This window comes from Canis aureus, chromosome 37 (assembly GCF_053574225.1).
Source record: "Canis aureus isolate CA01 chromosome 37, VMU_Caureus_v.1.0, whole genome shotgun sequence".
NCBI lineage: Eukaryota > Metazoa > Chordata > Mammalia > Carnivora > Canidae > Canis > Canis aureus.
In genome coordinates, this window is record NC_135647.1 from 10,392,738 (window position 1) to 10,536,916 (window position 144,179).

The following is a 144,179-nucleotide window of genomic DNA, read 5'->3' on the forward strand; positions in this document are numbered from 1 at the left end:
ACTTGTAAAAGGCAGTTTGCTTCCCTGATACTATAAAAAGAGCACAAATAAAAACCCCATTATAAAAGTGAAGTTCCACCGGGTCCCCCCCCCCCACTTTTGCTTTGCTTCGGGCTCTTTGGGATCGATTTCCAAAACTGCGTCCACTGCCCCCTCCTCCTCCTCTCTCTCCCTCCCCTCTCGCTCTCTCTAGCTCGCTTTCATCTACGACACTACTGGAGTATAAAAAAACATAAGAAGAAGGATTCTGCGTGAAGATAGCATAGCTTTTTTGTTGTTGTTGGTTTTGTGTATTTGTTTTTGTTGGTTTTTTTTTCCTCCTTAAAGCTGTGAAGTCGAGGTGTGCTCGCCTTACCTACTGCACAGCGGGCAGGTGTGTGGGGAGGGGGGAGGGGAGGAGAGGGAAGGGGGGGGAGAGAGAAGGGGGGAGAGGGAAGAACGGGGGGAGGGGTAAGGGCAGCTCTGGCCCCGGACCCCCTGGCCGCCAACTGATGAGCGGGCAGGTGCCTTGAGGGGGGAGGAGGGAGAGGGGGAAGGGGGAGGTGGGAAGGGGGAGGGGGGAGGAGGGAGAGGGGGAAGGGGGAGGTGGGAAGGGGGAGGGGGGAGGAGGGAGAGGGGGAAGGGGGAGGTGGGAAGGGGGAGGAGGGAGAGGGGGGAGGGGAAGGAGGAGGTGGAAAGGGGAGGTGGGAAAGGGGGGAGGGAGAGGGGGGGAGGTGGGAAGGAGGAGGTGGGAAAGGGAGGAGGAGGGAGGGGGAGGAGGGGAGGGGGAAGGGGGGGGAGGGAAAGGGGGAGGAGGAAGAGGGGGAGGAGGGAGAGGGGGAAGGGGGAGGGGGAGGTGGGAAGGGGGAGGGAGGAGGAGGAAGGGGTCAGGGCCGCTCCGGACCCGACCCCCTGGCCGCCTACTGCACAGCGGGTAGGTGGGCGGGGGGGAGGAGAAGAGAGGGGAGGCGATGGGGAGACGGGAGGAAGGGTTAGGGCAGCCCCAGCCCCCCCCCACTCCCACCCCCTGGCCGCCTACTGCGCATCAGGCAGGTGGGGGGGAGGAGAAGGGAAGGGGGGAGGGGCAAGGGCAGCCCCGGACCCCGCCCCTGACCCCCTGGCCGCCTACTGCACGGCGGGCAGGCGGGGAGGGGGGAGCGGAGGAGACGGGAAGGGGGAGGAGGGGCAAGGGCGGCTCCGGATCCCGCCCCCGCCCCCCCCCCGGCCGCCTACTGCACGGCGGGCAGGTGGAGGGGAGCGGAGAAGGGGAGGGGGGAGGGGGGCGCGGGCAGCCCCGGCCCCCGGCCCCGCCCCCCTGGCCGCCTACCGCGCGGCGGGCAGGTGGCGGGGGCGGGGGCGGGGGCGCGGGCGGCGGCGGCAGCTCCGGGCCCCGGGCGCCTACTGCATGCGCTCGGTCGGCAGCTGCTGCGGCTGGTACTGGCCGAAGGCGGCGGCGGCGGCCGCGGCGGCGGCGGCGGCGGCGGCCGTCCCGGGGGCGGCGGCGGCGATTGGCTGCTGCACGGCGTAGCCGTAGCCCCCCGCGGTGACGTAGCCGGCGGCGGCGGGCGAGGCGGCGTACGGGTACTGGTCGTAGGCGGCGGCGGCGGCGGCGGCGGCGGCGGCGGCCGAGTACTGGGCGTAGGCGGCGCCGGTGTAGTCGATGTACGGCGTGGTGGAGGCGGCGGCGGCGGCGGCGGGCTGCACGTGCGGGATGACCACGCCGGGCTGCACGAACGCCTGCGGGTACACGTAGTGGGCGGGGATCCTGGAGGGCGAGAGACGGGCACGCGGTGAGGCGCCGCCCGCCCGGGGCGCCGCGCCGCGCCGCTCGAGCCGAGAGAGGACACAGACCCGAATTTAGTGGTGGTTACGAGCGTAGGGTTGCCACAATATCTCTCCCGGCCAGCGGGGCGCTCGCAGGGCTCGGGCGGGAGCCGCGGTCGCGGAGCCCACAGTGCGGGGGACGCCCCTGCCCGCCCGACGCTGCCTCCTGCATTTCGAGGCAGCCAGCCCTTGGCGTTCTGCACCAGTCGGGCGAGGAAGCAATTCAAGTGCAAGAGGCGCTGTGCGCGGGAGAGGCACCGAATGCACATGCTGAATTGACGGAGACTTTGCAAAATTTTGTAATGAGCTCATGCCACAGGACTGTGCAGCGGAGAGAGTAATTCTCAGCTGTGCGGATAATAGGGCTCAAAAGGTAATCCGTGATCGTTCAATTCCGTGGGTGGGTGGGTGGGTGCAAGACTAAATTTCCACAGAATCTGTAGGTTTATTATCATGGCAACCCTACTTGAAATTGCTATGCAGACTCAGCACACATTAATCTCTCTGCAACCTCAGTCACCCTTATTAAAAAAAATAATGATAAAAAAGAAGCAGGCGACAAAAGAAAAAAAAAAAGGAGTTTAAAAGTTCACAAGTGTGGTAAACACAGCAGAATCACACTTCTCAAACGAACTGTAGTGCAGCTCACTCTATCACAAGAGGCTGTTGTGGGAAGCTACAGAAATGCTATTAACATTCATGGCAGTGATTCCCAAAGAGATGTGCAGCACGCTTTTTGCCTTTCTTTCTTTCTTTCTCTCCATAAAACTCGTAAGGACACAAGGGTCAATCAAACCTGTTTGACTAGCAGGCACCTGAAGGTCAGCCAGCCTGGTTATCTCTATGCAAGACAGACAGAAGGGGTTTTGGGGAAATGATGAGGTTGACGGAAAAGGTAGGAATAGGAATATTTCTAAAATGCATATAAACTTAAAAGGTTTACATAACAAAATAAGGAAACATTATTTTTGCACAAATACTAACTTGTTTTATCCTCTAAATCAACAAGTAGATTAGCACTTTTGTTTTAAATCTGCCCTACTCAAAGCTATTTGATACACAGCAATTGTATTATGTATTACCCTGTAAAAGTTCAAGAAACAAAATCAAGTACCTTCACAAATTATACATTCAGAAATCACATACAAGACACTGCAATGACCTAACAAGTTAATTTTGTTAAAAAAAATAAATCACAAGAGGTATTTTTTTTTCAAGAAACCCATGCATTTCAGTTCTCTTGCGATTCATTACTGCCCCTTTCAAATGCTACCATGAATATCTGATTTATTTTCATCTTTCTTTAAAGCAATCTCCATCAGAATCCCCTATATTCCTAAAAATATGACACGATAATGCCATCTGGTTGTTGGCAAAGCTGACTTCCAGGAAGTACAAGCAACCAGTAACGATCTTTACTTTAAAGAATTTTAAAGAACTCCAAACCGAAAACTTCACATAGAGATTTCCGAAAACATAGCTCTTGCTTTGCCTTCTCAGGGTTCTACTGAAAGTACTTATTAACGAACATCCATGGAAAAGATGAATTTATCAGAGGGTTGTGAACTTTGACCCGAATGATAAAAATACACTCAATTTTACTAGACTTGTAGATCTTTCCCAGTGCCAGGAGAAAAGACGTCATCAAGTGTTTTTGAGGACACTTAGAGATGTTCTTAATTGCTTGTCAGAAACCAGATGCATTGGTCATGCACATACTCCAAACTTTTCTGTAGGTCAGGTGACTGACTCACTCACAGCAACAGGTGTGGCTTTATGAAACCCTGTCCCCAGAGGCCGCCGTGTCCACAGTGTGCAGACATGGTTAAGAGAGCCTACACTCATGCCAGTTTACATGTGGTGATAGACAGCAGGGGCTGCAGCAGGGCTATTTTTGATTCTGTCGTGCCACAAGGGTTTCCAGCGGGTAAAATGTCTTTATAAGGCCAAAGTAAAACATCTATCAGCAGCGAAGTCCAGCCAGTATGAATCTCACTGATACTGAGACATTAACCCCTGTACTCCCAAAGCTCGAAGGACAACGTGATGGTTACCAGGTTTGTGTCTTTGAATGAAGGCTGGTAACCGACAATCAGAGTGGCCTACAAAAAAAAAAGGCAGGATAAAATTGTGTGTGTGTGTGTGTGTGTGTGTGTGAGTGAAGAATGCACTAAAAGATAGGCAGTGTTGCTTACAGGACTCTTGTCTCCACACTGATTTTACATTAATAGTTTTCATTTGATAATGCCAGCCAATGAGAGTGGAGTGTTCCCTGGCATATCAGAATCCCACATGAAGTCTGGCAAGGGTTAGGAATACGTTTGGAAGGCAAATGAAACCCTAGAATCGTTAGGGGCTTAGGGAAAGGAGAGCCCAGAAGCCCACGGAGAGCCTCAAATGCCTCCGTTCAGGAAGGACAGCTGGAAAGGACCAAAGGCTAAGGGGGCCCTTCTGAAGCAATGCTTGCATTAGGAGGTCTTTTACTAGTTTAAGGAGCCCGTGAAGGCAATCTGGGACTCTCTCCTCCCGTCAGCTACCTACCAGTATCCTTTCCCTCAATCAGTCACACAGGGTGTGCACCTAGCAGTTACAAAAACACAAGAACAAGCCAGATACCTTGGGCAATTTTCAAAGAAAACTGACCATCCTTTTCTTTTTTAGGTCCCTCTGACATCTGTTTGTGACTTTTGACCTCCTAACTGGTTTCCTCTTCCAGTCTATCACCAGACTGCTGGCAAAGTCTTCATTTCATTCACTTGTTCGTAGTAACCCTAACATGCCAAACTAAGTGCAAATTTCTTAAACTTCAGCATGCTGGGCTTTTTATGCTTTGGGCTCCAAAACATTTCTTTCAGTATTTCTTTCCACCTTCCCTTGAACCTGGGTCAGCTGGACTCCTCAGTCCTCCCTGGACAAGGCACACATTTCTAGATTCTCACCTTTGCTCATGCCATCCCTTTGCCAGGGACACCAATCCTCATTCCATCTCTACCTGTTGAAATCCAAATCCTATCCGCCCTAGCTCTAGCACTCACTATGTATAGAGCCTTCAAGAATTTGCTTCACTTTCTGTCTCACATTTCTCACATCTGAAAAGAATCTACTATTTCCAACCCTGAATTGCTGTGCATTAAATAACATTATCTATGCACAGAGTCTGAGATGATGAATAAAGTAGGCACTCAGTACGAAAGTACTTTATCCTCCACCATCCTTTAAAATCTAGGTCAACTTTGACCTCTTTCATGAAGACTTCTTGGGTCCCACGAACCTGATGTCTCTCCTCCCAGTGTTAAGCCACAACCCTTCTGGGGGCTTCTCAGTTTTCTTACTAGACTACCAGAGAGAATAGAGTTGTGTCTTTTTGGCTATTCCTTGACACAGAGGAAAGAACATGGCTTTTGAGGTCCTGGAACCAGACTCTAGGACTTACTAGCTCTGTGGCAAGTTAATTAATCTCTCTGTATCTCAGGTTTTTTTTCACCCATGGAAAGGACATTCACAGGCTGACATAAACAGCCTGCATCCAATAAGTATTGTGGGAATTACATGATTTATGTAAATCTCTTATTATTACCAGACATGCAGCAGATGCACTTAATGCTACTGCCCCTCCTGCTCCCTCCTAGTGGCCAGTATAGGATCTAGTACAGTGCTAACCCAACTAGCATAAAACTGAGCACTTTTTAAAGGCAGAGTGAGTAAATGTTTAAGAGTATTTCCACTTGACCTAAACCAGCCTAAAATTTTCTACTCACAGATGCATAGTCTTTCCTCTCTCAGGTTTCAATAAGAAGATGCTTCTTGCAAACAAAGTATAAGACATTGTTTAGCAAATACATAAGTTTCTATACATCTGCCCACTGTGTGACATCAAAAGTTTCTTCAAGCCAATATTTTGGCTTGAAAAGCCCAGAGTAATCTGGGGGCCATTTCAGGACCACATTTAAAAAAAAAATAGTTCAGTTACTAGAATTTCAAGCAAGTCAAGTAAGATTAAAAATTCTCAAGCTTCTTTCCAGGCCTAAAATAAGAATGTGTGGCATCCCAACAGAATTGAGGATGACCAGGTGTGATTTGTTACGTACAGACTCTGGGAATTAGAGCAGTGTTAAGAACCCCTTAAAAAAGAAAAGAGAAGGCTCACTTGGTCCATCCGGAATGCTCTCTATTTCTAATAAGAATCTCAAGTTCAAACAACTATGCAAGCAATAATAATCACCATCCTTTATAAAGACAGCTCAATATTAGCAGGGATGAATGACTAAAGGTTACTATCAAAGCATGCTTGATTTAAAGTTTCCACAGGACATTTTATTCTGGTTCTTATTTTCCTTGTGCTACTTTCTTTCTCAAGGATCCATGCAGACTACATTTTATTCTGGTTCTTATTTTCCTTGTGCTTTCTTTCCCAAGGACCTATGCAGACTACCATAGCCAGTCCAGAGTTCTATGTCTAGATCTCAGTATCCTCCATAAACAGTCTGGCTTCTCTGTGCACTAAATCTTTTCTCTGGCCTTTGCTTATGCTCACCTCATCCTATAGCCCCCAGGCATGTCCCTTCCTCCTACCTGTCCGGGATATGCCCCACTGGTCCAAGACTAGTTAAGGACCCACGGAGCCTGGCCCAGCCTCTCCAATTCACCTGTTTTCATGCTATTCTGAACTTCTTTTGTCCTTAACACCAAGTATTTTAGCCACTAATAGTTCTTGATTGGTTTGTGTTAGTTTTGCTTCCCCAACTGCAGTCTCTCACCCACTTAGCACAGAAAAAAAAATTAACACAGGCTAAGACCTGTTGATCGATTTAGCTGTGTAACTGTTTCAAGACTATTATTGTGAGATCATGACTAAGTTCATCACCACTTCTTAGGATGGCTGTTCTCTTCCCCATCCCACCTTACATGTGGTCTAGACCAATGAGGAGAGGACCTGCAGAAGTAGCTGGACCCATCAGCCCACACTGTCTGTTGTGGGTACCTAGGATGGTTGGGATGGGGCACTGATAAATAGCTATAGATATATAAAGGCCCTTTATAATCATATTGGACAAAATACTCTTGCACGGTTTAAAAAGGCAAGAGTTGGTGGTAAGGTGAAGTATCCCAATGTTAAAAGGAGGGTTACATGAAGGTATTGATGGAAGACATAACTTGACCCTTCCAAATCAAATGATTGTTACTTTTTCTGGTCTATCCTTGGAGACACACAAGGCAGATTCTAACTCTACCTCTCTATTATCTCTATCTAGAATCTGACCTTCCAGGTTACACATGTAGATGCTTAGGTGCTAAGCTAGAGAAGAAACTATAGCTGAGGATAAAACACTTCTTGGACAATTAGAATATTTAAAAAGGAAGCTGAAATCTCTGATACTAGAGTTATAGCAATGTTGTTCAGATAGAATACAGCCAAAGCAGACCACAAAACAGTGGTCCGAATAAAGTTAGGGGATTGGGATCTCCCACTTACGATAGGGAGCTCAGAGGAGGGAAGCTGGTGATCACAGAGCCCAGAGGGAAGACAAGTACGAGCAGCCTGTTCTCCCTAGTTAGGTCTGAAAGGTGAAAGTTAGTGCTACTCTACTCAAAAAACTGGCTAGTGTCAGTGAAATCTGATGAGTGTTGTTGAACCTTTAAATCAGAAGGCCTAAAAGTGGATACACATTGCAAAAGAAAGAATCCCATTCCCAGAAAACTCCCCAGTAAAACAGAAACTTAGGACATGCAAGCAATGAATCTGTATTCTCACAGAGGGAAATCACACAATTTAGCACTCACTACAAAAATGTGGTTAAGTGGAAGTTACAGGCTACAGCTTAAAAGCAAGAAAAAAAAAGGCCCTTTGCTTCCCATGGCAAAGTCAAAAGTCAACACTCCTCAACACCACCACCAAAACCAAAAACACAAAGAGCCCCTTCCCCGAGGAAAAGAAAAACACTTTCACTACAGCTCTTTTCAATTAAGTAAAAAGCACACAGTTTAGCTATCAACACCACTTCATTACTGTAATAAATAAAATAAAGCACACGGAGGTCTATACACTATGGTGAAAAATAAAACAACACCAACATCCATGCATCGTTAATCACCATCTGAGCTTGTGTGTCTGAGTCTACTGGTTACAGAGTTTAATTCCAAACAGAACTATTCCACCTCTTATCATCGTATCCTTCTGATCAGTTAGCTTAACTGTATACGAGCCCTGTCAGGTTAGAAAGAGATAAATAACATTGAGTCACGTTGAACAGTAGTCATGGGCTGGGACATACTCGTCTCGTACACAAGTCCTACCTGGTATTTTTGTTTTTGTTTTGTTTTGTTAATCATAAGCTCAAAATTTGTCTGGTTTGGAGGCTGCATACTTGGTCAGTAACTTGACTCATCTAAAAATATTTATATTATCAGCATCAAAAAAGGTACAAATATATATATATATATATATATATAAATATGTATAACAAGGAACATTTTGTGACATGATGGTCTTGTCTGTATATAACAAAGAGGCAGGTTAACAAATAACACCTATCAAAACATAGGAGGGCCTGAATTGACTTACCCGAAAGGTCTTTGTATAAGGGCTGGATGAAGTTGTTGCACACCGAAGGCAAAACCTAACAATAAAACATACCACATTCTCCGTTTGTGCACTGTTCAGCATTTATTACTCCTACATGTAATATGCAATCACAACATTCACTCAGAGATGATCACCATTCTTTGGATGCTTCAGAGAAAATATTACATATACATTGCAAAGTTCTCTTTACTAATGTTACCATTGGCCCAAGTAAAAATTTTAGTCGGCTACAGGTGGAAACTAAAAATTATCTACAAAGTTTAGTTGACAGCCAGTCCTACAATAAGACCTTAGAAAATTAGACCAGGGAAAAATTCTTGTGGATTGAAACCAGGAACAACAGGACTTGATAATGAAGTTACATGTCGCAAGTATGCCTGCAATTCTGAATCACGATCTATTAAAAAAGTCTTTGTAATTTGGAACATGCTGGACAATGCTTTGGAAGATTATGGGTTTTACAGGTTATGGTATTAAACATTCACACACAAAAAGTCTCCTTTTCTGGATAGCACACACACACAAATACAAGTTTTTTGTTTGTTTTTTAATATTCATGGGTATTGGCACATGCCCTCGTTTTCCTGACAATCTAGTTTCCTAGTAAATCCATTTGGATGGAAGTGTCAACCTCCTTCCAAAATTTCAGATGGAAACACTTGAGTGAAGAGTACATGACTTAACAAAGTTGCTTACCCAAGAAAAAGACTGCCATTTGCTCAACAGTCAACTCTTAATTATTTGTGCTAATGCCAAGGGCAGTGTTGTAAATAACCCAGAAGATCAAATTTTCACACAGACAAAGGCCTGCTCTCTTTTGACAACTAATAGCTGCATGACTTTGGAGTAAAACATTTCCCATCTCTAGGTGCCAGTTTCTTTATCTGTTAACATGAGGGCCTGGGCATACCTGAAATCTCCCCATTTTCTTTAATTATTAATAGTCTGTGATTTTTATGGTAAAGCTTTACCATCCATACCCCACCCCCCTACCCCCATGCTTCAGTGCTCAAGTTGGATCACCGGCTCTGAGCACAGGGCAAGCGGTGGTAGGAGAGACAACCCTAGGGAAGTATGACCAACGGGAGGTGACACGTTTGGCCCACACAGTCCACATGTGAATTATCTACAAGTGGTTAAAAACTGGAAAATAAAAGAGTAGACTGACTGTATGTCATACCTGAGCCAGATGAGTCAAGCCTAAGTCTGGATGGGTACAAATTGTCCAGACCCCCAAGATCTACTTTTGCACATAGGTACATTTCAAGTCCTGCAAGAGCCGGTTACAACATTCATTTAATGTCTTGGTAGGATAACCAGCCACCATTCAACTTTACTAACCACATTTACAATGTATCTGAATCAGGGATTCATTCTGTTTAGAAGGGGGGGTGGGGCTCAAGTTGGGGGGGTGGCGGGTAGGAGGAACATCTCTCACCTGGCTGCATGATCCTGGGTTTTGCTCCCAAGTATGCCAGGTTCACATTGGCCTTCCTGCCATCAATGATGGGGTTCGGATCCTTGCAGGCTCTTTCGGCAGCAGCTCGGTCAGCCATGGTGACCTTAGCAACATACACACACAGACATACGTACAGATCTCTAAATCAACCCCTGAAGGAAACCAAAAATTACACTGGAGAAGTCATTCATGAGAGAACTAAGGGGGTTCTTAAACTTTTTTTTTTTTTTTCTGGAACTTACTCCTTGATCCCCCGTCAAAAAAAAAAAAAAAGAGGAAAAAAGAAAAACAGGAAGAAAGAAATACCACCCCCCTCCCCACGCCCCAAAGTCTTCAGGGCGCTAGTAGGGCCTAGCAGGGAGTTGGAAGCCTGAATTCCGTCTTGGAACTCTTGATCCTCCCTCCCTCGCTCCCCCCCCCCCCCCCACCCCGCAACACACACACCCCAGGTCCCTACCCAGCCTAAGAGGGCTGTTTGCTTTAAAGAAAGTCCAGCCTCACATCCGCCCGGTGCTCCCAACCTCCAGCAAGCACTCCCTAACGACAATAGCTATTGTCCTACTCTGGAGCTCCCTGCTCTCCGGCAGCTGAATTTGCACGCTTAAATCCCCAGGAGGCTTAATATGCTCTCTTTCAGTTCAGCAAAGAGCCACAGGATCATCTTTTTAAAGAATCCATCTTTGCAATTAAAAAAAAAAAAAAGTGTGTGTGTGTGGAGGTGGGGTGGGGGTGGCATGAGGAGCAGAGCCCTGGACCTCCTGGGGGAGGGGATCCCCTCCCCGCCCCGGCCAGAACGCCCGAGCACACGCATTTTTACAAAGCCACGGCGCGCTGAACGCCCGGCCTCCACCCGGGGAGCGCGCTCCGAGCGGCTGCGGCCCCGGCCCCTCCTCACAACCCTGCGCGCCCGCAAGTCCGGCCGGGGTAGTCCGCTCGGGCCGGGCCCCCGCACCGCAGGCCGTCGGGTCCCCGCGCAGCCCCGCCAGGCGGCGGCCGGCCCTCCCTCCCCCGGCGCCGCCGCGCTCAAACTTTCAGCTCCGCCGGGAGCAAGGGGCAGCGCCGCCCGCGTCCGCGGGTCCCCGCGTCGCTCTGCTGCCCCCCAGCCCCCCCCCCCCCGCTGCAGCCCCGACCCCAGGCCCCCGCCGCCCCGCGCCTCCGGCCCCCGCGCCCCCCCCCACCCCGGCCCCCAGCCGCGCGACTTACAAATCCGTAGCCCCGGGACTTGCCGGTCTGCCGGTCGGTGATGACCACCGCCTCCTCGATCTCGCCGAAGACCTCGAAGTACTTGCGCAGGCTGGCGTCGGTGGTGTGGTAGGGCAGGCCCCCGACGAAGATCTTGGTGTACGTCGTGTCCTTCTGGGTCGTGTGCATCTTCGCGCCCGCCCCGCGGCTCGGGCTCCGGCTGCGGCTGCGGCTGCGGCTCGGGCAGCGGCTGCGCCTCCTCCTCCGGCTCCGCGTCTCCCGCACCCTGTCGCGGCCGCCGGGGGCCGAGGGCGAGCCCGGGGGCGGGGGCGGGGGCGGGGGCGGGGGCGGGGGCGGCGCGGCGGGGGCGAGCGGCCGGGGGCGGCCGGGGGCGCGGGGCGCGCGGCTTCCGAGGTCGCCAGCAGCCCCCGAGGCTTGACTCCGCTCTCTCCTCCCGCCCCCCCTGCCGGTCACGGTACAGATTCTCCGGATCGTCTGGGTGAGGATCCCGTTCGCGAGGACGTGCGAGCGGCTTCCACCCACCCGGCTGGGAGGCCAAGAATGAACAGAGAGGGTGGTCCTCGCGCGGAGAAGCGGGCGCGTGGTAGAGGTAGCTTTTTCCTTCCTTCCTTCCTTTCTTTCCTTTCCTTTTTTTTTTTTTTTTTTTTCCTTTCTTGCTTGGGAATTAGGTAGGTGTGTTGGGTGGGGCGCGGGCAGGGTCGGCGGCGGGCGCGTCCGGGCGCGGGGGCGGGCGGGGGGCGCGGCGGCGGCGGCGGCGGCGGGGCCGGGCGTGGGGGACTCCGCGCCGCTCGGGCTCGGGTTCCGTCCCTCCCGCCGCGGAAGCTGGAAGACAAGTGGCGAGGACGGCTCTCCACGGCTCTGCTCCCTTCCCCCGCGGGCCGGGGGTCGGCGCCCGGCTGGGGAGGGGGCGGGCCGGACGCCTGCGATTGGCCGCGGCCGCACCTGGGGTGCCCGGCGCCGCCGCCCCCCAGCTGTTGGGAACAGCTGCTTCGCTGCCGGCGCGGCGCGGCGCTGGGCCGCGGGGCTCGGGCTCCGGAGCGGCCGCCGGGGCAGGGCCGGGGCAGGGCCGGGGCAGGGCCGGGGCAGGGCCGGGGCAGGGCCGGGGACGGCCGGCGGCGGCCTGGCTCTCGGCGTCGCCTGCTCCAACCCGTCCGAGTCCCGGGGACCGGGGCGCGCAGCCTGCGCCGAGGACCGAGCCGCGGAGCTCCCCAAAACGGCGCCGCGAGCTCTGCGCTCGGCCGCGGTGACCGGGCCCGCGACCCGGACTCCAGAGCTGGGGGCCGGGAGGCCCGGGGCGGCTCGTGGGGAGCCCGGGGCCCTCCCTCCCGGGCGCGGAGGGCCGGCCCGCCCCAGTCGGTGCTCCGGGCTCCGGAGAGTGGGGAAGGAGGGTCCCTAACCTTCCTCGCCCCCCCCCACCCCCCAAGAGCCAGAGCTGGGGAAAACCAGCGAGGCAGAGCCAGAAGGAAGCAAAGCAAAGCAAAACAAAACAAAACAAAACAACCACCAATAACAAACAACACCAACCAGCGAACAGGTCCCGGGCCTGGGTGCGCTTGGAGAAAACCATTAGCTTTAACCGCTCCGGCCGCAGCCAAGCCGAGGAACCGTAGGTAGACACCACGTTCTAGTTCAGGGGACCGTACATTAGTCCTTGGGCTCCTACGCTTATCAAATTGGTGTTACCTCCCGACTTACTCCTCTCTAACTATTCGGGGAGATTGGTACAGATTTCTCATGATAAGTCTTTTTTTTTTTTTTTCTTCCCGAAGCCAACAATTAATCTATTTCCTAACATTTGAATCGCAAGAATGTTTGGTGACTTGACCTCAACTGTTTTACTAGGATGTACTGTAATTGTAAAAGGTGTGATTTTTGAAATCGACTTGTTATGTAACCACTCGTTTCTACCAGCAGACCTTTAAAGCGTTTGTAAAAAAAAAAAAAAAAAAATACAGACTTTAGTGCAACCCAGATGTATTTATTTTTTAATATCGGCTCTTTGCAACTTCTTTTTTTTTTCTTTTTATCAAGAGTACATTTAATTAAGCATAAAATCCTTGTCATGTTTGAGATTTGGATGAAGGTATTTCATGTGAGAATATTCCACCCACCCCTGTTGCAGCATGATTTGCTTTTAAGTCATTTCCATCAGGAGTGTCTGCTGAAGTCCTTACATTTATTGCCCCTGGGCTGCATCATTTATTTCCTTTAAAGCAGGTCAGTATGTTAACCTGTTAGAGAAGCACATACTTGTGTTTCTCTTTCCAGGGCACCTTTGCAGTCAGCCCAGAAGGATGTGATACATTGCATTTGCAGAAGCTAAGGGGAATGCAAATATCCTCCTGCTTTTCACCTTGTTCCCTTCTGCAAGAAGTTGGCCTCATGAGTTTCTTTAAATTTGAACCCCTAGTTGGTGATAGGGAGAAATAAGAAACCTAAAGGTTTGGGGAAAGTGTTTTAAAAACCCTATTGAAGAAAAATAAGGTATTTTACAGGCATATGAGAGCCAGGAACAGAAATTGTAAATAGCACCCTCTTCTCATTGCTTAAGCAAAGCACAAGTTTGAAAGGGACTCTGTGTACTGGTATGATGAAAGGTAATTTTTAAAACTTAGAAAAACAAAGCAGGCTATGAAACAAAGGAGGCATGTTTTTTAATATTCAACATCCATCTTGCTGGGTCACCGAAGAATTACTGTACTTAGATGAAGCTCAGGCGAAAACTTTTGTGAGATGGAAACTACTTGCAGAGAAGCCTGAAGAAGCCTGACTTTGGCTGTCTCACCTCTCTTCCTACCTGGAGGAGGAGCCCACCCCGGAGGGGACTGTGATAATATCACGGGTGGAGGGTGTCTGGGAATGTAGCCAGCAGCTTGGATGTTCACTAAGTAAAGTGGTGAGATCTACAAGGAAATTCTGATCCCAGGTTGGGATAGCCGTGTCATAGAACTCGGCTTCTGGAAATAAGATGCTTCCCTGCCATGGTCCCAGAGAAAATAATGCAACCACCCTCCCTGCACCCCATGCCCCGCTGACGGGTGTGCTTTTATTCTTTCCATCCAGCCAGTAAAATATTTGATAGTCTGGTTTGAAACTTTGTTTCGTCCCATATGAAATAATGCCTGAATATTCCCGATTTTGAACTCCACAGATAATTAAAACATTACTAATCATCTGGTGTTATGTGACTGACTGAGAACAAAGAGGAAAAGATATTCCTTATTTTCCAGAAGCAGATTTACACAGAAGCCCTACTGCCTACCCAGTTCAGCCTGACCAACCCTGGAGCGCCCCCCACAGGCAGGCTCTGTGCTAGGGCGGGCGAGGCGTTCTAGACCTCGGGGTTTGTGTTACATCTGCGCAAAGGTGGGTACAGTTACAAGGGCCAGAACCATTCTCGGTGGGTTTGTGAACCTGAGCCATCAGACCATGTAGCCTTGGGGCCGTAAAACCTTCCTGAAGGCAAACTTTCAAGGTTATTAAGTACCAAATATTTCTGTATAATTACCCATTACAAAGTCAAGTTTGAAAAACAATACTTGAGTAATCCTTTTGCTTTCTCAGCTGCTTTTGGCAGAGAAGAACGCTTGTATATTCACAGACCTTGTGCAATATGATGTGTACTTCTTTGGAAAGAAAGAACCGTAAAATACTTTAAAAGTTATAAATAGGTTCCAAGCTTGTCATATCCAAATTAGTACATATGGATGGCCCTGAATCCTTGGTTCCTACTCCATGGCAAGATCGATACTACTTTATTACTCACAGTAAATTATTGTCCACTTTGTTCAAACTCTTTATTTGGCTATTAAGGGACAGTACCAAATGGACAAGTTTTGCATTCTTTTATCTATTTTCTCCTCCTCATTCCCTTAAATTAATCATGGGAAATCAACCCCAGGGCTAAGGCTTATGAAGAATTTTGAGAAAAGGAATAATATGAAGGTAGAGAAGCACTCCTCCGGCTCATGGAGGTGCCTGCTCCAGAGATAGCATTGCTTTGGATAGTAAGTCACCCATGGGCAGGGTTGCTGCTCCACCTCCCCCCCCCCCCCCCCCCGCCAATGCCACTGTATTTCCTGTGCAGCAGTGAGATCTTCTGCAGAGTTCTACATATAAACACTGAAGAAATTTTTACTGAAAAAAATTGGTCGCCAAAGCCATATACCTGCAAGCTTGATGGGGAAAAAATACGTTCTTTTAAAAAATTTTTAAAAAGATTTTATTTATTTGACAGACAGAGAGAGAGAGAGCATAAGCAGGGGGAGAGCCAGAGGGAGAGGGAGAAGCAGACTCTCCGATGAGCAGGGAGCCGGATGCAGGGCTCGATGCAGGGCTCGATCCCAGGACCCTTGGAATCATGACCTGAGCTGAAGGCAGTTAACCCACCAGGCCGCCCAGGCGCCCCCATACACATTTGTGATTAGAACTGCCCACGTGTAGTGTAGTTAGGCCGGATATTCTTTGTTTTGTTTTGTTTTGTTTTGTTGTTTTTGAAAAACAAAAATATGGCTTCATTGACATTTTTTGTTTTGGTCATTTGGAAACATCTATCTTTTTCTGAGAGTCTGTGTGAACATTCTGATGTAAAGCCATCAGGTTTTCTGGCCTTTTGAGAGAAGTCCCATGATCAGCTGTATTTCTGTTTCTCTGGGTGGGTTGGTAATTTTCTCTTAGTAACAGATAACAAATGTGGTAATAGGTTATGCTGCTATTTTAGTGTGCAGAAGAATTGGCAGTCAGAAACCTAGTCAGTTCAGCTCACATCCACCTCTGGGCAAATTCTATTCATGCTGCATTAAACCACATCTAAGCTGGTAAGAAAGTGGAATGGAAATTTGTAACTGTTATTCACTCATTAAAGTCATAATGCTTCTTTTACATCAACATCCAGAAAACAGAAAGCAGGATAGGGTTCCTTGGAGAACGAGGGAAGAGCAAAAACCAAAGTAAGGAGGTCAAAGGAGCTCACTGCCAATGTCACCCTACCAAGAGCCGTCCCTTGCCCTCGTGGAAATGACATTAAGTGTATGCACACTTTAAAATCCTAGTTTAGAAATCTGAAAGGCAAGGCAGAGAATGCAAACATTTTAAACCCACTGGGTGCTTCTTCACATTTTAAATTCAGGGAGTACTTTGGTTTTAAGTCTTTAAACAGAGAGTCTCAGAGCTGCCAAGTTATTTTTACGGAGCGGATGATACTCTCCAAATGTATTGAATGACTCTCTCTTGATGACAGATTCATTCTAATGATGTTGCTTTTGTGCTGAGCAGAGGACACAGCGTGGTGGAAATAGCCCTGGATCCCCAAACCTAGGAGACCTAGGGCCTCACCCAGGCGTCATGAACCAGCTCCAAGATCTTGGTTTGGTTTACTCCTTTAAAAAATATGAATAGAGCTAGAAAAACCTGCAGCAGTCTTTGTTGAGTGGACACATCTAGAGGGGAGGACGCTGGTCTGACCCTTTATTTACAGATATGTTTAGTGGGTCACCTTGGATTTATGAGACAGCCCAATGCTAACACTCAAGTGCTATTTACTTTTAGTTTAAACTACTTGAGATCATTTTGTAAGACTGATATTTTCTTTGCTAACAAAGGAAAGGCACATTCATGACAGAAAATATAAAAATGCAGAAAGACATACAAAGAAGAAAGTGGGGCGCCTGGGTGGCTTAGCTTGTGATCTCAGGGTCCTGGGATCAAGCCCCATATTGGGCTCCCTGCTCAGTGGGGAGTCTGTTTCTTCTTCTCCTCTGCTGCTCCTCCAGCTTGCGCTCTCTCTGTCGAATAAATAAATAAAATTGTAAAAAAAAAAAAAAAGAGAGAGAAGATAGTGCCTCTCCCCCCAATTCTATTCAGAATAATGTGTATTTTTCTAATGTCTACTATCAAGTCATTTCTTAAACATAAATATCCACATGCAGGTATACAAATATGAGTTACCCTTTACATTCTGTTTTACTATTAGCTTTTTTCTCCTAATAGTCTATGGTGAATATTCTATTATTAGTTTCTTCAATTCATTTTAAATGCCTAAATAGCATTTTATCATGTTAATGACCCACACTTTGTTTAGGCAATCCCCTTTTGTTGAGCATTTATGTTGTTTCCAACTTATCCCTCTTATTAAGGGCTGAAATTAACATCCTGTAGATAAAACTTTTTTTTCTAAGATTTATTTATGAGAGTGAAAAAGCGAGGGGGGGGGGGCGCAGAGGTAGAAGGAGAGAGACTATCACAAGCAGGCTCCACACCCAGCACAGAGCAGGATGAGGGCTCCATCTCAGGATCCTGAGATCATGACTGGAGCCAAAATCAAGAACTGGACGCCTAACTGGCTGAGCCACTCAGGTGCCCCTTTTTACATATTATTGATGATTATTTCCTATGGCTGGTTCTATAAGGGACTTTGTTTTGTCCACTGTTAAACCTCTGACTCTTAGAACAGAGTTTGGCACATATGAAGTGCTCAAATCTTTCTTGAACAAATGAATACATTCTTGCACATTGATGTGTTGGAGACAATATGCCCGTAGTTCAGTCTTTCATATTGCCAAATTTCTTTTCAATGGGTAGTATCAGATTTTATTTCTACTAGTGATATATTGACATCAATGTTCCCAGAATCCCCACTGACACTACTATGGAAGATAGCATAATTTTTTTGTTTGCAAGTAAGAAAAATCCTAAGTCACACCAACTTAAGTAATAAGAAGGAACTTCCTGTCTCTTATGATTGAAAAGTCCAGAGGCAGAGCAGGCTTCAGGTATGGTTTAACCCCACATCACTAGGACTATGACTCGGTTTGTAGAGATTCTCCGGTTTGGTCCTCCTCTGGTGGTCAGCTTTATTGTTCAGCTGATTCCCTCATGGTAGCAAGTTGGCTTCCAGCAGCTCCCAGAGCCATGAGCCTCCTTGTACTCATGCAGGGGAAAATGTCTTCTTTTTGCCCCTTTTTCAAATAAAAGTCTGATCTTTACATTATATCATCTTAGGTTGTGAGCTCACATTTGAACCAATCTTAGAAGCCAAGGAATGTGACTTGCTAATTTGCCTGGGCCTGGCTCCATTCTGTTTTCCCATTACGAAAGAAATCCCTGATGCACAGAGGTCAAATGACCCCAATTTGCGCAGATCCATGATGGTCTATACCTGGAACTAGGGAACCCTACCGAACTCCGTGGTTGTGAGTCTGGGTTCTTTTGGGAAGAAGAAATGGTAGAAATAATAAAAGAAATGTTTTGGAAACAATAAAAAGAAATGATCATAGATATTGGCATTTAATTTTTTAAAGGTAGGAATTTTCTATAGTAAAAATGCTCTTATTGCTTAATCCTTATCCCCATGTTTTTAGATCACTTGTTTTTCTTTTGAGAGCTGCCTTTAAAAAAAGGTTTTTGTCCTTTGCACTTCAATTTCTAAGAGCATTTTAAAGAGCTGTTCTGATAGACCCATGCCATGTAACTCATTTTGGAGTCGAGAGTAATGGCTTCTTTCTGGAAAAGAAAGGACTCAACTGGGATTCAAATGAACTCTTTCATACCTTTGAAAAAATATTTGTTAAATTTAGATATAATTTAGATATAATCAGTTGCACAAGTTGAAACACACGCATGTGTACAGTCATGTAACTGCTACCCAGATAAAGATGGAGAACATTTTCATCAGTTCAAAAGATTCTTGTGTGTTTTTTCCCAATTGGTAACCACCTGCAACACACACACACACACACACACACACACACACCACTCTTGCTTCTATCATCATGGGTTCATTATGCCTGTCCTTGTCTTTCATGTAAGTGAAATGATCGAGTATTTATGTATACCTTTGTATCTGGCTTCTTTTGTTCAATTCACAAGCATAGTTGGAGGTGTTAACACCTCTTTCTCAGGAGTTAAAGGAAGCAGGTTTCAGCATGGGGAGATGTTGAGCTGCATTGTGATCTCAACAGATTTCAGCCAACCCTAAGGGGAGTTCTGAAGCTGGAATGACCCTTCAGGGTTAAGGGAGCTGTGATTTCACCCCTTCTCAGTGATCCAGATTAGATGTGCGCCCCCAAACCCCCGACTCCCCCGAAAGGAGGCATGACCTTTGGTGAAGGAGACATCTTTAGCCAATGTATTTCTCATATGAGGTGACCTGCCATTTGGAGGGTTTAGCTGGTGGCACTTCCAGCCCCTGGGAAAATGTGGAGAATATGGGCAGCGCATCACATTGTCCTTTATAGTCTAGCCTGTGCCTCTTGGATTTTCCTCATATCAGTTATGGGAAACAACTCCTCCATGAGTCTGGTGCTCTTTTTTCCTAAAAGGACTTAGATGTGGAAGATTAGTGGGATGAACTATAGCCTCTGTGGCCCCAGGGGACCTTGGAGATGCAACTGATACTCATTTTTACCTTCTTCACTCTTCTAGATTCCACTCATCCTCAACTAACCTGCCACTTAGTTGTGGTGGTTTGCTTAAAGGTTCCCAGAGAAACAGAACCAATAGGTTATGGATATTGGATATATGAATGTATGGGTATGGATATATATGTGTGAATGTGGATATATGCAGAGAAGGTGGGAGGAGTTGATTTATGTAATTAGGTTCTGACAAGTCTGAAATGTGTAGGGCAGGCTAGCAGGCTATGAACTCACACAAGATTTCCGTGTTACAGTCCTGAGGCAGAATTCCTTTTCCAGGAAACCTCAGATTTTGCTCTGTAGGCTTTCAAGTGATTGGATGAGGTCCACGCATATTGTTGAGAATCATCTTTAGTCTATTTATTTTGTCATTTATTTACTTATTTGAGAGAGAGAGAGAGAGAGAGCATGAGTGAGGGGGACAGAAAGAGAGGGACAGGGAGAAACAGATTTTCCACTAAGCAGGGAGCCCACGGATCCTGGGATCATGTCCTGAGCCAAAGACAGGTGCTTAACTGACTGAGCCACCCAGGTGCCCCACCTTTAATCGCATTTATAAAATAGCTTCATAGCAACATCTAGACCACTGTTTGGCCAAACAACTGGGCACCATTGCTTAGCCAAGTTAACACATAAAATTAACCATCATGGGGTGTGATCAAGAGACTCAATCCCTAAGAGGTTGAACCGTTGGTCACCATGTCCCCTCTCATGACGTGGCTGCTACCATTGTCCATTCATCGTCAGAAGAAGGCTAGGTAGAATGAAGAGGCATCCAAGTTGATCATGTCTCCCTGTAGTGCACCGCAGCCCTGTTTCCTCCTGATGATTACATCAATTCCCTCTATCAGGGGGATAACTTCCCTTCTTGTCTGCTGATCCCTCGACATAAAGAGCTCAGATGGTAATGGTAACTTAGAGTTCTTTGTGACTCTCGCTGTGTCTCCTAGCCTAGGATTTCTCTTTGGAATCAGGACCTTTATACACACAAAGCCCAAAGTCAGTTGTAGGGGCAAGAAGCAGAAACCCACTAGAAAGTCATTGAGGGGGGTGGTAATCAGGGCCATTCTTGATTTCATCCTTTGGTTCCCAGACTCACTTTTCCACTATTGGGAAAAATAAATAATAGTAAGTATTTGGTCTTTGTCTTCAGCTCCTGGCACAGAGCTCCTAAAACCCTAGGAATTTACTGTCTTTTGTATGCTAATAAGATGACTGAGGGAAGAAGGGAGGCTATATAGTTTCAGGATGGGGTTTAGTCACTAGAAAAGCCTACCTCCATTAAAGGGTTAGAACTTTCAGCTCCATCTCCCCTCAATATCTAGGGAGGTGAGAGGACTGGAAACTGAGTTCCATCATCAATGGCCAGTGACTTAATTGATCATGTTTATATAACGATACCTTCATAAAATCTTCTAAATAACAAGGTTCAGAGAGCTAGGAGACTGGCATATCTAGAGAAGACATGGGAGAATGCACATTGCTCTGTGCATCTCTACCATTTGACTGTTCCTGAATTGTATCCTTTATAATAAACTAGTAGTCATAAGTGAAGCACTTTCCTGAGTTCTGTGAGCCTGAGGGGGTGATCTTGAGAACTGAATTGTAGCCAGTAAGGCAGAAGTGTGGGTCACTAGGGACCTTACTTACTGCTGGTAAACGAGGCGGGGGAGGTGTGGTGGGTCTGTGTTAACTTGGCAGGCACTTACATTACTGACAGACAATTCTGCCAATATTTAAATTTAGATTTTTTTTAAAAGTTAGTGGATTTTAATTATTTTCTTACTCCTACAAAGTAGTCATCACTCTAAAGCGTGGACTTTCTGGAGTCCCATCTGAATGAGTGGAGTATTCATTAAGGTCTTTTCTATTTGAATGGGCCAGGATGTTAAGATCTTTGTAGCATTTTGCAATCTCTGAAATCTTTGCTTTCTCAATTACAGCCCTCCCCCCTCACGCCCTCCCCATCCTCACCACCCCCCCAAACCTGGCAGCCAAAAGCAGGTGTTTAAAAAAATATAGGCTGTTTTCCTCTTTAAGTTTGTCCATTAGCTTAAAATCCAAGGACAATTTTTACGTAGATTTTTTTTGGCTTGTTATCTTTACTTCTCCCTTATCTGCTACTTGCCTCCCACATCTCAGCATTCTTCACAGATCAAACTCTGATCTCTGCTACTTCTGCCCAATGAAACTGACCCTTTGTGTTTGGGTCCCATTTCCCTGTACCAAGGATTGGAAAATAACTTTGGGGAGAAATCTGGAGTGAATAGGACTCACGTCAGGAATTCCCATTCTCTCGAGAGTTGTACCCCAGAATTGCTTGCTGTCTAACGTCTTCCAACAGTTGTTTTATATATTGTGTTCAATCTTTCTCATTCTTATTTAGTGATGCCAGTTACTTTGTCATGGCCTGAATCAAAATTCCTTTCATCAATTATAAATATAAATACTGTTGGTACGGGATGAGGACTGGGTGATATGATATATGTTGGCAAATTGAACTCCAATTAAAAAGTAAAAAATTTAAAAAATACTGTTGGTGAAAACTCCCTTACACTATAAATATTTATGTATTTCTTTATTTTTTAAATTCATCAAACAAACATGCCTTGAGGCTTGTTTTATAGCTATTAGTCTACTTATGTTGGGTTTCCCTCAAATTCTTACCAAAAATGCAGGAGATTTTCCTTTGTCTGTTTGGAACGTACATATTCACACAGGAAGATGTATCAGAGTAAATAAATACTTCATACTAAACGTTTGCCTTAGCCAAAAGACAAGAAACTATTCATTTTCATGATTGAATTTTGAAATATCAAAGCAATAAAAAAAAATCATGGGTTTATCAAAGTCGGCTTCCAGATTGACCTCTTTTATCCATCAACTTCTGGGCAAATTGTATAAAATTGATTTTAATAGAGCGTATTGTTATTAATCACAATGCTCAGGAATAGTGTCAGTGAATTAAGATCAGCAACACAAAGAAGCAAAATTAATAGTGCAAATATGTCTTTCAAGGCTCACAGTATAAATCTTCACTGCCTCAGACATTTTTCTCCTTTCTGCATAGAGATGTAGGTTTGTCCTCTGCAAATAGAGCTCTTGGCCACCAAACATGGGAATTTTATAGCCAATGATATAAGCATTTGCAACCAGTGCTTGGGTGGGCATATGTGAATTTTCTAAGACAACATGGGAGGGAGGAACTAGAAGTGTCCAGCAAGGCCATGTATACCCTCCTGTTTTGTCTACACTGGATTGAGGAGAGACACAAAAGATTGGGCTGTATCTGTTTCTAGACACGTGGTTTCACCACACAATGATGGTGTTCTTACACTGGTTTGGCTTTTGCTTTTTGGGTGAAGCTTCATAGGCCTGGAAGCATCATTCCAGATATTTTCTCTGGCATCTTAATATTGATTTTTCCTCAACCAGCCAAATCCCTACATCAGCACAGGTATATGTCCTTGTTGTGAGAGGCAACTTGAGAAATTTGGAACTAGATGGGAGAAATAGAGGAGACAGCATGGCAACCAGTTGATGGACTGCAGAAGTGTCAATTAAGGAAAGCAGGCAGTCCACCTACACCTCAAAGTACTCCAATTAGGAAGTAATTAATCAGGCTCTGACAAAGAGACAAGTGCCAATAAATTAGCGGAAAAAGTGCAGTACAGGGTCAAACACAGACAGGGTTTATGTCAGATTCCCACAGTGGTTCTGAGGGGACCTTGTACAAATCAAGAAGCCTTTCTGCATTATGTTTTAAAATGCATAAACAGTAAAAGTAATGTTATGAAGATTGATATACATGTATTTATAGTTATGATTAAGAGATCTCTTTTCTTCTGTGTACAGAACAAAGCAATTTATCTAATTATATCCACAAAACACAATGAAATAACCCAAACATTCTATGAAAATAATTTATTTTGGTTTATGTCTTCTGTTTCTATTTATATTACCATATGAATGTATTTGGCCCCCATTTGTATATGAAACAGTAACATTTTCTACTTGCACCAAGAATCCGTATCAATGTCAGATGTCGTAATTAAAACACTTTTCATTTCAGAGGACAATTTAAGGGATGAATCAGTGGCATAAAACTTATTTAACTTAAGCAGCTAACTGCACAGTTGGTTATTTTCTAATCTTTGAAAGATATTTATAAAATATTTTTCCTTATGGCTTTAAAAACAGATTTTTTTCCTAATTGTATGTCTTTTCCAGTTTCAGCTTTCCTTCTCTTTATCTTGCATACATAAGGATGAAAACTGTCACTATTTTTTTTATTAGATAAAAAGACCAACAAGTAACTTCACACAAAAAATGCAAATAAACATTTTCTTAGGATGCATTTTACTGGACACCTGGTTGGCAGGTTTATTGCCTGCTTTCAGCCCAGGGCGTGATCCTGGAGTCCTAAGCTGGAGTCCTGCATTGGGCTACCTGCATGGACATGCCTGCTTCTCCCTCTGCCTATGACTCTGCCTCCCCCCTCCCCCCGTGTCTCTCATGAATAAATAAAAATAAAATCTTTAAAAAAAAAGGATGTATTGTACTTCGCAAGCAATATCATAGTATCAGGTACCAAAATAAATTAGCCTAGTCCAAATATTATATATATGTGTGGGCATTAAACATTTACCTTTTCTTGAAAATACATTATTTGTTTATTTATATATATACTTTCTATATACAGAGTATATATTTATACATTATAAATATTGTATTATATTATTATAAAAATGTATATTTTTCCTATTGATGTTGAGGTGTCATTATCTCAGCCATATTATTAATTTGGGAAGAAAGAAATATTTATGATTAGTAAAATATTTCAGGTTTGGAGTTTGTTTTTAAATGTTAGAAAACCCTGGGGACACCTGGGTGGCTCAGTGGTTGAGCATCTGCCTTTGGCTCAGGGTGTGATCCCAGTGTTCTGGGATCAAGTCTTGTATCAGGCTCCCTGCAGAGAGGCTGCATCTCCCTCTGCCTATGTCTTTACCTCTCTCTCTGTGTGTTTCTCATGAAATCTTAAAATCTTAAAGAATCTTAAAAGAAAAGTTAGAAATCTTAAAATCAAAAAGAAATTCTTAAAATCTTAAAAGAAAAGTTAGAAAACCCAAATCTACCCTTTATTTTCCTGGAACCATCCTGTATACTTTCCACAAAACTCTCTAAATGCTGAAATGCATTCATTAAGGATTTCGAGAACTACCCTCAGAACATCCTGATCCAATAGACAAGATAGGTTAAAAAGATAGGTTATTCTATTTCATTTCTTACTGGTTTAAGGAAGATAAGAACTTTCCTGAAAGTGATTGGTGTGTATGATTTCTCTGCCACTCTTTTATTAATATTAATTTGGTGTATACACTTGTGTTATTTTATCTTAGCTCAGTAAAACCTTGTTAAACTATTCTAACCAGGAAGAAGGGGGAGAATATGAAGATTTCAAAAGAAATGACATTTTAATTAACTATAAGTAGCATCAAAAAAGCAGGAAGAAAGGATTGCTTTTTCCCACTTTGAAATCAATGAGCTGCTCAGCATTATCCATTTATACATGTCAGAACCAAAGGATGTGTCCCACATAAAAGGATTGTATCTGGAGAGGTTGCCTGTGATAGTGTAAAACTCTAAAAAATGTGCAATGTGTTAGGAGTGTTCAGAACTTCCAAATTATCATCTCTTTTTTTGGTCAAGAGGAATCAAAGGGTCTAAACACCAGTTTCAGAACATACTGGTGGAGGAAAAGTACTTCAACAATGGCAGAGTAAAGACCTTTGAAAATGTGTTCTCACATAAAAGCAACAAGAATATTGGTTTAAAAAAAACATAGTGAAAATTAGTGTTTTCAGAATTCTGGAAATTTTCATCTTCTTTCCAGTTTCATAGTAATCCTAAAAACCTAGCAGCCTGTGGAAGGGACAAAATGGTGTTAGAGTATCCCCCCAAACCACCATTCCCAAAAAATTCTCTTATTTGACCTTTCTGATGACTCCCTGAAAAATCTCCACTCACAGAGCTTGTCTTGATTTGACCTCACAGAGAACTCACCCAGTGCAGACAGCTTTTTGCCTAGGGAACTTGTCAAAAAATTTCAGTGACACTTGTTCAACATTGTCGCTGCCTGAGGTCATGGTAAGAAGGGATGACTACAAAACTTAAAAGAAAAAGCCTGGAATGAGATGTGCATAGGGAGCTTTGAAAAACTTCCATGTTCTTGAGAATCTAGGATGGCACATGCATAAGCAAGATTATGCAAGTACATGACCAGGAAAAACCTGAGAAGACCCCAGTCTCCCATGTTTGGTTGACCTTGGGCAAGCATGAAGTAAAAGCTAAGCAGAGTTTTTAACTCCTGGAGCATTGAATGACTATCTAGACAAGACATAAAGCTTCTTAGGAAAGGCTGGGAGACTTATTTGGTCAAGGCAGTTTGGGAAATTTACCTCCAATTGTTAGATGACAACGAAACTAGCCAGGCTGAGACTTCAGTGGTTACACACAACAAAGAATACACACTTTATGAAATTAGTTCAGCAAGTCACTCCACAAACAGCAGCAACAAAAACAATAACAAACAGATCCAAACGTGGGGGCAGAGGAATCTGAATTCCAGAGTCAGTACACTGTATTATTTTAAAAGTCCAGTTTTAACAGATTTCTTTTTTAAAAAAATATTTTATTTATTTATTCATGAGAGACACACACAGAGAGAGAAAGAGGCAGAGACACAGGCAGAGGGAGAAGCAGGCTCCATGCAGGGAGCATGACGTGGGACTCGATCCCGGGTGCCCAGGATCACGCCCTGGGCTGAAGGCAGCGCTAAACTTCTGAGCCGCCCAGGCTGCTCAAGTTTTAACAGATTTCTAACAAAAAAATGATGGGTCTTGTAAAGAAATAGGAAAGACCATACACAGAGGGAAAGAAAAGCAGTCAAAATGAACTGTCCCTGAGCAAGCACACAAGTTAGATTTACTAGACAAAGCCTTCAAATCAGCTATTTTAAAGTTTTCAAAGAACTTATAGAAGCCACATCTAAAAAATAAACAAATAAAAATGTAAGTTATGAGACTGGTGTGTTACCAAATAGAGATTTTCAATAAAGAGACAGAAATCATTTTAAAAGCATCAGATAGAAATTCTGGAGTTGAAAAATACAATAACTGAGATAAAAACTCTGCTAAAGAGCTCAACAGCAGATTTGAAAAGGAAGAAGAAAGAGTCGCTAAATTGGAAGACAGAATGGAGATTGCCCAGCGAGATGCAGAAAGTAGAGGTAAATAAAAAAATGAACACTCAGGGACCCATGGATACCACAAGTGTACAAACATATGCTTGATGGGAGTTCCTGAAAGAAGAAAGAAAGACAAGAATAGGAAGGATATTTAAAGAAATTATGGGTGGGAAGTTCCTGAATTTGAGGAAAAATACCAAGCTGCATATCCATGAAGCTCAATAAACTCCAAACAGGAAAACTCAGTGATGCCCTCACCTATACACATGTCATTGTCAAACTGTCAAAAGCTCAAGGCAATGGTAATACAGTACAAATAAAATACAAAATCAGTTGTTTCTAAATGCGTGTAATGAATAATCCAAAAATAAAATTAAGAACACAATCTTATATAAAAAATAGTGTCAAAAATAAAATTCTTATGAATAAATTTAGCAAAACCAATATAAGACTTATACATTGAAAATTAAACATCATTGAAAGAAGTTAAGGAAGACCTATATGAGTGGAAAGACATTATATGTTTGTGAATTGGAAGACAATATTAAGGTGACAATACTTCTCAAAGTGACCCGCAGATTCAGTGAAATCTCTTTCAAAATTCTAGCTGCTTTTCTTTGGAAAAATTGACAAGCTGATCCTAAAATTCATATGGAATTACACAAAAATTCAGAATAGCCAAAACAATCTTGAAAAAGAAAACAAAGCAGGAAGGGGTCAGGTCATACTTCCTGATTTTAAAAGTTACTCTGAAACTGTCATAATCAAGACTGTGTGGCACTGGAATAAAGCTGGACATATAGATCAGTAGAACAGAGTTCAGGGTCCAGAAATACATTTATTAGTCAATCAATTTTTGACAGGTGTGCAAAGAAAATTAAATGGAAAAAGGATGATTTGTTCAACAAAGGTACTGAGACAACAGAGTATTAGAGCCCTAAGTATATATAAGAGGTAAAAGTATAAAACTCTTAGAAGGAAAAATAGAAGTAAATCTTCATGATCTTGGATTAGGAAATGGTTTCTTAGATTTGACACCAAATATACAAGCACCAAAAGAAAATACAGATAAATTGGGCCTCATCAAAATTAAAAACTTTTGTGTCTCAAAGAACACAATCAAGACGGCGAAAAGACAACTCACAGAGTGGGAAAAAATCACATAGTTCTAAAGAACTTGTAACCTGAATATATAAAGAACTCTTAAAATGCAATAATAAAAAGACAACCAACTTTAGAAGTGGGCAAAAGACTTAGACATTTCTCCAGGGGAAAAAAAAAAGATATGCAAATGTCCAACAAACCCATAAGTCATTAGTAAATGCAAGTTAAAATCACAATGAGATATCATTTGCACTCACTAGGGTGGCTAACATAAAAAGACAAAGAAAGTGTAAACAAGGATGTAGAGGGATTGGAACCCTCATACCTTGCTGGTAGTAATGTGAAATGAAACAGCTACTTTTCAAAAGTTTGCTAGTTCTTCAAAAAATTAGTATAGATTTACCACATGAGTCTGCAATTCTACTCCTAGGTATATACTGAACAGAACTGAAAATGTAAGTCCTAAGAAAAAAATCTGTACCTGAATGCTCTTTTAGTACCATCATTCACAATAAGAAAAAAAAAAAGGAAATAATCCACATGTCTATCATCTAAGTAATGGATAAAGAAATGCTGTATATCATATAATGGAATATTATTTAACAATAATGTTGGATCAACTGTTGACCCATGCTACAGCATGGATAAATCTTGAAAATATTCTACTAACTGAAAGAAGCTGTATGTAAAAAGCCACAAATTATATGATCCCATTGATACAAAATATAATGGACAATCTATAGATACAGAAAGTAGATTAGGAGTTGCTAGGAGGAGGAATACAGGGGCATGATTGCTAATGGTTTTGAGGTTGCCTATTGGGTAAAGAAAATATTACAAAATTGGGGCATCTGGCTGGTTCAGTGGGTAGAGCATGTGATTCTTGGTCTCAGGGTCATGAATTCAAGCCCCATATTGGGTGTGGAGCCTATTAAAAATATATATATTTCAAAATCTGACATTTGTGATGCTCTGTGAATACACCAAAATAATTATATGTACGTTTTAAAGGGGTGAATTGTATAATATGTAAATTATACCTTAATTAACCTGTTATTAAAAAATAATACATTGAGAAAGTGATACCCTTGTGAGCATGAGCCTTGTTAGAAGGGATCCACTTGGGTTATTGAACATAGAATGACAATCAGAATCGACTAAAGAATATGGTGATTCTTTAAAACAAATAATTGGAGTGCCTGACTGACTCAGTGGGTAGGGCATGAGACTCCTCATCTCAGAGTCATGAGTTCAAGCCCCACGGTGGGCATAGAGTTTACTTAAAAGATAAATAAAAGAAATAAATAAAAATATTTTAAATAGAAGTGTATTATCCCCATGGGCATCTGTATTCATCAGGATTTGCCAGAGAAACAGAACCAATAGGATATATATATGTATATATATCTATACATATATAAAAGGAAATCTATTTTGAGTAATTGGCTCATGCAATTATAGAGGCTGAGAAGTTCCACAATCTGCCACCTGCAAGCTAGAGACCCAGGAAGGCTGGTGGTGTAATTCATTCTGAGTCCAAAGCCCTGAGAACCAGAGGAGCCAATGTATAAATTCCAGCAGGAGGGCAGGAGACCAATGTCTCAGCTCAAGCAGGCAGGCCGGAAGGGAATGAGCCCTCCCTTCCTCCATTCTTTGTTCCATTCAGCCCACTGGGGAGGGCTGTCTTTTTTCTTGAGGCCACTGATGCTTTCATCTGGAAACACCCCCACAAACACACCCAGAAATAGCATTTCATGTGGGCAAACATGGCCCAGTCGAGAGGACACACAAAATCAACCACCACAGCATCATTTTGATAGTAAATGGTATACTTATTTGATTGGTTCTGTCATTACTGACATCATTTCTTGACTTCTTTTTCTGCAATTGCCTAGGAGCTGATTGGACCAGTTGGACAGTTAGATCTTCATCAGTGTTGTCAAACATTTCATTGAGGAAAGACTGTTTTCCCTACAACCAGTTAAAAATTATGAACCCATAGTCAAGCCTAATGGATAAGGTGGAAGATTAAACCAATCAAGCTGCATAACACCATCTTATGTTAAAGATGAAGTTTGAAGGATGTTTCTCTTTATGGTTCATAACCTGTGTAGGCTGCAGTAGATCAGCCCCAGTCCACCAACTCAAGGCATGCAGCTTTCATTAAAGACAGTATAGATGCTAACGTCTCAGACGGAGCTGCCTGGTTCGAGTCCTGGCTCTGCTTCTTACTGACTAGCCATAAACACTTTTTTTTTTTTAGTACTTCTTAAATTTTGCCCTGCAATGAGGAAAATCCCAAACAGAAATGGCAAGAATGTTTTGAGTGTTGGTAGCATCGTTGGGATCAGTGGAATAGCTTGCATTATGGTGACTAGTCTGATAGCTCTCGTTATCATACGCAAATTCCAGTGTGTTCGTAAAAGTAGCCTCTTTACTTTGTGGCCTTGTTTTTATATAGGATCACAGACTTTTTAAAAATATTTATTTATTTATTTTGAGAGAGAGAGAGAGAGAACTAGCATGAGCAGGAGGGGCAGAAGGAGAGAGAATCTCAAGCAGACTCCATGCTGACCATATTGCTCGATATGGGGCTTAATCTCACGACCATGGCAACAGTTACTGGAGAGGACAACTAGAGGTCAGGTGTGCAGGTTAATGTGGGTCTTGTTCTCATTCTCCGTATACTTCTTCAACAAGAGACTACATTTGACCTCAAGCTCTAGCGGTCTGCTTAATATGATTTGTCCAGCATATTTTTCAGTGTCACGTGTGGGATTTGTCATTTTTTTTTTGTCTGCTATTATGAAGCCTAGTGCTTTAAACTCATTTACTGTATCTCTGCTCTATTGAGTTTTGGATGGTGTACTTAGCTTGTTTCATTTGGGTGTTTTTGACAATATGCTTTTCCTAAAAGAATTTATAATAATGGTATAGTATCTTTCCTGTGACAGTCCAGGGTATCTCTAGTTAGCCAAGAATACCATTAAACTTTCAAAACCAAATTAATTTTAATTAAAAAAAAAGACTGTATATAATGTTTCCCCTGATGATATTGCCAGGTCCTGTCCAAAGTAAGGGTTGCCAGATTTAGGAACTTGAAATACAGGTAAATTTGAATTTCAGCTAAGCAACAAATAAACCCATTGTTGCACAGGAAATACTTACACTACAACAAATTCATCACTGTTTATCTGAAATTCAAATTGTGCTGGGTATTTTCTATTTTATCTGGCGATCCTAATTTAAATGCTTAGAGTCCATCACTGGATAGGAGATTCATGCTTTCAGAGAGCTTGCTTTTTTATTATTTTTTAAAAGATTTTATTTTTTTGAAGCAATCTCTATACCCAGTATGGTGCTCAAAATCACAACCCTGAGATCAAGGGTCTCATGCTCTACCAACTAAGCCAGCCAGGTGCCTCCATAGAGCTAGTATTTTAGAGGGGGAGAGTTGGACAAGATAATAAGCATAATTAATAAATAACTATGTAGTATGTTAGAAGAGAAGTGCTTTAGAGTAGGAGGAGAGCAGGATCCCTTAACCAAGGTCAAGGATGGAGGGCAGGTTCTCATTTTCAGGAGGGGAGTTGCTGAGATAAGCCTCATTGAGGGGCAAGATTTGAACAAGGACTTGAAACATTCCTCCAGAATTCAGGGCAAGAGTATGGGCAGGCTGAGGGATGGCGTCTACCTATTTGAAGAACAGCAAAGGACCAGCTGCCTGGAATAGAGTGAGGGGTAGGAGAAAAAATGGAAAGCCAGATCTTAGAGTAAGGACTTGGGAGCCACTGCCAAATGCTGACCAGAACTGCAATGTGACCTGACTTATCATCTTAAAGGATCTATCTAGACTGTAGGGTGATATGAACAAAATCAGGGATACTTTTAGGAGGTGATCACAGCTATCAAGGTGAGAAGCGAGAGAGCTCAGACTGTGGTGGTGATAGTAGTGGTGGGAAGTGGTGAGACTCTGGAGATGATATCGCCAGTTAAAACAACAGGATTTCCTACCAAGTGAATATGGGATGTGATGGAGAGAAAGAACTTGAGGATTACAAGGGTTTTACTCTAAGCAAGGGCTTTATGAATAGTGTCACTATCATGGTACCTCTCTAATATACTGGCAAACTACAAACAATTTGGAGTCAATTTGCCCTCCTGACTGAGCTGTACCAGCTGTTTCCTGACAAAATGTCTGTGCAGATACAGCCTCGATGGACAAGGTGGATGGACAGGAAGCCTGTCCCCTCTACCGTTCCCTTGGAGCTTCCTTGATGCATCCCTCACCTTCCCCACATTTGGCCATTGAAGGACACCAAGCTGTGCCTGGTGTTCGGCTTTTAGTAGAGGCCACAGAACAATACTGATGTGCCAGTTGTGTCAACACACCAGGTAATAATTAGCCCTGATCTTCAGGCTGGGATCATTTATGAGGAACTGTGTGTCGAAAGCTCTAAGGACTGATTGTGATTACCTTGAAGTGTCATTTAAATAATACATTAACATACGCTTGTGGATGCAGCTTAGAGCACCAACTCCTGCTTCTTTGGGGAAACCTAAAGACAACCAAAGACTATCATGTACTATGAATAGATTTTTATGGAGACATTTTATTTTACTCCACCTGTCAGGATAAAGAGAGGGGCAGACAGCCTTCCAGCTTACCAAATGTTACCAAGCCCTGAATGCTTCAGCCTCAAGTAATTATATCCTTTTTATTTATTGATAAACACCAGATGCCTGTCATGTCAGAGATCAGAGAATGTCAAGGAGTCATTCATTAGACTCTACTACAAAGCCTCCCTCATTATGCTCCACTTCGCCCATTCTAGCTAAGCCTTCACTTCTGAGGACCTCTGTCTCTCGGGGCTTCGCAACGGGGGCATTCAACTCAAATAGCTAGTCTTTGATAGTTGAGGAATGGGTGGTATCATTAATATGCGACTCCCTTTACCCAGTGATTTGCCCTGATGTGTGTGGGGGAGCCATGATTCAGCTAATTTTAAGAGAGAGAGAAAAGATAATAAAAATTATTATAATTAGCCCAGAAATATAGAAGTAGTCCCTGAAACATTTCACTCTTCCTAATTGCAGTTTACATAGACTAAATTTAAAATTGATTTACATCCTCTAAGCCTACGTGAGCTAGACAAGAGGGAGTCTTCTTTAGTGTGACATATGGCAGGGGGATACTGTTTGGGGATTAAAGAGAAAATATATTGTAGCATTTTCAGCAAGAAAGGGCCCTGCTTTTGGTATACACACATGCGATAATAATGGTGATGATGATCATAAGAGAAACACCACAATCACTAATCACTTACTAAACTTGGATTATGCGCACATACTACTGTAGGCACACCACCTGTGTGATGCCTCTTAATCCTCATATGAGGTATGTTTATTATCATGCACATTTTACCACATGAGGACACTGACGTCTTAAGAGCAAAAGTAACTTGCTCATTCATGGTCACATTGTCAGTAAGCGGCACAGTTGGCGTTTGAATCCAGATGGTCTGATTCCACACTTTTAACTTCTATATGATATTAAATAATACACAAATATCAATAATAAAATGATATGCTGCTTAGCTTGATAGAAAGGGAAAGGCCTTGGTGCCACAACAGAGAAGAGACTCAAATTGGAGTTATAAAAAGAAATGGAGGAAGTAAAGGAATGCCTGGGTGACTCAGTGGTTGAGCATCTGCCTTTGGCTCAGATCATGATCCCCGGGGTCCTGGGATTCAGTCCCGTTGGGCTCCCTGTAGGGAGCCTGTTTCTCCCTCTGCCTGTGTCTCTCATGAATGAATAAATAAAATCTTAAAAAAAGAAAAAAGAAACAGAGGAAGTAAATCTCCAGGGAATACCAGACCCAAATACAGATCCTAAGAACCAAGAAGGATTTTAATGTCCACGTAGGGAACAGGATACATAAACTTGCACCTGTGTAGGAAGGAGAGTTTATCAGAGCTGAGAATATTGGAGGCTTGCCTCGGGTATGAAAGGGATCAGAAAAACACCATACACAAAGATAAACTCAAAATGGATGAAAGATCTAAATGTGAAACAAGAATCCATCAAAACCCTACAGGAGAACACAGGCAACACCCTTTTTGAACTTGGCCACAGCAACTTCTTGGAGGATACATCTATGAAGGAAAGGGAAACAAAAGCAAAGTGAACTCTTGGGACTTCATCATGATAAAAAGCTTCTGCACAGCAAAAGAAACAGTCAACAAAACTAAAAGACAACCTACACAATGGGAGAAGATATTTGCAAATGACATATAGATAAAGGGCTAGTATCCAAGATCTCTAAAGAACTTATTAAACTCAACAGCAAAGAAACAAACAATCCAATCATGAAATGGGCAGAAGCCATGAACAGAAATTTCACCAAAGAAGACATACACATGGCCAACAAGCACATGAGAAAAGGCTCGGCATCACTGGCCATCAGGGACATACAAATTAAAACCACAATGAAATACCACCTCACACCAGTGAGAATGGGGAAAATTAACAAGACGGGAAACAACAAATATTTGAAAGGATGTGGAGAAAGGGGAACCCTCTTGCACTGTTGGTGGGAATGTGAACTGGTGCAGCCACTCTGGAAAACTGTGGGGAGGTTCCTCAAAGAGTTAAAAATAGAGCTACCCTACGACCCAGCAGTTGCACTGCTGGGGATTTACCCCAAAGAATACAGATGCAGTGAAAAGCTGAGACACCTGCACCCCAATGTTTATAGCAGCAATGGCCACAATAGCCCAACTGTGGAAGGAGCCTCGGTGTCCATCGAAAGATGAATGGATAAAGAAGATGTGGTCTCTGTATACAATGGAATATTCCTCAGCCATTAGAAATGATGAATACCCACCATTTGCTTCGACATGGATGGAACTGGAGGGTATTATGCTGAGTGAAGTAAGTCAGTCAGAGAAGGACAAACATTATATGGTCTCGTTCATTTGGGGAATATAAAAAAATAGTGAAAGGGATTAAAGGGGAAAGGAGAGAAAATGAGTGGGAAATATCAGAGAGGGCGATAGAACATGAGAGACTCCTAACTCTGGGAAACGGACAAGGGGTAGTGGAAGGGGAGGTTAGTGGGGGGACGGGAGGACTGGGTGACGGGCACTGAGGGGGGCACTTGACGGGATGAGCACTGGGTGTTACACTATATGTTAGCAAACTGAACTCCAATTAAAAAAATACAAAAAAATATAGAAAAAAAGAAAGAAAAACATTCCTCCTTCCCCAATCCTGGAAAGCTAAAACAAACGTCTTCTTGGGGCAATGGGAAGCAAAGGTATTTGTAAATTGCGTGAGCAAATCTAAATAAGGGAGAAAACAAAATTATTCCAAACCTGTGTCACATTGCAGATATGAAGTCCACACTTCTATTGTCCACAACGTAAAGGAACGTGAAGCTTAGAAGTAAACATAGTGTTAGTCCAGTCAGTGAAAATTTGGGACCTTGACCGAAGGAAATGCATTGGGGGTGGAAGGGAAGCCCAACGTGACCTGCCAGTAAGAAATTACAGACCACACAAAGAAAGGAGCCATGTGAGGATGAGTCAACAGATAAAACAAGTAGTATTTGGGTACCGGACATAAGAGGTAATTGGAAAAATGCTGTAATATAGGTATGTTTAAAATTATTCAGGAGACAGAAGAAAGAAGAAAGAATGTATTGCAAGATAGGCTGCTATGAGATACAAAGTGGATTTGTAAGAGAACCAAATAGAACTTTAGGAGAGGACAAAATTAAAACAAAAACCCAATAGATAAATAAGCAGGAGATTTGATACAGATGAACAGAGAAGATGCCAGTGGATAGAGCTGATGAATTCATCCAAAGAGGGCAAAATATGGGCAGGGGAGGGATGGCGTTACCCCCAAATATAAAGAGATGGAAAATCAGAGTGGTTAAGAAACCTAGAAGAATGAACCAGAAGGCCCAGCATATACCTAATAAAAGCTCCAGATAGAAGAGGTGTTATTTGAAGAAAGGCAATATCTGGAGAGATAATAAACGAATATTTTTTAAATTTCAATTTTCAATTTTTTATGATTTTATTTTTAAGTAATCTCTACATCCAGTGTAGGGCTTGGACTCACAATCCCGAGATCAAGAGTGACAAGCTCTATCTACTGAGTCACAGTAAATGAATCTTTCCTTTTCTTCTTTCTTTCTTTCTTTCTTTCTTTCTTTCTTTCTTTCTTTCTTTCTTTCTTTCTTTCTTTCTTTCTTTCTTTCTTTCTTTCTCTTTCTTTTTCTTTCTTTCGTAGAATCCACGCCCAACATGGAGCCCAGCATCAGGCTTGAACGCATGACCCTATTATCAAGACCTGAGCTGAGGGGCCCTTGGGTGGCTCAGTGCTTGATTGAGCACCTGCTTATGGCTTAGGTCATGATCCCAGGGTCCTGGGATTGAGTCCTGCATCGGGCTCCCTGCAGGGAGCCTGCTTCTCCCTCTGCCTAAGTCTCTACCCCTCTCTCTGTGTTTCTCATGAATAAATAAATAGAATCTTTAAAAGAAGACCTGAGCTGAGATCAAGAGTTGGACACCTGGCTGACTGAGCCACTGAGCCACCCCAAAATGAAATTTCTTAAGGCAAAGAAAGATTTGGAGATGCATACCAAGTTGGGAACAGAAAAAATACAAATAAATCCACACTTAAGCAAACTGGATGGAACAAAACTGCACACCAAAGAAAAACAGAAAATCTTAAAAACAGGTGTAGAAAAGACATGTAATAGAGTGTTATAATAGGACTCTTTCTGTCTCCACTTCTGCAGAGGCCACTTAAGGCCAATGGCAAAATAATAAGGAGCAAGTCCTTCCTCATTACAAAGAGAGGTAACTAAAGTACCTATGCAGCTCACAGTCAAGGACTGAGGATTACACAGGCCATGCATGCCAGGAGTCAGGGATTACTGGAAGCCATTTGAGACTGCCTATCACAGAGATCTTTATATATCTTAGGTACATGTCCTTTGCTGTATCTTTTTTTTTTTTTTTTTTTTTTTTTTGAGAGAGAGAGAGAGAGAGAGAGTGAGCACATGCAGGCAACCAGGGAGGAAGGGCAGGGGCAGAAGGAAAGAAAATCCTAAGCAGGGGACATATCCAGCCCAGCGGAGCCCACACCAGGCTCAATGATCCTGTGATCATGACCTGAGTTGAAAATAAGGAGTCAGACACTTAACCCACTGAGCCATCCAGGGCCCCTTCTTTGCCTTATCTATGTATCACAAATATCTTCTCCACCCCTGCAGCTTGTCTAGTCTCCCTCTCTCTTAATGATATCTTTTGATGAGCAGAAGGTTTTCAATTTTAATGTAACCCAATTTATGGTTAGTATTTTTTGTATCCTCTTTAAGGAAACTTTGACTACCTCCAAAGTCATGAAGATGTTCCTCTCTGCAATCTTCCAAAACGGGTTGGCAAATTTTTCCTGTAAAAGGCCAGATAGTAAATATTTTAGGTTTTGTGTGGGCCAGTCACCGTTGCAATAACTGAACAGCATTATAGAGTGAGAGCCACCATGCACAATATGTGAATGAATGGGCATCGTTGTGTTGCAATAAAACTTTATTTGCAAAGCGGGTTTCAGCTTGATTTGACCTGTGGGTTGTAGTTTGCTGACGTCTGGCCTACAAGTTCCAACTGTTAACATTTTGCTAATTTTTTCTGTGTACATACGTTTTCTGTCTTTCAGAGAGATGATGGGTAGATGGATAGATGAGAGGTAGATAGGTAGATAGATACATAGATACGTAGACAATAGATGTGCATATGTTTTGCTGAATCATTTAAGTTGTATAAGCTCATACATCATGACACTTCTTATCTAAATTCTTTAGAACAGTTTCCCAGCCTTTTATTTTTGTCTTTCATAATGTTCACAAATTCTGAGACCATTTGTTAAGCGGAATCTCATTCAATGTGGATTCATCTGATGGATTCCTGATGTTTATATTTAGAATCAACCTTCCTGGTGGAATAATTTTTATGTGATAAAATGTGTCTCAGGCATCACAGTGGGAGACGAATGATGTCATTTTGGCTTACTGGTGGTGTTAATTCTGATCACTTGGTTAAGATAGTGCTTGCCAGATTATTCATCTTTGCTTTATCTTTTGTAATTAGTAAAGAAATCGGTGGGTCAATACTTTGACATTGTGTGAATGTTCTGTCTGCCCATGATCTTTTACTCAGTGATTTTTAAATCTATTAACCTTCTTGCTTGAATTATTGCTGTGATAATATATGCCTTTTTTTACTTTCTTGCCTATTACACTGGCTAGGAAATATAATGCAATGTTCAGTATGTATTGATAGTAGGAATCTGTGTCTCTAGCCTGATCTCAGAGGGAAAATGTTCATTATTTCACCATTAAAAATAATGTTGGCTGTAATTTTGTTTGTTTTAGTCATTATCATCTAGAGAGGGTTTTTGTTTGTTTGTTTTTTAAAGAATCATGAACGAGTGTTGGATTTTACTAAAAATTTCTTTCTACATCTATCAAGATAATTGTATAATGTTCCTCCTTTTTATGCTAATACTATGAGTTATTTTGATAGGATTTTCAAATTTTAAACCAACATTGCATTCTTGGAATAGAAATTCATTGTCTTATTTTCAAATATTGAAACATTTTTACTTGCATCTTTTTAACAAAAAATTTATTCTATTTATTTTGGAGAGAATGAGACCAGGAATGGGAGGGACAAAGGGAGAGGGAGAGAGAGAATCTCAAGCAGACTCTATGCGAGCAGAGAGCCTGAAGGGAGGCTGGATCTCACGACCCTGAGATCATGACCTGAGCAGAAACCACGAGTCAGATGCTCAACCTACTGCACCACCCATGTGCCCCAGTTATATCTTTATTAATTCCTTGCTTAATTCCACTGTGGTCAGGAAACATATCCTGAATGATTACAAACTCTGAATTTAATGAGACCTGCTTTATGGACCAGTATTATGGCTAATTTTGATAGATGTTTCTTATACACTTGAATATACACATGAATATGTAGTCTACTATTGTGGGGTGCAGTGTTCTATATATCCCAAATGATTCAAATGCATTTATCATGTTGTTCAGACTCTCTATGTCCCTACTGATATTTTTTCCCACCTGATTTTCCAGTTACTGGGGGGGGGGGGGGGGCGGGGACAGTTACAGTCTCTGATTATGATTGTGGTTTGTCTCATTTTTCTTTATTTCTGTGAAATTTTTGTTTATACATTCAGAAACCATGTTATTGAGTACATAAAAACTTGCAATTATTATATATTTGTCCCTATTTCTATTAATATTACTTGCCTTAAAGTCTGCTTTGCCACATTTGGGTATAACAATACCAGCTTTCTTTTGCTTAGTGTTTTATGGTTTTCATATTTATGTCTCTGGCATGCAACTTCTCTTTGTTCTTAGAGCATGTCTCTTATAAGTAGCATATAGTTGGATTTCGTTTATTTTAATCTAGTTTGAAAATATTATTGACTTTTCATGTGTTTAAACGTATGGATATACTGGGGTTTATATTTACCATTGCCTTATTTGTATCCTCTTATCCTATACCTGTTCTATGGTACCTCTTTCCATTTTTTGGACTCATACAGTGTATTTCTTATCTTTCTGTTTCCCACCGCCACTGCCACCAATTTATTTATTTATTCAATTTTTTAAAAATTATGTATTTATTTGAGAGAGACAGAGACCACAAGCAGGGGGAAGTGGAGGGACAGAAGGAGAAGGAGAAGCTGACTCCTCGTTGAGCAGGGAGCCCAACATGGAGCTCATTCCCAGGACCCCAAGATCATGATCTGAGCTAAAGGCAAATGCTTCACTAAAGGAGCCACCCAGGTGCCCCGCTACCACCCATTTATATACTGTTAACACAAGGCAATATTCTGTAGGCAATGATAAGACTTAAGAGCACTAGAACTGCATTCATTCCTTCTGCCTTTTGTATTATCATTGTTGTATATTTTATTTCTGCATGTATTTGTGCCCTATAAAATGTTATTATTGCTGTTTTGTGCAGATAGCGTTTATCTAGATTTACCCAGGTTTTCCCACTTCCATCATTCCTCATCTCTACTGCATTTGTGTGCATCCACACAGCATCATTTTCCTTCCACCTGAAGAATTTCCATTAGTATTTCTTTTCTTTTTCATTACTGAGGTGTAATTGACATATAGCATTGTAACAGTTTCAGGAATACAGCATAATTATTCAATATTTGTATATATTTTAGATGAGCCCTGCAGTGAGGCTAGTTAACATCCATCACCATACATAGGCAAAAACTTTTTGTTTCTCTTGTAGTGAGAACTTTTAAAAGCTACTCTCTGAGGAACTTTATACATGAAATACAGTATTATTAACTGTGGTCACCATCCTATACATTACACCCTGTGACTTGTTTATTTTATAACTAAAAGTTTGTATCCTTGAACTCCCTTCACCTATTTTGTGCACCTTCTGCCCATCTGTTCTCTGTATCTATGGATCATACAGTATTTGTCTTTCTCTGTCTGACTTATTTCACTGAACATAATGCCCTTAAGGTCCATCCATGTTGTTGCAATTGGCAAGATTTCATTCTTTTGTATGGCTGAATAATTTTCCATTGTGTGTAATACACTACAACTTCTTTATCCCTTCATCCATTGATGATACTTAGGTTGTTTTCATATCATAGCTATTGTAAATAATGCTATAATGAATGGGAATGCATATACCTCTTTGTGTTAGTGTTGTTTTTTTTTTTTTTTCCCTTTGGATAAATACCTAGGAAGGGCATTGCTAGATTTCTTTCTTTCTTTCTTTCTTTCTTTCTTCCTTTCTTTCTTTCTTTCTTTCTCTCTCTCTCTTTCTTTCTTTCTTCTTTCTTTTAAAGATTTTATTTATTTGAGAGAGTGAGAGAGAGAGAGAGACAGTGAGAGCACAAGCAGGAGGAGGGGCAGAGGAAGAAGGAGAAGCAGGCTCCCTACTCAGTGGGGAACCCAATGTGGGGCTCCGTCCCAGGACTCCCAGATCATGACCTGAGCCAAAGTCAGATGCTTAACTAACTGAGCCACCGAGATGCCCCTCAGCATTTCTTCTATTATGGATTTACTGGTGTCTAATTCTCTCCATTTGTCTTTATTTGGAAATTTGTTCATTTCATATTTCCTTTTGAAAAAAAAATTTGTGAGATATAAAATTTAGGTGGTTAGATACAAAATTTATTTTCTTTCATTATTTAAAAAAAATGCCATTCTGGGGCACTTGAGTGGCTCAGTAGTTGAGCGTCTGCCTTCGGCTTAGGTCGTCATCCCAGGGTCCTGGGATCGAGTCCTTCATTGGGCTCCCCACGGGAAGCCTGCTTTTCCCTCTGCCTATGTCCCGGCCTTTCTCTCTGTGTATCTCATGAATGGATAGTATTTAAAAAAATGTCATTCCGTTGTCTTCTGGTTTCCAACATTTTGATGCATCTCAATATTCTTTCTGAGCTAATTTTCTTCTTTTTTCCCCCTGAGAACAAATAGAGAAGATGAGCAAAAATCTTTTTGAAGACATAAGACAGGTACCAAGACATTGAAGAATTATAGGGTGAAAATCTGGAAAAAAGAAAGAAAGTCAGAGAATTTGGCTCAGTATTTGTGACTGCTTTCTTCTGGAGGCATCTGCTAATTTTGGAAGGGGCGGCTGAGAATCTGAGAAGAGCTCTCCTCTGATTCAGAAATCTAGGACAAAAAATGGGGAGATCATGACCTGCCAACAATGGAGAATTCCAGGATAACCCTCACCTAAGCTTGGGCTTGAGACCCTGAAGAACTATATTTTAGACAAATGGTTAAATCAGAAATAGGCCAGTTTTGAATCATCTTACTGCTTGATTGGGTTAAGGTGATCTAGAGATTGCTAATGCTTTGCCCTAGCCTATTAGAGGCAAATATAAATCTCTCTGGAGGAAGATAGCATCATCCAAAACCTAACATCATCTTTCCCATCCTTCAAATGTAATGTTTCACACAATAAAAATTAACCAGTCATGTGGGGGAAACAATATAATATGGCAAAAATACAAGAGAAGCAACACAAATAGAAATACATTCACAGATAACAGTGTCAGATAAGATTTTAAATGTTCAGGAAAAAATTTTAAAGCTGGTGAGAATTTTGACAGATGAATGGAAAACATGAAAAGAACCAAATGATAATTTCAGAAGTAGAAGATACAGTAGCTGAAATTAAGAGCTCAGTGGGTGATTTTGAGAGCAGATTCGACTCAGATGAAAAGAGAATTACTAAATGAAAAATAAATCAAAAGAAAATATCCATACTGAATCCCAAAATAACAAGAATAACAAAAAAATTGAAAACATACACAAAAAGTATGAGATATAGGGCATACAGTGAAAAAGTCAACATAAATATTATGTTGGAGTTTGGAAAAAGGAAGAGGTGAGGGGCAACAGCAATGTCTGAGAAGTAAAAATAAACAAAAAAAACCCCAAAACCATGAAAGACATCAAGCCAGATTTACGAAACACTAAGCATTTAAGGTACTATAAATATAAATCAAACCGTATCTAAGCATATCATACTAAAACTACTGAAAAACAAGAAGAGAGAAAAAAATCTTGCAAGTAGCAAAGAGAGGAAACAATGCGAGTAACAGTTGATTTTTCAACAAAACAGTGGAAGCCAGGAGCTAGTAGCATGAGATCTTCAAAGTTCTCAAGGAAAATAACCAACTGCTGGTTTTGGCTGGACTCATTCAGACATCTGGAGCTGACTGGGGGTGGTTCTACTCCATCTGTCTCTCATCCTCTTCTTGGGTCTGCAGGCTAACTTGAGAATGTTCTTTTCATGGTAATGGCAGAGACATAAGAGAGCAAGCAAATACATGTGAGCATCTTTTGCGCTTTGGCTCATGCCACATTCTTAAGACCCCATTGGCCAATGCAAGTCACATGACTTGACTCCTACTCAAAGAACAGGGAAATATGTTCTGCCACTTGATAGGAAGGGCAATGAAGTCATGTGGGAAAGTGCAAGGTTACAAGAAGGGTTGGAGAATTGGAGCCATCCATATAATGCACCACAAAGTAACTAGTGAAAAAGAGCTATCCAGATTCATTTTTATAGGCTGTTTTCTCTGGTTCGAAATGAATCAGGAATACCTACCTAAATAATTATAGCAGTTGTCTAAGAAGTGTTCAAACAGTCTTTCAGTTTATATTTTCAGAAAGCAGATGCTCTATACTGCAGGTGCTTTAACGAAACTCTAAGAGAAACTCCTTTTGCAGGACAGGAGGTACATTAAGTGAAGTGAAAAAAAATTGTGTTTACTCTTTAAAACAGGAGAATGATGGTAAACTGGGAAGAAGTAGAACAATTAGCATGGATTTGGGTAACATTTTTGTTACCCAAACTTATAAAAAGCACTATGTAGAATTAAGTTAGAAGATCTAAAAAATATATGGAAGTGACTCCTTCCTAGGCTTACTATTGCTACATTGGACCTATAATCCCAAAAGAATATGGCAGAGGGGGCATAACAATGATGCAGATTTCAGTGTATTCAGACACTGAGGCTGTTCCCCCCCCTTTCTATCCAGAAAGAACAAAACAAAGTAGATTCCAGTATATAAGGGGTTGAGTCACTTGTACTTGGTAATGTAGGGGTAGAACAGAGGAAGATGGCCAGGACAAAGAGAAATTAGCCCAAGTGGTCCTTCAAAGGATATCCTGGAGATCACAGGCAGTGTGAGGTAAAGCAGTGCTTGTCCAACCAGCCCATTATGTGCCTGGAACAGTAGCTGGCTGCTCAAGCATAAACTTCCTTTGAGATTTGTGTTCTCTTTAAAAATTCATGTAAATTAAAAAAAAATCATGTGAATTTTGTTTTTTCCTGCATAATAAATACATGTTTGTTTTTTAATAAAAATGTTGTTTTAGCTTACTAATTTTTTAAAAGATTTTATTTATTTGAGAGAGAGAGCAAGGATGAGCAGGGGGTGGGGGAGGCAGAGAGAGAGAGAAAGGGAAAAGCAGACCCTCTGCAGAGCAGGGTGTCCAATGCAGGGCTCAATCCTGGGACCCTGAGGTCACGACCTGAGCTGAAGGGAAACACTTAACAGACTGAGCCACCCAAGCACCTCTTAGTTTAGTCTTAAGGTAATATTCAAGACTTAAGAAGAAGTGGCACATCTATGCTTTGGCTTTGAATATTTCCTGGCATGTGAAGTTATATCCACTAGGGCTAAGGAGTTCTGTTCAAGAATCTCAGGTGATACTGTTGACTTGGGAGTCAGAAGGACTGGGTTTTCCTCTTGTCTGTGCCCAGTTCATGCTAGTTTTGGAGAAGGTATTGAACTCTAAGAAGAGATCAAAATTTTCTGACTTGTAGGCAGAGATTGGTCCAGACCATTGCTGGGGTTCCTTCTAGTTCTTTCAGGAATCTCTTCCAGGTCCTTGGCGAAGTTCAACCTCAATATTTGCCTATGAGCAGATGTTCTTGTTGAGCGCTGCTGCTACCATCACTGAAGCATGTCTGGGGCTCATTTTGCCAACCCATTGTAGAGGAAAGAGCCAATTTTCCTTGACAAGCTGACCATACAGCTTGGTAGAGTCCCCTTCATATGCAACCAGGCATGGTTTCTCATTGTAAGACAATACAGAGGCAGCAGACAGTGACAGGAGAGGAATGTATGTACCCCAGACAATCAAATTAGAGACAATGCTGAATTTTTTTCTTTAATAGATCAAATTAACATACTTTTCACAGGGAGATTGATGGACTTTGGCCTACTAACAGATGCAGGGCTTTTGGGTTTGTTTGTTTGTTTTTGTCTGATTCCATCAGCTTTGAAACTGAGCATGGAAATGAGACACCTGCATTAATAAAACAACAAGGTGGCGTTTGGACACTTAAACTAAAGAAAAGAAATTGGACCTGGGAGTGAATTACTTATTTATGACATCTCCTGTCAAGCTACCTAACCCTCATGTGAGGCCTGGGATGATCTCTTTGTTGGTCCTTAAGGCGTGTGTGTGTGTGTGTGTGTATGTGTGTGTGTTTGCGTGTGTGCATTGGGGGTGGTGCTCTGTGATGACTGACTTGTGGTTTAGGTTAATAGTGAGCTGGCTGTGGGAACCATTTTGTCCGAAATGTCGGTACGAAGTGTGCTCCCTCTCCCTCTTTTCTTGAAGGTGTTCTGGAATCCAGCTCATGATAAGCAGCAGATATACCCAGGGATTTCATGAGATGGTATATCTGGTTGTGGGAAAGGGGGGTGGGCAATGACAAAATAAAATCAAAATGAAAAAAGGCCAATGATGTTCAGTCTGAGAGAGTGGGTCCTGAGGAGCTGGTGGCAGCCTGATTTCTTGCATCTGTTTTAAGTGACCTGGGAAAAGTGTGAGTGAGTACAGGGCATTGGGAAGAATTTCTCTGCCAAGAAGCTCAAAGTGCAGAGTGACCTAAATGGTCTCATTCATCTCTGGTTTCAACCTACAGGGGTTCTCACGTAACCTAGTTTGATGTCATTTAAATAAAGATCACCTTGAGTCTGATGTGATCTCTTAGACTAGGAGAATTTCACAATTTCAAATGGATTCTTAATAGGGTGTTTAGGTATATGCATATATGCACTCTGAAGCATAAGTCTTACTATTTTTTTTTAAGTCTTACTATTATATATCCGTGCCTCCAAGTTTAACACAAACTTGTTGTTGCATATGGGCACATCCCATGTGGACAACATGTGTGGAGGCACATGTGACTTTTGTCTTGGTATAAAATCATTCTGCCATTGAGCATTTTCTCCTTGTCTCGTAATGGGGAAGAAAGGGTCAGATGATAAAAGGGATAGAAGAGAATCCCTCAGAAGAAAGGCCAGTCTCCCCAGCAGCACCTTACCAAGAAGTCAAGTTTCCCACTTTGATCTACAAAGGTATGATGAGCAACCTCCTCATGGTGCTGACAACAGAGGATGTGGGGGCCCAGCACTGGGGAGACATCACCAAGGATCACCAAGGTCTGAGAGGCAGAGGGTATTAGAGATGTGGCCATCAGTCACAGGGCTGATGGAGCAGGCATCTATTGGCTTCTTAGGTAAGAAGGCCAGCAAGACCAGAAATTTGTGAACCCTAAGACCGCTGCTTATTGACAAGGCCCAAGCTGGAATTCCTGATGGAAAGCAGGGACTGGGGCGGGTGTCCCTTCACCTCCCAAGACCAGCCCCCTGATCCAGCTGCCGTGTCCACTAAATCTCTCCTTATTCTGGTTCTTTCTAGTTATCTATGTTGACCAGCCCTGTGCCTGGTTGCACCTTCCACCCTAGCTGTCCTAGGCTTCTAAATCAATTAATTTCTGTTTGTTTTTTTTTTTTTTAAAGATTTTATGTATTTATTCATGAGAGACACAGAGAGAAAGAGGCTGAAACACAGGCAGAGGGAGAAACAGGATCCCAGCAGGGAGCCAGATGCAGACTCAATCCCAGAATCCCAGGATCATGGCCTGAGTCAAAGGCAGATGCTCAACCACTGAGTCACCCAGGTGCTCCTGGTGCTTGTTTTATCAATTATTTGTCTCTTTCGTATTTTCAGTGTCTTTATTTAATTCTTCTCTCATTCTGTTGAGATACTGAAATCACTGCTGTTCCTTAAAAGGAAAATCTCTACATCTCTTCTTCCTTCTGTGTCACAAACAGCTTTTCTCCTCTTCACTATGTAATAAAATTTAAATTCTTTGCCTTCCTCATCTCCCCTCTTCTCAACTCACTGGGGCCTTGCATTAACCCCATCATGGTAATGGAAGGTGTAGTCCATGGTCACACCCGATTTAATGTTCACATCTTCCCTCCCAGTGAAGTGGAGAAAAGTGCAGACAACCTTGTGTGACAGATTTGTAGTTAACATGCAGATCCGCCCCCCTCCCCTTTCAGGCTGGAGGCACTTGTTCCCCGCTGCTGGGAGAGTTCCCTGCCCAGAGCTTAACCCTGAATTCTTCCCCAGTGATTGGTCTCAGCAGAAGGGAACCCCTCACTCAAAGCCACTTGCCACTGCAGAGGCAGCCTGCATTTGCTGGCTTGTTGATCAGGGGTCAGTACAGGGCCCCTTTGCCTCGGGGAGGGACATCTTTTAAGAACCATCCAAGCTCCAGAACTTGCCATGAGATTGACTGAAGCCTTTGCAACTTATGGTAAGTTTGATCTCCCCAGCGGGAGAAATTCTTTCCAGTTCAGCTCTCTTTCCTTCCCTTGCCACTGTGGCTTCCAAGAACACTCCCCCAATAAACTTCCTGCAAGCAAACGTCTATTTCAGAGTCTCTTTTCTGGAGAACTCAACATAAGGCACAGAGAGGGGAAGCTAATTCTTTGCCTGGAAAAACTGGCAATAGAGTCGGAAATCCCTCACTCTTCATCCCAGCCTTTGCTTGTCAGGATCCTTTGCTGGTACCTACTGAGCCAGGATGCTTTGATCAGAATGAACCCCCAAATTTAATTTTTCTCAGGCAATAAATGAAGTTGAGTCCCAATTTCTAGGTCTTCGTTCAAGCTCTTCATGTTCTCGAATAACTTTTATTCGGGACAAGACTGGATCAAAGCCTTCCCTTGGAACTGTCGTCCAATTTTTAGGAATCCCATTTTATATGGTACTTTTTTCCTCCAGGATGTGCTCCCTTTTAAGGAAGCTGTGCTCTCCTTTGTCCTCCTCTCCTTTTTTGGTTCCTGCTCCATCAAGACTTCAAAGCTTTGCTCTGGGATGAAAGTTTTAGCTTCCCCAAGCCTTCCCACTACCACTCTGTGGGCATCACGGAAATAAATGGAATTCCCGGTTCTACTTTGGTCCAGACCAAATTCCAGAACTGATGGAAACACCAGTGACTAAAAATGTGCTGTTTGTTAGGATTGTAAAAAATATGCTTTAGGGGCTAGATTTAAATAATTGTGATTGTTTAAACCCATTACATGGGTTTGAGGGTGGACAGCTATTCTAACCATCAGCATTTCAGTCTTTTCTAATTCTGAACTATATTCCAAATCCAAACTTTTCCCCCCAGATCTCACCTAGCATTTAGATCAGTTAACACTGAGTAACAAGCACTCTAAAAACATAGTGGCCTTAAACCACACCCAATTATTATTGCTTACGTGTCCTTGGTTTGTCTAGACGGTTCTGCTGATGTGAGCTGGGCTGCGTTGATGTCAGCTGGGCTGGCTCACGCATCAACGTTCAACCTGGGAGTGGGTTAGGGGCTCGCTGATCTAGGGTGGCCTCAGCTGTGATGGTTCAGCTCTGCTCCATGTGGTGTCTCCCCTTCCGGCCAACAGCTAGCATGGGCCTGCTCTCAGGGCATGGCAGCCTGCCAGGAGCAAGGAGGATTAATTGCGTGGGAGAGAGAGCCCTAGTGCACATACTCTTTGCAAGCCTCTGCTTGGATGACATTGCTCAAAACCCCATCAAAATGGAAGGAGATTATAAATTATAGACCAAAGGACTTGGATGTTTGATGGCCATTAATTAGGATCATTCATGCAAGGACTCTACTGTATCACCCTAGGTCAAGTCGCTGTCATCTCCTGACTTGATGACTCCTTTAGCCCCTATTGTAAGTGTTGGCCTTCTACTCTTTTTTTCTTTAAGACTTTATTTATTTATATGAGAAAGAGAGAGAGAGAGGAAGAGAGCGAGCATGAGTGAGAGGAGGGACAGAGAGAGAGAGGAAGAAGCAGACTCTTCACTGAGCAGGAGTCCAGTGTGGGGCTCAATCCCAGGACCCAGGGATCATGACCTGAACCAAAGGCAGATGCTTAACTGACTGAGCCACCCAGGGGTCCCATCCTTCTTCTACTCTTACCCCTTACAACCCATTCTTGACACAATAGCTAGAATCATCTTGAAAAAATACCAACCAGATCATGTCACTCCCCTGCTCGGAACTCTTCCATGGCCTCCTGTTGCGCTTAGACCAAAATCCCAATGCCTCACCATGGCTACTAGGTTGTAGATGATCTGATGGCCCTGTACATCTCTGTGTCCTCCGGCTCTCACTAGTGCCCCCTCTACTCAGACTCTGTTCTTTTCTCCATTTTTCCAGCTTCAAGGATCTTGACCTTGGCGCTCTGTGGCAGGCATGCTTGCTCCAGGCATTTGGATGTCTGACTTTGTATCTATCAGCTCTTGCATCCTGTCCTCACAGAGGTCTTTCCTGGTCATCCAAGGTAAAATAGCTGTGCCTCTCCTCTTCATGCCTCAAATTCTATCTTATTATATTTTTAGTATTTTTGAAACAATATAGTATCTATAATTATTATGCTTTAAACATTTTTTCCAAGATTTTAAGTAATCTCTATACCCCATGTGAGACTTGAACTCACAACCCTGAGATCAAGAGTTGTTCATTCCACCAACAGAGCCATCCAGGTATCCCTGCTTTTTAAATTTTTATTTCTGTTCTTTCTTATTAGAATGTGAGCTTCTTGGGAGCAGGAATTTTTCCTATCTTGAACATTGCTTTCTCCTTCACTGACAATAATATTTATAAGCAGTCAATAGACAATGAATACATAAGCAAGTAATTTAAAATCCAGGCATATTGGGCTAACATAAAACACATATATTCCATTTCACTGACTTAGGTATAAAAATGCCCATATATTTTTTAATACCCAAAGTAATATAATTCTAAGCCCTTCCTTCTCTTTTCAACTAGATATTCTGGTTAATTCTTTCCTCTTTTTGTGGGTCCATTTCTTATTTTTCATCCCTCTTCCTGATATAACTAGGCACCCCATAGCTAATCCTGTTTCTTCTCTGGTCATTGCCTCATAGCCCTCAGGCAACAATGCATTGGTACCCCGGACAAGTTGGGACACTCTTAATGATGGCTGGGAGACATTAGTGAGTGAGTGTGGAATTCATTGGCTATCGGAGCAGAATTTCTTTCTTGTATCTATAACTTGCACCTTGACTTCTGAGAACAAGATAGGTTGTTGGTTAGAAATCTCAGCTGGAGTAAGTGTCCTGAGAAGACTGAGAATAATTTTTCTAGATTCCCTCTGCGTTGGATGCCTCACAGATGATTCTTCCATGAGACATCATAAGAGCATTTCAACTGAATGATCACTTAGATCCATAGACTGCCTTGAACAGCGTATTTTCAGAAGATAGAACTTCCTTGCCCTATTATCTAAACTCTTTTTGCCATATTGAGTTCTGCCTCCTGATGAGATCTATATGCCTTTCTGAGCCTCCTCAAATAATGGAGGCTCAGTAGGTATTCACTCAAACTAATATTTTAAAATGCTTTCATTTGGTCTCTTTCTTGCCAAAAGCTTTTTACTCTTTGCTCTTTCTTTGCCTACCCTTTCAAGGTCCTCAGAGATGGATCTCAGAAGCCTTATTGACTATGACTCTGCTCCTATATCACTAGCTTCCTTCCCCAGGAGCTCATTGGACCTCTCCACTTCTGCAGACCCCTTGTTCATATTCTTCCTTACATGTGGCATGAAGTCCCTTTTGGCTCCAAAGCCAAAAGAATTGAAAGAATTTCCATGAAGGTAATGAAGTTTAGCTTCAGGGATCCTCACAGTCACTGGTCCTTTCTAAGATTCTGGGAGGGACCTCCACATAGTCCTTGCAAAATTAGCAAAAATAAGATATTTTAATTACAACTGACAAGACAACTCTCTCTTTTCCTCTAGTGTTGGGTGGTGATGGGTGACATTTTGGGAGTCTAGCATGAAGGAGGTTAAGTTGGAAAAACATTTAGTTTAGGTAGGCAATCACTTCCATGTATTGTTAGGTTATTGCTGGCCACTCTGGTGTAGGAATGGCTCTAAGGAATCTCCTAAGAGAATCTCCCATTGGCCACTCAGTTACCTCTCTGGGAAGGGCCAGGAATTCAGTTGGGGTATGTATATCTCCCTGAGTACCTGGCACAAGAAATACACAGTAATAAAGAAACAAGATGTGAAATGCATGGAGCCAGAAGATTGTCTGTGGAAAATTCTTCCAATAGCCAAATGTAGAAAAATGTAAGCCAAATACTTGGCTACAGAAGCCTTTTCTAGAATTCAGTAGTTCTCCTTTTCCATGGAGGGTACAGGCCAAGACCCCCAGTGGATGCCTGAAACTATGGATAGTTTCAAACCCCATATATAATATGCTTTTTTCCTATACATACATCCTTATGATAAAGTTTAATTGGTAAATTAGGCACAGTAAGAGCTTACCAACAATAATAAAATAGAACAATTTTAACAATATATTGCCATCAAAGTTTTGTGAATGTGGTCTCTCTCTCTCTCAAAATAGCTTATTGTGCTGTACTTACCCTTCTTGTGATGGTGTGAAATGATGAAATGCCCACGTGATGAGATGAAGTAAGGTGAACGATGTAGGCATCATGATGTAGCATTAGGCTCCTAGTGACCTTCTGAGGATAGGTTAGAAGTAGGATCATCTGCTTTCCCACCATGGTTGGCTGCCGATAACTGAATCTGGGGAAAGTGAAACCACAGGTAAGGCGGGGACTGCTAGTATACTCTACGATGCACTGCGTGTAATTGCACATGCACTATACATATTTTTCCTATTTTACAGCAATCATGTGAAATAGAATTTATCAGAATTCTTGAATTTGTAAGACATAAGCCTGTGGCAGCACTATAAACAACTAGTATACGTCAAATTACGTTTTATGCATCCTAACTATCAATAATAAAAAGCAAATGTCAATTAGTTCTGCTAGAAGAATGACCGAGTTATCATTGTATTTGCTCCATAGAAATTGTTATAAAATCCAGGTCAAGTGAAGTGACAATTAAAGCGCATATAGTTAGAAAGTGTAGAGAGAGGGGTGCATGGGTTGTTCAGTTGATTAAGCATGTGACTTCAGCTCAGGTCATGATCTCAAGATCTCAGAGTCCTGGGATCAAGTCCCCTTTTGGGCTCCCTTCTCGGTGAGGAGTCTGCCTCTCCCTCTCCCTCTGTCCTTCCCTCAACTCATGTTCTCTCTCACTCTCAAATACATAAATAAAATATTAAAAAAAGTGTAGAGCAAAATACTAGGAACACATGTCAGTTAATTAAATTAAAAAAAGTGATATTTTTAGATTTTTTTGTCTGCTTCTTAAGTTTGAACTCTATGGTGCTTTCTTATACCTGATTTTACATTCACGAGTTTTTGTTATGTTCTTAAAACAGGGCCAAAAACTGTATAAGCTTGAAACCCACCCCCTCTCCATAAAACCTGAATCTTTTCCTGGCAACAACCAAAATATAATTTATTATCTCAATAAAGTATCTCCACAAAAAATTCCCATTAATGGAGTGCTTGCTCTGGGCCTGACATGACTCTAGGGACTTTATATAATTCTCTTATTTGATCCCTGAGACGACACTGTGGGCTGAGATGGTTCTCATTTCAGCGAGCTACAGAGAAAGTCACTTTACTCAAGGTCACCCAGTTCAGACCAGTGGTGTCTCCTGCTGCCTGTGGGCTGCCCAGCGTGCTTTGCTTCCATAACTCTCTGCGTAGCATAGTGTGGCGCTTAAACCACATTTTTTTCTCATGTTGCCTGCCTGCTACTTTATATTTGTGCTCCTTGATTCCAGCTGTATGTTCCTTGGAGACAAAGAATAGGACCCACATTTCTTCTATATCACCCTCGGCTCACAGCAGGGAGGTGCACTTGGAGTGTGACCACTTTAATTCTTGACAATCACACTTGATTAGAAGTCACATGTAGCTGGCAAATGCCTCAAGACAAGGACAAGAACCACATCAGGAATAAATGAGAAAAAGATTTGTTTTCTGCCTCAGGACAATATACCATCACATGATGCTCGTGGAGGACATCACTGATTTTCCATTAAAAATGTAAAAAAGAGTCAATATGCAGTTTGAAGCTACAGGTAGGTTTTGGGTTTCTGTTCTGAGCTGTCACTGATGGCGGGTGAGTACACGTGTGAAATGGTGGTTACCATGGCAACCAGCACAGCAAGATTTCCCCCCCTCCTTTGGTTTATGAATCCAAATCAATAAATGTTTATAAATAACTCTCCAGTTGGCCAAAAGAAGTTAAAGCATAAGCCAGAGCAATCCTTCTGTCCCGTGAATGTGAGTCATAGATATGTTGGCCATATTCTGGGGACAGAAAAAGGCTATCCATGGAATAAACAATTGGCCACATCATTTTCTTTGCAAAAGCACTCAGGAAAAAAAAAAACACTGAGTGAAAAACCTATTTAATGTTGCTTACCGACAACAGGAATACAAAGTGTGCACATCCAAGGGAGTACAAAGACAAAAGTGAGGACATCCCTGATGCTGCCTCTAAAAGAGAACATTGATGTAATGGGATCTAAATGATTATATTGACATTTCAAAGAGAGTAGGTGGAGACATTAGCCTGTGTTTATGGGTTATATGTTCTCTACGATATGCAAGTAGGATTCATACAAGAGTGGGATTTAGTATAAAGAGTCCCAACAAAATCAAATCAGGCCACCAACTATTGTGAGGCTTCTTTCTATAGCACTCCAAACAGATGGTCAAACAGCCTCTCCCGGGATATTTTTAGTGAAAGGGAAAGTCATTTTCCTCTAATCTCTATCTAGTAGCTGTTGAATTTATTTCCTGAGCCAAAATCTCCTCCTACTCTCATCCCTTAACGTCTATCCTTTGTTCTTTGCCTACAAACCTCCGAAGGCAGTCACTGAAATTTTCTTTAGTCTCTTGTCATTGGTGTGGTTCCAACCTTTCTCCTTTCTGGGGTTCTTTCCTGCAAATGCTCTGGACTCGTCGGCATTCTCAAAACGTGCACTCCCAGGATGGTGTGTACAAAGCCTCCGATGTGGGTGAAGATTGCGGTGAAGCTGCCCCCTATGCTCTCTCTCTCTCTCTGGACGGGGTTGAATTTATGTTCACGTGCTTTATTATGTTTTGTTTTACAGCCACACTGCACCCTTGGCGCACATGAGACTTCTGGTAGGCTAGAACGCACAGGGAACCCCACCCCGGAATAGGAACAAATTACATAAATATTTCTTCCAGGAAGAACCAACTAGGGCAGGGATTCCCTGGCAAGCCACTAGCCTGAGAAGCAGAAAGGAACAGCCCTTCTGATCATTTTGGCAAAGATTTTAACTGGCTGACATAAAGTGGGGAAGGAGTAATTGTCCACAAGATGTGGTTTGAAGGGTGTTAGAGAAGTCTCCTGCCCCCGAATGTCTCATTTGTCCAAGTGCCAGACTGATTAGAATTTGGAAATAGTAAACATTTTCTGGCTGTTTTGTTCCCCCAAAGGACATATTAAATCACTAACAATTTAGTGTGAATGAGATGATCACATTTTTTTCTTCCAGGGAAGAGGCAGTAAGAAAAACACTAGCTTCCTGAATTTGGAGAGAGGAAAGAGATGTTAAAATAGGAGAAATCGTTTAGAAAGAAGTGGTAGGATGCTCTGGGCCAGCGCTGCTGCAAGGTTCATGTTTTCTATGATGAAGGGAAGGGTCACTTACCCAGAATGCACACCGATGAAGGAAACAGGTAGATGGAAGTGAGACCACAGTGCTGTTATCATAGTAAGCAGACCTGAGATGATGGGAATGGTTGGAATGTGAAACATGGCGGGGGGTGGGTCCCCAATAAAGGGCCAACTGTTGCTCAGCTCCAGTCAAATACTGGAAAAGAGGAATCCAGGCCCTATGTTGGCAGAGCTTTCAAATTTTCCGTCACTGGAAGTCTATATAAAATCTTCTAGTTTGGGAATGTTGACTCAGAGAGTGAAGCAAATATCTCTTAATAGAATCTCAAAGATACAACTCAGAAACACCAAGAGTAGAGTGGTGATAACCAGGGTTTGGGATGTGGGAGAAATGGGGGGGATACACTGAGTCAAAGGGTCTAAAATTCCAGTTATAGGATTAATAAGTTTGGGGACCTAATGTACAGCATGGTGATTCTAGGTAATAATGCTGTATCATATTCTTGAATGTGGCTAAGAGAGTAGGTCTCAAATGTTCTCCTCACAAAAAAGGAAGTGGTGAGCGTGTGACAAGGTGAAGGTGGTAATTAATACTATGGTGGTCATCATTTTGCATCTTACAAGTGTATCAGATCAACTCCTTGCACCTTAAACATACGCAATGACATGTGATGGCCATATCTCAACAAAGCCGGAAAAAACAAAATGGAACAAAAAACAAAAAAACCCAAACCAACCCCCCCATCCCCAAATATCCCTGTGGCTAGACATAGCTGAAGCTACCATTTTGTGGCCTCTAATCTTAGGGTGCATATCAAAAAAGATCTGTAGCTACATCTCCTTCAGTGAAGCAAGTAGCAGAAATTCCAGAAATAGTAGCATAAACCAGATAGAAATTTCTGCCCTACCCCTTCTTAGGCCCGAGAATCTACTTGAGAGCTTGCAGTGGTGTGTCTCCTGTCATTTGAGGGAAAATAGCGGATGATGCCTGATGATTCGTTTTTGAGCAATCCAGGAGCATGAAGCCGTGACCATCTGCCTGCAGTGACAGAGCAGAGAGGAACAGTTACAGTGGGAGCAATGGTACCCACTGTCCCTTGCGAGTGCACGCACCTGCTATCCACCTATGTCTGCAAAAGTCAAGGAACCCGTCCAGGATAGAATCGCATCACAGAGAAGGTTTGAACAGCTAGTGGGGAGGGAGAGAAAACCCAGTTAAGTCTTCAGCCCATTCAGGAAAGCGATGACATACACGTATACAGACACAAGTGCGTGTGGTTTTTCTTTCCTGAAACTTCCTGATAAAATTAAAATATCTTGGAGATTTCCCCTACCTCCACATCCTGATCAGCCTTACACTTCCTCTCATCTGCATATTCAATGGTATGGATAATGCATTCAAACAGACCCCTGTTGAAGGATACTCGTCTTGGTTCTAAGTTGTTGCTGCTACTAAGAATGCTGCAGTACATTTCCTTGTCTGCACATAACTTTGCATATGTCTGAATATATTGTGGGGTAATGACTAAAATGGAATTGCTGACAAGCAGGATGTGTGCTTTCTATTTTGGAAGAATTTGCCAAATCGCCCTCCGGACAGGTAATACAAACTTATGTGTCCTCCAACAATGTTCGCTACACAAAGTGCTGTCAGTGGGCCAGTAACACAGTCCCCTCCAGGGAGCTGGTTAGGAATGCAGATTCTCAGGCCCAACCCCAGACCCTCTCAATCCGAATCTGCATTTTTGTAAATGGTGGTCCAGGGCCACAGAAGTTTTGAGGAGTCCTGCAGCCTCTTCATTAATAGCCGCCCCTCTGTGCCTCGTCACGGTTTTATTTCGTATTTCCTTTAGCATGGGTGAAATTGAACATCTCTTTACGTGTTTAAGGGTCATTTGTAAGTCTTTATACATAGCAAGGAAATTATTTCAGTATCTGTCATCCGAGCTGCAGATGCTTTTCTATTTGTCGGTTGTCTTGAATTTCTAATGCCTTTTCCTTGTTGAGCAAATTCCTTTTCTTTTTATATAGGTAAATTTATCTATTTTTATAGTTTCTATCTTCTGAGTCATAGGAAGTTTTGCCCACTCTATAATTATTTAAAATTTTTCTTGGGCAGCGCCAGTGGTGCAGCGGTTTAGTGCTGCCTGCAGCCCAGGGCGTGGTCCTGGAGACCTAGGATCGAGTCCCACATCAGGATCCTGCATGGAGCCTGCTTCCCCCTCCTCCTGTGTCTCTGCCTCTCTCTCTCTCTCTCTATGTCTATCATAAGTAAATAAATAAATAAATCTTTAAAAAAAATAAAATTTTTCTTTCCTCTATGTATGCCTTTTGGTTTTATTGTTTACGTTTAAATACTTTTTTTTTTAAACCTAGTACTTATTTTAGTCCAAGGAATGTGATGTGGCTTTAGTTTAATCTTTTCCAGGTGGTTTCCTCCTCAATACGATTTATTGAATAATTCCCCTTTTCCACATTTATTTGGAACACCACTGTTGTCATAAGATAAATTCCCCTAGGTAAAAACTTTCTCTATCTCTTACTTACTCTGTTATGTCACCTTTTGATCTTGATTCTCTGCTAAATGGCTGAGTATACCTTCCCAGGTCTCTGCTCCTGAAGATCACAGTGGTTAAAATTTATTTGTCTTGTATCCCATTGTACTAGAGTTCCTGCAGGTGACAACTCATCTGATAAGAAGATGCAGAATAAAGGCTTACTGGGGTCTGAGAATACATTTTTTGTTTTAGTTTTAGTTTTTATTTAAATAATGCCTTTAAAGACAGAAGTAATAAGAGGGATAAGAAATTCTAGAGTAGATCGCCATTTTTAGAATTTATTATTCTGGAGGTGCCTGGCTGGCTCAGTTGGCAGAGCATGAGAGTCTTGATCTTGGGATCGTGAGTTTGAGCCCGACATTGGGTGTAGAGATTGCTTAAAATAAAATAAATATTTGAAAAACCCTTTAAAAAGGAACTTATTATTCTATATCACAGATACAGTGGCTTACTCTGCTTTTCCAGTCTTAGTTCTAAGTTAGAAGATTAGATTCAATGTAAAATCTTTCACCCTGTCCCCCTTTTTTGATTATCCAAAGCTATCCATTGGTTATCTGGCACTCTTTATATTGCTGGCCTGTTATCTTTATCACCTTCTCATTTCCAATTCACTCGTTTCTTTTTTTTTCTTGAATCAAACTTCAAAGTATTTCAAATAAGTTTGTTTTTGTTTTTGTTTTTGCAAGAGAGAGACAAAGAGAGCCCATGTGCAAGCGAGCAGAGTGAGGAGGGGCAGAGGGAGAAGGAGAGAGAATCTTAAGTAGGTTCCATGCTCAGCTCAGAGCCCAATGCAAGGCTCCATCTCATGACCTTGAGATCATGCCCTAAGCCCAAATCAAGAGTCCGTCACTTAACCAACTGAGCCACCCAGGTGCCCCTTAGATAAGAGTCTTAGCACATCCCTTTTAACATCTCTCTTTAAAGAAATTTGTGTGTCATCTGCTAACAATTAAAAACAAGAGCCAAAGCTAAAATATGTCACTTAAAATAGGAATAACAGTTATTACTAATGTTTTGTAATATTCCTTTTAATGTTCCTTTTAATTACGATAGAGTTATTTTCCTCTAGTGACATAAAATGAGGACACCTTATGACCAGAACAAGGTTGCTTCCTTGTGGGTCTCAAGATGTTCTTCCAAACACAGTCGTGTGAATGTTAACAGCTGATTTTGTGTGAAATGTAGGCAGTTTTCCACGGGAGAATTACATTCAGGGAATTAAACAGAGGATTCCTTCTTAAGGGCACCACACATTTTAATGACATTTTCATTTGGAGGAAGAAACTCCAATAAACTCGATATTAGAGGGATATGTTAAATTTCCTCTTCTGTAATCATGGTTGTATTCCTCCTACATATTTTGGACTGTGAAAACCTTTTGTCAGACTGACTTAATTTTTGCAATCCTGCAATCTGGGGACATTCAGTGGTTCCTGGTACTGTTAGCAACCAGCACATAATAGCATAACGTACAGTGTATTGAAATCAATTTTCCTCTTTAGGGATTCTGTGCGGTAACATTGTTATAGAGTCTTGGCTGAGGACTGCCAAAGGCTGATACCATACTGCTCTGGTGGTCATCCCTACTATCTTAGTCTGGAAATGTGTAGCCTGAGAGTAGGGCTTTTGTGCAACTGGGATATATAAGAAATTGAGCCCAAGAAGTAAGAGTGGGGCAGGGGAATGGGGAGAGTGAAATAGAGAAAGCAGGGAAGCCAAGACAGGAAAGCATGATTGGACTGGTGACTGCTATTGTCAGGTGGGGACTTAGCCCACTGAGGACCCCTTGAGAAATCTTCTAGAATATTCTTCAAGAAGAGGAACAAGGAAGTATTTACGTCTTGCTTCAACTTCCCTTGCTCAAGCAATGTTCTATCCCAGGGCTGTGTATGTAGTAGAGCTGCTGGGTGGTCTCTGCAGGCATCCTGGATGAGCACTGTGGGCAGCCAGCAAGACAAAGTTCACTCTGCTGAGGCTAGTATGTCAGGCCACACCTGAAGTTACCTGGCTGCCATGGCAATGGGCAAAATATTTCCACCTGTTGACATCTTCCAGGCCTCAGTACTAATAAAACAAATTGCAGTACACGGAGATAAGCTCTGAGGTTCTTTGGTTGCCTACTATTGCCAGGAACCTGTCTCATACTGCAGTGGGCACTACAAAACTCATCCAGGGTCAGCAAACTACGGTGAAGACAACATGTGAGTCACACAGATGGTTTTATAGGCATTAAAGTACTAGTCTAAGCCTTTGGCAGATGAAGGGCACCATTTCACAAAACCTTCTCCAGAGGCCTTAAACTATTTCTGGAATGAGGTGGGAAAGACACTCTTACACACACAGATGCATCCATGCACAGACATGGACATGCTAAGGGCAGTCATGGTGGAGAGACAGTACACCAGTCTATAAGATCCTCCTGAGTTGTTCCTGGAGACCCAAGTCAATGGGATCTCTGATTGGGGGAACATAAGGATATGTGGCTGTTTAGAAAGAGATAAAACTTACTTCTCAAGGAGGACTGAGAGGATGATCCAGCCTGATCCTGATACTGGGAGAAATGGCACATGCAATGAGCAGGGGGGGTGTGGGTGTGCATACCTGCTCAGCAATGTGGTATGCAGAGACAGAACTCTGACTTGGCTGGATGGCTCACTTTTCATGCCCGGCTCTCTTCCTCTCTGCATTCTGGGTTAGCTTGTCAGCCCCTCTGTCTTGTGTAGTGGCACTAATGCACATTTATTACATGCCAGGCACTAGTGTAAGATCTTTACAAACACATGCTCACCTAGCTCTATAAAAGTTTTCAAAAAAAAAAAAGTATGAAATACGTGGTATTATCTCCCCCATTTTACAGATGAGGAAGCTGAAGCCCAAGAGGCCATAAAATGCACAAGTGGGTGGTAGAGCTGGAACACAGAGTCTGTGCTCGTAACCACCGGCTGCTGTCTATCCTGGGCCCTTCTGTCTGCCATGAAGATCGACAATACCATTTTACTCTCTTTCCTAATCTCCCACAAGTTTCGTCATTGGGGTGTCTGATTCTGGCTTATTCTCTATGAGCCTCTAGTTGGTTTGTGTTTGCTGTTTCCTCAACTAGATTTTGAGAAACCCAAGGGCAAGGTTGTGGGCAGAAGCTTTCCGAAGGCCTGATGTTGCCTAGCAGAATCTGAAGAGCATGAACTTTCAGAGAGTCCCCAGGTAGTCCTTCAGGGTTTATGGACTCTGTGCATAGGCCAGCTTTGGTGTCTTATTTCACATAAAGAACAGACCATAAACAGCGAATCAGAAGTGGGGTAGGTACACCTATGGCAGGGGAATATGTGAAGACCAAGGACGTGACTCCCAGGCAGAGGCAAGGATTGCCATGTTGCTGCATCATGAATGTCCACCTTGTCCCTGCAAAGGAAAGTCAATGATGGTCCATTTAAGAATGTAGCAAAGTAGGGGGCACCTGGGTAGCTCAGTGTCTGGCTCTTGATCTCAGAGTTAAGCATCTGACTCTTGATCTCAGGGCCATGAGTTCAAGTCCCACATTGGGCTCCACACTGGGCATGGAGCCTACTTAAGAGGAAAAAAAAAAACAGTAGCAAAGTGTTTAAGACATCTTAGGAAGTTGCCTTCCCTTATCAAAACAGTTCAAATAAAAATTACTGTTGCCTCTGCAAAAGATGAACTTGTAGTTGTGTAGACATTGAATGGATGAAGAGCAGTCCAGTGGTTGGAGGTGCTGACAAAGGTGAGGTGCTGCCACAGTTCTTGTCCTTTTAGCATCAGCTTAGTGCTGGACCCTTTGTGGGTCACCTTCTTCATAAAAAAAAAAATGAAAAATTCTGTCTTAAGAGTACACTGCCACAAATATTAATATAATCTAGACTGGATTCATTATTAAGCCTATTATCATCCGTATACAATAACATAATAATATCATGAGTCTATATTCTTTTATTCACTTTTTTCTTCTGATTAAAAAAAGAATTAAACATTTTTGTGAGCTCCAAACCTGTACCTACTGTGCCCTACTGAGCCCAGGGCAGCTGGCCTCCATCAGGTGTCTCTATTTCTTCCAAGGGCTTAGCGTACATCATAACTTTATTTTTAAAGTAAACACCAGAAATGAATCTGGTAGTAATTTGCTACATGTAGAAACTAATTTTAAAAAGCAAAGGACAAATTTCATGCATGTTTTTTTTTCTTTTCTTTTTTTCCCCTATTCCTTCACCCCTCCCATTTTTCTGTTTTTAAAAATCAAAACTTTAAAATTTGTGAGATGGTTGTAGATTCACATGCAGTGGTAAGAGGTAACCCAGAGAGATCCTGGGTTGTAAAGATACCTTTCACTTGGTTTCACACAACCTTTCTTCCTTTGTAAATGGTGCAGACTTCCTGCTAAGAAATTACATCAAACTCACATCAAAACATAATTCTCAATCTATTCTAAGCGTCCAGGACAAATCTTTACTTGTATTTAATAGATTGTCATTTGACACTAGTGACATTAGTTCCTAATGTTTTTTCAAGTCCTAAAATGTTTTAGATTATGCTTAAATATAAATTCAATGCTATAAACTATCACTCCTTCTAATTTTTTTTAACACTTCAGTGCCTTTCTCTAAATGTTTTGAATGAAATGCCAACATTTATTGTTCTTGAATGATCCTAACCTCCACCAGATGACATCGTACAGGGTGGGTTGCTTTGACATTGAACTTAAAGCTTTGTGCCACATGGTAGCATAGGAAAAACAAGCACATGAATTTCCTACCTCCTCCTTTCTTTGGGGGAAGAAATAGGAAATGAAGATAGTTCATAGACAGAGAGCAAGCTTTCTCAACCAGCACTATTGACACTTGAGGCTGGATAATTCTTTGGGTGTATTGGGGAGGCAGTCTTCTGCGCCTTGTAGGATGTTTAGTAGTATCTCCAGCATCTGTCCAGTAGGTGCCATAGAATCCCCTCCTCCCACAAATCTTCCAGTTGTGACAACCAGAAATGTCTCCAGACATGGCCAAATGTCTCCTGGGGGCAACATGGCTCCTGGTTGAAGACCACTGGCCCAGAGGATCCAGAGAGGTAGAGTGGGGTGGTGGGAATAGGATCCTAAAAGATGTCTTTTAGGGCCTTTTGTGCATGCACATACACCAGAGTATTTGAGTCTCTGTGGCAGAAAATATGGTTATGTCTATCGTCACCCTACCTGTGAGGCAGTCAAGGCTACAGTAATGAATATACCAGAGAAATTAACCGCCTTTTACAGAAAGAGGGGAGACAGTGTTTAATCACAGAGCCTAAGACTGCAATTTTTATGCTCCTTTGGGAAGCCGAGTGAAAGCATTTACCACGGGCCAGGCATTCATTGCCTTATTCCTGATTCTCTCTACAGCCGTTTCAGGTAGGCATTAGTATCCCTAAATTTATGACAAGAAAATGAAATTCAGAGAGATCAAGCCACTTACTCAAGGCCACAGCTCCTAGGCAGGAGCCTAGCCTGCATCTGAGCAAACTCCAAGCCTCTCTTTCTTGGCTGCACTTTTTGCCGGAAAGTGGACTATGAGAGGCAGGGAGACAGGCCGATGAGGTGAGCAGAAGAGCCAGGGAAAGGTTACAGACGAGGCATTTGTCTGCAGAAAGACGCCCAGGGTGACCAACAAGAGCTACTCTTTTAGCAGAGGGAGCTGAGATTCCTAGATGGATGCTAACATTAGACCAGTTCTGCCTCTCTCTCTCTCTCTCTACTTTTTTTTTTTTTTTTTTTTTTTTTAGGGAACTTGAGAGAGAGAAGAGACAGATGTCAGGAATTCAGCAGGAGTAGGTGTGTTGTGAAGAGTTGTTCTGTGCTGTCCATGCCAATGAGCATTAATCTAGCTGAGGCTGCTCTTAGAAATGTAGCCAGACAGTGTCCTGGGGGCAGAGGGGGGAGGTTTATTTTTTGTTTTTATTTTTAAAAAATATTTTATTTATTTATTCATGAGACACACACACGGAGAGAGGCAGAGACATAGGCGGAGGGAGAAGCAGGTCCCTGTGGGGACCCCAATGTGGGACTCGATCCCAAGACCCTGCGATCAGGCCCTGAGCTGAAGGTAGATGCTCAGCTACTGAGCCACCCAGGTGTCCCCAAGGGAAGGTTTATAGAAAGGCCAAAAGAAGAGAGATTTTGAATTCAGCCTTGGCTGAGAAGCCAAGCTAGTATTTGGAAGCGAACGTGTCCGACAATACACCTGCTCAGCTGCTTGATCTTCCCATTTCAGTGGACCCACCAGGCAAAGCAGCAAAAGATGAGAAAGTGGGGCACATGGGGGGCTGGGGAGACTGGGGTTTAGAACAGCTTCGGATCCTTGAAAGCAAACATAAAAATCTCTGACTCCAAGTCTTTTGAATAGAAAATCCAGCCCTCCAAAAATAAGAAGCCATTGATAAAGTTGGGGTAAATCTTGTCTGAGTTTGGCAAGGAGCATGACGGGGTCCAGGCCAGGGGTGGGGTCAGGCAGCAGCTGAGGGCGTTTGGACCATATTCCTCTTTTCAAAGGCCCCTGGGCCAGCTGGAGGCTTTACAAGGGCCCCCACTCAGGCCGGCCAGCAGGGAGTTGAAGTAATCTAATTTTAATTATGTGACAAAAGCATGAAGAATCATTTAAAGGTCTGTCAGAGGGAAACATGGCTCCAGTCTGCCAGGAGTCCTTAGATGGTAATACAGAGACCCATGGACTAAATGCTAGGGTTTGGTGCTTAAAAAAATTAAGTCATAATCGCCAGATTGCACACTATTGAAACAGAAGGGCTGAGGGGGCATCCACTGCTCTCCCGGATAAAAGCAGAGGCAACTGCAAGACAACCAGCTGCATGACAGTAATTCTAGGTTGTTGGGGGTGGGGAGTGATTTAAAGAGTCTTTTAAAAATAAGGTGACTATTCTCCATCTCTTTAAAAACAAGCAAGAGAGCATTTCTGTGTTCTTTCATTGGATCCTTAAAGCAAGTTCTTGGTCATAAGTAAAAAGGATTGATTTTTGAGATTCCAATTGGTTTTAATTTACCACTAATTATTTATATCTAAATGAAATGCACTTTTGTCTAAACTCTAGGTTCTATTGCACTGTTTTAACATGCTGTGAGAGCTGAGAGTCTCTTTTTCTCTCAATTGGCTGACTTTGACCAAAAGATCCTAGAGGGCTCAAGGCAGCCTAGCACAGGAGGACGTCTTCCACCTTTGCTGAATAAATGTGAAGGTGGTGTTGGGATCATGGAACAGATTGAGACAAGTGGCTTCATCAGAAGGATTGTCACATGTTTCTCAAAGCCCACACTGACGTCTGCTCAGGCTCAACCCTGGGGTAAATGCAGTAACGTTTATTGAAAAGTTGGTCACAAAAGGCATTCATTGGGAGATAAGTGGAGACCTCTGAGGATCTGGGTGAGCAGATGCAAGATTATCTTGCCTCACCATGTCTCAATTGACCTTGCAGCTCCCACCAAATGGGAAAGTAGCTTTCCCGAGGTACTTTCTAAAGTCTTGGCCACAGGCTTTCTTCCCGCTGCCCAGTTTTTTGGGGAGAAAAACCTGTTCTCCATTTCCCCCAGGGACGATGTTAGTCAGGGTGAAGCTAGGTTGTGCTGCAGTGACAAATAAAGCTCAAGTTCTCAGTGGTTTGACATAAGGAAAACATACTTCTTGCTCACTTCTCTTGGTAACCCCTGTCCATGCGGTGAAGTCTGAGTTGCTTCGATCTTATAGCTGGGCCATTCATATCATGCAACTTCCAGGTCACCCTGGAAAGAGGAAATGAGAAATTGAGGCAGCTCATTGGCCTTAAAATGCATGGTGATCGACAAATATTACTTCTATTTTAAGTTCTTTGTCCAACTATACTTGGGCCCCCAACCCAATGCAAAGAAGTGGGGAATTATAGGAGAGCGTGTTAATATTTTGGGGATATTAACCAACTCTGTACCCAAGGACCCTATTTGGCCCCATTTCCAAGGACACCCCTCTTGGTTATTTTGAAGCAAAAGGAAAGGAGTTCATCACGAGAGACTGGGTTTGTATGAGATAGATAGTGGTCTGTGTTACTGTTGACCAGTGAGAAATTTTTTCTTGCTTCTCTCAAGTGACTACCTACAAAATATTTTAGATTTGAGATGCCATATGCAACAGAATGATTCCATATGCAAAGAACATGTGTTGTATTTTGTTTTCCTCTCATGATACCAACAAATCAACTAGTCAAATATATATGGTAACTCTTGGCAGCTTATTAATAAAAATGCATATAAATGCAGAAAAGGTGGGGCATAGGTTTAAGGACTTTGCATCTAATTTAGAAGGAGAGAGCAGAATGTTCCTGGGGCATCACCACAGCTTCCAAAACCAGGTTCATGTTCAGACAATACATATCTGGGACCAGTCTTGGAGCAGTGGTGCATTCGAGGAGCAAGTGGAAGTACAGATCTTTCTTAATTTAACATGGGGTTACATCCACATAAACCCATCACTAGGGGATCCCTGAGTGGCTTGGTGGTTTGGCGCCTGCCTTTGGCCCAGGGCGTGGTCCTGGAGTCCCGGGATTGAATCCCACATTGGGCTTCCTGGATGGAGCCTGCTTCTCCCTCTGCCTGTGTCTCTACCTCCTTCTCTCTCTGTGTCTCTCATGAATAAATAAATACAATTTTTTAAAAATCACTAGTTGAAAATATTGTAAGCTGAAATGAAATGCACCTAACCTCCTGAACATCATAGCTCAGCCTGGCCTACCTTACATGTGCTCAGAGTACTTACACGAGCCTACAGTTGGGCCAGATCATCCAACACAAAGCTTTTTTGATAATAAAGTGCTGAAGATCTCATGTAATGTATTCAACACTGCAGTGAAAGGGACAACAGAACGGTTGTGTGGGAAAAAGTGGCTGTCAGTGTGTGGGTCACCTTCATGTTGTCTCACTGCCCCTGCCCTACGTCGCAGGAGAGGATCATACCGCCCATTGCTAGTGGGGTGATGGTGGAGAAGCAAAAATAAAAACACAGGGGCACCTGGGTGGCTCAGTTGGTTGAGCATCTGCTTAAAAAGTGATTCCATCCTCTTATTTGACTTTGCCAGGATCATGCCAGGAGATTCCTCTCAGCCACACAGTCACACTCTTCTCTCTCCAATCTAAGTCTCTCACATCCAAAGTTGGTCCCTAGTAAAACCCTCACCACCAAGAGCCCCTATACTTTTCTGGCATCTCTCTTCTCTTCCTGGGGTCTCCGTCTAGATGTCCCGCCACTAGGAGAGTGGAGTGGGAAGCAGGTGGATGGTACAGAGTGACCTCCAGCAGCGGGGAAGGGGAAGCTATACCAACCCATGTACTAGTAACTGGTGCTCCATGTATCTGCCTCCTTGTGACTCCCAGAAGCCCCACACCCACTCCTGGACTTGCCAATCCTCCCACCATCCACCTTATTTAACATCTGACTGCACCACTCAAAATCCGAAGGCCCAAATGCAAAAATTTTGCTCAGAAGAGCCTTTGCCATAGAAGAGAGAAATGAACACTTTAAAGTGGGTGTAGACATAATTTTGAAAAGGAAATTGAAACCCAAATTCCCCCCAACAGAAAAACATCTCTTTTCTTTCTTTTTTTTCCTAAAGATTTTATTTATTTATTCATGAGAGACACACAGAGAGAGGCAGGGATATAGGCAGGGGGAGAAGCAGGCTCCCTGCGGGGAGCCCGATGTGGGACTCAATCCCAGGACCCTGGGATCACACCCTGATCAGAAGGCAGATGCTCAACCACTGAGCCACCCAGGTGCCCCAAATGTCTGTTTTCTACTCAATTACAAAGAAAAACTTGAGTTTGTTTCCCTCCATTCTTCCGATAAAGGTTCCTCCTCTATCCAAAAGTAGAGCATTCCTGTGAAGCCTTTCCTATACCCAGATGGTATAAAGTGAACAAATTAAGTTACCCTTAATTTGTCTGGGAACATTTTTAAGTGTCCCCAGACCTAAAAAATAACCTTTCTTAAGCTTTTCTGATACCTTAGGACACATCTTGGTAACAGATATACAAAAGAAATCAAGATAAACCCCAAATGCTCTCAGACACAGTTCAAGGCTCCAGCGATGTGGCACTACCTCTCTATCAGCTCGCTGCCAGGCAGATGCTCAGCACTACTTGGACTTTTTCTATAAAAGTGAAAATTCACTTTGGATTTCTTTGAGTGAGTGAAACCCGGTACTAATGTGGATCGTCTGTAAATGTGAGGTCATGTAACATGAACCTTGGAAAGGTAGGGGATGCCTGTTGTTTGAACCTATGGAGAATCTGCCTTCCACAGTCTCCCAGTTTCTACTCCGTGTTGGAGAACTTGGTCCTAGTCACATAATCTCACAAAAACTCCCTTTTGCTCTTCTGAGTGATGATCCACCCGGCCAGCCTTCTCCAGTGCACCTTGCGGTCTCTGTGGTCCTTGCCTGGTTCAGGCCAACTGACTCCTCTGAGGCTCAGATGTTACCTATTCTCAACTCTAACCTGCCTGCCCTGTAGTCCTCAACCCCGGCTGCATATTGCAATCATCTGGACAAATCTCGGCGCCCAGATGTCCCTCCAACTGCTTACATCACTCACTCCGCAGGTGGGACCCAGGCACCAGGATATTGTAGACTTCCCTAGCTGCCATTGATGGGAAGCCAAGGCTGAGAAACTGCTGCTCTAACCCCATGTCTCAAATTTTCAGAGGTGTCAAAATTCCCTGGCAGTGCCTGTGAAAAATGCAGATTTCTTTTACTTTCTGAGATTTTTGACTCCTTGGGATCCGGATACAAATGGTTCCCAAAACACTCTCTGAGAAACACGTCTCTCCTGGGCTCAAATACCAAGTCACATCATGCTGCTGTGTCCTCGTACCCATTTAAACCATATTTTATATAGGAATTTTCATATATACATAAAAATAGAAATATGATGAATGTTCCCTATTGCTGCATGACAAATCACCCCATAACTTATTTGCTTACAACCACAGCACTCATGCACTTTGCTCATGAATGCAGTTCAAGCAATGCTTGGTTGGGGCAGCTAGTCTCTGCTCCATCTGTCATCAGCAGCTCAGCTGGGCCTGAAAGAGCCATTTCCAAGATGGCCATGTGTTAGTGCTGGCTGTTGGCTGGAAGTCAGCTGGGATTGTTGACTGGGACCTTGGTTTCCCTATGTGTAGCCCTTTTTACAGGATGCTTGGGCTTCCTCACAACATGGCAGCTGGTTTCCAAGTATAAGTGTGTCAAGAAATAGGAAGCAGATACCACCAGTTGCCTAAAGCCTGGGCCAAGAAACTAGCATAGTATTTTTTCATATTTTATTGGTAAATCAATCAAAAAGCCTTCCCAGGTTCAAGAGTAGAGGAGATAGGGCTCATCTCCTGGTGGAAGAGGTATGCGATATGTGGCCATCATCAACTCACCACGATAGACTACCATGTATCTTCCACCTACCTTTACTTATATCTACCTTTGAAAGCTGGCCTTTTCCTCTTATTGAAGTTTAGAGGTCTACCTTGACCTCTATAAATGGATTCCATCTTTTTGAGTCTACCTAAGTCCCGATCAACTTCCTTCATGCCATCTTCCCTCTGTTTTGCTTGTGTCTCTGAAACCTCACAGCTCTTGGATTCCCAGTCTCCCTTTTGGGATTCACTGACTCTGGATTGGAGAGCGCCCCCCCCCCCCCATAGCCACTTGGCATTATCCACCCAGAAGATCTCAGTCTCTGCTCGCTTCTACACCTCTTCCTCGCTTCCATATCTAGGTATATTTTTCCAGTGCCTTTTCTCATCCAACAGGTAGGTTGAAACTAGACCACTTTTAGGTCCTGGTCTCTCCTAGTCTGCCTTGTCCTGTTGTAGTTAAGATGGAACATGACAATCATCTCCTGAGATAGCTCCAAACTTTTTGCACACCTGTATTCCCTTCTTACCACCTTTCTTTACTCATGTCACAGAATTTTAGAATTATAGGGTAGGAAGGAGACCTATAGTACATCTAGAATCTAGCCCCAAGTTTTACAGGTAAGCAAATCTGTGTTCCTTCTCCATATTTCCACTTGAGTTTCCATTTAAATTCTGGAAATAGGCTTTTACTTCATTTAACTAAAGAGACTTTCTCATTCTTCTGTTGAAAGTGTACATTCTTTGAAAGGGAGAAAGAGGTGGGTAAGAAAGGTGGAGAGGGATACAAAGGAGAAGACTAAGTCTATATTCCAGAAATGGGCTAGTGAATAAAATTGGGTGGGGGTGTGATAGAAATAAGTGTCCATGTTTGTCCTATTAATATAGGACAAACAAACCTATTTACAAATTATTTGAACATATTCACGCAGTTGTATGCTCTTTGTGTTTGCTACTGAGTGGCTAACAGTTTAATAAAAGCAAAACAACATTACTGTTTTCCTGCTACACTATTAGGAAGAGAGAATGTGTTTCAGAGCAAGGATAATACAACTGTGGGTCTGTACCTTACAGAGCCTCACCTAGCGATTGTAGCAATCTGAGCAAGCAACACATATTTGCTTCCAAATTAATGGAGGTGAATAATGGAAGTGAGCAGGAAGAGGGGGGCAGGCAGGTGTCTGGTAAACCAGGGGGCCCTTGCCTTTGACCTTGGTTGTTTGGTTATGTAGGCCAGAGGTGAGCTCAGTGTGTAACTGGGCTGAGAGACAAGGGAAGTCTTTAGCTGATAGAGATGAGATTGCTTAATTTGACTTTAAAATTAGGATTTACAACAGTTTTACACTCTAAATGTCATTTTCTTGTCACAAAGCCCAATGTCTCCACTCATGACTTGTGGTATCTCTGCAGAAATCTCAATCCCTTGAGCAGTGTGGTATACAAAGGAAGCACTCCACAAATGCTAATGATTCCTTACAATGACAGGTGTCCACAACACCCACAATTCTCTGTCACTCTTGAGATTGTCACAATTTATTAATTACAACACATGGCTTAAATGATTATTAGATGTGTGGCACTGTGTTAACTAGGCCCTGCAGATAGAAAGTCATACACACGATCCTGGATCACAAGGGTACTGATAAATAAATCTGTAGTTATTTTAAAATATGTTAAGTGTAATGATTGGTACCTTTTAAAATGTACTGTTTCAAATTCAGAAAGAATAATTATAGTGCTCATTAAGAGTCTTGAGCAGTAAACTTTCTTGGTTCTGTTTTAAACATTTCCTTCCTTATTTCAGGCTTTAACTTTGGAAAGTCAGAATAATTTCCCCTACAACAGCCTCCTCTATCATGCCCCATGCTGGCCCCTTTGTTATTTTTATTATATAGACTCAAAGAAGCATAGCCTTTCAGAGCTGGAAGGAACGTTGGAGACATATCCCTTTCCAATTTTCTCTTTGAAATGTGTGTCATGTTACTTTCCATTCCGTTATATATATTATGCAGCTGTTCAAGTTCTGAATGTGGGGAAGGTCACTGGTATAAATAGGATACCTCACCAAATGGGGAACGTGCTCCTGGGACTTTTGGAAGCCAGAGAGCTCATACTGTGAGTACCAGTCACCGTCACTAAAATGGAGATTTACTGTTCCCCTTGCCGCTTGGCCATGGCAAATGGGACTGATGAAAGGGATTATGGAAATTGAGGGGAGGCCGACAGAGGACTCAGAAGTCAACTCCTTTGCCAAGTTATGTCCTAAGACTGGTTTGGTGTTTCTCGGGTCCAGATCCTTGGAAAGGATTTGGAAAAAAAGTTCTTAATAAGCAAACTGATGTAATGAGCCTGGTAGTATGTAGGCTCATCTCCCAATATGATTAACTGACTTCAGAAGTGCAGAAAAACATAATCCAAGGTGGTTGCACACTTGTGAGGTCTTTAGCAATAAATACAGTGTCTTCAGAATCTTGGCGTGTAGCCAATATGGCTAAATCAAGTTAATGTCTATGTTAATTTCTCCAAATTTGTGCTACAATATATTTAAGAAATATTGACTGATTTTTCTTACTCTAGAGTATATCCTACATTAAGCGTATGAGTGATAGGAATAACTTTCTTAACTTTGGAGCCTGCAAATTGGAAAATTCACAATGGAAAAGAGTAGCATTTTCAATCACATAATAATGAAGAACATTAGTCGATCCAATACATACTTAATGCACTGCCATGTTGTGACCAACTCTGTGCCCCCTCTGTGCTCCGGGCTTTGCTATGCTTAATCATTACATCTCTGATCATTGAAAAAGAAATAAAAAACAAAGCATAAATGTAGTGAGAAAATGCATTTATGAAATCAGCAAAGTGCTCTTGTATTAGCTATATAAATTTCAGTAGAATCTAACTTAGGATACTGATATGCCAAGCTAGGTCTTTAAAACATGAAAAAGTTAATGAGAGAATAAGAAATTAACAAATTTAAACCTAAATAGAAATGGGATCCAAGGGGACTAACTGGGATCCTGGAGCATTTCAACGCCTGGTGCCCTGAGAGCATTTGCTCAGCCAGGTGAATGTAGGTATAGGTGTTCTAAGTTTCTTGGTTCTCATATCATCTAGAGGAGACTAAATCTACTGATTAATTTTAGGCTTTGTTAAGTAAGCATATAAGAGCTTTTTTAAAAAAAAGTGTAGAATGGATAGGGCATACATAAAGTAAATAGTATAGCTGATATAAGTCAAAATATATTACTAATTATATTAAATATAAATGAACTAAGTGCCCAAATGTATTTTTTGTTTGTTTGTTTTTTCAAAGATTTATTTCTTTATTTTGGAGACAAAGAGAGTGCACATGATCTCAAGCTGGGGGGGAGGGGCAGAGGGAGAGAATTTTAAGACTCCCTGCTGAGCACACAGCCCCTTGTGGGGCTTGATTCCAAGACCCTGAGATCAAGAGCTGAGCTGAAACCAAGAGTCGGGTACGTAACTGACTGAGCTACCCAGGTACCCCCCAAATGCATTTTTGACAATATAACTTAATCTCCTACTATCAAAGTATAAGAAAATATATTGACCCAAATGTAAGGAAAAAAGAGGTAATTCTAGTCATAGCAGAAGGTTTTTAGCATACAGCTCTCAGTAATTCATAAATTTAGCACATAAGAATTAGATAAACTAGAAATTTAAAAAAAATATCCCTCAACATAGTAAGTAGATTAAAGGACTATAAAATAGAAATTAGATAGTATTTTGAGCTGAGTGATTATAATACTAGTATATTTCAGCTGCTTGCAGAAGGTAGTTAATACGTTTTATAATGGAAAAAATTAAATCTTAAATATAAGCTAAGAAGAGTGCTTGAAATTCATGAGCTAAGCCTTTGTCACAAGAAGTTAGGAAACAATCAGCAGAATAACCCCTCCCCCCCACACAAAAATACAAGGAAGGAAATAAAATACAGAAATAAGTAAAAGAGACAATAAATAGAGAAATTATAACAGACTAAAAAATGGAAGAGGATGGTTCTTTGAAAAAAATATAATACTGGCAAATATCCAGTGAAATTCAGTAAGAACAATAACAAAAAAGAAGGCAGCCAATAACAGGAACAAAAATGAGTTTTCACTACCAATGCTATAGTTATTTTACAAATAATAAGAGAATATGAACAACTTTGTTATAAAATTTTTGAAACTCTAGGACCTAAGCTGATGACCTCATTTCTTACTTCCATGAGAAGCTTGAAACAATCACAAGAGAATTTCCACAGACCTCTGCCACCCAACTCACTCCATACAAGACCCTCATTTGCACCTACAAACTTCCTATTAAAAAAGTTGTCCACATTCCTGTCTAAACACGTTCTCTTCATTTGTGCATTAGATCCTATCCTTCTCTCCTACTTAAGGGCATTGCTTTATCAATTCTCCCCTCCTTGTTGTATATTTGATTTTTTGCTCTTTACAAGATTATGTCCATGACCAGGCATACACATTTCTCCATCCTAGGGAGAAAACGCTCACTTTGCTCCAGATCTCCAGTCTATCCATTTCTCTGCTTCTTTCTATAGCCCAAAGTTTAAATATTCCTCTATTCTCATCTCTCTCCTCACACTCATGCTTTTCTCCTACCACTCCTCCAAAACAGCGCTTGTTAAAGTCATCAAATGACCTTGCTGCATCAAATGGCCAACCTCTGCCCTCACCTTACTTAATCTATCAATAGCATTTGACAGAGTAATAGTGCACTTTTCCTTTCTTTTTGGAATATCTTTTCCTTTGACTTCCATGACAACATAGTTACCTAGTTCTCCATCTGCCTCTCTGTGTCCTCATTCCCTGCCTCTTTTGCAGATTCCTCCTCTTCTCCCCAAACTCTTAGTACTGAGGTTCTTCAGAGTGAATCCTTGGTCCCTCTCTTCTTATTTTTATGTACACTTTCTTCCTTGGTCATCTCATCTGAACAATTATTTTTAAATACCATTTTTTAAAAAGATTTTATTTGTTTATTCATGAGAGAAACAGAGAGAGAGGCAGAGACATAGGGAGAGGGAGAAGCAAGCTCCTTGTGGAGGAGCCCAATGTGGGACTTGATCCCAGTACTTCGGTATCATGATCTGAGCCAAAGACAGACGCTCAACCACCGAGCCACCCAGGCGCCCTCAAATACCATTTATAAGCTGAAGACTCCCAAATTTATATTTCCATCCCAGACTTTCAATCTCAAGATTTAACTACCTAGTTGACAATGCTACTTAACTGTCTAATAAAAGCCTCAAATTCAACATGTACCAAAATGAACTTGGGATTTTATCTGCTGAACATGCATTAATGCATGCATTTCCAGTGATACGTGTGGAAAAAAATTGAAGCTAGTTCTATACTCCTCCCCCAATCCTTATACCTCACATATAATCTATCAGAATATCCTGTAGCTTCTACCTTCAAAATATATCCAGAATGGGAAGCCTGGGCTCTCTGTGAGGAGCCTGCTTCTCCTTCTGCCTGTGTCTCTGTCTTCTCTCTGTGTCTTTCATGAATAAATAAATAAAATCTTTTTTAAAAACCCACAAAATATATCCAGAATCTAACCACTGCTTACCACTGCTAGCGCTATCACCCTTTCCTGAACCACCACCATCTCCCTCTTGGATTATTGGAATAGCCTCCTAACTGGTCTCCCTGTTTCCATGCTTATCAGCTGCACAAGTGGTCAAGATGCAAGTCAGATCATGAGTCTCTGCCTGAAACTCTACAATGGCTCCCCAGGTCACTCAGAGAATCCAAAACCCTTCAATATTGACGGAACCCCACATGATCTAGCCCTTTAACCTTCTGACTGCCTATTTACTTGTTCTCCCATTGCTCACTCCAGTCCAGCCACACTGACCTTTACATTTACTCTTGCTCCTTCCTATTCCTAAATATTATTCACCAGATAGCCACATAACTAATACTCCTTACTCTCTCTCTCTCTCTCTCTCTTTGGATGAAATTCTTTTTTTTCTCCTTATCTCTTTTAACTCTTTTCTAAGCTGTTGTCTTTTCAACAAGACCTGTTCTTATCACCCTATTCCACTACATCCCTCCCAACTGATCTTTAGATCTTCTTTTTTTTAAATTTTTTTAAAATTTATTTATGATAGTCACAGAGAGAGAGAGAGAGAGGCAGAGACACAAGCAGTGGGAGAAGTAGGCTCCATGCACCGGGAGCCGGACGTGGGACTGATCCCGGGCCTCCAGGATCGCGCCCTGGGCCAAAGGCAGGCGCTAAACCGCTGCGCCACCCAGGGATCCCTCTTTAGATCTTCTTATCCTGCATCCCCTGTTCCATTTTTCTTTATTTCATAGTACTTTTCATCTTCTAACACACTGAATGATACTTATGAATTATGCTCAGTTATTCTTTTATGTCTCTCTCTGCCAAAATTTACACTTCATGAGAGCAAGGATCCTAGTTTGTTTTGTTGATGTGGAACTGTGCCTGGCACATCGTAGGTGCTCAATAAGTATTTGCTAAGAAAATTAATATGTAAAAATGTAAATTCCTATGAAAATCAAATCTATCAATGTATTTGTTCCCTTTTAAAATGTCAATACATCATGACTAAGTTAGGCTTGTCCTAAGAATACAAGGTGATTTAACATTAGAAAAATCAACTGACATAATTCATCATCATATTCCTACAGAAGATACATCATATAGTTTTCTTGGTAAGGTAAAATACTGATAACATTCTGCACCCATTTATAATAACAATTTAGAAAATAGTTTTAAAAAACCAATAGAAAGGGGATCCGTGGGTGGCTCAGTGATTTGGTGCCTGCCTTTGGCCCAAGGCGTGATCCCGGAGTCTTAGGATCGAGTCCCACATCGGGCTCCTTGCATGGAGCCTGCTTCTCCCTCTGCCTGTGTCCCTGCCTCTCTCTGTGTGTGAGTCTCAAGAATTAATGAATAAAATCTTTTAAAAAAATAAATAAAAATTAAAAAATTAAAAACAAACAAAAACCAATGGAAAGAAACTTTCTAATGTTTATCAGGATATCTAAAAACTCTTTTAAAATGAAAGCTTTCCCTCCATTTGGGATTGGGCAAATACATCCACTATCACCACTTCTACCAGTTTCAAGCTGAAGTAGTAAGACAAGAAGAAGAAGTAAAAGGTATTAAGATTGGAAAGTAAAAAACAAATTTGTCATTATTCGTAAGTAATATGTTAATGTATGTAGAAAATGCAAAAGACTATACAGATCAATTATAGAATTAATAAAAGAACCACCAAGATTGCTAGATACAAAATTAACATTCATCATTTACTTGTACTTTATGTGCTAGGTACAAACAACCATACAATAAAGAAAAAGGATACTTTTAAGGTGAGTGTACAGCAGACCTAAGAATAAATCTAACAAAAAGATGTGCAAAAGATCTTTATGGAGAAAATAGTAAAACCTTACTGAACATTAAAGAAGACCTATATAAATGGAAAGCTGTACCATACCATGTTCATGGGTTGGAAGATTTGGTATTAATTAAACATGTCAATTTTCCCTAAATGCAACTATAGTCTTTTCAATCCTAATAACAGTTAAAGCACATTATGTATTGAGATTGACTCACTGCTTCTAAAGTATAAGGAAATGCAAATGATAAAAAAAGTAACCCAAACACCCTAGAAGGAAAAACAAGGGGTGAATTTATCCTTCCACATGGTATAAAGCTACAGTAATTAGGTAGTCTGATACTGATGCCAGGATGGTAAACAGACTCATAGACTAGAATAGAGAGCCCAGAAACACATATATGCTCATAAAGGAAGTTGATAAGTGACCAGGGAGCTTTGTGTATCAGTGAGGGAAAATGGGCTTTTCAAATGGTCCTCCCGGGATAAGTAGGTAATCCATACGGAAAAAAGTAAAAGTGAACCCTCACTCATTTCATACATAAAAATAGAGTCCCAGTTGAGAAGAGATCAAATTGTGAAAGGTGTAATTATTATAAGGCATATAGAAGATAGGAAAATTTCAATGACCCAAAAGTAGTAAAGAATTTCTCCATCATGAAGGAAAAACTTGCTAAATTTAACTTTAAAAAAATTAGGAATTCTATTAATCCAAAGACATCATAAAGTCACTGAAAAAGCACAAAACACAGAACAGAAAAAAATATTTGCAACATGGATTACTAGAAAGACAGTCTAGGATCTTGAATATATTAAAAATTATTACAGATTAATAAGGGAAAAATTGAAAACTCAGAAAACAAACTGGGTCAGAAAAATTCCCACCCAAAGGGACACTTCACAAAGAAGGAAATAAAATAGGTGGCAGACATATGAGAAGGTGCTCGACCTGACTGGTGTTCAGGGAAATGTACTTAAAGCTACAAATACCATCTCATTTTACCTATCAAAAGAAAAATACAAAATAAAATGTCTATATTCCTTTTTAAATTAAAAATGTCTACATTTTAAGTATGTTCCCTTAGGAAATTTCGTATTCATTTTAAAGTTTCAGAATTATGTTACCCATGAATCATTAAAATCAATGCTTCATATATGTTTTTTCCTTCTTTAGGAGATTTATCAGAAATGAAATTACTGCATCAAAGGCATATGAATCAAAGAAGAACTACATGAATGGAGAGATGTTTTATGCTCATGGATGGGAAGACTCAGTATTGTCAACATATCAGTTCTTCCCAAGTTGATCTATAGATTCAGTGCAACCCCAATTAAAATCCCAGTTTTTGTGGAGAGAGCAACCAATTCTAAAGTTTAGATGGAGGGGCACATGACCTAGACCAGCAACAACAATAATGAAGAATGAAGTTGGAAGACAGTACTCTACCTAACTTCGGGACTTACTACAAAGCTACGGTAATCAAGAGAGTGCAGTTTTGGAGAAAAAATAGATAGATCAATAGAAAACAAAAAAAAGAGATCAATAGCACAGAATAGAGAGCCCAGAAATAACCAAACCCCCATAAACAGTCAACTGATTTTTGACAAAAGAGCAAAAGCAATACAATGAGGCAAGGGCATTTTTCTCAACAGATGGTGCTGGAACAACTGGATGCCTACATGCAAAAAGCAAATTAAAAAAATATATGAATCTAGACACAGTCATTATACTCTACTCAAAAGTTAACTCAAAATAGATCAAAGAGTAGGGTGCCAAGTTCGCTCAGTTGGTTAAGTATCTGCCTTCAGCTCAGGTCATGATCTCAGGATCCTGAGCTAGAGTTCCGCAGTGGGTTCCTGCTCAGTGGGGAGTCTGCTTCTCCCTCTCCTCCCCGCTGCAACTTGTGCGCTTGCTCTTTCCTCTGCATTCTCTCTCTCCAATAAATAAATAAAATCTTTTTTAAAAAATAGAGCACAGACCTAAATGTAAAACTGCAAAACCCCTAGAAGATAACAAAGGAGAAATCTAGATGACCTTAGGTTTGGTGATAACTTTTTAGATACAACACCAATACATGATCCATGAAAGAAAGAACTGATGAGCTGGACCTCATTAACATTAACATTTCTTGCTCTGGAAAAGACACTGTCAAGAAAATGGAAAGATAAGCCACAGATTGGGTGAGAAACTATTTCCAAAAGCTCTATCTGATAAAGGACACATCCAAAATATACGAGGAGCACTTAAAACTCAACAATAAGAAAACAAACAACTTGATTAAAACATGAGCCAAAGACCTTAACAGATATCTCACCAAAAACAAAAACAAAAAACCCTACAAACCCATATATATTCAGTTGGCAAATAAACATGTGAAAAGATTCTCCACATCATATGTTATCTGAGAAATGCAAACTCAAACAATAAGATATCACTAGACACCTATTAGAATGACCCAAATCCAAAACACTGATGACACCAAATTCTGGCAAGAATGTGGGACAGCAAGAACTCTCACTTATTGCTGGTGGCAGTATAAATTGTCGCAGCCACTTTGGAACATATTTGGCAATTTCTTTTAAAACTAAACACACTCTCACCATATAATCCAGCAATCAGACCCCTTGATAATTTCTTGAAAGAATGAAAAACTTATGTTCACACAAAGCCCATGTGCTGATGTTTACAGTAGCTTTATTCACGGTTACCGAAATTTGTAAGCCACCAGTAAGTCCCTCAATAGGTGAATGGACTAACTGTGGCATGTTGTGACAATGAAATATTATTCAGCACTAAAAAGAAATGAACTATCAAGCCACGAAAAGACTAAATGAAAGAACATTAGTGCAGTTACTAAGTGGAAGAAATCGATCTGAAATGGCCATATACTGTATAGTTCCTACTATCCGAAATTTTGGAGAAGGCAAAACTACTGAGACAGTTAAAAATCAGTGGATGCCTGGGGTGAGCAGGGAAGGAGGGTGGGATGACTAGGAGGAGCATAGGGGATTTTTAGGACAGTGCAAATAGTCTATATGATACTATAATAATGGATACATGTCATTATAACATTTGCCCAAACCCATAAAAGTATACCAAGAGTGAGTCCTAATGGAAACTATGATCTTTGGACAGTAATGATGTCTTAGGGTAGGCTCTTCTGTTGTAACAAATGCACCATCCTAAAAAAAAAGAAAAGAAAAAAAAAGAAAACAGAAAAACAAAACAAAACAAAACAAACAAACAAACAAAAAACAGAAAAGCAAAAAAACAAAAAAAAAACCCCACCATTCTGTGGGGGATGTTGTGGCGGGGAGGCCAGGTATGATGGGGACAGGGTGTATATGGAAAATCTGTGTACCTTCTGTTCAACACTGCTGTGAACCTAAAAGTGCTCTAAGGAAATAACATCTATTTTTTTAAAAAATTTTTAAAAAAGGGTGTGAACATATTTTTGTAAATCTTGATTCACATCCCCCAAATAGGGGGTAAAGATTTCTATGGCACAGGGACTTGACCATCAGGATGTTAGAAGGTAGTGTTGGAGGAACCAAGCATGGAGGGAGCTACTGGGGGTTATGGGTGGCTGGGATTAAGAAAACTAAATGACGGAAGTAAGAGAATAAAATTAAGCTGGATGTGAAGCATTTGTTTCTCCGGGGAAGGATAATGGTCCTTCTGTAGGCAAGTCCTTTACCTCTGTCCTGGCTCTGTCCTCCACAGCCTTCTCAGAGCTACCTTCTGAAAGATGGCCACACAAACAAGAGCTATTCCAAGAGGCTTTAAACACAATAATGTGACAATACACTCCCAGTGGGACATACCATAAGGACAAAAGGGGAAAAAAAAATCTCAACACTGGTTTCAGTATTCATATTGTCTAGGAAAGATGAGCAGTGGCATTGTTTCTTTAAGTCTGTTCTGGGTCTACTGCAGGATGAAGCAAATGAATAATGATGTGATATTCTATCATTTCCAGTGTCCTTGCCAACCAGTCGTATTGGTGTAGGAAAAAGGTCATATTTAAGATAAAAAAGGCTAAATAAGCCATTTACTCCTAAATTTGAATTGGAGGTTCAAGATATTCTCATTATGTATTTTATCTTTTTAAAAACTTTTAAACTTTTTCTAAAACGATTTTCTAGTTCTGTCTACAGAAATAGCCAAGAAAATAATGATGAACCTCATAGCAATGAATATCCTCAGCAGACAGATGGTGATCTTGCAATACCGTTTCCCACTAAAAGGAAAGTGCTCCTTGGAGAAATGATTGATTCCAGATATGGGTCAGGAAATGTACAGGAGAAACCTGGTATATCTTCTTGGAGCAGAAATGAAGGAAGAAAGGAAGATGGCAAAGACAACTTATTTACTAAGATGCATCAGAAGAACATAGGAGCCAACTCAAAGAGGCCCCCCTGACTAAAGATTGAACAATTTAAATATCAACTAAGAGAATAAATGCAGGGGTGCTTGGGTAGCTCAGTCAGTTGAGTGACCAACTCTTGGTTTCAGCTCAGGTCATGATTTCAGGGTCGTGAGTTGGAGCCTCGTGTCAGTTGTGCGCTCAGTGGGGAGTCTGCTTGAGATTCTCTCTCTCTCCTTCTCCCTCTGTCCTTTCCCTGCTCACACATGTGCTTGGTCTCTCAAATAAATAAATAAATAAATAAATAAATAAATAAATAAATATTTTTTTTTTTTTTTAAAGAGAGAACAAGTGCAATAGATTGAAACACATAAAATAGGTTAAAATCCACAAGTTCATGATAGAAAAAACAACAAAAACACAAAATCAACTCAGACTAGTTGCCAAATGGTTACCTTTTGGGAATGCTTGTGAACCTGAATATTAATATGAAGCTAAAACACAAAGAGAAAGGATCCAGCATTTATCCTGATATTTCTCTATAAACAGTATCCCTGGTTAAATGGTACATGAGACGTAATGTTCCTCTATATAATTATTCCAGCTAATAAATGGAGAAGGATTGATAGCATATTACCATTTTATATCCCTCAATGAATTAATGTATCTACATGTTACTCATTAGTGGCTGCCAACATCACACAAAGAGAAACAACTACATCCTCCACATGAAGACCTCAACTACCACTTATAAAGGCGTCTTAAAAAAAAATTCATCCTAAATCTGATCCAACTAGCCACTTATAGGAAATTGTGAAGAGAGTGATCCGTTAAAACACCATGGAGATATAAGAAGCAAATCCAAACAGGGATATTACAGGATGAATCACCCGGCTTCTCCACAACACACAACAACAACACAAAAATCGAAGGAAATAAAATGATTTAAAGAGGACGCTGTACATTACAAGAGACTTAAGCCACTTAGTCACCACTGCCAGTGATTGGCTTTGTGGATCTTGATTCAAACAAACAATGTGTAAGAATGAAAACACAGCCATTAATGCACATATGAAACAATAATTAACATGAACATTGGTTACTAAATAGTTGATATTGATGAATGACTTAATTTCTTGGTATTTAATAATTATGGTTATTTTGAAGCATCCTTATCTTTTAGAGATACATGCTAAAAATTATATGGAGGAAATTTAAAAAGAAATCACCCTAGTAATGATAGAGGAGTCACCACAGATAGGAAAGAGACATAATTCATTTCAGGAAAGTTTCATTTCCTCCCCACCACATCAGAAGTCAGAGTTTATTCTATTGAGCCATGGAGTCACAAATAGAGCCTACATAGGAAGGTGGGACATTTTTTTAAAAAGATTTTATTTATTTATTTGAGAGAGAGAGAGAGTGCACAAGTGGTGGGGGGAGGGGCAGAGGAAAAGAGAAACAGACTCCTTGCTGAGCAGGGAGTCTTAATTCCAGACCCCGAGATCATGACCTAACCCAAAGGCAAATGCTTAACCTACTGAGCCACCAGGGCTCCCAGGCTCTCCTTTTGCCTCAGACTGGGAGGAGGTTGGATGGGGAAATGGCACCATGTTGTTCTAGTCTCATCCTTCAACACTTTGCTTTGAAACTATGCCCCTGTATTAGCTCAGGTTGCCATAACAAATACCATAGGCTGGGGTGTGTGTGGGGGGAATCAAACAACAGAAATATATTTTCTCACAGTTCTAGAGGCTGGGAAGTCCAAGATCAAGGTATCAGCTGATTTGCTTTCTGATAAGAACCCCTCTTCTTGGCTTGCAGATGGCCATCTTCTTGATATGTCCTCATATGGTAATGGTAAGAGGAAGGAGGGAGGAAGAGACGGAGATGGGAGAGAGAAAGAGGGAGATGGGGAAAGAGAGAAAGAGATGGAGGAAGAGAGAGGGAGATAGGGGAAGAGAGAGGGAGAGAGAGAGGGAGATGGGGTAGAGAGAAGGGGAGGGAAGGAGGAAAGAGAGAGAGAGAGAGAGAGATAACTTTGTCTTCTTATAAGGCCACAGTTCTGCTGGATTAGAGCCCTACACTTATGACCTCATTTGACATTAATTACCTCTTAAAAGTGCTATCCAAATTCAGTCACATTGGTGGTTAGGGCTTCAACTCTGGAGAGACACAATTCATTCCTACCACCTCCCCTTGAGGGACTCTCCTCTCAGGGCTGGGTCCTAGCCAGTTCTCTGTGTTGGTAGCCAAGTACCTGAGAGGCTCCAGCTACATGAATATTTGCTGGGCTTCATGACAGCCCATATGGCTCTGCACTGTCTGCCAGAGCTTGACTGAATTCATTAGCTCAAATCAAAGAAGAAAGCTTAATAGAATACTGCTTTTTGCTAGTTCTTCCCTCATAAGACCAAATACTGAATGGAATTAATCAGTCACATGACAGAAATAGGGAAGGTTTTTTTGTTTTTTGTTTTTTGTTTTTTGTTTTTTTTTTTTTGGTCTTGTTTTCACATTCAGTTAGTTTAATTTTGTGAAAGCTTTTTCTGCAAGGACTGTGCCCAAACACTGGACTCACCTGCTTTTAGGAGTCAGGATAACGAACATGACATTAATCTAGTGAAACAACGACTCCTACCAGAAACTCTTCACAATCAGGAGCAATTGGAAGGCAGAGGAGGAGGAAGAAGGAACGAGAAAGACAAAAGAAAGAAAGAGAAAAAGAACAGTAGCAACAACAACAGAAAGGCACAGTGCAAGTCTGGAGGAAGAGGGAGCCAGTGCATGTTGGGGGCAGGAGGGACAGCGGGAGACCTCCAAGGGGGAGGAGGGGCAGACAGAGTGTTCCAGAAGAGAGCCAATAATCCCAAAGGACAGGGAGGGAATGGCTCAGGAGCCCTTGATGTTGGCAGTTCTTAAAATAAATAGCTCTTTTCTCTCTCTCTCTCTGAGCTTGATCTTGATTTGGGCTGAGAGCATAAAAGATTAAATCATCATCTTTCCTAATTGTAAGTGTAGTGAAATAGTGTCCACACTTAGCTCTTCTCAGCCTCAAATCACGGGGTAAGTGTATTGGAAATGGAGAAGCTACAAGCCCCAAGTGAATGAAATTACTTTGACATTTCGGAATGATGTCAATACAACTGTGGAGTGAAACTGTATCGAGGACCCAAATGTCTTTATCCCACAATGTGCTCTTTTTAATTCGTAGGGCATTGTTGGTTGCCTCCCCCAATATCTATCTTCCCTTCTCTGCTAATGGAACCATGGCTTTTCTTGAATGGCACCGAGCCCCACCCTGGGGAATCCACAAGCATAGGCTAAACCAGTTTTGGAAATCTCACTCCCCAAAACAACCAGACTTGGGACTAGCAGTGAGGTATAAGGGGAAATTGGCTTATGGGTTTATGAGAGAGATTTTCTTAGCCATAAAGAAGAGATTGCCTTCTCATTTTGGATGCTGTTGTGTGCGAAGGAGCTGCTGGGGCCAGATTGTGACCAGAGGTAGCAGGGTAAGAGAACCACAGAAACACTGTCTTCATGTTGTTGAGCCATAGGACAGACTCTGAAACTCCATATCTCAAAACTTCTTTGCAGGAGACAATTAAATGTTTTGTTACGTGGATCCCCACTGGCCTGTGGTTCTATCACTTACAACTAAACACACTTCGCTGAGAATATTAAGTACATACAAAGCTAAAGAATATTAGAAGGACTTGGTTCAGCAATGAGATACAAACCCCAAAACAGCAGTAGTTCAGAGGAGATAGAGATTTCTTTCTTTCTCTTTCACGTTAGCCTCTGGAAACAAACCGTCCAGTTGGTATCGTATCCTATGGCATGAGAAACTCAGCAGTTGCTCATTCTGGCTTCATGATCAGTAACCCATGATCTACATTTTCAAAGGTCACCTTATGGTCTAGGTTGGTTGCTCCATTTCCAAGCCACCATCTATTTTTCAACCAGCAGGAAGGAATAAGGAGGTAAGAACAGGACACACATATGGCTTGTGTCTGAGTCCTTAGGAAATAAAGGATCACAGGTAATAACCTCAAACAACTGATCTATATAAAGGAATCTGTGTAATGCAGAAGGAGATTCTTCCTTCAGAGGCCCCCCCCCAATATGGTGCTTTGGAGGGTGTTGACCAGAGGTAGCGCTGCCTGGAAAGGTTGGAGCCAGCTCTGGTAGGTGGCAGCTGCAGGTGCCATCCTGTCTCGTGCAAGCAGGGACATTCGAGAATGTGAATATGTGAACAAACATGAGTGAAATACTCTGGCGTAGAAGCTTGAGGTAGAGGGGAGCAAGAGGTCCTGGGAAGGAGGGGACTGCAGAGCCAGAGAAATATATTTTTTAAGATTTATTTATGCATTTGTTTGAGAGAGAGAAAGTGAGAGAGAGAGCAAGGGGGAGGGACAGGGGGAGGGGCTGGAAGAGAAGCAGACTCCTTGCTTAGTGTGGAGACTGACTTGGGGCTTGATCCCACAACCCCAAGATCAAGACCCGAGCTGACATCAAGAGTCGGATGCTAAAAAAAAAAAAAAAAAAAAAAAAAAAAAAAAAAAAAAAAAAAAAAAGTCGGATGCTTAACAGAGTGAGCCACCCAGGGGCCCCCAGAGAAATATTTTTATTATTGCTTGCAGGGTCATTTTCTCTCCAGGCCAGTGTACTCTGGACCATATAAGCCACACAGCTGCACCTCGGAGTTATATGTGATGAAAACTGAGCCATGGCAACAGGGCAAAGACATCAACAGTGGGAGACATGAGCAGTGTGGACTCTTCAGCTCCTCAGAACTCACCCCACTTCCAAAATTAACCCCTCTCCTTTGGTGGGTCCTGACCCAGGACTTACGGGGGGCTGAGATGGCTATAGGGCTCCATAAGAGGCAGTAGGGGAGCAGAGGTCTGGAGCCAAGCTCCCAGGGAGTCATGCTTCAACTCTCTGGAGCACAAATGAGGCAAGGTGGATAAAAACAAATCTGGGTTTGAAGCTGACCTCATGCCTCCTAGTTCTCTGTGAAGTTTCTTGACCTCACTCAACTTCAGACGCCTTGCCTGTAAAACAGGATGTAACTAGTGACTGTCTGCAGCCGGTGGAGATTTCTTTTTGTTCTTTCTCCCCTTTCCTCCCTCTCTTTGACCATCCCCAGTCTAGGTGCTGAGTGAGTCTGGAGTGAGACAAGGAGAAAGGCCAACCAAGGCTTTGTGTGGACACCTGCACAGTCGTGAAGCTTTTGTGGTGAGCAGGGGTCATGTTGGCAAGAGGAGGAGAGGTGTCCTGTAGATGTTCCACAAGAGGGTGCTACTCTTTGGACTCACAGAAGGGCTTGCAAGCCCTTCCCAGGACACTCAGGGCACTTGGGATCCACCCACACCCTCGTGCCTTCTGCCCCCACGGGGCACCCAATCTATGGGGAAGAACAAGGGGAGAAGAAGCCAAAAAGATCTGGAGTGAAGGAGATGGAGGAAGAGGGACCAGAAAAAGAAGAACCACTCAGATGCCTTCTGAACCAATGTGCTGGAAGGTTCTCAATGGGGAAAGAAGTATCACGCACTGTCTTCATGCTTTTTTTTCTAGTTTGACAATGGACTTTTCCTGCACATCTTTGCACATGTTGTGGCTTTGACTGCAGAGGTGATACAATGCTCCAATGTATCCAAAGTACTGAGCACAGTTTCTGGCACGTGGTAACCACTCCACGAAGTCCAGTGACCATCTTTAGGATAGAAGAGGCCTTGGTTCTTGTCTTGATCTCGCTGCTAGTCACCTGTATTTCCTGGTTGATCAAATGTGGGCTTTCCATGAGATGATCTCTAAGTTCTTTTTTTAAAATTTTTTTATTTATTTGAGAAAGAGAGAGAGAGAAAGAGAGCATGAGCTGGGGAAGAAGCAGAGGGAGACTCCCTGCTGAGCAGGGACCCCCCCCCCCCCGCCATGTGGGGCTCCTTCTCTGGATTCCAGGATCATGACCTTAGCCAAAGGCAGACACACCTAACTGAGCCACCCAGGCACTCTGATCACTGAGTTCTTTTTGAACTCTCCTGTCTTTGTGGGGTTGGGGCTGGGGCTAGGAAGATGGTGGTGGAGTACATATAGCCAAGATTCGGGATGCATTTTGACATGATCTTGGTTGATGGGAATCCAATGTGTCGGGGGAGAAAAAGGCCAGAGTTTCTGCTCTGAGGTCCACCTAAAGCCACCTGAATGCTGAACCAAGAGAACTCAGCGGTGAGCCTTTCTTCTTCAGAATCAAAATGTGTCTACTCTTCAAATGCTCTTCTCATATAGGAAACTCTACCAGTTAGAGAATTGTTCACAAGAATTCTCTCTAAAAGTGGAAATATTTTTGGACGAACATATGGTGGTACCATCTATTCTGATGAGAATGGATTCGATCAAATTGATTTTCTTTGAACCTTTAACTGACATGAGCCACGTTTAGGAAATGGAGTCTTTGATATTAGGATGATGGAGGGAGAGAGGAAGGTGTGTAGGAGAAGGGAGATCTCTGTGGGTACCTTGGTGTACTTGGCAGGTCGAGTGGTGTCTAACAAGCTCCCAGACTGCATCAGTGTCCTAGGGCTACTGTAACAAATTACCACAAACTTGATGGCTTAAAGCAATTGACATGTATTTTTTCCTATTCCTGGAAGGAGAAATCCAAGAACAACAAGGTGTCATCAGGGCCAAGCTCCTCCAGAAGGCTCTAGGGAAGAATCCTTCCTTGCCTCTTCTGGCTTCTGGTGGCTTCTGGCATCCCTGGCTTGTGGCTGCATCACTCCCCTGTCTACCTCCCTGTTCACATGGATTCCCTGTGTGTCTCTGTATGTCCTCTCTTCTTATAAGGAAACAATCCCTGGATTTAGGGTCCCTCCTAAATCCAGGATGGCTTCATCTCAAGATTCTTGACTAAAGACACCTGCAAAGACTCTATTTCCAAACCAGGTCACCTTCTGAGGTTCTGATTGGCCATGAATTTGGAGTGGGACACTCTTCAACCACTGTAGAGGCCTTGCAAGAATGGGAGAGTGGGAAGGAGCCTTCTAGATGGTGCTGGAGAGGAGTCGGAAGAAATTGCAAAGTTAAGACTTTTTTTCTAGAGCTAGCTGTTTCTCTCTTCTCTTGTCAGATGAGACCTGGCCTCTCCTTCCAGAAAATCTGGCCGGAGGGGCCAGAAGATGCTTCTGCAGATGCCGACCTGTGCTGTTGAGCTCTCTCCCATCCCTCATACCTGCTGGATAGCTGGAGAACACTCTCTCCTCAGCTGGCCTCCTCTCTATCCTGCCCCTTCTCCCCTGCCTGCTTGCTCCTCCCTACAGAGGGACCCGATGCCCCTTGAGATGGCTTCACGAGGATCGGCTTAGAGAGTTTTGAATGTGACATACTGGGGTCTGAGGGTTTTGTCCAGGAAAGAAATTACTAGTGGCATTCATTCATGTCAGTGGTAGTCTCTAATTGTCTAAGAGTTTTTGTTAGTTATTGACATGATTCAAATGTGATTAGATCCCCTCAACCTCTCTCCTGAGTAGTATTTTGAAATTTTCATCTTTCCTTGAAATTTTCATCCTTCCTACGAGGGCTTGGTCTGGCAGCTTCATCAGCGCAGCTTCTTTTTAGGCAGCATGCAAGCCCAAGGGTGAAGTGTTGGATTCTTATTAGCATTTTCCAGCAGCCAGGCTGTGTGCTCCTATGCAGATGTGCCGAATGCTTTCCTTTTATGTAAATGTCTGATCCACAACAGAGCTATCCTCTGACTACTTTCATCCTGCTTAGATCTTACAGGGCCCTTTTAAGGTAGCAACCATTTGGCAGTTCTAATCAAAGAAGCTGGCCTCCTTATATCAAGAAGTTAAAATTCTGACATAGCCCTAAAATTTCTTGAGACAAATAGTTCGTATATTTTCAGCTTGATGGTACATTAGTCGTGAGTTGTTTTTTTCTTAGCGTATGATAAAAGATCAACTGCAGCTAGCAAAGAAGGATTTAATAGGATACTGGGGTTTCTTACATAATCAGGGGAAACCAACAGCCAAACGGTGAAAGGGATAAGGATGTGGCTCGACTCAAGGAAGAACCTTGAGAGCCTTGAAATATCACAAGGATTTGGGCTTTGTCTACGCTTCTGTCTACTTATTGATCTCATTGTCACCACAGGTGAGCCCCAATTTTATATCTTTCTGAGGCCACAACTAGAGCAAGACTGACTCACTCTCTCTTGGTCCCACAGTCAAATAAAATGCCAAGGAAAGGGCTGTGATTGGTTCCGCTTAGGCAAGACCATCACTCCTGGATCCAGGGGTCACAGATACCTGGAAAAGTCCTTTCCTTTGGACAATTCATGAACTTATATTGAGGTCATGGCCTCTAAGTCACCTCTTCTTTTAGGCAATGCAAATCTTGATTATTTTGCTGTGCGCATGCCTCTTTTTGAAGAAATGATGCTTTGACTACTATGGTGTTTTTCCTTCAATAGAACCTTTCCAGAACAGTAGAAATAACCATCCCAGCAAAAAATTCTGCTATTCCAAGTTTATTAAAATGGGTCAGATATTTTGTTTAAAATTCTGTGTTAAGTGCTATTGCATAAAGAATACTTGGTGTTGTGGATATAGATTTAACAAACACTATAATATTGCATCCAGCAAGAAAAAATCTTTTCTGTTTTAAGTAACCTTTCATTTGTTAAGGATCTAAAGCTGAGATTTAAAAGGGTAATTGAGGAATGCCTGGGTGATTCAGTTAGTTAATTACCTGTGTTCGGCTCACATCATGATCACAAGGGATTGAGCCCCACATTGGCCTCCCTGCTCAGCGGAGAGTCTGCTTCTCCCTCTCCCTCTGTTCCCCCCACTCATGCTCTCTCTCTCAAATAAATAAATAAAATCTTAAAAAAAAAAAAAGAGGTAGTTAATAAAAGCAGCTCTGGGCTATGACCCCATATTTTAAAAATAAGAGTATCGGCAATAGGTGTCACCATCCTTTAAAAAGACAGGTGTTGGGATCCCTGGGTGGCGCAGCGGTTTAGCGCCTGCCTTTGGCCCAGGGCGCGATCCTGGAGACCCAGGGTCGAATCCCACGTCGGGCTCCCGGTGCATGGGGCCTGCTTCTTCTCCCTGTGCCTGTGTCTCTGCCTCTCTTTCTCTCTCTGTGACTATCATAAATAAATAAATAAAAATTTAAAAAAATTAAAAAAAATAAAAAGACAGGTGTTGGTTGCAACAGAAAAGCAGACCTGATTCTTCTCTCGTCTTTGTTGCACTGAATCATTATTTAATGGAGCAAAATTCTTCCCTTATCCTGTGCATTCCACATTCCTGGTTCCTTGGAGCAGCTAGCACTTCATTCAGGAATACGTCTTTGCCCCCTTTGAAGGATGAGGGCGAAGGCCAGAAGTGCCATCTCACTGGGATATAGCACAGAGCATGAGACTTGGAGGCAAACAGTCCTGGGTACAGATTGATACTCGATTACTTACTGTGTGAGACTGAATATAATATGGAACATGTTAAAGTTTTGATTTTCTCATCTGTAAAGTTGAGATCATTCTACACAGCGTTGGTTTGCATTTTAAAGGAGATTCTCAGTGTAGTATGCTTGGCACATGATTACTGGGCAAGAGTTCTGTTGGGTCCCAACCATACTCTGACCTCACCCCTTTTCTAGGTTGTCCTCATCTGTCTCCTTGGTCCCTTGTATGCCCCCAGCCCAGGGCAGGTTGGAAGGGCATTGGGGACCAGCCTCACTCATGTCAGCCTTACTTCCTGTGGCATCACTTCACTGGAAGCTTCCCTTCCCTCTTTACTGTTTTCACATGAACACTGGGTCATTTCTGGCCGGCTGACCTCACACAGGAAGAGCACCATCTGATATGGAGTGTCCTCTGTCCCATGTGTCTAGCTGTCCCACTGGGATGAGAAGTTAGTCTTGAGTAGTGTATTAGTCTTTCAAAAGCTATGACTTGGTATGTGATCCAGTTCTTTCTGTCCAACATTCATACTCACTTGTGGGCTCATTCCACATATCCCCCATGTTCTTTGGAGAGTGTCTTAGAAAAAGAACACAGTGTTTGTGTAAAAGCATCAGCAGCAGATTGAAGGACACACTGAAGTGAGGGAGCTGGCTGGTCCTTTCCACGGCTGGCCTGGTCCCTGGAGGGTGACAGGAAAGAGAGTCAAGTGGCAATCAGAAATAGTGCCATATAAACCCTCAGGCACCAGGATCCTCATCCAAGAAACCGCTATGAATGTCAAGTGCATCACATTTGCTGAGGCAGGATCTGAGGCCAGCCAAACTCTTGGCCATTGCCAACAGAAGGATGATATATTACGGTTGTTTTCTGTGCTCATTAATATCCGGTTTGCCCAAGGCGACATTTCTCCCAGGGCTAGAAGGAAGCATACATGTCTTCAGCCTTCTCTGGCTCTGGGTATCAAGCTTAGTTTTACAACAGAAGAGTCCATGCTCATTCTGGGGGTCTATTTATGTCAACATAAATGTCAGGAAGAAGAACCCATGAGGCAGCACCAGTGGATGCATGAGGATGAACATGGGATATAATTTGGCACACTCAAAAATCCTGCCCCTTCCAGAAGGGCCGAAAGGAATGGCAGTGACCAGCTGCCTCTGGAAATTCTGATCAAACTTCCCAAGAAGTTGTACAACCATTGACTGGTACCTTGGAGCCTAACCTGTCTTTTGCTGAATACTGTATATTCTTACAGCTGAGGACTCAACTGTCGGGCTCCAGGCCAAGGACTGTCCTATTTCTGTTGAGAAGAGTCAGGAATGCTTGCCATTTAATTCTGTCTCAGATAACATTCAGATGCTTCAACCCATAAAAATAAATCCAATTCTTTGAAGTCTGACGTGTGTTTTGGATCTTTATACGGAGACAATGGGAGCTATATTTCATTATTGGCTTTACTAGGAAGAGCAGGGACTAAATGTAAGATGAAGCTTGTAAAGTCCTTTTAGAGTATTATTGTCTTCATGATTGGGAGGAAATGCACCAGAATTCAATAAAATAATAAAGTAGATTTTTAAAGTTCTAAAGGCAACATTTGGACGGATAGTTATAAAATACTGTGCAAGGGTGCTTAACTTTATTTCTCAATTCGCAAAAGATAAGAAAACCACTTCTGATTTGCTTTAGATCCAGACCCTGAAGGTCTGAGAAGCTGCTCTGAAGCGCGCAGCACAGCTCGTGAATTTGTCCAGAGCGCCACCTAGTGGAGAGATCTGCAGAAGCGACAGGGAGGGACAGTGCAATGACTTTAAGAGAAAGCGAAAAGCCTTTGTTGCCTCATTTTAAAATAACTTTTCTAGGGACATTGGGTGGCTCAGAGGTTGAGCGTCTGCCTTTGGCTCAGGGTGGGATCCCGGGATCCTGGGATCGAGTCCTACATCAGGCTTCCTGCAGGGAGCCTGCTTCTCCCTTCACCTGTCTCTGCCTCTCTCTCTGTTTCTCTCAGGAATAAATAAATAAATAAATAAAATCATTAAAAAATTAAAATGACTTTTCTAATATGTCCACATAAACTTTGCCTTGATAAATATAACATAGTGAACATAACCAACCATTTCCTAACGCAAATAGGAATGATAATGCTTTCTAAAGGATGACCTTTTCTAAAGAAAGGTTTAGAAAAATCAGTTCACTATGTAGAGAATCCATATTTTTAGAGAATCAAATATTTTAGAAAATCAAAACTTTCAGAAAAATCGGTTCTGTATGGCAAGAATCAGTATTATAAGTTAGTGCAGTTAGAGATTGTCACAACTCTCTCAGCCATTTTTTTAAAAGATTTTATTTATTTATTCATGAGAGGCACAGAGAGAGAGAGAGAGAGAGAGAGGCAGAGACACAGGCAGAGGGAGAAGCAGGCTCCATGCAGGGAGCCTGACGTGGGACTCGATTCCGGGTCTCCAGGATCACACCCCAGGCTGAAGGCGGCGCTAAACCACTGAGCCACCTGGGCTGCCCATCTCTCAGCCTTTGTTACATGTATTTCTAATATGTCTCTTTGTTTCATACACTTTACCTCTTAATGACAAAAATTTAGTGCACAAAATTTTATAGAATTGATGCCACTGGTTAATGAAGTTGCAGGTTATATAGTTAGAGAAGTGGCCCATATATATGTGTGTGCATATATGTCTATGTATGTGTGTACATATTCTACATACTATATTCTGTGCATATATATTGAAACATTCAGAGTGTTTGCTACCCAAACCTCCCAGCTGTGAGCTCCCCGAGGGACAGCAACCCTGCATACTGGCCTCTGCACCCTGGGTGCCTAGTATAGTGCTCCCATGACTATGGATTTAAAGCAGTGGTTCTCAACTTTGGCTGTGGCTTTGGGATCCTCAGGAGAGCTCTCAAGAATACTGATGCCAGGTCCCACCCCAGAGACTCTGATTTAATTGCAGTGTAGAATGTGCTGGGTATTGGGAATTTAAAAAATTCTCCAAATGATTCTAATGTGAAGTCAGTTTTGGGAACCACTGATTCTAGGAATTCTCCAAATGCTGAAATGGCAGTCTCACTTCTCATCAGTGGGTGAAGGCAGGAAGACGAAGAAAGTGGGGGGCCCCTGGGTGGCTCAGTTGGTTAAGCATCTGCCATCCACTTAGGTCATGATCTTGGGGTCCTGGGATGGAGTCCCATGTTGGGAATCCCTGCTCAGCAGGGAGTCTGCTTCTCCCTCCATCCCTACCCCTCCCCTCCACTTGTGTTATCTTTCTCTCTCAAATAAATGAGTAAAATCTTAAAAAAAAAAAAAAAAAAAAAAGGAAGTGAGTAACACAGAAGCCCCTGAGATTTGCCAGTAAACACATCCCTAAAGAGTTGCCTGGGTCACAGTAGAGCATTGTGGGAATTTTTCTGGCATGATGGTCACAGTAGTTGGGATGAAAGAACAGAAGAGCTTGAGGGTATTTGAAGGTTCCAGAATTAAACTTCACCTCTGCCACTGGTTTACAAACTATCATATAAACAAGTAATTCACAAAAAAGGAAATAAATTAATAAAAATATATTAAACATATTTAATTTCAGGAGTAACAGTATGAGGGCAAGTGAACATTTCTTCCTCTTAATTACAATAAAATTATGCTGATAATACTCCGTGTTAACAGGGAGAGAGTAAAACTGAGGTTCCTTTGACAGCATGGGTCAAGGATGATCAAAATGTTTACCCTTTGACCCCATGATTCCCCTTCTGAGAATCTAGTATAAGGAAACTATTCACAATTGAGGAAAATCTACATGGACGGAATGCTCATCATGGTTATCTCTAATAGTGCAATATCAGAAACAGCCAAAGTATCAAACAGGAGAAAGGTTAGGAAAGATATGTAAGCGATCTACCCACTGGGTGGAATATTACACAGCCATTATAAATTTTGATAGAAACAGAGATGCACATAAAAATATTTGTGCTCTGATGGTAAATAAATTGTGGCATAATACAGTTTGCAAACTATGATTCCATTGGGTTTTTTAGAAAGTCATATTCAACTCCAAAGCATTCCTCTCCTGGGAGTGCTGTTGTTCTGACACACTAAACATTTGTTTTGTAGGTTGATCGGCCTACGATGGCTCCGTTTTGGCTTTAGATCTTTGATCTACACTGTCTATCTTCTGGGGGCACCTGGGTGGGTCAATCGGTTAAGCACCAACTCTTGATTTCAGCTCAGGTCGTGGTCTTGGGGTCCTGGGATCAAATCTCACATCAGGCTCCGTGCTCAGCATGGGGTTTGCTTCTCCTTCTCCCTCTACTCCTCCCTCTGCTCTCTCTCTTTCTCTCTCTCAGATAAACAAATAAATAGAATCTTTAAACTGTCTACCCTTTGAAATGGCTGTTGGTCCTTTCCATCAGAAGTTACTAGGACTATGGGTACACACACTTTGTATGTGTATGAGCATTGAGTATTTTATAAGACTGATGAATCACTGACGTCTACCTCTGAAACTAACAATTAAAAAAAATTTTGACTGCCTATCTTGCACCTTAGAAGAACCAGAGATCATAAAAGGGGAAGCTATTAAGTCCAGTGAGAGTTCTCCCTTCATATTACATAGAGGAGAAATGACAAGCCTGTTCCATTCATCCTTGAAGTGATCTATTCCTAAGGTCCTTCCCCTTCAGGTTGGAAATTTCCAGATGTTCTTGAATTAAAGAGCCTTGCTGACCACCTGGTTGGAGGCATGACCTGTGAAAGGGAGACCAGAACCTCCACCTCCAGGAATGGCAGACACAACCAAATAGGAACGTGGATGCACAGAAGGGGAATCACTACAAAATGAATCAGATTTACCTCGCAAATCCATCTGTGACAATTCCAGAATTCGGATGGATGCTAGAGCTTTGGAGTAGAATGGAAACAGCTACATATGAGAAGGCAAAGCTGTTGCTCCACAGAGAAGCCACTGCCAGTGAACTGAGAACCCAGCCAGAGCTTCCAGACTGTTCAGCAAAGTGTGCCACGGACAATCCACAGCCAATTAATTAACACTGAGCTCCATGCATATTAACTTGTGGTAGAGTGCTTGTAATCTATCATCAACCTATTACAAAAGTTATTAGCCTATTATTTTAGAAATGATTTAGTCCATGTCATTTCCTACATTATGGTCTGAAGGACCAGAGAAGCCAGGCTGGATCCAATAGAATGCCTTTCTTCTTTCTGCTTTAAGAAGAGAAAGGAGTTTTATGGTGTCTCCTCACTAAAATTCCAACAGTTTGTTGTTTCAGGTGTAACCCAGGGGCTCAGATGATTATTTCAGCCTTTCTCCACCTTTTGGCTTTTATTTTTTTCTTTGTTTTATTTCCATCAGAGAGAATGGAGATCATTTTAAACAGATGAGCAGCAGCCCTGAGAGTGAGATGATAAAAAGTGGCTATTTGGACTTTAAGATTATTTTATTTTGCTCATTTGTTTGTTGATAATTGTGATAAAAAAACAACACATAACATAAAATGCATCATCTCAATCACTCTAAAGTGTGCCCCAGGGTTAAGTATATTCACACTGTTGTGCAACAGATCCCTAAAAATTTTTTATCTTGAAAAACTGACACTCTATGCCCACTGGCCGCCATCTCCCCATCTCCCCCACCTCTTGGCCCCTGGCCACCACCATCCTGCTGTCTGTTTCTATGAGTTTGGCTACTCCAGAGACCTCACATAAGTGCAATCATATGGTCTTGTCCTTTTATGATTGGCCTATTTCTCTTCAATCATGTATGTCCTCAAGATTCATCCATGTGGTGGCATGTGTCAGAATTTCTTTCCTAAGACTGATAAGACTAATTTTATTACTTGTTTTCTTTTAGCCTACAAACATGCTCAATAATTCCATTTCATAACAATAGAAATAAAAAAATAATGATTTCCTCTCTTGTATGTGTTTTTTTAAAATTATTTATTTATTTATTCATGAGAGACACACAGAGAGGCAGAGACACAGGCAGAGGGAGAAGCAGAACCTCACTGTGGGACTTGATCCCAAGACCCCAAGATCATGCCCTGATCCAAAGGCAGTGCTCAACCACTGAGCTCCCCAGGCGTCCCTCTTGTATGTGATGTAATGAGCACCGAGTACTGATATCTACCTCTGAAACTAATAATTAAAAAAAAAAAAACAAAACATTCATCACATAGGCTGCGATTAAAAAATAATTTCCTCTTTTTTTCTCAGATAAACCCTCAAACTTACGTTTTTCTTTCTCATTATCCGAATAGAGCCCTAACTGCCCTGTGCTCAGTCCTTTGCTTTTTGGGATCTGGTTTGTAGTTCACCACTCTTCTAAAACTATTTCCTTGAAGAGTGTTGGAACTTTCTGGAATAAAAAAGTTCTTCTATAGCATGACGCACTCACAGGAAATCTACTTCAATTTTTTGCTTATGTTTTCTTCCAGATAAGGTTCTTTGTCCATGTCCTGCAGCTTTCTTCTTTTCCTTTTAATTTTTGTTTAGTTTAATTTTGTGTAGTGTGGCTTTTATCCATGGAAAACCTGTAGAGCAGAGAGAGATTACTCATGCTTCAAGTAGACAGCTCTGCTCCGACATCCAGTTGCTCTTCTATGGAGTGGGTTCTACTTGATGTGTTCCTCATCTTATTTTGAGGCCTGCTTTAAAGCGAGATAATTGTTTTCAGTTCTGTTTTCTGTAGCCTGGTGGTATGAAGAGGGATGGAGAGGCTAACATCCTGGCTGGGGCTAATATCTTGGCCTGGGTGCATGAGTTCTGAACGTGCTGGGGCCCGCTCAACCCAGCCAGGGGGACAACCAACCGCCATCAGGTTGGGCTCATGACCCCAATGCAACAGGACATCTTGGAGGATGGGAAGTCTTCCTCATCGTTCTCAAGACTCTCCAGGCCCCAATAGAGAGAAGGGCTTCTAATCTGGAAGACTTGGCCACAGTTTCTCCAGGGATGCCAATCCATGCCCTTGGTTGACTTCTCCACAGATCAGAAGTGAGAAGTCTCAAGAGTTTATTGACTCATTCCTCCTCTTTCTTCCGTTAGTGCTCCCAGGGGAGGAGAGAGCCATCTGGAACCACATGGACTGTACCACTCCAGAATCGTTGGATCCTTCCTCCGTGTCTCTTTTTCAAAGTATATGGCGTGGAGGGACTTCTTTTTTCTTGTTTGATGACGCCTGCTAAGTTTTCATTGTTTCCTTTTGGCTTTTGTGTTTGTTTGCAATGTTTTGCTCATTGCTTTAGCAACTGGGGAGAGATTCTATGAGTTGGCTTTGTGTGGCCATCTGTGCCTGGAAGTCCAACAGCAGCGTCCTCATTATGAAAGGGAATGATCTTTTCTTGGTACTCATCCCCCTCTGCCTCCTCAGCATTTTTCATGCAGTTGACTATACCCTTATCTGACCCAGTTCTGTGATATGCTCTGGTGTGACCCCAGGACCTCTTTTGTTTTGGACTCCTTCACGCTAAAATGAAGCTGTTGGACTAATTGCCAATTTTTAGTGCTGGTTGCACATTGAATCACTAAGGGAGCATTTTAGCAATACTTTGGTCCTAGGAAATATAATTTATTTTGCTTCAGGTTGAATCTGACCATCAGTATTTAAAACAAACAAACAAACAAACCTGCACAGAAGATTTAATGAGTGGCCCTAATTGAGAGCCACAGATCTTTTCATGTGACAGACCCACCCAGCTCTGATGCTGTAAGGCTGTCCATCTCCTGCTCTCAAGAAGGCAGGTGTACTCACCAGAAATCCCCACAAAGTGCAAGCAGTCAAACAACTTTAGTAAGAGGAAAGATTCCATGAACAGGAAATGCAAAACAGAAAGAGGACTTAAGAACAGCAGAGGAAGGGCAGCCCAGGTGGCTCAGCGGTTTGGTGCCTGCCTTCGGCCTAGGGTGTGATCCTGGAGACCCAGGATCGGAGAGTCCCACCTCAGGCTCCCCACAGGGAGCCTGCTTCTCCCTCTGCCTGTGTCTCTGCCTTTCTCTCTCTCTCTGTGTCTCTCATGAGTAAATGAATAAAATCTTAAAAAAAAAAAAAAAAAAGAATAGCAGAGGAAGAAAAGCCCCAAATAGGATGCTGATTCTGTTCCCTAAGCAAGAGTAGGACCTGGGAAGTTGTAATTTTAAAAAGCCACCCAGAGAATTTGCGTAATTGATGAGATTCAAGAACTGGTTATCTGGAGATACCCTTTGCTTGTCTCCTGCCAAACATGAGGTTTCAGAAAGGTCTTTCTAGCGCCTCCTGTCCCACTTTAACTCACGCCCCTGGCTTTTTCTTTTTTCAGGGCTGAGCTATTTGGAACAGTCTATGTAGCTTCAATCTGTCTTCCCCTTCCCCTCCCTCAGCTTCCAAACTGTTACTAGGACAGTGCGTCTCAAGCTTGAATGTAGATCAGAATCAGCTGGACGCCTTGGTACAACACAGATTCCCAAGCCCCATGGCCAGAAATTCTGAATTCCCACTCTGAAGTCTGAGGTTGGGGCCAGAATCTGTTGGTTTTTTTTTTTTTTTTCCTTTTAAGATTTAATTTATTTATTTATGAGAGACACGTAGAGAAAGGCAGAGACATAGGCAGAGGGAGAAACAGGCTCCCTGTGGGGAGCCCGATGCGGGGCTAGATCCCAGGACCCCAGGATCACAGCCTGAGCCAAAAGCAGATGCTCAACCACTGAGCCACCTAGGTACCCCTAGAATCTGGATTTTTATCAGGTTCCCAGGGGAGGACCCTGCTGCTGGTATGGCCCACACCTCGGGAAGCACTGTACCCCAGTTATTGCCCTAAAACAGACTGATATACTCATCTATCACAACCTAAAACCCTTTTGTGTCTACAGGATAAAGCCAACTATCAAGCAGAGCACGCAGACACTTCGGGTTTTTGGGGACATCTCTCTCTACTGAGCATCTCTGGTTCAGGCACAGCAAACATTTCCCTGTTCTACCGCCCCTGTGCCTGGTCCCTTCACACTTTCAGATTTTGCATATCCCGTCCTCTGCCTAGAGTCTCCCCCTCCTGCTTCTATATTGGGTAGACTCCCACTCATCAGTCAAGTTTCTGCCTAAATATCACTTTCTCCATGGAGCCATTGCAGATCCCTTCAGTAATACAATTTTCCTCTCCTCTCCTCTGTGCTCCGATTTGGAACACATCACATTGCATCTTGATGATCTGTTTGCACATTTCTTTAATGCCTTCTGAGACCCTAGAATTAAAGCTCAACTTGTTCTCTTTATCCTTGTCTTCTGTGTATCCTGAAGACCTAGCACAGTCGCCAGCACAAAATACATGCCAGCTGAGCACTTGCTGCATGAAAAACTGGACAGTCAAGGGCAGACCATATAAGCCAAGAGTGGGGTAATGTTTCCCTTATAACATAAAAATACTTAAAATGAAAAGACAGACTGACTTGTTAGATGGAGGTTGGGCATGTCAGCTAGAGGGAACTGGAGAATGTTTGCAACGTTGGACACTATGGAAAATATGCATGCAGATTTCCAGAATTGTCTCAGACCCTTGTCTGCTCTACATGGGAATTAATGCCATTTTCCCCAATCCTTCCCCCACCCTTCCAGAAACACATTAGCATTTTAAATCTGATTGGTACAAAAGAGAGTTTGGGCGTGGTCTCCTCTTCTGACCAAATATAACTGCAATTATTTCAGCGACAAAAAGTCAGAGAAACGACCTGATAACACCCTTCACATTTGAAATATAGAACATGCTGTCATTTGGAGGATAGAGACCTGAGGTTCCTCCTTTTATTAAGATAAATGCAAGTATCTTAGGGCTTAATGACACTTAAGCAGCCACAGAAGCAAGTCAGTGTCATTCAAGAAAGAAAAACTAAATTACACTCATTTATCCTCAGGTTTCTAAAACATAGCAAGGCTGGGGAAACCCTACATTTAGAGACGGTTTTAAGGGTGAGGATATTTTTCCGTCACCGGCTGGTATTTTATAAAACATGCCATTGTGTTCAGCCTTGCAGAATTTATGCCATTTGGAGTAGTACATTCAGATAAAAGTTGGCTCAAGGAAAGGGAATTGTTGACAGCCCAGGGGCCGGTAAATGATTCATGAAGACGTGTGAGTTGATTTGTTCTGAGTTTTAATCTTTCCTTTCAGTAAAACCTTGACCGAGGGCTTGGCGATCAGCCTGAGCTTGTAGCTTCAGAATGGCAAAGTACCGTCATGAGTGGTGGGTGGTATTTGGGTGCCCAGAAATATTCTGGGATTCAACCACTAATGTGGTGCAGAGTAATCTTTTGTTTATTCGTCATTCTACAAGTTTGTATTGAGGGCTGGTCCAGTGCTAGGTGCTCCTGCTGGCCCTGGGGATACAGCAGCGAGCAAAGCAGACCCAGGTCCCTGCCCACATGGATCTTGCACTCTAGTTGGGAGACAAGCAATAAACCAAATACATCTGTATGTGTATGGTGTGTGTGTGTGTGTGTGTGTGTGTGTGTGTGTGTGTAAATCACCATGGAGAAGAAGAAAGCTGGAGGAAGGCTATAGAATCAGGAGAGTAGACAGCCTGTGGTTCTCCACCAGGGGATCAGGCAATGGCTCATTGACCCCAAGGCGGTGGAGAAGTGACCTGGGATGAGCCTCCCAGGCTGAGGAAGCAGGCACAAATGAAGGCTCTGAGGTGGGACCAGGCCTGGGATACTTAGGGATGGTTAGGTGCTAGTGAGGCTAGAGCAGAGTGAGTGGGAGAGAGGACCAGATGATGAAGTCCAGAAAGGACCAGAGGACCAGATGATGAGGTCCAGAAAGATGATGAGGTCCATGGGGGAGGGGTTCCTCATATATGGTCATGCCATCCGTTGTAATGATTTGGGCTTTTATTGGGTGTGCAATGGGAAGTCTTTGTAATTAGAAAAAGGATAGGCTCTCTTTTATGCTTCAGCAGGGTCTTCCTGGCTCCTGTCTTCAGAGTAGACAGGAGGGAGACAAAGCCGAAGCAGGGGAATGAATGAGAAGGTCATGATAACAATTCCGGTGAGAGATGGGTATGGCTTGGACAGGGACTTTGGGCATATGTGGTGAGAAGTGGTTAGACTCTGGATACATTCTGAAAAAAGAGCCAACAGGATCTGCAAAGGATGGGACAGAAAATGAGAGGGAAAGAGAGAAGAAGCTTGATGTCAGGGTTTGGGGGCCCAAGCTATGGAAGCAGGGCTGCCATGCATTGAGATGGGCAGGGCTGTGTGAGAAGCCGACAGAGAGCTCTATTTGAAACATCCTAGGTTGAGATGCTGATGAGACAGTCAGGTGGCGCCTGGTCTTAGGGAAGATGTCTGTGTTGGTTATGAAGTCATGAGACATCTGCATATAGATGGCAATTTGTAGCAAGGTGATGTAGGTAGGAAAGAAAAGGAGCCCAAAGGAAAACGTATGTCCTGGGCTGTCTAAAGGGGAGAGATCAGGGATATGAGGAAGTCAAGGAACTGAGAAATAAAGATGTGGAAGGGATATCCACACAGATATTGACAGCGCCAATAACTGGGACAAGAGAAATGTTGGAAAGTGTGATAGTGACCCAGGAGCTAAAATAGTCGAGGAATAGACTGTCCACAATTTTGATTATTGTGCAATCAAATAGAATGACTCAAAATGCCATAAAACCCAGCAGGCCTGTAGTCTGAGGCATGTCGACTTCGATTAATTATCCGTGAGCGCCACCTGCTGGACACAGGCTAAAGCAAGTAACTAGAAGGATGAAGCCTCTAGGGGACAGTCCTCCGTGTGATTTTAATACATTTCGTGGCAAGTGGAGAAAAATAGAAAAGTTCTCAGGGCACTGTGATTAATTAGATAATCACTCTGGTATTTAGCCAGAGGCAATCAGTTTCACAAATCTTGGTTTTTGAAATACCTAGAGAAGAAATAGAAGAGGAAGGACTTCCAAGGGAAGCTGAGTTTGGGGAAGTTAGAGAATGGACGCACAAAGGGATAAAAAGAAAAGGAAGCAGGAATAAGACAGAAGAGATGTCTCATCTATAATTTGGCCTTTGAAGAATATATATCCATTCTATTTTTTTTTATGTGTACATGTATTTTATGTGTACATGTATTTTTTATGTGTACATGCCCCCACCCAACCCTACCCCCACCCTAGTTCATTAAGGTTTTCTGTAATCAGATACTCATTTAAATATTCTAGGGACACACCCACCATACTACTGAACCTAGTACAGGTCCAGGCATAAAGTAAATGTTTAATATTTGCCAAAAATTGGAGTAAGAAAAAGCCCTCCACAGTAAAGCTAGTTGCACAACAATGTGAATTTACTTCACATACCAAGCTGCACACTCAAAAACATTAAGATAGTAAAGTTTACACTGTGGTTTTTTTTTTAACCACAATTAAAAATAAAAAAAAAATTTTTAAAGGGTAATATAGAGGATCCTCGCACTGAAGAAATGTCCGGAATCTTGACTTTATCGATGCCAATATCCTGGTTGATAGTGTACAACAGTTTTGCAAGGTACCTAGACATATTTCTTTATTGCTTAAAACTGGTGTTAGTTTGGTTTTTTTATAATTTTTAGGTGAGAGCATCCTAACTGATAAAATGGCTTGGCTAGGGGTTTACTTCAGAAGTGGCAATGTTGTTGGGTACTGGCAAAGATGTTGATATAATAATTCATTCCATCAATAGGAAGAGGAGAGAAACCATGAATCCATTTTGACATGTACTAAATGAGCATTTGGGAAAATTCAAAATATGTTTGTGAGTGCGAGATTCTCTTGTCAAAGAATAAGAAAATGAATACAAAAATATGTATAAGCTCTCTCAGAGAATGCAGAAGCATTTGGGGACAGAGCCACCTAATGTGGCCACTTCTGTCCCTTCAACCCAGCTTCCATCTCTGTGGGTCTGCTAAGCCAAGCAGCTCCTGGGGTCTATAGGAGGCTGGAGAGCTAGGTCCTAGGTTTGATCGGACTCCAGTGAAGAGAGCCAACATACATCTTTCTCTCCTAAGAGCAGGATGATTGCCCGGAGGCCAGTTTTGGGGAGCTTAGGTTGACAATGGTGGATATTGGGAAGAATGTAGATTTTGGAGATAGAGGAAGCCCCTGGTAAAAGGCGCATCTGCCTGACAAGGTATGCTTGGCCACTGGGCTTCATAACGCTAAGTAGTGAACAGGGTTAGTTAAGCCCTTCATGCCAGTGAGATTGATAAAGTACATGGAGACCAGTGTCAGGGAACTCACCCCCATGTATATCATTGGGAGTTGGTGGCCTGACTTCTCATGAACTCCCTGGGATGGAGTTTGCTTCTTTCTTCCTGTCACAGCTGCTTTCCCTGGGGAATTTAAATGATCTTACCTGGGTGCTCCAGTCAGACGTCCAGCAACAGCAATGACAAGGAAGGTCTGCAGTCAAAGAAGGTCTAGAATGACAAGTTGTAACAAATAGAATACATACTCAAGGAAATGAAGCTGCTAAAAGAGACAACAATTTTGTAGGGAAAATTGGGACAGGCAACGGGGGCAGGAATTTTTGAAGCTAAAAAATATGATTTATCAATTAAGCAATTCCAAAGATCAGTACAAGTTTGCTGTTGAGACCCAAATTAGTGGGCTTAAGAAAGCAAGTCCAAGGACTATTTCAGTGATGGAGGGGGGGCAGGGTATAGATAGATAGATATAGATATAGATACATATATAGATATAGATATAGATATAGATATAGATATAGATATAAGAGACTTGGAGAACAGGCCTAAACATCTAATTCTGTAATGGAGCTCTAGAAGAGGAGCCAATACTTTAAGAAATAATAAAAGAAAATTTCCGTAAGTCAAATAGATATTGGTGGCCTATAGATTGAAAGGGTGTACTGATTTCCAGACTGTGTATATGAGAAAAGACACAGATTTAGGAAAAATCCCAATACAGTATCTGAGTTCAAGAACCAAAGAGAAAATCATAAAACCTTCAGGCAAAAAAAGACTACATCACTTTCCAAAGAAAAAGAATCACACTGGCCTTGGACATCTCACATGCAATGCTGGAAGATGAAAGACAAAAAAGGAAGGAGGAGGAGGAGGATGAGAAAGGAAGAAAGAAGAAGAAGAAGAAGAAGAAGAAGAAGAAGAAGAAGAAGAAGAAGAAGAAGAAAAAGAAGAAGAAGAAGAAAAAGAAGATGCCAGTAGAATCAGGGATGCCTAGGAGGCTCAGCCGTTAACCATCTGCCTTTGGCTCAGGGCATGATCCTGGAGTCCCAGGATTGAGTTCCACATTGGGCTCCCACTGGGGAGTCTGTTTGTCCCTCTGCCTATGTCTCTGCCTCTCTTTTTCTCTGTCTCTCATGAATAAACAAATAAATCTTTAAAAAGAAAAGACAGGAGAATCAGATCTGGACTTTTAGAGAAAAGAACTGTAAGCCACAATCCTATACCTAGCTAAGATAACCCTTTCCCATATCAAAGAAACTTGAAGGAGGCATGAGTTCAGAGATGATATCACTCAAGTGGTCCCAAAGGAAGAATTTTCATAAGGAAATGCTCTAAGCAGACCACAAATCCACAAAACCCAGGGAGATATGACAATAAGGCTAGAAGATGACAGGAAACCATCAGGGGCAATGAAACTTGAGATATTTACATCTGTAGTATGCCCATATCTGGGAATCTAGATAGAAGTGTAGTAATGAACTCCTGAAACAGAAGAACATCCTTTATGGATAATTTAACAATATTAAATCAAAAGTACTAAATTATCTCAGATGTGGGAATTGGAGGGAGTAGTAACTAAAATCACTCAAAAACTTTCAAGTTAAGACCAGGTGAAGAAGAGGGCACCTGGGTGACTCAGGTGGCTGAGTGTCCAACTCTTGATTTTGGCTCAGGGTTGTGAGATCGAGTTCCACCTCGGGTTCTGTGCTCAGCGTGGAGCCTGCTAGAGATTCTCCCTTTCTCCATCTCTGCCCCTCCTCCCTTCCACTCTCTCTCTCTCTCTCTCTCTCAAAAAAAAAAAAAAAAAAAGGCCAGATGAAGAAGGAGAAAAAATACATTGAAGAGTATTCACTGATCATATTGAGGTGATATAGGGTATACTGGAGAGATGGTTGGTTAGCAACCACCTCAGGGAGGGCTCAAGCTGGCTGGTTGTTCAGAGGTTCCAGAAGATACTGTGACTGTCCCGGTGTTTCCCACTGAATTGGGAGCATTGCCTGTGTAAGCTCTTCTATGTCCCTTAATCACATGGAGTAGCAGGCTTTTATCAGGTTGAGTGACATGAAATTGCCAATAACTGGACCATATTGAACCTCTGGGTTTTATATTACAGAGAGCGGAATGTAATATTTTAGCCAAGCCAATACTCCAAGCCTGTCTACCCAGGGCATCACTTCCTTCTTGCTACATAGCCCATCACCTAGAGATGTTAGTCTTTCTAGCAACTGATTCGCAGGCCAGCAATTGTTTGCCTTGGCCTGAGGATTCAAGTCCAGATGAATTTCTCTACCTCTGCTGAGGCAGCTGCATGGAGATCACTTGTTTGTTTTCTGGTTTGGATTTCCAGCATTCAGGCTGGACAGATTACAAGTTTGGAACCATGAAAGAAGAAGCAGTTCCTCCTTGAAGAATCACACAAACGGTTCCAAGCCGTTTGAGCTAATCAAGCAGTCACTCGTTGCTGGGGTATCTGTGGAAACAGCAATTTCCTGCATCGTCAAGTTCTCTGCAATGGTAGAGGCAAGAGGTAAAATGAAAATTTCCATTGCATAGAACTTAGAGGATGAAGTTGAAGACGTGGAAGACAAGTGTAATAAACTAGCATTTGCATGTTGACTGCAGAATGACTTACAATAACTTGTGAAACTGAGAAATTGAAAGTAACTGAAACCTCCTGTAACAGGGATTAATTAAATAAATAACAGCAGTATCTTCCAACTTTTTTAGAAATGCAAATCCCCTTCAATGGTTTAAAAATATTTTCAGCTAATGAGTGGTGTGTGAGAGAGAACTTATTTTATTTATTTATTTTTAAAGATTTTATTTATTTATTTGAGAGAGAGAGAGAGAGAGAGAGAGAGAGATCACAGGTAGGGGGAGGGGCAGAAGGAGAAGCAGACTCCCTGCTGTGAGCCGGGAGCCCCGAGAGGGGGCTGGGTCCCAGGATGCTGGGATCATGACCTGAGCTGAAGGCAGATGCTTCACTGACTGAGCCACCCAAGTACCTCTTATTTATTTATTGGAGAGAGAGAGAGAGAGAGAGAACATGCATGCGATCAGGGGAGGGGCAGAGAGAGAAAGTCTCAAGCAGACTCTGCACTGAGTGCAGAGCCCAATTCGGGGCTTAATCTCAGGACCCTGAGATCATGACCCGAGCCAAAATCAAGAGTCTGATGCCTAACCAATTGAGCCTCCCAGGTGCCCTAAGAAAACTGATTTTAAATAAAAAGATATTTTTATAATTTTGACCCATATATTAAAGGCTATACTATAAAATTCCTTTGAAATATAATAGAATCAGAGAGATTATTAGTTAATAAAAACCAGTTAATGTAACATGGAGTCTTTTTTTTTTTTTTAAGATTTTATTTATTTATTCATGAGAGACACAGAGAGAAGCAGAGACATAGAGGGAGAGGCAGGTTCCCTGCCAGGAGCACGATGTTGGACTCGATCCCTGGATCTCAGGATCATTCGATCCTGAAGGCAGACGCTCAACCACTGAGCACCCAGGTGCCCCATCGACAGGGAGTCGTAAGAAGCAATACATATATACCCTAAGTAGTTTATTTTAGCTTACAACATTTACTTAGACTTTCACTTGAAAATATGTTGGATATAACAGCAAGGCATGAACAGAATTCTCACACCAACCACATTCAGAATGCATTAATCCACAACCGAAGTTTTAGTTGTTTTAATTGAAGGCCGAAGTCTGTACATTTTATGGAATGATGTGAGCGTAGAACCTTTGAAGATTTTTTGTACAATCTGATCTATTCCCTTACAGACCACTTTTAAAATACAGAAGCTGTTAAAAATGAACTATAATACCAGTACAAATGGCATTAATAGACTTTAGAAGAAACATAACTGACTTGGTAAATATTTAACTCAAGGCTTGGGGGCAGCTGTGCTTGGGCCTGTCACTCGTCTCAAGGGAGCAGCTTCCTTGGGCAAATGTGCGGTGTGCCTGCTTGTAAATGGAAGCACAGGGCACGCTTGGGTGGACCTCAGAATTTCCTCGCAGGCTTGAGCAAACCCAGAGCACTGGGCGCCACCATCAGATACAGAAGGTCTGGGGTGGGGCCTGAGAACGTGCATTGATTACAAGTTTCCAGGTGACGCTGGTGCGGCTGGTGGTTTGGGGGGTGTCACACTCTGAGAATCGCTGGCTCGGGTCAATCCAGGGAGTTGGTAACAATCCTCTGGGCTGTCTTTCTCCCACCGAACAAGTGAGCATTGTTGTTTATTTTAAGTTAAGTGAGGAAAAGGCATGAATTGTTGTCATGTACATTTTAGATGATATGTCGTGTTTACTCCCAGGAATGAGTTGTATTACATGGAGAGGAGATTTATGTATTAATTACTAGAAATTATTAGGCGTTGAATTACTGCTTTCCTGACCCTGATGTTTAGAATGATGGCATTCTGTGCTTAAAATAGCCAATCGCTTTATTTTGGGAACTGTAATTTCTTGTTTCTGAATGAGGAGAGAAAAGGTTTCAGATGCTTCACTGCAAATGCTTTTCTGTCAACGATACTTTGCAAATGCAGCTCTCCTTTATTCCCGATCTATGAAAAGCCAGCTTGAAGATAAGATGTACTTGTCATTCTTGTTTTCTATCGCATGGGCTCTATGTGTGTGTGTGTGAGTGTGTGTGTGTGTGTGTGTGTGTGTGTTTTCTTTTTTTTAAGATTTTATTTATTTATTCATGAGAGACACAGAGAAAGAGAGGCAGAGACATAGGCGGGGGGAGAAGTAGGATCCCTGCAGGGAGCCTGATGTGAGACTCGATCCCAGGACCCCGGGATCATGACCTGAGCCGAAGGAAGACGCTCAACAATGGATCCGCCCAGGTGTCCCAATCACATGGGCTTTTGAAGGATCCTTGAGGTCTCTGTGAGCTAACTGGTCATCACAATGACACGAAGTCAGGAGCAGAGTCTGGAGGTTGGTCTACAAAACTGGTTGCATCCAACCATGTGTTTGTTTGCACTGGCCGTCCTGCACCGAAAGGACAGCAGGACAGAAAGCACCTGTCGGGAAAGCGAGCAAGGCAACCTGCCCTTCCAGGCCTTCAGACCGTTGTGCTTTCACTGGGGAAATGCTCAGTCATTTGACTTACCAGCCTTTTAAAAACAGAAAGTGAACCTGCATTCTGTCTTTTGCCATGGAACTCTTAGAAAAGCAATAATGAAATAAGAAAACAGTATTACATCATTAAGGACAATACTGTTCAAGTCGATTTATTTACATGGAAGAGTGAAAAAAGCAAGCTGCAGAAGAAAGTTTATATAGCATGAGTCCATTTTTGCAGAGAACAAGTGTTGGAATACGGCCAGCAAAATGTTCCCAGCAGTTATCTGAGCTAGAGGACACCACGTTGGATTCCTGGTGCTTTTTGCTTCTTATGTTTTTGCCATTCCATATTACTTGCATAATTTAAGAAAGAGGCAGCTATTATTTTAAAGAAATAAATACAAGTGACACAGAGAGACCATAGCTGTCCTCTCCCACAGTTTATTTTAAAATAATGCCCTTTCCTGGGGCACCCGGGTGGCTGAGCATCTGCCTTTGGCTGAGGGCGTGATCCCGGGGTCCTGGGATTTAGTCTCTCATGGGGCTCCCCGCAAGAAGCCTCCTTCTCCCTCTGCCTGTGTCTCTGCCTCTCTCTGTGTGTCTCTCATGAATAAATAAGTACAATCTTAAAAAAAAAAAACAATGCACTTTCCTGACCTGAGATGTGTGGCATCTACAGGTTACATGAGTGCAAAGTGATCTATCCACTGACACCCCATAGCATCACACATCTTTAAAATGCAGTATTTACCACATAATTACTACTTCAAATACTAGCTGTTTACTGAGTAGGAATAAAAAAATACGGAAATAGGCCCAGTCATAAATTACTGGTAGTCACTATAGAAACACTCTAGGATAAATTCTATTTTTGTTCCTGTGATTGCAAAGTTACTTTTGATCTAACATAAGAATCTTACAAAGTGTATTATTTTAAATATATGTGCAATATTTTAAATATACCCTTTAAATATTATTTTAGTTATAAGTTATCCACAAGCGTTTCCTCTCCCCCTTCCCCCTAAAAAACCTAGAGGATTTGCTAAATATCAAGATTACCTTCTGTTAGATGGGACCAGATCATCTCTTACAAGGAAATCTGTATAGGCATTTTTTTCTGTTGCCCTCCAGTTAAAATGATTTAATCTTGTCTTCCTGACTCATGACTTCCTGAAGGTTGTTGTTGGCTTTGAGTCAAAATACCCTGTTGGTTGTTCCAAACTTTGTGTTTTAAGAATGAGAAAGCCAATGATGTTATTTCAACACATAAAATTAATGTGATCCCAGAGACTATATTTTAGAAATCTCTTTCCTTCCTATTACTCTACAGTATAAATCACCGTTACAAAAAAAAAAAAAAAAAAAAAAAAGGATCATGGAAGAAAGTCACATTGACATTTGAAGTTAAGAAATAAGTTGCAGGGATGGGTTGATAGCTCTGGGGGCAGCACACATGAGTTCAAACGCAAGGGGCACCCCAATGGATGCTGGCCCTCTGTGACCGTGGGAGGTGCTTAGAGCCTCTGAGCCTGTTTCTTCATCCCAAAAATCTCCGCTTGTTTTGGTGAATAGTTAATATGCTTAGAGCTGCAGAGCCTTTCCCTGTGTCCAGGTGTGTGTTTCCATAGCCTCACTTCCCACCTTGACCAAGCGTTTCTTGCTGAGTAGATACACAGCTAGTGATTTGGGATGTGTGACTCTGGCGTATTTGACTCTATATGGAGAGAGGTTTCCAAGCCAGGGTATCAGTAATGATATTCACACCTAGAGTTCGTGTGTTTTAACTCAGCAGACAGGTCACCCAAGTCACTATTGCTAGCATAGGCAAGAGCATAAAAGTTCAAGAGAAAGTATTATTGAAGTATTTATCAAATTGGGGAATTTAATTTACAATAGTTACTCTACATTTGCATTGGATGTATGTTTTGGTCACTTAAACTTTATTATTTACAGAGATGGGAATGACCCCCAAATCTTTCCCTAAGTGGCCTAGTGCAAGTATTTTAGCTACTCTGATATTTTATAAGATTAGCACATATCACCACAAGATAATCTCCAGACAAAAATCTCAGGACACATGGAAACCATCGTGTTGCTCACATGGGATTTTGTATAAATAATATTTTATAATATTATGGCATATTCTAAATACCATTTTAATGATCTGTATGCTTATCTTTGTGTTTGGTTAGCTTTTTAAAAAATTCTCTTTGTCTCATGGAGGATTAGAAGCAGTACTTTTAAACCTATTATTTTATTTGGTACATCATAAAGGAGGTTATCCCAAATTAACATATGAGATGATGGAGACACAGTCCTGGACCAGGACTCCCCATGTCGCACTTGTATGATGGATGCTCTGAAGTGTCTTAAAAGTTTTGCTCTGGAGTGAGTTTTGAAAGAAATCCCTCCGCCACCACCATCATACGTCACTGGCTGCAAGAGTCATCAATCCTACAGGCTATAGGAACACAATATCCCAAAGGAAATGCCAAAGGGAATAAACAGAAGGTGCTCACGGTCCTCAAGTCAAATTGGCACTGCCCCCAGCCAGGGATTCCTGTCTTCTAGAGCTGTCCTGCTTCTGGAAGATCTATGGGTACACTGACTCACTTGCTAACAAAATACTCACACAGCACTTACATGCCATTCACTTTCTGAGGGATAAAAGAAAATGCAACCGTGAACCAAACAGACTCCTCTCCTGTCCCATTAATATTGAAATATCTAGTTGGGGAAGCTGCGAACGTGTCAGGCAATTACAGCCCAGGGTGGCAAGTGCAAAGATGAGCAGGCCAGTGTGCCAGAAGGTGACTATGAGGAAAGGGCACCAACCCTGACCAGGAGCTCCGGAGGAAATGGTCTGAGTGGGCACATGAACAAGAGAGCATTAGCCTGTTCAGCTCAAGTAGTGGGAGGAAGAGGGGGAAGAAGGGAACAGCCTGTGCAAAGACCCCAAGGCTAGGGACAGCATGCTGAGTTTGACAATAAAAAGTTCAGTGCAGGTGAGTTGTAAGAGCAGAGATCCTTACCAGGTGCAGAAAGGAGTCTTGACTTGATCTTGATAATGAAAGGAAGCCAAGAGAGGTGTTTTTTTTTTAAAAAAGATTTTATTCATTTATTCATGAGAAACACACACAGAATCAGAGACACAGGCAGAGAAGAAGCATGTTCCCTGCGAGGAGCCTGATGCAGGACTCAATCCCAGGACCCTGGGATCATGACCTGAGCCAAAGGCAGACGCCCAATCACTGAGCCACCCAGGTGCCCCCAAGAGAGGGTTTTAACCAGAGGACTCTGATATAAAGATCAACAAGAATTGTGATCCAGTTGAAGGATGGTTGGGTGGTGAGAGGGGATGCATGTGACAAGGCGTGGGGGGGATCTTCCCAACGGAGATGTATCAGACCTCATCAGTGGTTGGATGTGGATGGTAAAGCAGAGGGAAGGACCCAGCCTAATCCCAAGAAGCTAAGGGACAGGAATTCAGCTCAGAGTGCCCACAGGGAAGCAAGCCTAGGGTCTCCTCCCAGCTCACCCTCTCCTGGACTCTCTCTCATTCCCTAGACCTAACAAAAGTTTTTCTTTCTTCTTACTTAATTCTCAGAATTGGATATTGTTTGCTTATACTATATGGATGAAGCTATAACTCCACCAGCTTCAAGATACCGCTTTAACCCTTCCCAACATGAAAAGTGTTAAAAGAAATAACTGAACACACAGATCAGAAGCATACAGGTCATTAACATGCATAAAACACATCCCTGTAGTTTGTCGGAAGGGACCCTCAGAGGATGGGCACAGCGCAGGGCCCAGAGCCAAAAAGAAGGGTTTCATCTGGCACAAGCACATTGATATAAGCTGGAAAGTATTCATAAAGACATCTTCACAATGTCTAAAGCTTCACTGGAGGAGAAAGCCAACTTTATAATATGGAAGTGAGTCAAATCTTGTTTTTTTTTTTTTTTTTTTTCCCCTTTTGCTAGCATCGGCATTGAATTCCCTCAGCTGAGTTCAGCTCGGGCAGCTCATGCAATCCTTCCTCACCCCTCACCCCCAGGGCAACCCAGTGGGGTGAGTTCAGGCCTTCAGAAAAGCACAAGACAGACGAGAGTGTCACAAGTGGGGACAATGGGTGCTGCTTCATGAGATTCCAGCAAGGTGACCTATTCAAACACATCATCCACTTGGTTGTAGGACAAGTCTGACTCCACCACCCCAAACCCTTCATAACCAAAGTTTCTTTCACTTGAGGATGTATTGCTTTTCTTCCTCTTCAAGGGCCTTCCCCCCTGTGGTTGGGGAGGCTCAACCACCACCGAACCCACAGCATCCAGTCCTTGGCCAAAGGGAACCTCAGCCCTACCCCTCTGGGCTGCATCCGAATGATTGGCCGGGGACAAAAGTCGGTCGCTCCTTAGCCTTTTTCGTATGTCTTCTTCTTTAGTCTGAAAAGCAGTATGAAAGAATAAAAATGAGCCCAAATAACTTCCTCCTGAATATGCCTGAAAAGAGCCTGGGTGGCTTTTCCATTTCATCACTGGATCACTCAACAAACATTAGGTTGAGGCATGGCAGTGGAAGGCAGACACAGGCCAAGGTAGGTAGGCCTTGGTCTCTCTGAGCGGCCAGGTAAGGGGTGGAGACAGGGGCTGGTGGCCCACAGCTGTGAAGGTGGCCTCCCCGCAGGATGGGGGACAGAGAATGGTGGGGACTGGTGTCCTCTGATGGTCTGCACGGCCTTCCCTCCACTTCCAGCCTCCACCCCACACCTCCTCCCACTCCCACCCCAACTGGAGCCCTTTACTTTCCACATGAAGAAAACCCCATCCTCAGAAGTGAGCATTGCTTCCCGAGGCTACATCGATGGAACCAGCATCTGGCCAGCTTCAAGCTGTTGCTCGACTCCTCCACCACACAAAGAATTAAGGTAAAATTAAACAGCACAGGAAGCCCACAAGTACTTAATTCGAATCTTAGAGCAGCAGGTGGGAAAGGCCCCTGGAGCGCAGGTCAGCGGGGCGCAGGCTCCCGGGGAGCTCGGGTACCTTCCTGCGGCTCTCCACCGCCCGCATCTTCTCTTCCAGATCGTTCATCGTGAAAGCCTTTGCTTCCTTTTTGATCTTAAGCTTTTTCAGCCTGGCTGGTGGCTTTCTCAGCGGCATCGTCGTGCTTACCTGGAGGAAGACAGTTTTCCAAAGGGAGAAATGGACTGTATTCACTGGTGGAGGAGAGAGCCAGGAGGGGTGCGGAACACGGTGCAAATGTCGATCCTAAGAATCTAAACAGATATGTTGGCAGAGCTACAAACCACAATGTGGACGCTGGTAACAATAGAACTAATTCCTTAAAAAAAAATCTATTAGATGCCTAGAAGGGGAAAAAAAACAGGCTCTTCCTGAAATCCATGAAAAAATGCAAAGGTGTTCTGGAACCCCATGAAGGCTCACAAGAAGAAAACATTTGGGAGAAGAAGCACAAGGCAGATGAGCGATGAACACGTAGTTCATGGTAAAAACTGAAATCTGGGGGCGCCTGGGTGGTTCAGCTCATTAAGTGTGTGCCTTTGGTTCGAGCCATGATCGCAGGGGCCTGGGATGGAGGCCCCCTCTCCCTCTCCCTCTGCCCCTCCTCCTGCTTGTGTACTTTCTCTCTCTCAAATAAATAAATAAATAAAATCTTTAAAAAAATACTTACATCTGATAGTATTGTAATATTCCACAGGCTCCAAATGCCTTTCATTTGGGATCGAGATGGGTTTTTCTGGGTCTCGTGCGGGAGAGAATTCACAATTACTGAGCAGCGACACTGGGCTAGCCTTTGCTGTCAGTACTTGGAGAAGGTTCTCATGACAGCAGGACAAATCCCCAACTATTTCACATGACTGACTACCCTCTCTGTAGTTCAAGGCAGCGATAGTGACGTTCTGATTACAATTTCCAGTTATGAAAGAATTAAATTGTTGTAGAGGGTTTGTAAAGAAAGTTCTAAATACGTGTTTTTTCTTTTTAAAAATTAATTTTTCATAACCTACGTCGCTCATGAAAAAGTAAAGTGATATATAAATAGTCTTCTGTTTAACCACCTGGCCCCCTAGTTGTATTCATCAGCATAAACTATTTGAAAGAGTCTGGTATGTGTCTTCTCCACACGCATGTACTCATCTACCTTTGTATGTGCAGGACATCTGTAATGTTAAACCAAACAGAAATGGGATTATACCCCCACCAGGCTCTGCAATTTGCTTTCTTCACTTGGTTTCTTTGGACATCCTTCGAGGTCAGACTATATAGATTTATGACAAGTGGGGAAGGTCTCAACGAACTCCAGGGCTTCATTATAAATAAACTGATTATTCTAGGCAATTTCTCTAAAGACTCATAAAGATCAAGAACCTATTGATATCCGATGTAATATCTAAGAGACCGTCTCTTTATGCTGTAAAACTGCCAGTACTGAGAAAATACACCCAACAGAGAGGTAGTAGCCTAACATAGTAGAAAAAGATACCAGAACAAGACTCAGACAGACCTAGGTTTGAGCCCTGGCTTGGCCACGGGGTGTTTCTGTGGCAGTTCTCAAGCTCCGTAGGCCTTGCTTTCATCATTTTAAAAATGGGGTTAACATTTATTTCACGGGATTTTCTATTTTAAGGAGTTATACAGTAATCACTCAGGAAATGGTAATTACATTTCATTCAGTGAAAGCAGTAACTTTTAAATCTTAAAAAAAAATTCATTAAAAGATTTTATTTCCTTGAGAGAGAGAGAGAGAGAGAGAGTGAGAAAACACAAGCGGTGGGTGGGGGCAAGGGGTGGGAGGAGAGGGGAAGCAGGCTCCCTGCTGAGCAGGGAGCCCAACATGGGGCTCCATCCCAGGACCCTGGGATCACAACCTGAGCCGAAGGCAGATGCTTAACCACCTGAGCCCCCAAGCAGTGACTTTTTTTAATGAAGTTTTAAATTTTAATTCCAGTATAGTTAACATGCAGTGTAATATTATTTCAGGTGTACAATCTAGTGATTCAACACTTAAATACACCACCCAGTGCTCATTACTGAGCCTTCCTGAATCCATCATGTGTTTCCCCCATCTCCCATCCACCACCCACCTCCTCTCTGGTAACTATCAGTTTGTTCTTATAGTTAAGAGTGTTTCTTGGCTTGTGCTCTCTTTTTTTTTCCCTTTGCTCATATGTTTTGTTTCTTAAATTCCACATATGAGTGAAATCATATGGTATTTGTCTTTCTCAGATTGGCTGGTTTCTTAGTATAATGCTCTCTAGCTCCATCTATGTCGTCGCAAATGGCAAGATTTCATTCTTTTTTATGGTTAATATTTCATTGTGTATATATACTACCTCTTATTCATCCATTCATCAGTTGATGGACACTTGGGCCATTTCCATAATTTGGCTATTATAGATGATGCTGCTAAAAACATTGGGATGCGTGTATCCCTTTGAATTAGTGTTTTTGTATTTTTTGAGTAAATACCCAGTAGTACAATTACTGGATCATGGGGGGGGGGTCTATTTTTAACTTTTTGAGGAACCTCCATACTCTTTTCCACAGTGGCTACATCAGTTTGCATTCCCACCAACAGTGCACGAGGGTTTCCCTTTCTCCACATCCTCACCAACACCTGTTGTTTCCTCTGTTTTTGATTTTAGCCATCTTGACAGGTGTGAGGTGATCTCTCATTGTGGTTTTTTAAAAAAGATTTCTTTATTTATTCATGAGACACACAGGCACACACACACGGAGGGGGGGGGGCAGAGACACAGGCAGAGGGAGAAGCAGGATCCATGCAGGGAGCCCGATGTGGGACTTGATCCTGGATCCTGGGATCACACTCTGAGCCAAAGAGGACACTCAACTCCTGAGCTACCCAGGCGCCCCATCTCATTTTGGTTTTGATTTGCATTTCCCTGATGATGAGTGATGTTGAGCAACTTTCCCTGGGTCTGTTGGCCATCTGGACGTCTTCTTTGGAGAGATGTCTGTTCATGTCTTCAAGCACTGACTTTTTTCAATGACAGCACACAGAATCATCACCAAGTTACAGTATTTGTCTTGAATGGTAGGAATGGAAACCCAGATCACAGGGGCCAGCAGGAGGCCTGAGCTTTAACCTGAGTTGACCACTAATTCCCACGGTGTCACCTGAGACAAGGTACTTCTTTTCTTTGGACTCTTATTTCCTCACATGTAGAAATAACGAAGAGGGTGAGAACCACGGGGTTCCTTTCAGCTTTAAGAACCATGATTCCCGGAAAGCCTTTCAGAGGGAAGCATTTGTTGAAGTTTTGGCTCAGTTACAGCCATCAGACAGTTTTATGTGGTGAGAAGTTTTTCACTACATGAAAACTGCGGGCTGTTTGTCAAAGCAAGCTCCCCCTCCCCCATCACTGTATTATTTTTATGACAATTGGCTCTCAGGCTCCCTGCTGGCAAAAGCCATTTGCTGCAAAGAGGGATGTTCTTGCTGTAGTGGTTCAGCTAAAGATACTGTGAAATTAGTATGAAAACAGTTTTTTAGGGAAGTTCACTCATCGAGGGCTAAAAGAACATGAAATGCTAATCCCAGATTCAGTGAAGAAAGACTGTAAGGCTTTACACAGAAGTCTGAATCTTGACTAAAGGAGTAGATAGGAAGTTCTGAGAGACTTGGGATTTCTGGTCTGGGTGGACTCTTCCTGTGGCTTTCTCCTAGCTATACCTACAAAATCAAGTACTTCCTCTCACTTCTGGAAGTTAATCCTACCTGTGCAGGCTTCATTCTTTCCTGAGTTTGACATTTTAGGTAAAAGCCTTGCAAGACCCAAAGGAAAATATCTGCATTCCTTTCCACTGGATTTTATGAAGTCAGGATTTACCAACTGTTGGCACTTAAAAATAACAATGGTCACATTACACATAGAGAAGTGCTACTACTAGAAACTCTAAAAAACCGGCCTACAAAACCTACTGAAGTTACTAGTTCAATTATTGTCTTTAAGAATACCAGCAGAAGTATTGCCACCCCAAAGATGCTGTGATAGGGTTTGGAACTTGTTTCCAGCCAACCTTGCTGGCAGCCACTCTGGATTCCTTGGAGCTGCCCTAATTAACTGTTGACCTGCAGATGAACCCACCTTGGCCATGTTCCCTCACCAAAGTCTGGTGCCCAGAATGGGTCAGAGCTTCTAGGAGACCTGCCATTCCTGCCCTGTCCCTGTGAGACCTCCCAGGCCAAGCCACCACATTAGTTGGCATTAATCCTACCAGGTGCATGTTTTCCTCCTTCAAAAACTCCCCAGGAGGTTCAACAAATACTGTTAGAGACTCTGATGCAAGAGGAATCAATTTCCTGACTGCACTGAAGGTTACCAAGCACAGAGGTTGCCCAGAGAAGGGAATCAACTTTGACCAGAGACAGAAGGAGTCGATAGAGAAATTAGAGTCTTATGTTTGGAGACCCTGGGCATGCTAAGAGGCAGGGAGAAATGAGTTTGGGATAAAAGATGCCTCAAATGGATGATACCAACGTGGATTAATGAGAGCCAGTTACATCTCTTATAGAGATCTATACCAATCCAAACACATAGCTACATGTGTATATAAAGTCTGTACATATTTATCATACAACCACTTAGGTCTCTTTAGAATGTTTTAAAGTATCCTGAAAGATACTCTTTGTCTGATATTTCACTTAATATTATATTCCTTACATATCATTACAATTCCTTCCAAATGAGAGTAAACTCTTAGTACGAATCTGCTTGGAAGCATGTTATCTACAGTGAAGGGGGAGGCACTAGGGAATTGCTGTAATACTTGCCAACAAGCAAATGATAAAAAGAAGAAAAGATGAACAGGGGCCTGAGGTGGACAAATACCCCTGTGGGCCTCCAGGGAGAGAGACTGGCCCGCAGGCTGGTCTCCTTATTCAGTGGATGAGTGGAGGACCCTCAGTTTATAGCATCTTTTCTTATATTTCACTCTGCATGAGAAGCAAAATAAAGAAGGGGATGGATCTAACATTCACTTGTATTTATACTCTTGGTCTATATAAGAAATCTTGTTTTTAAAGTTTTCTCACATTTATTATTCCATTTCTCCCCTAATGTTTGATTTAAAAGATTTTTTTGGTACCAAAGAAGAAATTGTGTCACATGTCTAGTTGGCTTCATCGCACTGTAGTAACTAACATTAATATCCTTTTGCTTTGTATTTTTAGCCAATTTTATCATCTGTTCTTTTTTTTTCTGAAAAAATATTATTAAATATTGGATAGTTAAAAGTGTGAACTGCCTAATAATATTTCTGCTCTCAGTATGTTCCTTCTTTCAGGATTTACTCATCTTTCTACATTGGCCTCCTAACTTTTCCTAAAATATGAAGATGTCTGATATACATTTGCTCTCAGCTACACCTGAATTGAGAGACTCTACCTCTGATACTGAGCAATTCTATCTCTCCTTCATTTCCATATATTCCTAGGTATACCCTTAGTCCTCTACCTGAAAATATGTTATTATAACATTATGATAACATATTTATAACATTATAATAACATATTTTCAGGAAGGTTTTAGAGTTCATTTTCATAGTGAATGGGGGAATTTAATTTCAGAAGATTTAATTCTGGGGTGCCTGGATGGCTCAGAGGTTGAGTGTTTGCCTTTGGCTCAGGTTGTGATCCCGGGGTCTTCAGATTGAATCCCGCATCAGGCTCCTTGCAGGGAGCCTGGTTCTCCCTCTGTCTATGTCTCTGCCTCTCTCTATGTGTCTCTCATGAATAAATAAATAAAATCTTTTTTTAAAAAAAGCTGTAATTCTTTCCAGCTTTAGGATGAATTAGACGGTTGTGTGCACACGTTGGTAGAATCCTCAGGGGTGGTTCTCAACCTGGACTGTCCACTGGAGTCACTTGGGAGCTTTCAAAAACACTATAGCCAGAGCTCACCCCCAGCCACTGGTCCCAGGTGGGACCTGGGCACTGGGGTTTTTAAAAGCATCCGAGGTGATTCGAATGTGCAGCCAGGTTAAGGACCATGGCCCTCAGCAATAAAACACAGCTGTGTAGCTGTGTTGCTGCAGGTCTGGATTATGCTGGGACATCACGACCTAATTGCAAAGCAAAAAGCAAAAGAAATGAAATGTGTTATTCTTGCCTACCTCTGTGGTCCTGCCACATTTAAATCTTTTTGAGAACACTCCAGCTAGGCTCCTAACAACCATTCCATTTCTATATCATATGAACACAGTCCTCATCCTGGGCTCACTTAATGATGTCATTGAAAGTCAAGCCCATAGTTTTCATTTTTCAATAGATACATTTCTTTCACAACGTAGTTTATGTTAATTAACCTTGTCGGTGCCCTTTTAAGGAAGGTCTCAGTCTGAACTCATTCTTCTCTGGAGTTTGAATCACTGAAAAATGTTTTAATTCTATTCCCCTTGCTGTTAGCATCAGGGTTCTACAGCATTTCCCTAAAGGAGGCATCACTTAGCTACTGAAAGTTTCCACAATCCCTCCTCCTCCAGATTACTCTCCTGTCTTTTTCCTTTTGACACAACTTCCTTTTTTTCTGACCCCTGGAGACTCACCCACAACTAGGAAAAAAAATCTCTCCCCTCCTTTTCCATGTTAAAGACCCTTCTTCTAGTACTTTCAAATAAGATACGGCATTCTAAAGTGCCTTGTATCACAATAGCGTGGCCCAGACGTAAACTGCCATTTTACTGGCATTATCTTTTCCATTATATAATCTCTTTTTACCTTTCCTTGCCCCCTACATCCGCTTATTATTGGCAGCCTGATGATATCATTCATGAGGCTTAGCAATCTCCTCTCTTTTCCCCAAATACCTTCTGCAGGACTTATTTTCTTCTTCAAAAGAAAAATGCTACTTTGGCTTTTATTCATGAGTTCTCAGCATTTCCTACACCCAGAGAAGGAAATTACCTTTATTCAAATACTTAAGTGACTTGGTCTAGGTGGCAAACTTGATTTACATAATGCATTTTTTTTTATTCCCAGTTGATTGTTTTCTACAAGACTGGGATGGGCAACCATGGAGGAGCCTTTGATGTTAACCTCTAGTCCCTATTTCCATCATTTCTGTGTCTTTCTTTTCTTTCTCATTCATTTCTCCTTAGGTTTCTTTTCTCCTTAATTCTTCTTTTCATCTTGTTGAGGATGACTAGGGCTGCCTGGGAGCTTTGGTTAACAAGCAAACAAAAGAGAGAACAGAACAAAACAGCAGCAACAACAAAACCTGCCATCCTCTTCATGGGTTTAGACAGAACTTATTAAAAAATTAAGGACTCGAGACTTGGGCCACAACCAGTTAAAATCAAAATTAAAATACTGCTCACACTATGATGATCAGTTGGATGAATCAACAATGAATCAACAAGGAAAAAACAAGAATATGAGGATTTTTGTCATTGTATTCATTTTCTTATGTTTGACCCCAGGTTGTGTAGATATACATGTGTAAGCATATCTATTATAGTTTTGGCAGTCATGCCTATTTTCCTATTTCCTATTTTCTTAAATCAGAGTTCAGTTTTATAGTCATAATACCTAGTATACAGGCAATGCTTAATAAAAATTGTTCAAAGAATGAAGGTATGTTATTCAATGGGGCTTACTGTCTCTCAAATTCAGTAAAACCCAAGATATGTTTTGTTGGGCTCATTAATCATTGAAGATTGGGGTATTCTTGGGCTGTCTGGGTGGCTCAATCAGTGGAACATGCAGCTCTAGTCTTGGGATCATGAATTCAAGCCTCATTTTGGATGTAGAGATTGCTTAAATAAATAAGCTTTAAAAAATGAATAGAGTACTTCCTAAATCTGTAGAGAAGGATGATGTGTTGACAGGTGAGAGAATTTATGGGAGAAAAACTGGCTTAGCTAAAGGTCACAATTTGCATGTTGACTCGAAGATTTTGGGGATTCTAACTCGTGATCGATCATATTCTATTGCTATTATTAACAATAAGCTAATGCTAATTATGGAATTACTTGCCATGACATCATAGGATTCTCCATTTCTAAATACTTTGCTGTGGCTTTGTATTATTCCTTGAACAATTAATTCCTCCAGAATGTCTGATGACTTTTGTCGCTCTCGGCTTTCTAGGGGTTGGGGTTTATGGATTAATCCACTGGTCACTAGGTCTAAGGGAAAAGAAAAAAGAAAGAATAAAAATTTAAGTATGAACATTTTATCAATCAGATGCTAAATAGATGCCTTATAAATCATGCTACTTAACTAAATCTTAATCTCAACACTCTTACCTACATATGTTTCCATTATAAATCTTTGAATCATTTCAAGTTCAAATTTTTAATGTTCTTACAGAGGATACACATCAGCATAATATACTATTTACTTAGCAGGCCCCATATTAACATAACAAAAAGTCTTTTTCATGTGCTGCTATGTACTACTTTTTTGTTATAACAACACTTATACACTTGAGTATGACTACTTGGGTTCTTTACACTAATTATGAAGCTAAAGCGCAGCTAAGCAGAAGATATCCTTCCAGTGACTCCTCTGAGTTGCAGTTTGGTTTCTATGCTTTGTATACAAAGGATAAACAGTGTGATGTTGCCAAGAGACTTCTAGTTCTGCAACCTTGAGTTTACAATGACGCCATCTGCTAAATCTATGTAAGAGCATGCTTTTTTGAAAAGGGTATTTGAACCAAATCACAATTGAAGTCAAATGATATCAGCTAAATATTTATTATTGATTCTAAAAATGGCACTGAAACATTTTCTTGGGAAGCCTTTATAACCAGTACTAAGCCTCCCCACAGCTACAAATCACCCAATTCTACAAACAAGCAAGCAAGCATCTGTTTTTACAGACTCACATCATACAATAAAGGTGCAATGAGGAGTCCTCAGACGTGAGCTACCTTCTATTTTGTAATCATCGGGAAGTCCTGAGAGTAACCAAATTCATCCCATCTAGTAGACAGAGTCTTTTTATGAAAACTGATCTCACTGGTTAACAAAGACAGTTTTCACGAATGTGCAGGGAAAAGATTGCAAAACACACACACACACACACATGCACACTAACCAGATGTCTCTCACTTCAGAATATTCACAAATCAACTATAATCTCATTTCTCGTCCAGTGCTGTGTCTTCTAGTGTTTGAAATAGACTCAATGTTCACTTTAAAGAGCTATATACAGATTTTGGTACAGAATGGCAAAGCATGTGTTTCAGGTGGGTAAACTAGTAAGCTAGAGCTTGAAACAATAGAAAAAAACTCAATAAAAAGAGGTAAATTATCTTCAAAGAATTAGAAGGATTTTTAAAAGATATTTATTTAATTATTCACGAGAGACACAGAGAGAGAGGCAGACATAGGCAGAGGGAGAAGCAGGCTCCCTGCGCAGAACCTGATGCGGGACTCCATCCCAGGACCTCGAGATCACGACCTGAGCCAAAAGCAGACACTCAACCACTGAACCACCCAGGCATCCCAGAAGGATTTTGTTTTTTTTTTATTTTTAGAAGGTGAGCTTATCTGGAAAGGTCAAAATAATAATTAACTATTTACTGAGCACTTATGTGCCTGGCATCATATTAGATATTTTATATACTTTATAACATTGTGAATTCTATGATTCTCTATCATATAAATAAACTATATGAGAGAGGTGAATTAACTTGTGTAAGGCGACATGAGTAAGAAGAGAACCAACTAGGATTTAAATCCATGAATGTCATACGTACTTCAGTACCTATGTTCTCAGCCACCTCACTGCATTCTCTAAGGTCAAGGAAAGAGCTCCACTGTGTGGTCCATTTCCCTCCCAGGATGTTTCTAAAGAGAATGTCATCGTTGATGACTATCACTAACATTATACAATTGTTACATTATTAAAATGATTATGAAATAAAAAAATAATTAACTATCTCAATCAATTATTTTTCTGAGTCCACCCAAATGCTGGCTGGACATTGACAGTGGCTGACCTACAGCGAGACCCCTTGCTATGGCAGTCATTGCAACTAAATCCTCATGATTTCCTGGGACACTGAAGACGATTGGAGGAGTGTTTGAAAGTGACATTAAGCTTCTTTCAGCTTATGAAAGTAGTACATGCTTATCATAATAAACTTGGGAAATATAGAAAAGAATAAAAAAAGGAAAAAAAATGCGATCCTCTTACCATTCAGAGATTACCACGATTGATATATCAAATTCTATTTTTGCAAATTTGACATCATACTGAACATACAATTATGTTTCCTATGCATTTAACATATAAATTAGCATTTTCTCACAAGGTTAAAAATTCTTCATAAGTGTCAAGAGTGAAGCTATACAAGAAAACGAAAGTAAATTCATCTTTAACTCTGGCATAGGAAAAGGCTTTCTAACTATGACTCAAAATCCAGATTCAGTAAAAGAAAAGATTGATAAATTTTACATTAAAATAGTTTGCAAGGCAAAAAAGAAAAAAAAAAGCAATAAAGTTCAAGTGCACACATTGCGAACCTCCTGATTTGATATACTAAACAGAGTACAGTATCATTTTTGGTATTTTTGCTCAAAATGGATAACCTGAAACTAATCGTGAGGAAATATCAAACACAAACTGAGGAAGTTTCTATCAAATAAAATGGCTTATATCTCCAGATACATCAATCTGATAAAAGACAAAGAAAAGCTGAGGGACCGGCTCCAGATAAAAGAAGAAAAAGACCACATGATACCTAAATTAAACATGAGATTCTGGATTAGATCTCGAACTGGAAATTTATTTATAAAGGACATTTGTGAGACAATTGATACAACTTGAATATGCAGATGAGATAATGCACTGCATAAGGGGTAATTTGCTGATTGTGATCCTTGTACTGTGATTATACAAAGACTATCTTTGTTTTAGGAAACATACTGGTGTACTTAGGAGTACAGTGTCATTATGTCTAGGATTTGCTCTCAGAAAAAAAAATCTATGTGTGTGTGTGAGAGAGAGAGGGACAGAGAGGGACCACGATGCATACAATTATATCACATACAAATGTGGCATAATGTTAGCATTTAGGGAATCTGGGGGGAAAGAATACAGGTATTTATTTTTTTGCAACTTTACTTACATTTGACATTATTCATAATAAGAAGTTTGTTTTTTGTTTTTTTTTTAAAGGAAAGACTTGGGAAGTGTTCCTGTGAAACTTGAAATCTGTAACAAATACTCTAAAGACGGGCAGAGCAGGGATGCAGAAAAGAGACAGGAAAGAAATCAGGCAGAGGACAAATATAAAGCTTAGGGCACTGGCTCTTATTCATTCCATGGCAAAGTCTCTCCTGGAAACTAATCTACACCACATTTTGGGAACACCTGCTTTATTATTTTCTCAAAGACTTTATTTATTCATGAAAGGCACAGAGACATAGGCAGGGGAGAGAAGCAGGCTCCCTGCGGGGACCCCAACGGGGGACTCAACCCAGGACCTGAGCTGAAGGCAGATGCTCCACCACTGAGCCACTCAGGTGCCCCTGGAAACACCTGCTTGAATATTTCCACTCCTTCTACAGGCTGGTGTGTCTGACAGCACTAGCCCGCTGGACAGAGTGACTGATGGTACCCCAGGTCCCTGTGCAGTCCTGACAGTCCTTAGTCTGTGAGCGCCATAGACACTGTCCAGGAGGGATTCCCAGCGACAGAATTATCAGCAAGAAGAACTATACATTCTGGCCTGACACGCAGAGAGAGGAGGGGCCTCTCTGCTGTCCACCCCCACCCTTCCCACCGTCCTCTGAGGTCACGTCTGCCTCACATCAGAACCACAAGATCAAGGCTAATCTGAAATCTATCACAAGTAGAGTGAGCCACCAAAGTCCTAGGGAAAGAATCTCATTTACAAACCCATCTATTTCCTAGGGAAGACAGGACAGTGGTGAGGAGTGACACGAAAGCCTTCCCCTCAAATAAAACAGAGCACATTCCCTTGAGTTCTGTCGAGTTCAGTTTGTCTCAGAAGCTGACAAAATATAACTAGGGGCTCTTCAATCAACACCAGGGGGGTAACTTCAGTAAAGCCAAAACCACCATGGGAAAAACCAAAATAGTTTCTAAGGGGCACGCCAGGTCATAATCACTTGTTCCGTGTTTCTGAAAGATGATTGTTTTGTATACTTGGTGATCCTTTGAATGGGAGACAGAGGGGAAACAGTTTGATGTAGGTTTTCTATATATTTTTTCAAATGTAGAACTTTCTCTTGGAGAGATGTGAATACAGCAGAAGTTTACAGGAATTTCACCACAGCCTGTGTGACTCCTATTCCCAAGGCCTATTCCCAACTGCCAGCAAGGGCTCTCGGCTTAAAAAAAAAAAAAAAAAAAGAAAGAAAGAAAGAAAAAGAAAAAGAAAAAAAAACAAGATGGTTTTGTGTGTGTGTTTTTAAAGACTTTATTTATTCATGAGAGGAGGCAGAGACATAGGCAGAGAGACAAGCAGGCTCCCTGCAAGAAGCCTGATGCAGGGACTCGATCCCAGGACCCCGGGATCACAACCTGAGCCAAAGGCAGATGCTCAACCACTGAGCCACCTCCCCAGCATCCCCCAAGATGGTTTCAATTGTTTTATCTACAAGATGATTAATGGTTTGCATTATTTATTCAAATAATGAAGGCCTAAAGCCACACCTTAATGTCTCAGAGATAGGGACTTTGCCATCTGGGGCACTGCCTGGCCCACAAAACTGTGATGAAAGGGTTGTGAACACACATCATACAATGTAATGATGAATATAAAAATGAGGGCTGTTACCTGAATTTATTCTTCCGTTTCTTTCACTAAGTGATGGGGAACTTTCTGGTATGGTTCCAGGTAAGCTTCCCAGGTTTTCCAGGCCGTTGGGGCTGCTCCTTGAATCCTTGGGAAATGCAGCTTCATCTTGGGGCCTGCAGCCCTCCCCAGAATGAGTCACGGGGATGTCAGCCTGCGAAAGGGAACCGTTTCATGAGAGTCAAGATTTCTTAGAAAACAGTTTCTTTAAGGGCCTTGAGATAGCATGATTATCCTGGATTACCCAGGTGTAACCACCAGTGTCCTTACAAGGCAGAGGCAGACAGAGACGTGACTACAGAAGTGGAGAAGGTGATGTGCCAGGAATGCAGAGACTCATCAAAGATGTTACTGGCAGCGGAGGGAGGAAGGGCCACCAGCCAAGGAGTGAGAGCAGTGCAACTCTAGAAGCCAGGACATGCAAGGAAGAGGATTCTTTCCTCACAGCCCCTGAAAGGAAAGAGCCCTGCCAACACCTTCACTTGAGCCCAGTGGAACTGATTGTGGACTTCAGATCTCCTGAAGTGGAAGAGAATAAAACTGTATGGTAGTGAGCCACCAAATGTATGATAATTTGTCATAGCAGCCATAGAAATGAATATAGTGTCTACAGGAATCTATCAGATACAAGCTACTATGCTGAGCACCCCAGATGACGCCACAATTAAAGCGTTAAGCGTGAAAAGTAAAGATATCGCTGTGTAAAAAAAAGGTTTTTTTAAGTGAAAGTATCTTTATTGTTTTTGTTGATTAAAAAATACAGGCTCCTTGTAAACATAAATAATATATAAGGAAATTATTGATGATCAGTCTATGTGTTGACTAAGCTAGTCCATATAGTATTATTACTCAATCAAACATGAATCTAGGTGCTGTGGTGAAGGTATTTGGTAAATGTGGTTAATGTCTTCAGTCAGTTGACTAAGTAAAAGAGAGTATCCTTGATAATCTGGGTGGGCCTCATCCAATCAGTTGAAGGTCTTAAGAGTAGAATTGAGATTTCCCTGAGGAAGGAGTTCATTCTGTGGACTGCACCTTGAGTGCCAGCCTGTCCTTTCTGACCACTTATGCTATTGTGTGGATTTTGGACTTGCCTAGCCAGCCCTCATAATTGCATAAGCCAATTCCTTGTAATCTATCTATCTATCTATCTATCTATCTATCTATCTATCTATCTATTATCTCTCTCTCTCTATCTATCCAGCCTCCAGCCATAATTTTGATTCTGTTCTTTTGGTAGAAATAGAATGATCAGAAACACAGTAGAAAGTAAGCACCATTCCCTAGACAAATGCACTATTAACATCTCAGTATGTAACTTCTCAGATGTGTTTGCTCAAAGAAATATAATCTTTAAAAACAAATTGGAATTGGCTAATTAGCACCTGAAAAGATGCTCAATTTCACTAGTCAGTAAGGACTGCAAGACCAAAACCAGAAAGGGAGACTACCTCACTTCCACCAGGATGACTATAATGATAAAACCACAGAATAAGTGTGAACAGGCATGTGGAGAAAATGGAACTTTCATACAGTGCTGTGGGAATGTAAAATGGTGCACCCACTTTGAAAAACAGTTTTCTCAAAAAGTCAAAAAGAGAGTTAGCCTTTGATCCCAAAACTCCACTTCTCAGTATATAGACCCAAGCAAAATGAAAACATATGTCTATACAAAACCTGGCACACAAATGTTCAAAATTAATATTCATAATATCTAAAAAAGTAGAAACACCCCAAATGTCAATCAACTGATGAATGGGTAAATAAAATGTAGTCTATCCAGACCAAGGGATATTATTTGGCAGTAAAATGAGATAAAGTACTGATGTATGCTGCTACATAGGTGACATTTGAAAACATTATGCTGAGTGAAAATAGCCAGATGTAAAGATCGATCCATTTACCAAACATTCAGAATAGGCAAATTAATAGAAACAGAGTATAAATTTAGTGGTTGCTTAGGAAGTGGAGGTTGGCCACTAATGGATAGTGGTTTCTTTTGTGGGGAGGATAAAACTACTCTAAAATTAGATTGTGGTGATGACTATGGAGTGTGCATTTTAACTGGGTGAATTGTATGATATGTGGATTATATTTTAATAAAGATATTTATGAATCAAATAAATCAGGCTATATATTAAATGGTATTGTATTATATTTCTGTAACTTGTTTTTTTTCCCATTAACAATATATCAGAGACATTTGCTTATATCAGTATATATAGGTCTACCTCATTCTCCTTAATGGTGGGGAGTAGTCATTTACTTGATGACTGTAGCATAGTCTATTACATAATATACCACAGTTTGTTTAACCAATTCTTCTTCTCCTCTGAGTATTTGAGGGCCCCAGGATCCCACCTCCAAACCCCACTATTTCCAGCAATGCCCTGAAACACTAAATACCACATTGTATCTTGTTGGGGCAGCAGAAGGTGTCAAAGAAGAAAAGATGCTTGAATTGGGTCTTGATGAATGAGTTTCCAGTTGGCAAGATGAAAAGGTCATTCTAGACAGAGGCTAAGCACAAACGAAGCCAGGATATGAAACAATATTGTGAGCATATGAACTTGAATTCTTCCAGTGGAGCAGAATCAGAGGAAGGCAGAAAGGGTAGGTGCTGAGGTAGGAAAGAGAAGTTAAAGAGTTTGATTTTATTTTAAATGTAACAGAAATCCTACAAAGGAAGTAAAATAAAATGATCAGGAATGTGTTTTTAGAAAAATCACTGGGGTTAGTTCAAACTAGGGGAGCTGAAGGAAGCAATGAAGAGACAGAGGAGGGCAGCCAGTAACAATGATGGCAATTGTCCAGGTGAGGTCCTATTGAATATGAATTAGGACAGTGGCAGTGACACTGGGAGATAGAGTTGGGCCCGGAAACATTAGGAAGGAAGACAGCACACTTCTCAGAACTTCCATTTAAAGGAGAGGGTTTTCTCTGGTTAAAAGTTATGACTCCAGGGACTAAACAGAAAGCATTTCGTTTGGGAAAACTGAATTAAAGAAATAGGACATCAGCATGAAACTCTTGGTACTCCCACAATAAAAATCATGGAAATTAAAAATATATATATAAGCACATTTGTTCACTTTCTGGAAGCTCTCCAAAGTACTTTCAAATCCCTCAGAGGCTAAAGTAGAAATCACAGCAGCTAGGTCATGGCAGCTCCAACACCTTCAAGGTCTTGTCATTCAATTAGGGATTCTCCTATGTTCCTAGGGAGACCCACATAGCTCCTTATCACCATCTTTACATAGCACAATCGCTCCAGCTAAATCAACATCACTTCATTGTGCTGAGGGTTAATTAGTTCTGTGCTTCAAGATTACACGGGAAGGCATGAAAAAGCGACCAACTGAACAAACAAACCAGTAAGCAAACAAAAAGTCAACAGAGTTGAAATACAAATGGCATAAGGAGAAAGCATGAGAGCAACTATGTGCTTTTCTTTCCCTCCCTGTTTGTCTTTCTTCATAGACACAGTTACTGCCGTGTAGTTCCTGTACAGAAAGCTGACCCAGGAAAAGTCCTAACGTATATTATGTATTATTATAATTATCCTATAACTAAAATCTTATTCTATCAGAGTCTTTCTCTTTCACGTGCGCAGACACATTTATACACACACATATCACAAATATATAAAAATATATATTGTTACATATAACAAAAGGAAAGGAGACTGATGCTTTTTCAGGGGCTCACAGTTCATACTGAGGGTAAAGCAAAGATCGTGTTAGGTATTCTTGCCCCTCTTTCCAAATAAAATACTAAAAACCAGCATCTGCACTGACAGGTAATTTCACAAGTTGTTTTGTTTTGCACACCCTTTGTTTCTTGAGCCTAGCAAGGCACAGAGTTAAACACAGGGATGAATTTTGCCATTTAACATTTCCCATTGGAGACCTTGAAAAATTAAACAACAACAACAAAAATGTCCATATTGGAGCTGAGAGCAAATTTGAATATTCTCAATTTCAATGGTAGTTTTTCACAAGTGCCACAACCCATAATGATCTCCCAATGGCTTCATCAAAGCCATGAATGCTTCACCCATGTATGCTTCCTTAGATCCAGTCTGCCTTCAAGATCTGTTAGCGACCACAGCTTAAATGGTAACAGATGAAACACAATCTTTTGACATAAAATAACATATACCAGCCTTCGGCCCTCATGAGCAGAAATGTCAAGTTTTTCTCTTTGGAAAACTAAGAATGCCTTTCTAATATCTTATCTATGTGCAACACATTCTAGAAATTTTAACCAAATTTCATAACCTAGGCTTGAGAATAGACAGAGTTCAAAGACCAGAGATATTTACAAATTAATTATGTTATTTATGCCTCTCAGGGATATGGCAAAACAGTTTTCTTGTTCTTTTTAATTCACGCAGGGTGTATATGTTCACACCAATGAGAAGTCTATGGTGCTGGCGGAAGGGGTGGGGAGGTGGGCGGGAGGTTTTATTTTTTCTTTGAGATGCAGTTGTAGCAGAAATACAGATTCAAGAAGTTTCCATATTTTGTATTGGTTCCATACATCAATGATTCCATACATCAATGATCCATACATCAATGATTTATATACATCATTGTCTTGGGGATAAAATCTAATCAATTTTAGTTTGTTTTATATATTTTTAAAAATATTTTATTTACTTATTCATGAGAGACACAGAGACAGAGGCAGAGACATAGGAAGAGGGAGGAGAAGCAGGTTCCATGCAGGGAGCCCGATATGGGACTCTGGTATCATGCTCTGAGCCAAAGACAGATGCTCAACCACTGAACCACCCAGGCATCCCAAATCTTATCAATTTTAGACAGAATTGAAAAGCAGTGAATGCTAAGCTAGCAGCTACACATGGGAACCATCAGCATTCCAAAAAAGGTATTACTTTTAACTACAGAGAGAGTTGTTTTGTTTGTTGTGGGTCTGGAGGTACTATAGGTTGTGTTCTAAAGCTTTTGGGAAACACATTGCCAGTTTGGAGTCATTTGTCAAGTGTCCCCTGAGCTGGAATCTTAAATCACATTATTGGCAGGTGCATTTTATAAATGTATTTGTCTTTAGACATGTAGGAAAAAACTATTCTTCAAAACTTGATTTTTCTAGCTTACATCTAGTGAGTGGTAAAAACAAATAGCAACCCTCCAAAAAACACCCCAGAATATCATCTTTTAAAATTTTGGACTGGTCAAGGTCACTTAGTCCTGTTTACTGGTGATAAATAAGACTTTTCTTGTCAAAGATTAGGTAAGATCTGTGAAAGGTCCTTAGAGATTATCTATTTCAATCTAGTCTGTTCCCTCTCATAATAAGCCCGGAACTCGGAGTTCATCATACAGAAGAACATTTCTCCAACTGAGAAAAGTTTCCAGGGTTTTTCTAATTATGCATTATTTTATTACTGTGTCTTTTTAGCACTTTAGACTAAGATACAAGGGAGGAGAAAGCCAGTAGGCAGGTCTCAAGAAGTTCGACCCAGAATTTTTAAAGTTGTACCACTACGAAACATAAATATTTCAAGCAAGCAAGCATGTTCATCTCATTTTAAAGACACCAGTGAACTACTGAACTTTCAGCCTGTGCATTTAGGAAGTTAGCAAAAGCAGCAGTGTTCTGATAGCTGGAGAGCATTTAATTAATAATCATACATTTGCTGGATCAGATTTCCAAAGTCAAAGTGTTTGGGGTGGGGAAGGATGGATATGCCTGAATCGACTCTGAGTCGATTCCAGGCTATTTTAATATTGAATTTCCTCCTTGCTGACTGTCATTAGTTTAGTTATGTGACTAGGAGATAAGAAGATACCAAGCAGGAGCCAGGAGGGACATGGAGTCACTCAAGCAATGTTTGTTAGCGCCTGGTCTGCATCAGGCACTGTAGTAAGCGTGGGAGACACAAAGACAAAAAACCATTTCCTGTCCTCAAGAAGGTAGTAACTCAGGATGGGAAGCAGATAAGAAAACAGAAAATAAATACAATAGATGTTTTGAAACATGGTAGGAGAAGGTGTAAGGTTAACTCTGCCAGCATGGTGGCAATAGCAGGGGTGAGGGGGACAGAGGCAGGAAGGGGGTCTTGAGTTGTCTTGAAAGATGGGTATATATTTGCATGCGGTCCCTCAGGGAGGAGGGGGGAATCTGAAGGGAGGGTAAGCAACAGGTGCAAAAGCATGGAGATAGAGACCGAATGGGTTTGGAGAGCAATGAGTAGTGAGATTTGAATGAGAAATGAGTGTGGGAAGAGATGAAGCAGGGGAATGTGACAGGAGGCAGCTCAAGGATGGCTGGTAAGATGCGCTAAGGATTTAGGATTTTATCTTACATAAATCACTGTGATAACGACAGTTGTACTAACTCATATTAAACACTTATTCTGTGCCAGGCATTGGTATGATCATTTCCCGTGGATTTAATCTCTGTTGACAACTCTATAAAATAGCTAGTATTAGAATTACCCTCATTTTACAGATAAGCACAGAGAGGTTACATAACTTGACCAAAGTCACCCAACTAACAGTGAACCCAGAAATCAAACTGAAGTAATGATATTCTTGACCACTGGTTTGTATAACTACCTAATGGGTTGGCAACTGTTTAGTCACCAGAGGATGACATATCAGATTTTACCTTAGAACGATTGCTCTCAAGGTCATGCAGAAGCCTGGAGCACAGGTCGGGGTGGGCAGTGGAGGAAGGATCTAGAGAGACCAGTTAGGAGACTCAACAAAAATCCAACAGAGAGGTAATGACTTTCATACCCAGGGAATTCAGGAAAAAACACAGAAACCCTCCGAAGCCTGAGGAAGCTTGGCTTATAGGGACCTAATGGATCTGACATGCAGAGGATTGTCTTTTTAGCATTTCCTCCTGCTCTATGCAACAACATCATTTTCAGTAATAACCATGAAATGAAACAAATGATAATGGCCAGATAAGAAACACGAATAGTGAAAATTTCCTTCTGTGGAAGTCTTATACACATTCATGACAGTAAAGTAAATTAAAAAATAAAGATTTTTTCGTGCAAAAAAGACAAAGGCACAATAAGTTAATATTTTAAATCACGTTAATATAGTTTTTGGAAAAAGGGAGAAAATGTATTCCTATATATTCATCCAAAGCAGTAATGAGTAATAAAGACGACCAAATTGTTTCTAAGAAGCCCATAAATCTATGAGGCAGAAGGAGCTTTTTTTAAAAAGAGGATTTATTTATTTATTTGAGAGCCAGAGAGAGAGCCAGAGAGAGCACAAGTAAGAGAGAGAGAAAGGGTGTGTGAGCACAAGCAGGGAAAGGGCAGAGGAAGAAGCAGGCTCCTGTCTAAGCAGGGAGCCCAATGTGGGGCTCCATCCCCAGACCCCGGGATTATGACCTGAGCCAAAGGCAGATGCTTAAGGGACTGAGCCCCCCAGGCGCCCCCCAGAAGGAGCTTTAAACAAACATTTACCACGTGAGAAGGGAGCATCACAGGGGTAGTGTTTGGGCTCAGTGCTGAAGGATAAGTAGGAATTCATCAGGTGAGCTGACTGGAAATGGGAGTCTGGGGAGGGCATTCCAGGAAGAGGGAATGGCATGGGGAACAGCATGGAACCATGTTGATAACTGGAGGAAGGGAGCACTGCAGGTTCCTGAGGAAGAGCCGAGAGTCTGCGAATGTTTGTAACTGGACAAGATAATGTTAGAAAGACCAGCGGGACCATGTGTAAAAGGTTTTGCACACTCCAGGGAATTTTTTCTTAGAAAGACAAGTGGTAGTGTAGGGCACAGATGGGGTAGGGTGCCAATGGGAGAGGCAGGAAGACCCAGTAAGAGGTAATAGGACCCTAAAGTCAGAAGAGGCAGTTGGGATAGAAAATAGAAAACAGTGTCACCATGGGTGGGCACCAGGGCCTAAGCCCAAGTCTCTGGTTTGTTTTATGATGTGCTCCAAGAACCCAGCATGTGTGCCACACACACAGTAGGTGCTGTAAGTGGCACCAAATGGCATCTTGCACTTTGTCTACTGAAAGAAAGGTGTGCTCTTTAGACAGTAGCTCCAAAAAGGTCCTTTCGAAAGGGTGACCGTAAACCCTGGTTTTCTGCAGACTGTATGAGCTTAAATCAGGCCCAGCCAATTTGTTAATAGTGTTCCTTTTCACTCTTAAAAGTATCTTGCTTTGATGACAGATTATATGGTAATATTACCTTTGGGTGACCCCTCTCCAACGTATACCATTGTGGGTTCCCAGCTTCATTCGTGGAATACTGATGGTGGTGAGGATGGGGAGACATCCTGGAGCTCATTTCTGCCGGGACCAACCCATCCCTCCATGCCCCACTCTGGAAAAAATTCCCCTTTGTGTCTCCAGAAGAATCATGGGGTTTGCAACCGAGAGGGAGAGAGAAAGAGAGAAGAGAGAGAGAGCATTGGAATGAGAGTCTTGAAAATCAGATTCTATCTCCGGCTCTGCCCCCAAATAAGCTGGGCAGCCTCAGGCAAGACGTCCACCTCTCTGGGTCCTCAGGGGGAAGCGAGAGGGCACAGCCAGACGAAGGCCTCTAAAATCTCTTTGAGCGCCAAGTAGTCCTCAAAGGGCCCCCTTTCCGGAATCCAACGGAGTGTGACGGCTCCCAGGAGCTCCGCTCAGCAGCCCCAGCTCCGTACAGAACACACCTGCTCCCCCTGCCTCTGCTCGAGGTGTGATCACCTTCTCAGGCTCTTGAAACACAAAAGGCTCTCAAAGCTGGGCCTCTGGCCGCAGGAGTCTCGGGGAAGGGGGCAGTTGCCCCCAGCCCGCCCACCCACTGACGGGCACCCAGCTGCGGGCCACTCCAGCCCCGCTCCCCGCCCCAAGCCTGGCAAAAGGCTTTCTGCCCACTTCGAGGTCGTGCGTGTTCGTTTTACCTTAAATCCCTCTTCCCAGCCCTTCCTGGGCGCGGGCACGCGTCTCTGGTCCTCCGCAGCCTGGGAAGGTCCGCAGCCCATGCTCGCCCTCCCGGGGTGCCCGCTGCTGCGCCCCTGCGCCCCCGCCCCCGCGGCTGCGCCCCTGCACCCCAGCTGCTGAGCCCCAGCACCCCCGCCCCGGCTGCTGCGCCCCTGCACCCCAGCTGCTGAGCCCCTGCACCCCCGCCCCGGCTGCTGCGCCCCTGCACCCCAGCTGCTGAGCCCCTGCACCCCCGCCCCTGCACCCCCCGCTACAGAGCCCCTGCACCCCCGCTGCTGAGCCCCTGCACCCCCGCCCCGGCTGCTGCGCCCCTGCACCCCAGCTGCTGAGCCCCTGCACCCCCGCCCCAGCTGCTGCGCCCCTGCACCCCCGCTGCTGAGCCCCTGCACCCCCGCCCCAGCTGCTGTGCCCCTGCGCCCCCGCCCCCGCGGCTGCGCCCCTGCACCCCCGCCTCTCCCACCTCCCGCACCCGGAGCCCGGGCTGGAGGCGCTCGGCAGCCGGGCAGTTGCCGGGATCTGTTGCCACAATAAACCGCCAGACGCAGACGCGGCCCCGGCCCTGCGCGGCGGCGGGACTTGAGTGACTGGAACCTGGGAGATCCGAGGCGCCGGACTCACAACTCGGATGCGAACCCCAGGGAGTGACGGGTGGGAGGAGCCGCCGCCCGGCCGAGTCCGCTTTCCAAAGGGCCCTCCGGGACGCTGGGGGCCGTGCGGGGGGCGGGGGGGCCCGACTGGCGCCAGCGGCTCCGAGGGGCGGGAGGTGCAGACGGACAGACGGACGGACCCCGACGGCGGAGTCACAGGCCGACCCGGGGGGGACCGTCACGCACCCAGAAACCGCAGGACGAAGACCTCCAGGCCTTCGGTTCGTGACAGCTCGGCAGGCGCGAAACGGGCCGTGCAAGTCGTTTTTATGGAAACTGCATTTGATGAGCTGTCAGTGGTCAGGAAGGTGCCGGGCTGTGCATATTGGTCGCGGAGAATTAAATGAAAATGGTGTAATCCACCAAAAGAGACAGACCGGGAAGACCGCTCACCTAAGCAACAAGTTCTTTCCTAGATTTTTCTTTTTCCTTTTTTTGCCCTATTACTTTTTTTTTAAAGATTTTTTAATTTACTCATGAGAGACACACAGAGAGAGGCAGAGACGCAGGCAGAGGGAGAAGCAGACTCCGTGCAGGGAGCCCGATGCGGGACTCGATCCCGGGTCTCCAGGATCAGGCCCTGAGCCGAAGGCAGGCGCTAAACTGCTGAGCCACCCAGGGATCCCCTTTTGCCTTATTTTTAATTAATTTTTATTTTCAAGAATTAAAAAAAAAAAAGCTGATATCATCTATCAACCCCTTATTTTACAGGCTGGAAACCCCAAGCTCAGAGAGGTTGAATGACTCAGATTGGGGTGGGGAGGCTAGCTCCGGAGTGATCTGGAATGAGGAACCGGTGGCCTGACTCAGTGGGTCCATGAAGCCACAACACCAGGAAAATTCTAGTAAGGATTCTTGGAAATGTAAAAATCCTGGATCCTTCCTGGGAAATTACTGGTCAGCTCTGTTAGAAGAGGCTGATTATTTTCTTAGGGCATTTAAACTCATTTCACTGCCTCCCTTCCTGCTTAGATAGTTGTTACCTGTCAATTTTCCTTTCACGAAAATTGAGAAGAGAGGAAAGATGGGATAAAACTCAAATTGAAGCATTATAATTGTCAAGCAAGGAGCATTAAGGATTTGTGAATGAAGTTGAAACAAGGCTCAGATGGTGTTTGGGGAACATAGCTGAGAGTATTAACTCATGATTGTAGTAAGTCACATGAAATATTCCAACTGGGAACTGAAAAATTCTCAACTAAAATAATCTGACACAAAGGATACCAATAAAATGTTCTTGAGAAAGTTTAATGAAAGTTTGCAGGATGAACTGTGAGAAGGTTTTTTTTTTTTTTTTTCTTTTCTTTTAAGGCAGTCTGTGAACAGAGATTTGCTAGGACATCAGTGTGAATAAATGGGATGGAACCCAAATGTGTTGGGCAGGTATCCCTGGAAGTTGTGAAGATGCTGTTTTTCTAGAAATGTGCTAGAGTCTGCTTGTACTGCCTCCTGAGAGCTGATTGTCAGGAAGATTTGGACCTCGTTACACACAGTCATTATTAAAAATTAAGTTGCATAAATTTACAATTAAATTAGTTATATTAAAAATAAAGTTGATAAATACAACTCATCAATTCCTAATTATTTTATTACAATTTACTGTTATTATGTGTTTGAGTTTGTTCATGTTTATTGTGTCTGCATGGTGTGCTACTGTGGCTCTCTTTCCAACTCCACCTCCAGTGGCATCACATCGGTAGTTTGAAATCAGTCTAAGAGGAAGATGGACACCAATGAAAACTGATAAAAGGTGACAATCAGGACTTTCTGCCCCCCACTCCCATCCCCGGAGCTGGTTATTAAACATTTACCATCATACTGAGGCCCTTTCTCTTATATTCCAGAACATCAAGGAATAACTCTAGTGTGCTTACCCTTCTCTGATTTCTGCAGTGAAGTGGTCACCCCCACCCCCAGGCATGGAGTGTGTGTGTATATCATTTGTCCTTCTCCCTTCACACTGGAGCTTTGTACTGAGACTCTGTGCTGAAGGCCCTTAACGATCATGCTCTGGTCTTGGATAACTTGTTTCCACTTTGAAGGTTGCCAGTGTGAAAAAGTCTGATTTTCACCAAAACAGGGGCATCACTTACTCTTTTTTTTTTTTTTTTTAAGGTAAGTTCTACATCCAAGGCAAGGCTCAAACTCACCACCCTGAGATCAAGAGCCACATGCCCAAGGACTGAGCCAGCCAGATGCCCCATCACTTGCTTATTTTAGATTTTGGCTACTATCCTTGGTTTTGCTCTTCAGTTTTGAATAATCTCGAGAAGGTGAGCTCTCTACTTCCCTACAGGATTTAAACCTGAGTTTTGATCTGAGCTCTTCCCTATCTCGGGAGTGAGGAGGATTTTATAAGGACTGGTGCCCCTCAGACTGTGATGTGCACTCCCCAGAGACCTTGACAAAATGCAGATTCCCATTGAGTAGGTTTGGAGCCCAGGCTCCAAGACGACATTTCTTTCTTTTCATTCTTTAAGATTTATTTCTTGGTGAGAGACACACAGAGAGAGGAAGAGACATAGGCAGAGGGAGAAGCAGGCTCCCTGCAGGGAGCCAGATGCGGGACTCGATCCCAGGACCCCGGGATCACGCCCTGAGCTGAAGGCAGATGCTCAACCACTGAGTCGCTCAGGTGCCCCAAGACCACGTTTCTAACAAGTTTCCAGGGGTACCTACTGTTGGTGGACCATCCCACTTGGAGTAGGGAGGTTATAGAATGCACCTGAATATTAAATCATTACTTCAAAAGACAAAAAGGAAAAATGGAAAGAAGGAGAAAGAATTGAGGAGGAGAATGAGCACAAAGGCCATACTTCACTTTACTTCCATCTAGGAAGTACCTTTAAGCATAAAATGACAAGTAGGAGCCCCAGGGCCACGCCAGCTGCTTATCCCTCTTCTCTGGTAGAGGATGGGTCTTTGTGAATAACTAGGTCACAGCGAGGAAGGAAAGAAAATCCTTACTTGCTGTCACCCAAGCTCTGGAGTTAGGTTGTCCTCCTCTGTCTGTTCTGAGATAGGGATCTTTGCAGGGATGGCGGGTAAAGCAGAGGCCAGACAGAGATGTCTCCTGCAGCGCGGAGAGCATTGGCGCATCAGGGCAGGGTCGGTGCCGTCAGCTGAGGGATTTCAGGCTGTACTGAGTAGAACAATTACATGCTGACCTTCCTTCCCAAACATGTCCCAGATGACTAATCACAACACTTATGGCTGACATTTTTGAGTGCTTGCTAAGGCTTAAGTGAGAGAGGGAGGCTGATGGCTATGTTGGTATTTCTATTTTGTTTCTATTTTATTAGTCAATTATTGACTTAAAGCACAGATTGGAAAACTCTGGCCCCCCCAAGCCAAATTGGGTCCACTGTCTATCTTCATCTGACACATGGCCTAAGACAGGTTTTTATGGTTTTAAACAGTTGAAAAAAAAATTGAAGGTACCTGGGTGACTCAGTGGTTGAGCGTCTGCCTTTGGCTCAGGTTGTGATCCTGGGGTCCTGGGATAGAGTCCCGCATTGGGCTCCCTGCAGGGAGCCGGCTTCTCCCCCTGCCTATGTCTCTGCCTCTCTCTGTGTGGGTCTCTTATGAAGAAATAAATAAAATCCTTAAACAAAAATTGAAAAAAGAACATTAATTAGTCATTTGTGACAATTTCATGAAGCTCAAATCTCAGTGTCCATAAATAAAGTTTTATTGGAACACAATCAGTCCCATTTGTTTACATATTATCGAGGGCTGCTTTTGTGCCGGGGGGGGAGAGTTGAGTAGCTGTGACAGAGACCATATGGCCTGCAGAGCTGAGAATGTTTATTATCCAGCCTTTTATGGAGAATGTTTGCTGATCTATGATTTAAAATGATAAGGCAATTCCCACAAGGGTATTAAATAACTGCGTGGAACCCTAATGGCCTGCAAGAGAGTTTGTATTGCTTCCAGAAAGGCAAAAGTCTCCCAGGAAATAGATGACACAGAGGAGGAATTTGTCTCATTAACTAACTGAAGTCCCAGGCCTATAAACCATTCTGTTAAGTGGCTTCATTCAGCTGCTAACCCCCCCAGCCCCTGCCTCCCACCCCCCCGTGCTTCGCTGGAGCGCCCTGTTCAGCAGGACATCTGGGGAGTGGGGAACACCACCTCACTATGTGGAAGTGCTGTTTTGTATTCTGGGATATAGTGCAGGGAACATTGTAGCTTCTGGAAAAAGAAAAGAGAGCACCAGATTGTCAGAAACGAGTGGCATTTTGAGTGTCTTCTTGAATTTAAAGACCTAATTAAAAACCCCCGTCTCGTTCTGGTTCTCCATGTTCCTTTGTCAGACACTCCAACCCAAACATTGTTTATCTGGAAAACAGTCCTCTCCCTTATACTCACATCGTGTCATTCAGATGTGAGGGGCCCCTGAAGTTTGCGTCTCTGGCAGGTTGCCTCCGTGACAGTACCATGCACATTTAGAAACCTCCTGAATCTGTCTATGAACTACCACTAGTAAACGAGGACCAACTACCAGAATATTGTTGCAAAAAAGACACAGCGACACATCTGCATCATCAAGATCTTTGTGGTACGGTCTGGATGCTTGCAGCAACCTCAGCAATGAATTAATGGCATTGCCTCAAAATGCGGAGGGCAGGCACATCTCAGGCATCTCTTTAAAGGACTTGATATGACAGATGCTTGCAGAGAACATCCAGAAATAGAGAAGTGAGCCCTCCAACAAGGGAAGAATTGTTTGCCAAACTTTGGCATTGAGCCAACAAGCTCGATGTTTGCTCATTCAACACAAACTGGGTAAATGCAGAGAGAAAACACCAGTCTCAGGGCAATGGCTCAGAGAACGGCAGCTTGACCATAAATTTAGCAGTAACAGTGTCATGGAATTAGAAGACTTGCGTTTACACCTACCTTAAGAGCCAGTTCTGGACCACATTTAGGCATCATAGGAGTCTAATTCTGGGCGGAGAGCTTAATGGGGATGCGTACAAGGAGAAACAATACCCATTGGGCGGCAGTTGGAAAGGCAAGCTTGCTTTTGAGAAAGCTGTCACAGCTCCCAAGCTTACACATGGCAATTTTCACACACCGATATTTTCACAATTAAAGAACAGTAATACTGAAATGATTTTCGCTGTTTCCAATTTTGGCAGTACGTGGCCCAAAGCACCAAGACGTCTGGAATTGCTGGTGTGATTTTGTCGGGGCGGCTTCGAACGTATTGTTTGACGCTCCAGGGGAGTTGGGCTGCTGGCAGACCTGAAAGACTAGGAGGAGGACAAAGCTCCCTAAAAGACTTGGATTCCCCCCCCCCCCCCACTGGAATGTGGTGGAAAGAATGCTGGGCCAGCTGGCTCTGTTCTGACCCTAGTCCCATTCTGGGCTAGTGGGCCACCCTCCAGGAAGTATTTGATTTCTGGGGCCTGGCCTCTCCCTCTTCTAATGAAGAGGCCGGACTAGGAGATGCTGGATGTCACCTGGAGCACCTGGTTCAAAAAATGAGCTCGTTGGGGCCCCTGGGTGACTCAGTGGTTGGGGGTCTGCATTCTGCTCAGGTCATGATCCTGAGGTCCCGGGATCGAGTCCCTCATCCGGCTCCCCGCAGGAAACCGGCTTCTCCCTCTGACTGTGTTTCTGCCTCTTTCTCTGTGTCTCTCATGAATAAACAAATAAAATCTTGTCATCAACACAGATTCCCAGCGATGTGCACACCTACTGGATCAGAATCTCCACGGAGGGTGCTGTGGGATCTGTATTTTCCAGTTTTCTTGGGTTGTTCGAATGTACCAGTAGGTTTGCTGCACTGCCGGAAGAGAAGCAAGAACTCGGGCTTTGGAGAAAAGACCAACCTTTGACCTTTGGGAAATTATTTCAGCGAGTCTCATTTACTCATCTTTAAAATAGGAGATAGTGATAATACCTACCTCCCAGGGTTATGGTTAAAAATAAGTTGGAAAACAGGCATAGAAAGTACTTCATTGACTCACAGGGATGATGTATGAAACAGCAGCTAAGATGACCAAGGCTACATTTTGACATTTAGGGTTGACTTATTCATTATTGTAAAGGACATAAAATTCTAAATTTTATCTTTCTTTTTTTTTAATGAGATAAAATAAATTTAATAAGTGTACATACAAGGAATCCCCATAGGCATGAAGTTCCTGATAAAATTCTAAATTCTGACTGGAAGTTCACAACTTTATCAAATTAACATCACTGCGAGTGAAGAAAACAATTTTTGGTTGAGTAATCTGGCTTTTAAAACAAGATTTAATGTTTTTGATTTTTTTTAACACCAGCTTGACGATATTTCACTTTTACACCAGTGAGGATGGTTCAACTGCTCTTTGCCTGTTGTGTCAATCTCCAAAAGCTCTAGAAAAATTAAGAAAAGAGCACAAGTATCAGGTGTCACCTACCACAGGCCTGACTCGAGCATGGCCTGGTTCTCTTCACAGTAGATGTCACCAACGTTCTTTTTTTATGGAGAAACCCCTTCTGAGCACAGACAGGCAGGGTTCACATGATCCCCATGATTCTGGGTGTCATCTTCCACCCCCTATCTTCCTTTGATCAGGCTCTGCAATTACAGTAGCTACAGCAAGCTGCCTGTTCTCTGTTCTCTTATAGAACAAGCTACAGTGAGGGCCTCAGATTTGGAAATACTTGGAGTGAAATTATAGCTCTTCTTCCCAAGAAGTCTATTGAGCTTCGCCAGGAGTCATCACAGAGAGGCTACTCTGGATTTCTTTCTATGCAAAGACTTGGAACTCAGGCAGAAATACACACTATTGGGGGTAGGGATGGAGGAGGAGGGAGGAAGAGAGTGAGAAAGAGAGAGAGAGATAGAGAGAGATAGAGATAGATAGAGAGAGAGATTGTTCCTAAGGGGACTACTTTCCCAGACAGATGAGGTGCTGAGTATGCTCTGGACCAGCATCCACTGGGAAAGAGGGACTCTGCAGGGCCTGTCATTGGCTCATGGTAAAGTCTGCATCAGGCACAGCTTTGGGCTGTGTATTGCAGGTGGAATTGTCATGGTGACAACTGTCAGAAGAAGAGAGGATTCAGGCAGATGCTGTGGACTTAAAATGAGAAAATGTCCATTCTTTAAAAAGTCTGTGTTAGAAATGCCAGAGTGGAAGGGGAATGTGTGAATGCCAAACTCCAGCTCAGTTCTGTAAACCATCCTGGGTGGCTGTTCATAGTTTTTGATTACAGTTGGGTAACTTACCACCGTGTTTTTGAGTACTATTGGCTAACTATGCAGGACACAGAAAGGTTGTGCGGGTCCCTTCTCCATGGAGTCAACATCAGCCTGCTGCAGGAGGCTGCACAGGATCTGTGGTTTATGCTGTGTCCTAGTCCTTCTTGTTTCTAATTCTTTCTTGTGGGATATTCTTGTGGGATATTTTCTTGTGGGCCATTTGCCCCATTCTTATGAATCCTTCCTCATCACGTTCTTAGATTGCTACCCAGATGGGCCTTGCTCTCACACCTACAGACTCCTATAGTATCTCCAATTGCCTGATGTATTACATTAAAAAATATTTATTTATTTGAGAGAAAGAGAGAGAGTGGGAGGGACAGAGGGGGAAGGAGAGAGACTCCTCAAGCAGACTCCTTGCTGAGCATGGAGTCCGATGTGGGGCTCAATTCCACTAATCCTGACCTGAGCTGAAACCAACAGTCAGAGGCTTAACTGATGGCTCTTCCCAAGTGCCCTAGACATATTACATTTTAATTTGTGACCAAACCTCATTTGTTACTTTGGTCTAGTCAAGCCAACTTTATGATCCACACACATCCAGTCAGCCTGCCATTTGTTCTACATGATTGCTTATTTATTCATTAGACAAATATCTGTTGGGCACCAGGTGCTGTGCCATGGTGTAGGGATATGGGAGAAAGCAAAACAAAGCCCCTGCCTTTATGGAGCTTATGGAGGGGCAACAGAATAAACATATAAGTAGACATATATCATAAAGGAGCCGGAAAGTGGAAAGTATGATGCAGAAAAAATTAAACAAAAAGCACTGAGAAATAAATAGAAAACCACTGGCAGGGTACAGTAGAAATGACCCTTAGGTATGTAGGTGGGTGGAGAGGGAACAGTAGACAAAAATGCTGTGTGCTGGAGCATGCTTGAAACTCGTGAAGGGGAGTGTGTGGACTGGTGTGGCTGCAGAGTAGACAGGAGAAGGTAGGGATGAGGTCAGAGAGGTACCTAATATCAGTATCATTGTTCTTCAAACTGGGTGGGACCCCTAAAGAAATAGTACCATCCAGTTCTTATCCTCAAGGCAGTCATGTATGATTCCACTAATCATATGAGGTGCTTGAGGATCAGAAAAGGGGATAAATTATCAAGTGACAGGCCCAGGATGTAGCTGCCTCTAATACTTCTAAGTCCACCTTGCCTGCATGGATCTTGCTATTTCTTCTTCCCTTAGCAGAGTTTCTCTGGCACACAGCAAAGACTAATACTGTGTTTCAGGGCAAAAGGCCTCTATCTCCCCGCCAATGTATTTTCTTTGCAAACAGGTGGTGTTAGCAGCAATGGGGGACCCAGAATATTGCTTAGATAGTGATGTGCTGCAGTAAGCATCACAGCAGAGACCACTCTTCTCCCCTAACAGGTTTTGTAGCTAATGGCACCATGAGTTCCATTCAGGGTAGTGTCTGAAGACTCAAATGGAATAATTGAACAACTCTCCATAGAGGGCAGATCTAAAACCTTCCTGATAAGCTTATTCTCATTCCCCTCTAGATTTAATCCCAACTGGCTATTAATTAGACTGAGTATTCACCAGCTAAGTGCTGAACCGGCAAATACCTATCTCATATCTCATTTGAGATAGGTATTTGCTGTGATATTAGCAGTGAGACTCACCTAGCAGGGAGAATCTTATTTTAAG

At 42.3% G+C, this 144,179-nt stretch overlaps 2 protein-coding genes and 1 long non-coding RNA gene across 7 annotated transcripts; 1 reads left to right on the forward strand and 2 right to left on the reverse strand.

The window, feature by feature from the left end:
• Positions 1-1,377: 1,377 nt before the first annotated feature.
• On the reverse strand, positions 1,378-11,326 carry RBM24 (RNA binding motif protein 24). The gene is made up of 4 exons (XM_077885821.1): positions 11,049-11,326; positions 9,825-9,948; positions 8,366-8,420; positions 1,378-1,744 (listed from the first exon to the last, which is right to left on the reverse strand). Exons 1-4 carry the CDS (start codon positions 11,214-11,216, stop codon positions 1,378-1,380), a joined length of 714 nt encoding a protein of 237 aa, XP_077741947.1. The 5' UTR covers positions 11,217-11,326.
• A 77-nt stretch (positions 11,327-11,403) lies between these two features.
• On the forward strand, positions 11,404-90,946 carry LOC144306404 (uncharacterized). 2 transcript variants are annotated; one of them, XR_013373495.1, is made up of 3 exons: positions 11,404-11,637; positions 76,889-77,190; positions 84,728-90,946. It is a non-coding gene; the product is annotated as an uncharacterized LOC144306404 (long non-coding RNA). The 2 variants fall into 2 exon arrangements; XR_013373496.1 differs by having other exon boundaries at positions 85,237-90,946.
• A 20,864-nt stretch (positions 90,947-111,810) lies between these two features.
• Positions 111,811-135,205, reverse strand: STMND1 (stathmin domain containing 1). Of its 4 annotated transcripts, XM_077885776.1 has the most exons (7): positions 135,081-135,205; positions 133,881-134,015; positions 132,324-132,394; positions 125,667-125,838; positions 120,884-121,035; positions 112,909-113,037; positions 111,811-112,308 (listed from the first exon to the last, which is right to left on the reverse strand). In XM_077885776.1, exons 2-7 carry the CDS (start codon positions 133,909-133,911, stop codon positions 112,027-112,029), a joined length of 837 nt encoding a protein of 278 aa, XP_077741902.1. In that variant the 5' UTR covers positions 133,912-134,015; positions 135,081-135,205; the 3' UTR covers positions 111,811-112,026. The 4 variants fall into 4 exon arrangements, with proteins under 4 accessions (XP_077741902.1, XP_077741901.1, XP_077741904.1 ...); XM_077885775.1 differs by lacking the exon at positions 135,081-135,205 and having other exon boundaries at positions 133,881-134,472; XM_077885778.1 differs by lacking the exons at positions 132,324-132,394; positions 133,881-134,015; positions 135,081-135,205 and adding an exon at positions 134,581-134,706.
• Between the last annotated feature and the right edge of the window lie 8,974 nt (positions 135,206-144,179).

Bases quoted from the DNA above. Each gene is read 5' to 3' on its own strand.
- STMND1 (XM_077885776.1), bottom strand. From the start codon at position 133,911: ATGGTATACGTTGGAGAGGGGTCACCCAAAG. The intron at 125,839-132,323 runs GTAAAATCTGAT...TCCCTTTCGCAG, and splicing joins TTGAGAGCAATCGTTCTAAG to GCTGACATCCCCGTGACTCA. The intron at 113,038-120,883 runs GCAAGTAATTCC...GTCTTCCTCCAG, and splicing joins GAGAATCCTATGATGTCATG to GTAAGCACGACGATGCCGCT.
- RBM24 (XM_077885821.1), bottom strand. From the start codon at position 11,216: ATGCACACGACCCAGAAGGACACGACGTACACCAAGATCTTCGTCGGG. The intron at 8,421-9,824 runs GTGAGAGATGTT...TTTTATTGTTAG, and splicing joins ACCCAGGATCATGCAGCCAG to GTTTTGCCTTCGGTGTGCAA. The intron at 1,745-8,365 runs GTAAGTCAATTC...CTCGCCCTCCAG, and splicing joins CTTATACAAAGACCTTTCGG to GATCCCCGCCCACTACGTGT.